Source organism: Dendrobates tinctorius, unplaced genomic scaffold (genome assembly GCF_039654945.1).
Source record: "Dendrobates tinctorius isolate UK_male_01 unplaced genomic scaffold, ASM3965494v1 ptg000156l, whole genome shotgun sequence".
Lineage (NCBI taxonomy): Eukaryota > Metazoa > Chordata > Amphibia > Anura > Dendrobatidae > Dendrobates > Dendrobates tinctorius.
Window position 1 is genome coordinate 30,192,940 of NW_027361823.1, and position 144,179 is coordinate 30,337,118.

The following is a 144,179-nucleotide window of genomic DNA, read 5'->3' on the forward strand; positions in this document are numbered from 1 at the left end:
CTGAAGTGGATTAATGTTGCTAATGAGGAAATGAAGTTCTTTCATCAATTTCAAATTTGGAAACTCACCAAAATACCACAAGGCAAGAAAGCAATCAAATATAAACGGGTTTTTAAGATCAAGCATGACTCTGAAGGCTAGGTTCCCAGATCTAAAGCAAGATTAGTCCTAAAAGGATATTCTCAGATTTATGGTGAAGATTCTGATACAACATTTTCTCCAGTTGCTAAGCAGACCACATACAGTACTCCAGTAGCGTAGATACCAGGGGGCAGAGGGGGTGGTGGCCTCGGGCCCCGCGCTCTCAGGGGGCCCACCCGGTGCTACGCTACAGATGCATTTTGCGGCAGAGCAGTGATACTCAATCTCCCTCCTCTGCCGTCCGGCCGCTAATTGTCCTTGACCAGGCGGGGGGGCCCGGTGCCAGCAGTGGGCCCCCCACCCATCACCGCAGGGTCAGCGGTGTCGGCTACATGCCGACACAGCTAACCGCATTGATGACAGAAGGAGCGAGCGCTCTTTCTATCATCATTCCCCTGTCAGCGTCTGACGTCACTGATGCCGAAACTGACAGGGGACGCGATTACGTCAGTACCCGGCGCCTGCAGTCGGAGATGAGCGGGATCAGCGCAGGAACCAGGAGGAAGAGAGGTGAGTATTTAGTTTATGGGGGAGTGGTGCATTATCCTACAGAGGATGGCTATGGGGGTGCATATGCATAGGGTAGCTATGGGGGTACATATACAGAGGATGGCTATGGGGGTGCAATACAGAGGGTGGTTATGGGGGTGCATATACAGAGGATGGCTATGGGGGTGCATATACAGAGGATCGCTATGGGGGGTGCATATACAGAGGATAGCTATGGGGGTACATATACAGAGGATGGCTATGGGGGTGCAATGCAGAGGGTGGGTATGGGGGTGTATATACAGAGGATGGCTATGGGGGTGCTTATACAGAGGATCGCAATGGGGGTGCATATACAAAGGATGGCTATGGGGGTGCATATACAGGGGGTGGCTATGGGGGTGCATATAAAGAAGGTGGCTATGGGGGTGTATATACAGAGGGTGGCTATGGGGGTGTATATACAGAGGGTGGGTATGGGGGTGCATATACAGAGGGTGGCTATGGGGGTGCATATACAGAGGATGGCTATGGGGGTGCATATGCATAGGGTGGCTATGGGGGTGCATATACAGAGGATGGCTATGGGGGTGCAATACAGAGGGTGGATATAGGGGTGCATATACAGAGGATGGCTATGGGGGGTGCATATACAGAGGATGGCTATGGGGGTGCATATACAGAGGATCGCTATGGGGGGTGCATATACAGAGGATGGCTATGGGGGTGCATATACAGAGGGTGGCTATGGGTGTGCATATACAGAGGGAGGCTATGGGGGTGCATATACAGAGGGTGGCTATGGGGGTACATTATACTGCAGAGGGTGGCTATGGGGGTGCATTATACTACAGAGGGTGGCTATGGGGTGCATTACATTATAGAGGGTGGCTATGGGGGTGCATTACACTACAGAGGCTGTCTATGGGTAGTGCATTACACTATAGAGGCTGCCTATAGGGGTGCATTACACTACAGAGGCTGCCTATGTGGAATTCATTATACTATAGAGTATGCCTATGGGGAGTGCATTATGTACAGTATAGAGTCTGCCTATGGGGCGTGCATTATACAATATAGAGTAAAAAAAAAAAGCATTATTACATTCTAGGGGACAAAATGTGGGCACTGTTTTCTAGGGCACTTGCACCTGGCCTTAGAATTTTCTAGAGGGTTGCTTTAAAATTTAGAGGTCACACAGGGCCACACAGCAGGTGCATTAATAGGGTCACATACGACAGCAGCGGATCAGCATTGGGGCATCAGCAGGATGAGGAGTTTGTGCAGGTTGGGGATAGTCCCATTTTGGACAGTGCTGAAAATGTGAGAAGTGAAACATGTCTTTGTTGTATTCTCTGTAGCCGAGTCATGGCTGGAGAAGTTGTCATGTTGGTCTGGGCCAGATGGAAAAGACGTGAAAAGTGAACGGTTCCTTCAGAAAGAACGTCGGCGGTAGGTCATTATCTGTAGTTGTGCTGTGATCTCTTATACAGTATGTTCTGTAGGACGGGTATCTACCACTGACCATATGGCGATAATGTCAATGTTGGTCTTTATATAGCAATTATTTTCAGTAACAGCGCGGTCATCTGCTGAGGTTCTCCTCCACTATTAAGGTGCGTCACCCAGTTATGATCAAGGTTACCTGGTTAGGGGCCCACTCAGAAGTTTCGCCCCCCCTGAACCAAAACCCTAGCTACGCCTCTGCAGTACTCTAATGGCTATAGCTGCTGTACAAAAAAAAGTTTGTCAGACATTTGAACACCAAAACTGCATTTTTATACCTTTACTTTTAAGAGGACTTGTACATGACTCAACCTGAGGGTTATATCAAAGAGGGTGAAGAGAATCTTATTTGCAAACTACAAAAATCTCTCTGTCATCTTTAGCAATCTGCAAGAGTATGGAACATCAAATTTGACAAAGTCTTATTGGAAGAAAGATTTAAAAGAGGTCAAGCAGATCTGTGTTCATACACAAAATGTGTAGGCGGAAAGTGGATATATATTCTCTTATATGTGGACGATGTGATTATGGTACATCAAGAGGATACAGAAATTGCAAAGTTGGCTAAAATTCTGAATCAGCATTTTGAAACTAAAGACCTTTAGACCTTTAGAAGATGAAGATGACCTGTTACCTAACAATGAGAAATACAGACAGGCAGCGGGGCACTTCTATACATAGCAGCCATTACTCAACCGGATATCACCGTATCAATAAGATACTAGATACTCTGCAGATATGTGGAGATACTGCACCAAAATGACTGGAATGCCGTTAAGAGATTTCTTTGATATTTGAAAGAGACTCAAGACATACATTTAAGGATATCAGTGATAGGGAGAGAGTTAAATTAACTCTTCACGGTTGAGCCAGTGATGTCCAAATTATTCCACAGTGTTGCTAGCAACTCAAATGACCAAACAGAGACGTGTCTCTGTCTGGGACGATCCAAAGAGATTGGTAGCCCGTTTATTGTAGTCACTTCTTTTATAATATTTTGCTTAATTATGCAAGGTTCTCAACTACCAATAAAATCATTTCACTTTATAAGCCAATAATATTGCAAGAAAACCGGAAACTACATATATGTCCGTACATAGATAGCGTAGAAAGTAGTATAATGGCATATTTTTCAGTTTTACACTCCCGCCTCCCTTATCTTTGCACCTGATGAGAACAATCTGGTTTCATGACAGCCCATGCCAATTACAAATTTATCTTACAGCAACAAAAATTAAGAAATGAAACCTACAGAGAAATGGAGAAGTGAAACTTAAGCTCTGATTTTAGTATTAACCGTTCACATTCCCCTCTAGATCAATTTTTTAACACATATGCAGCATCAGAGGTGCGATCCCAAGCTAACAGCTTGAGGGGTACTGGTCTTCACATGACTGATGCCGTGTTACCAGTCATGGCTGTCGCAGCGCACCCGTCCCCCCTGTATACTGCAGCTCACGAATAACAATTTTTGATGACGGTGGTGGGGATCTTTTGTAGGTAGGCATGTGCTTGGCTTCAACATCTTCATCAAGTAGCCTTTTGAGATCGGTGCAGAGAAGAGCAGGGGCAACGACACCTTTGGTATCATCATTAGCTGTCTTAGTGCAGAATTTCCTAATACATACAGAAATACACCAAAGAACAAGTTTTAGTATCACATATACAACAAGGATACAGGCAGCAATGTGTAACAAGCTCTGTAAGATCCCAGCTATCCAGCCCCCAATTCCCTTAAACCAATTGGCTGAATTGAGAAAGGAGAAGGTGTCTGACCACCAACAGTCCTTAGTACGATCATTGTCTTTATTGTATTGATCTCTGAGTCTTTGAATATCTTCTAACTTTAACTTTAACTTCATAGTACTGTTAGGATCTATATAATGACAGCAAGCGGGTCCAATGACCTGACACATACCACCTTGTGCTGCTGTTATTATAGTCACTAATCAACATACTATAGTGCTGGACTACTAAAGTTGATTTTGAACAGCAACAGTGTTAAGTATATCCAATATATCCCAAATTTGATCATCTAGATAGTCTGTGGCCCTAACCAATTTATCCCACATTTGTGTAATCATAGGGTAAATGAAAATAGAACTGACAATTTTATTGGCCACACTCATCTGTACTATATGTGGTCTCCCTGAAGGGCGGGGTGAATTGTCCGCAGCTCTTTTGTATAATGTATGTTTGGGTATAGCCTGTGTATCCAACTGTTTGTTTGGAATAACAAAGGTGGCCGGGGTCAAGCGACCCAGAGTACAAGTACCTCTTACCCCTACTGGCAACCATTTATAAGCATTGTCTCCACATACCCAGAACATGTCATCAGGTAAATCCCATAGGGCTGAATGTTGCAGTACCAATCTATGAGCTAAGTCTATGAATGCAGATGCATTCTGAAGCATACACCAAGCTGGAGATTGTCCTAAAGGACTACAATAACCTACATCGGGATTTCCACAAGTGGGGGTTCCTGGCACATATTCAGAGGACTCATTACAAGATATATTGCCAGGAATACTGGCACAGGTTTCGTTAGAACCCTGGGGAAGCAAATTTGAATATTCCCATGACATATTATGCAACCTTCTTTCTAGCAACATTGGTTTGAAGGCGTCAGTAGAGTGTGAAGTTACATTGAAACTGGCTTGTAGACCACACATTGGAACTTGCCCTAGATTGGTTAGACTAGTCTTATTCTTAGGGACCCAAGCCCCTCCTTTGTAGGCCAAATATTGAAGTTGTGTACTGCTTCCTGAAAGGTTACCTTGCCACCAGGGGTATCCTACCCATCCCACAATAGGTATACCAACAGTCAAATTCCATAACTTAACATTATCTGTGGCATTATTAGCGAGTGTGTCAGAACAGTTAGTCCAAGCAAATAACTCCTAGGGTGGAACAGGGATAGCCAAAAAGGGGATGCTTGTGGCTGACACTGGTGAATACGTGCAGATCCAACAGTCTGCCAGAGACTGGGAATTATCCAACAAATCTCTCAGTAATTTTTTATGATGTTGTATAAACTTATTATTCAAGGAACGTTGGTGAATTTAGGCTGTCCCATGCGGTTACCAATAGTAATATGGAAAATGCGAAAGATCAAAACATTATGCCCCCTTATTTGCTATTGGCTCGTTTGACCAGCTTGCAGTGCGATGCATGGATCCAAGTCGGTCTTCCTTCTAGCTTCACTGATGTAGGGGTAATGAGGAGGACTTGATAGGGACCGTCTTACAAGGGTTCTAGTCCGTGCTTCCTGACATGCCTTTTCATGACACCCAAATCACCAGGCTTCAGGTTATGACAAGTGTCGGTTTCTGCTGAATCTGGAATAGAAGAAGAAACTAGAGCATGGGTGTTAGCAAGATTTTTACTAAGCGGAATAACATATTGAACAGCACGGTCAGTCTCTTCTGATAACTGCTGGGGCTGGAAATTTGCAACTGGGCACCTAGTACCAAACAATATCTCATATGGGGACAGGCCATGTTTTGCAATAGGGGTAGTACGAATGTGGTATAGTACAATGGGTAGGAGCTCTGGCCATGGAGCCGTAGTCTCCTGCATCATTTTGGTCAATTGTCCCTTCAGTGTGCCATTCAACCTCTCAACTTTCCCACTGGATTGTGGGTGGTACAGAGTATGTAGGGCTACAGTGGATCCAAGCATTGTCAGAACTTCTTGGTACACATGAGAAGAAAAGGCCGGGCCTTGGTCACTTTCAACAACTTCTGGAACCCCATATCTGCATATAACTTCCATCACCAGTTTCTTCGCTGTGGTCTTTGCAGTCATGTTGGAAACGGGGAATGCTTCTGGCCAACTGGAGAACATGTCAACAACAACCAAACAGTATTCATACCTTCCAGACTTGGGCAACGTGATATTGTCCACCTGGAGCCTTTGGAAAGGATAGTCGGGCTTAGCAATATGCTTCGGAGGTACACGTTGAAGCTGACCGGGATTACAGGTCTGACAGATATTACAGGCACGGTTGAGCGCTGACAAAACTGTGGAAATTCCCGGGGCCCAGTAGAATTTTTGCACCAGTGCGAGGGCCTGATTCTTTCCTCGATGTGTAGGTCCATGTGCCCATGTGGCAATAGCAGGGTACATCCGCTTAGGGAGACACACAAGTTGGTCCTTTTTCCAGAGACCATTATCCATTTGTGCCCCATCAGTCTTCCATTGCTTCACCTCTTCCTTTGGAGACATTCTCTGCATCGTCATTAAGCGGTCTCGCGGGGTCCGACAGAAAACTTCAGTCTGTTGTAGATCATCTGGTTCTTGTAGGGTCATTGCTTCTTGTAACTGTTTACGCTGAGATCGTGTGGTCACCATAGTTGGTATGGTTGGTTCAACGGGTAAAAGAGTGGCGGCTTTTGCTTGCATATCCGCAAATGCGTTGCCAACAGTCTGTGGACTGGTCCTAGGACCGTGCGCCTTAACTTTGATAATAGCCACCTGAGTAGGTAATTTGATCGAGTCCATGAGGGTTTTAACAGCTTCAGCATTTTTTACTGGGGTTCCGGTAGTAGTAATAAACCCTCGATTGGCCCATAGAGCCCCAAAATCGGGAGCAATACCAAATGCATACCGTGAGTCCGTGTATATATTAGCCCGTCTGTTCTTGGCCAAAGTACATGCAGTAGACAGAGCCTAGAGTTCTGCTTCTTGTGCTGACTGTGAGGGCGGGAGCGCAGCTGCGTGCACTACAGTGTCCTCTGTGGTAACAGCGTATCCTGTGTGGAATCTACCAAACTCGTCAGCATATCTTGAACCATCCGTGTATAACACCAGATCGGGATTTGGGAGTGGATTCTCACTGACATTTGGTGGAGTAACTGTTTCTTCTGTCAGAAGTTGGGAACAATCATGTTGGAGAAAATCCTCATCACTGCCATCTTTCTTGCGGACCGGCAGTAAAGTAGCAGGGTTGATTGTAGTACAGCGATGCAACTTGACATAATCAGGCAAAAGGAGTAAACACTGCAGCCGTAAGTGTCGTTGCACAGTCAAATATCTTGGTTGCTGAAGGCTCAGTATTGCTGCAATATCATGCGGAGCAAAAATATGCGTTTCATGTCCAAGAATTATGTCTGCAGTCTTGTCAAGCAATGAGTGAGTGGCGTGAACTGCCCTCATGCAACTCGGTGATGCTCGGGCCACTGGGTCGAGGCGGGCCGAATAATAGCCCACTGGTCGTTGCCTGTTGCCATGTGATTGTGTGAGCACCCCTGCTGCGTGTCCTTCATTCTCAGACACATACAAATGGAACGGTTGAGTATAGTCCGGGATGCCCAAGGCAGGGGCGGAAGCAATAAGCCGCTTCAACTCAGAGAAGGCATGATGAAGGCTTTCCATGCAAACCGGTGATCTTTCCTTGTAGCTCATTATGCCGTCTTTCAAGGAGTTGTAAAGGGGTTGCATTATGTGGGATGCATCCAGCATCCACTGACGACAATAAGTGCACAGTCCAAGAAAAAGCTGGAGTTCAGTTTCATCTTTTGGGAAAGGAAGGGAGCTGACAGCTATTTTTCTTTCTTCTGTGAGGTGTCTGACACCCTGAAGCAGACAGTGACCCAAGAATATCACTTGACCAAGGCAGAACTGAAGTTTCGAGGCCGAAACCCGACAGTTCAGTGCTGCCAGATGCTTGAGGAGGCTGACAGTGGCAACAATGGCTTCCTGCTCCGTTCGTGCACACAACAAAAGATCATCCACATACTGAAGCAGCGTGACCTGGGGGTGATCTAACTGTCAGGGCAAGAGACACTCGCTCATGTTTTTTGCAAACTGGTTGGGACTGTTTTGGGCCCCTTGTGGCATAACTGTCCGTGTTAACTGTCGTCCCTGAAAAGTGAATGCAAACAAAAACTAGCAATCTGGGTGTAACGGAATGCTAAAGAAGGCATTGGTAAGATCGATGACTGTAAACCAAGCAGCATCCTGGGGTATTTGGGACAAAAGAGTATGTGGATTAGGTACCCCTGGAGTTTCCAGAATAGTAGCTGCATTAACTGCCCGTAGATCTTGTACCAGCCAGTACACAGGGGGCTGGCCAGGTGGGGTCTTTTTCTTAATGGGAAACAAGGGCGTATTACATGGAGAAACACAGGGTACCAGGGCACCATTATCAAGTAACGTTTGTATTTGTTCCTGAAGGCCCCGCTCCTGATCATGTTTCAAAGGATATTGATGGACTTTGGGAAAAGGGGCACCAGGTTTGAGAAACACTTTTACTGGTTCTACAGGCATTTTCCCTATATCATTTGGCCCTTTTGACCAAAGTTTAGATGGTATCTCTGAGAGGTATGGGGTGAGTCGTTGATCCTCAGGCAATATTGGGGGTGGATCTGGGCCTATCAGGGCCATCATAACTGTGGGAAGGGCATGCAAAATACAGATTTCCTCACTGTCTTCATCTGCATAGGGGTTATGTAACGTAAGAACCATCCGACCATCATCTTGGAATTGTATTCTGGAGCAGAACTGTGATAACAAATCTACCCCCAGTAAATTTACTGGACATGTGGGAGAGATTACGAATTAAGCAGTAACCTCAGGGAAAGGCCCCACAGGGATGGGTTTTGTAAGAGTATGTTTATTGGGTCTGCCATCTTCTCCAATTAAAACAAGCTCTTGATCTGAAAATTGAATAGGGATATCCGTAGGTACATCTGATGATTTGATTATAGAATTGGCCACCCCAGTGTCTACCATGAACTTAACAAGGGTGTCCCCTACAGGGAGCGTGACGGATGAGCATGCCCCTGGTTTGGTGGAGGACATTGTGATGGCAGACCCTGGTTGGCCACCCCTTCAGTATGGACAATTATCAGTATTTAGATTACGATTGGAAGAGGGAACTTGAGGGTAGCATCTATCAGCGGGAGTGTGACAGTCTCTCTGAAAGTGACCAAATCGCCCGCAGCACCATCATTGCAAACGAGAATTAGCACGACGGAGCTGGGGAGGAAGGCTTCTATTCATAGTATTAGGAGAGATACTGGAGTAAGGAGCTGAAGTCTGAGGGGGGGCCAGAGTTTGCTGTGTGCTCCAGTGATAAGGAACCAACTGCGTACTTGCAGCTACGCTGGGCACAATGGTTGGGGCTGCTGTTATTGGAGGAACTGGAGCAGCTGCAGCTGCTGGCTTATTTTTCTGTTTCCCTGCCGCTGCAGAACTGGTTAAATTCTTCTGAAAACTCTTTATTACTTTCAATGCATCATCCGGGGTGGAATTCTCAACATCAGGTCTAACAGAGATTATCGCCTCTTGCAACTCGGGTTTAAGGCTGGACATCAAAGCTGCCACAAAAAGATGTGTATGGGCTTTATTATACAGTGAGAATCCCAGATCTCTAAATACTACCATAAGACGCCCATAGAACTTCTCGGCAGTCTCCCCCTTGTCCTGTGTGACATCTGTGAGAAAGGTAGCTTGGTCCGCCAATCTATCTTGTGCCCAAACTTTTAAAGCATTGCAAAAATCAACACCACTCTCATAAGTTCCCCCATCCAGATCCACATTATACATTATGCTACCCTCCATAATTGGAAAATACCCCTCCCCAGCTTTTACTCGAAATATGTGTAATAGATCTCTTCGGGGAGTGGAATAAATGTCTCGATTTGATGCCATTTGCCTGTAGAAAGCCATGGGGGAAGTCTCTGGATCGGGTAATTGATTGCAAACAGTGTCTAAATGTGATGGGTGAAGGGAGTATACTTTGGCCTGTCAGGAGTGCTTTCCACGTTATCTTGCTCAAATTCGGATATTACTGACAACTCGGGGGAGGAGGTGGCAGTAGTACGGGCACAAGAGGCATCTGCTGTGGGAGCGAGGCAGGAGGCTCTGTTACAGTTAGAGATTGTATTGCCTGATGGGCCGTTAGGCAGCTGTCGAGGACAAATCGGACCTCTTCCAATTTTATGGGGTTTTCCTGTATACACCGCTCTATTGCTGATACTATGACCATGGCGGCATCCTTCCTGGGATATTGAAAAATACCGGCAGAGATTAATGGTATAGCCACTGTACGTTGAGGCATCGTACTGGGGGGGACACAGGAGGCATACAGGATTGCGTTCTGGACAGCCTCAGTAATCAATTGTTTGGACCTAGGAATATTGATAGGGTCATATCGTGGTCCCACTGCATGTATTACATATTGACACGGCAGCTGTCCTGCTCTGGTTGCTGCGACCTGTCCTGTTTCTACCTGGCCATACATTTGTATATATGAATCAGATTCTTCCTGTATCATGGGTCCACCTTTCTGTGAAATTTTTGCTGCCAGTCCTCCAGCATGGCGGAGTTGATTGTTTGTGGCATTTACTATGGCCCCAACATGCTGCTTCGTGAGATCCCCTGTCCCTATCCTAAAGAGCACATCATAACAGTGGGGTCCAGGAATAATATTGGAATACATTTACTGGAAATCTTCTATCTCCTCTGAGTATCCTGTCTCTGACCTGGTAACTAAAGTAGGAGGTGGTGGATATTCATAACCACTAGCAATATTAGGCATAACGGGGACTGGGGCTGGCTGCGGATGATAATAAGTACCGTCAGCATTCAACAGAGGAAAGGTGGGGGCTGTAACACCCGGTCTTCTTGTGCCACAATTATAACAGACCTCTCTCCACTGAGGATTAGTAACTCCGCATACAGCACAGATCCACCCGGCAGGATCATAGGGTGAGAGCATACTGATTTTCGGTAGTCCAGGATACATCGGTGCCTTAGGGTTAAGGGGCACAGAGCTTACAGTCGGGAGGAGAGGCTTGATTTCCTGGGGATGGACCTTATCATCTAGCAGGGAAACTTCTTGTTTCAAATCATTCTTAACTAATTTCCTGCCCGACACATTAACCTCGATCTCAGTGTCTTCGTTAATCACATTCTCAATTCTTTCCTGTACCACAACACTTTCAGTCTTTTTCACAGTGTTAGACAATTTTCCTTTTTCCACATAGCAATAAAAACAATCAGAATTCACTTGCTGTTCAATTTCCACATAACCTTCATTATACAATTCATGTGCCAAGCCACGGAATTCCTCAACGCCTTTAAGTAATCCATCATCAGTCAATCTCCCTTTATTCTTTTTAACGCCTTCATCCCATAGCGTAGGCTGCAACCTCCCGCCCTTAGGAAATCCCAGAATCGAAAATATTTTTCCTGCATTCTTGACAGATTTCTTTCCTCGTCTTTGAATCATAAGACTAACAGTATCTGATCCTTCACACAATTCCAAACTTTTCTTTTCCTTCCACAGAAACATAATTCTCTCCTTTAGAGCTAAATATCCTGACAAATTGTGCACAATACTGGAGCAGCCGTCTCCGTTTGTTCCACAGGGTCAACCCCCTCTGGGAAGCCCAAAATTCGCGGTACTCAGTGAAAGGAGGATGGCGTCTCAGACTATCCCACCGGACACCTCTGGTTATATATATCTATTTATATATACCTGAGTTACGTATCCTACCCAGTCTTCGATCACTCACCACGCCTGACTCTAACAGTGAATTCAGGAATTCAGGATATTTTGACTATAAAGAGAGTCACAATCACTGGTCTTTCCGGGGTGTCCGTCCCTTATGAGGTACGGTTCGAGCACTGGGCCCCCAACGGGACTACACCTCTATATGATTCCACCCATGAATCAACCCCACCACGGGGACAAACCTCAGATCCTCTTTGCAGCAACAAGCACAGGAAAACCACACCAAATGGTCAGTCAGAACAGTATAACTGCCAACTTACCATGGTTGCCGTGGGGGATGATCAGTCCCAATTTTCTAACACCTGTGTCCGCTCAGAGGGTCCTTTGTCTTGTTGTTCTCCAGGGGCAGAGGCGTCCCTGTTCGGGGGCCCCACGTTGGCGGGCCAGCTGATAGGGAGAGAGTTAAATTAACCCTTCACGGTTGAGCCAGTGATGTCCAAATTATTCCACAGAGTTGCTAGCAACTCAAATGACCAAACGGAGACGTGTCTCTGTCTGGGACAATCCAAAGAGATTGGTAGCCTGTTTATTGTAGTCACTTCTTTTATAATATTTTGCTTAATTATGCAAGGTTCTCAACTACCAATAAAATCATTTCACTTTATAAGCCAATAATATTGCAAGAAAACCGGAAACTACATATATGTCCTTACATAGATAGCGTAGAAAGTAGTATAATGGCATATTCTTCAGAGTTTTAAACTTCCGCCTCCCTTATCTTTGCACCTGATGAGAATAATCTGGTTTCATGACAGCCCATGCCAATTACAAAAATTTATCTTACAGCAACAAAAATTAAGAATCGAAACCTGCAGAGAAATGGAGAAGTGAAACTTAAGCTCTGATTTTAGTATTAACCCTTCACATCAGCAACAGGAGCTCTAACACTCACAGGTTTTGTGGCTGGAGACTAGGCTAGTGAGTAAAGTGATTGTAAATCGACAGTGGCTATTTGTTCAAGCTTGGAGAAGGTTACATTTCTTGGTCTAGCAGAAAACAGGTGTCTGTAGCCTTGCCATCTACAGAAGGAGAGTATGTGTCTGCAGTGCTCGCAAGTCAAGAGGACATTTTGTTAAATCAATTATTAGGCAATTTTGGAAAGCCATCAACTGAACCAACAGTTAAGGATGCATTAAACTTGCATGCAGTGAGAGGATTGATGCGAGAACCAAACACATTGATGTTTAACATCATAATCTGCGTGATTTGATAGAACGTGACATAATGGAGTTTGTTTATTGCAAGACTGACCAGATGATAGCTGATATATGACAAAGCCACCTCCAAGAGTCAAATATGAATAATTCAAAACCTCTATGGGGCTTACAGGAAAAGTACTTTTTGAGTGTGGGTCTTGGAAGAATGCTTATTATTGTATATATTGCATCAAATACTGTTTACTACTATTTAATAGTGCATCAGTTTCCATTTCCATTAATTGAGGGCCCAGAACTAAGTAAGGAAAGGGCCTAGGACTGTGAGGGTGGCTTGGTTGGTACCCTTAGATGTTAAGTAAAAGTGTGGGAAATAATGGGACTGCCCTATGCAAATAGGGGTGTGGTTTGATAAGGATGATAAGAGGGCAAAAAAGCACCAAATGACATACAGCCAGTTTACCTGAGTGTGAAGAGATGTCCAGCTTTGAAGAGCAGCTGCGTGATAAGATTGCCAAGGAAGGTCTGGGATGGCTCCAGTGCTTCCTAGTTGACCCCCTTCCAGCATCAGCAGAAGAGGTGCAAAGAAACCTTTTCTCCTGTGGTCGCCCTCGGTTTCCCTCACATTTGAGCCCCAGTCCGGTGCCGAGGAATGGAAGATGCAGGGTGCGCACTGATGACATCACAGGGCTGCGCACTGCTCAGCGTTCGGGCCAAGCTACAGCCAGGGAGATACAGAGGTCTTCTGTGAGTACAACAGCATCAGCAGGAAGGCAGGAAGAGATTAATCCTGCTGCAGGAGCACAAGATAAAGAGCATCCAGCTATTGGAGGTATGGGGTAGCAGGCAGCAGGCCCTTATGAGTTCAAAGGGATGGTACACAGAGACAGGAGATACACAGTAGGGAGGGCTCTGCCATAAACTCCAATTTAACCTTTGCTGGGAGGAGCCAGGCATATGGTGTGCTTTAGATGGCTACAGCAGGACTGGAGAGATGTTAACACTTAGTAAGGAATAGTCAAGTTTCAGAGGTACAGGACATTGTGATGTCAGGTTGCTGTAGAGAACCTGGGTGCTACACAGATGAGTACAGGTTACAGGTTTTGTTCCACATCAAGAGGTTGGGTGGATGCTTTCAGAAAAAGGAAAGAAAGATTAGTGAGAGATGAACGCGGCATTAGCTGCTCTCATCTCACAGAGGACAATTTGTGGAAGCAGATTTGTCTTCAGATTGTTGTTTTGCAGATTCTGGCAGCAGCATGGGAAAGAAGGATCGGAAGCAGAGTGGCGGAAGGAATCATCACGGGTCGGGTGGAAGACGCCGTGATAGGAGAAGGTCACTAGAGGACAGCCATTCTTCGTTTCAGACCATCACTTCAGCTTCTTCGCCAGAAAGAAGAAGAAACAATCTGCACACGGTCTCTTGTCATCAAGGGAGTGATCGTTTCGCAGGTCACAGGTCTGGACCTTCTGCACAGTCGGTGTCTGGGGTTCGTACACCGAGGATGGATCTGGATAAACAACCTGGAGGGCCAGCCGGTGCACAAGCAGGGAAACAGATCGAGAGTCATCTGGATGTTGAGTGTTCTGTGCTAGGGGCATGGTCGACACCACATAATACACATGGTTCAAACAAAGATTTTGTCTCGGATTTAAAGATGGTGCTAGCAGGTTTAGAACAAGAACATGGGCACAGTAACCCACCTTTAATACCGGGTGGGGAGCTTGCTCCTCAGCCTGGGGTGGATTCAATGGTTCATGGTTTGACATTCAGGGATTCATTTTTTTGTGGGGTGGCTCCTTTGGGTGCTCACTTGGCTGGGGAAACAAGGGAGAAGATTAAACGTGGTGAATTTATTGATATTTGGTCCCTTGTTTCAGCTGATCAGGTGGCCATCGATAGGGAGCACTCTTTTGAGAGGAAGGTGAAAGTTGCAAAAACATTCAGTAATTGGATGCAGGCCTTTCTTGTATTGGAGCACGAAATTTGTCATTTACAGCCAGAGACAGGTCCGGAACTGTTGGTTTATGTGGACACCATATTTAGTGCTCATAAGTTACATGGAGTGGTGGCATGGTGGAAATATGACGAGGAGTTCCGCCGGCGTCTGGCGCTATGCCCAGGCGTAGGTTGGGCTACAAAAGCTACAGACGTTTGGATTCAATTAATTTTGGCCCAACGTCCGCAGCAATGTTCCTTTCCCGTTAGTGCCTCCTCCACTAGGCAGTCGCAGTTGGCAGCAGCATCCTGGCTCAGCGAGACATGTTGGTTATGCAATGAAGGGCACTGCCGTTTCTATGCCACGTGTAAATTCAAACATGAATGCACAGTATGCGGGGGCGCACATCCAGCGTTGCGATGCTTCCGTAGACAAAAGCAGAACACCAGAATGGGTGCCGCCAGTACAAGCGAGAGCACCAGTGAAAAAGGATGTTCTGCTGTATTGGCTTGAGCGGTACCCCAAGAGGGAGGAAGCAAGGGTGCTATGGGAGGAGTTTTCTGAAGGTTTATGTATACCTTTTCAGGTTTTAGCAGTGTATTTGTTTAGATAAAATTTAAAATCTGTACTGGATAATTTGGTTTTAGTTAGGGAAAAATTGATGAAGGAGGTGGTACTTGGCAGAATGGCGGGACCTTTCAGCATCCCGCTTTTTGAGAATTTGAGAGTATCCCCTCTCAGCTTAGTTCCTAAGAAGGAGCCAGGAAAGTACCGCCTTATTCATCATCTGTCATTCCCGCCAGGATCGTATGTCAATGATGGTATATCAAAGGAGGAAGCAAGAGTAAGATATACGTCTTTTGACAGGACAATTTTTTTAGTCAAACAAGCAGGTAGAGGAGCTGCTTTTATCTGGACGATTTTCTGTTTGTAGGTCCAGGTGATTCACAGGTTTGTCAGTATTTTTGGACTCCTTTCGGTCATTGATGCAGGAATTGTGCTTTCCCCTGTCAGATGAAAAAACTGAGGGGCCTGTGGGGTGATTGATGTTTTTAGGTATAGAGACTTACACGTCTCAAATGGTGTTTAGGTTGCCAGTTGAAAAGGTCGAGAAATTGCAACATAGGGTGGTGCAGGTCAGTAGTGCTAAAAAAGTCTTGTTACATCAGTTACAGGTTCTGTTGGGTTTGCTGATGTTTGCGTGCAAAGTGATACCCATGGGTAGAGTTTTCACAAGGATATTATCGTTAGCAACCAGAGACATTTCACAACCGCTCCCTTTCATTCGGGTGACACAGAATATGAGGAATGATCTATTGGTTTGGAAAGAATTCCTACACTCTTTCAATGGCAGGATATTAGTTCAAGAAGAGGAGGTGTCTAGTGACGACCTACCTTAGTCTTTTTACTGATGCGGCTGGAAGTGATGGTTTTGCGGGAGTATTCGACAATAAGTGGTGTAGGGGGCAATGGCCAAAGCATTGGATTGAGGCAGGTTTGACCGTAAACATGACAGTTTTGGAGTTATTCCCAATTGTAGTTGCCCTTGAATTGTGGAGGGAAATGTTTAGTAACAAAAGGATTTGTTGTTGGTCAGACAATGTGGCAGTAGTATTGACAATAAAAACACAAACGTCAGCATCCCTTCCGGTCTTAGCATTATTAAGACATTTAGTACTTAGGTGTCTTCAACATAACATATGGTTGAAGGCCAAGCATGTCCCAGGATTACAGAACGTTGTGGCTCATGCTCTATCTCATTCTCAAATGCAGGTCTTCAGAGAGCTTCATCCGTCAGCAGATCCAGTGGGTCGGTCTTGCCCAATTTTCTTATGGAGAATAGTAGAGATGAACTTGTCAATTTAGTGTGGAGGTCAGTGTCTGCTGAAACATGGCAAGATCATGCAAAAGCGTGGAAAGATTGGATGACATGTACAAAGGGGATAGTACCGGAGGACACAGCAGGATTGCTATCGGTAACGTTAGACGATATGGAAGAAATAAACATACAGATGCATCTGTGAGCAACAAGTTGAAATGTTTAATGGGGATAGTCTTTTTTCTGAAACTACTGTACATGAAAGGAAAGACGTGACAAAAGTTTTTGCAGTGTGACTGATAATGAAAAGTTGGCATAAAGAGACGGTGGCTTTAGACAAGCACCGTCCAGTATCTTACCAATTATTCGTTAAGTTAATGAGGATAGTATGTAGGAGTGAGGACGAATTAGTGATATTTAGAGCAGCTTTCGCATTGGCATTTTTTGGGGCTTTAAGGATTGGGGAGTTGGTCCTACACACAAAAAATGCAACAACGGGACTGTTGTTTAAGGATGCCATTGTTTGCGGAACAATGGTGAAGATTTGTGTCAGGAAATCATAGAATCATAGAATCATATAATCGTAGAGTTGGAAGGGACCTCCTGGACCATCTGGTCCAACCCCCTGCTCAAAGCAGGATTCGCTAAATCATCCCAGTCAGATGTCTGTCCAGCCTCTGTTTGAAGACTTCCATTGAAGGAGAACTCACCACTTCTGGTGGCAGCTTGTTCCACTCATTGGTCACTCTAACTGTCAAAAAGTTTTTTCTAATATCTAATCTGTGTCTCCTCCCATTCATCCCATTGCTTCTAGTCTTTCCTTTTTCAATTGAGAATAAAGTTGATCCTTCTGCAATGTGACAGCCCTTTAGATATTTGTAGACAGCTATTAAGTCTCCTCTCAGTCTTCTCTTTTGCAAACTAAACAATCCCAAATCCTGCAACCTTTCCTCATAAGACAGGGTTTGCAGACCGGTCACCATTCTGGTTGCTCTTTTCTGAACTTGCTCCAGTTTGTTGATGTCTTTTTTAAAATGTGGTGCCCAAAACTGGACACAATATTCCAGATGAGGTCTGACCAAAGAGGAGTAGAGGGAAATAATGACTTCACGTGATCTAGACTGTATGCTTCTGTTAATACATCCTAGAATTGCATTTGCCTTTTTTGCTGCTGCATCACACTGTTGACTCATATTCAGTCTGTGATCTATTAGTATACCCAAGTCTTTTTCACATGTGCTGTTGCTTAGGCCTATTCCTCCCATTCTGTATATGCTTTTTTCATTTTTATTGCCCAGATGTAGTACTTTGCATTTTTCCCTGTTAAAAACCATTCTGTTAGTTGCTGCCCACTTCTCCAGTTTATTTATATCTTTTTGAATCCTCTCTCTCTCTTCTCTAGTATTAGCTATCCCTCCTAGCTTTGTGTCATCAGCAAATTTAATCAGTTTACCCTCAATTCCTTCATCTAAATCGTTGATAAAGATGTTGAACAATACAGGGCCCAGGACAGAGCCCTGTGGTACCCCACTTGAGACATTCTTCCAACTGGATGTGCAGCCATTTATGACCACTCTCTGGGTCCAATCACTAAGCCAGTTATGAATCCACCTAACAGTTGCCTTGTCCATTCCATACTTAGTCATTTTTTCAATAAGGATTGTATGAGATACTTTGTCAAATGCTTTGCTGAAGTCAAGATATAGTATATCTACAGCATTTTCTTGATCCACCCAATCAGTGATTCCGTCATAGAAGGAAATTAAGTTAGTCTGACATGACTTATTAGTTACAAACCCATGCTGACTCTGTTTAATCACTTCATTCTTATCCAGGTACTGACATACATGTTGTTTAATAATTTGTTCAAAGATCTTTCCTGGTATAGAAGTCAGACTCACCGGCCTATAGTTGCCTGGGTCCACCTTCTTCCCCTTTTTGAAGATAGGAACAACATTTGCTCTTCTCCAGTCTTCTGGGACTTCTCCTGTTCTCCAAGAATTTTCAAAGATTATGGAGAGGGGTTCAAAAATTTCTTCTGCTATCTCCTTCAGTACTCTGGGGTGTAATTCATCTGGACCTGGAGACTTGAATTCATTTAGGTTAGCTAAGTGTTTCCTCACTATCTTTCTGTTTATAGATATCCTGGATTATTCTATTCCCTTAATAGGACAGTGAAGAACAGTTGGTGTTACATTTCCTTTCTGAGAGAAAACAGATGCAAAATAGGAATTTAAAAGTTCAGCTTTCTCAACATCCTGTCTTACCATTTCATCATTTTCATCCTGTAAAAATACTATAGCATCTTTGACTTTTCTTTTACTTTTGACATATCCCCAAAATCCTTTATTATTGCTTTTGACATCTCTTGCAAGCCTCAATTCATTGTCAGCTTTAGTAATCTGATTTGTGCCCTGCAGGTTCTGCAGAAAGCATTATATTCTTCTTTAGATATGCCTCCCTCTTTCCATTTTATAAACATTTTTTTCTTCCTTTTTAGCATGTGCTTAAGTTCTGTGTTCATCCATCCTGGCTTCCTTGAATGCTTCCTATTCTTCCCTCTTTTTGGAATTGTTAACAATTGTGCTTTGAGAATTTCATTTTTCAAGATTTCCCATCCTTCCTGGACATTTTTGTCTTTAAGGATATCCAGCCATTGGATCCCTCCAATTCTCTTTCTGAATCCCTTAAAATCTGCCTTTCTGAAATCTAACCTTGACGTCTGAGTCTTCACAGGTCTTCCTCCTCTAGTTATCCAAAATTCTAAAATAGCATGGTCGCTACCTCCTAGGGTCCCAGCCACTTTTACCTCCTCAACCATTTCCTCCCTGTTTATAAGGATTAGATTCAAGGTAGCAGTTCCCCTTGTTTTCTCCCCTACCTTTTGGAAGATAAAATTGTCAGCAAGAGAGGATAAGAATTTCCTTGACCTGTTAGTTTTGCCTGAGAGAGATTCCCAACAAATGTCTGGATAGTTGAAATCTCCCATGACAACTATGTCATATTTTTTGGAGAACTTGGCCATTTGATGCATAAAGAGTTCATCCATATCTTCAGCTTGCACAGGCGGCCTGTAGTAAATGCCTACAATGGTGTCCTTTCATTGTTCTGTCCTTGTATTCTTACCCAAACAGTTTCCACAGAACTCCCAGTCTCTGAAGCTTCAAACTCTGTGCAGATATACACGTTTCTGACATACAATGCGACACCTCCTCCTCGTTTATCAAGTCTGTTTCTTGCAAATAAGTTGTATTCTTCTAGTCTTGTATTCCAATCATGTGTATTGTCCCACCAAGTTTCATTGATTCCAATGACATCATATTTCTTTTCTTGCGTTAGTAGTTCCAATTCTCCTTGTTTGTTGCCCATGCTTTGTGCATTAGTATAGAAACATTTTAGTTTGTGATTGGTTTCTCTTTCTCCAATATTTTTATTAATTAGATTCTTTTGTCTTTGTTCTTCCTTTCCACTTCTAATAGCAGAGTTCTCAATAGCATTTGTCAGGTGTATGGCTTTTTCTGGTCTTTAAAGCTCTCCTTACAAGTGTTTTCGGTAGGGGTACATGGTTGTCAGTAAACGAGCTCCAGTCGGAATTTTGCCCAGTAAATATGGTGAAGGAATATTTGAGGAGCCGAGGTTAAGGTAGAGTTTTCCTACTGCACAAGGAAAATACACTGCTGACTCGTTATCAGTTTTCAGCAGTTTTTAAGAAAGGTCTTAGCGAGTTGGGTTTAGCGTCAGCGGAATTCGGTACTCATTGGTTCTGTATTGGGGCAGCTACAACTGCAAATGTGTATGGTATGTCACCTGCAGAGGTAAAAGCTCTAGAGAGGTGGAAATCTGATTGATTTAGAGGTTACATATGTCCCAATCTTGTGATTTAAATAGCCTTTTGCATTCAGAATGTTGTATTCTTTAGTTGTTGCCTTATTGTGGTAGTGAATAAAAGTTTGCAATTTCTTTTCTCAAGGGCTTTTATAGATTGTTGTTTTTTGTTCTGTATCTTGCAGGATCTCTGCTAGCAAAAGTCGTATTTATTATAGAACATTCGTTTATATTTTGGGAGGAAAAGAGAGCAGGCATCCGACCCTGTGGACTAAATTTGGGCAATGCAAAAGTGTCAGTTTTTTGGAAAGGGGTTAGAGGCCTTCGATGGACACAGATGCTTTCAATGGTCATGCAATGTAGCCATCTGTTTGGAGGTAATGTTATACTTATAATCCTTGCAGGTGGAAATGACTTATGTAAAATAAAAGTAGGACATTTGTTGGCACTGAGGAAACAGGACGTTTCAAGAGTTAAGGAATTCTTTGCAAATGCAACTATTGTGTGGTCGGAAAGATTGCCCAGGATAAATGTTAGGAATCTGGGTTCTATGCTGCCTATGCGGGAATCCAGGTTCTCACATTTGTCTCCAGAGGCTAAGTCCTTTTTTCCAACTTCTGAGCATGCCCACGGGACAAGCTCCCATTGGAGTTCAGGAGTCAGGTGCTCAGGTCCTGCTCCTGATTCCATTGGCTTAGCTCAGGGCTCTGGAGATTTCTGGCAGGTCCCGTATGCTATAAAAAGTGCGCATGGCCGCTATGCCATGCGCTAGTATTTTTATACTGCTGCTGTGTGAATGGTGACGGATGCTTGGACTGGTGACTGACTCATTATGAAACCCCTTCCCTCGGTTATTACGTCTGTGTGAGTGAGTGGTATTCTGTCAGCACCTGCGCTAACGTCAACGCGCACAAGCTCCATCTTCCAGCAGCTTAGCGTCCTGCATCGCGCTTGCGATACTTGCGGTTGCAGCCTTTCCAGGCGTGCGCAGTTGCGACGCCGAGCACACGTTTACACTGTAAGTCCGCTCGGTTGTAGTGACTATCCTTAACTACTCCGGTTTCCGGCTACCGCACGTGTGCCGCTGAGTCCCTGTGCTGTTAACAGGCTCAGCGACACTATTTTGTGTTATTTTTCCCTGCAGCTCTGTGTGCTTTAACAGGGCTTGCCTTATTGCATCTGGGTGAGTAAGAACCCTGTGCATATTAGTGCTCTGCCTCTCCCAGCAACGGTTTTGTCATCCACCGCACGGTGGACCCCGAGTGGCGAAGGCACTTTAACTATTTATTTTTTTTAGTGCCTTCCGCCACTCCTAACAATAAATTAGTATGGGGCCAGGAGCGTAGATGAGGTGGAAAGAGCTAGAAGATAACTCAATGTTAGGATTTCGAACCATGTTCAGGCTCAGGGTGGTGTAGTAGTAAGACATAGGGAGTTAGAAGGAGATAACAAGGATGTACTTAGAAAGGATGGGGTTCATCTGAATGAAATAGGGATAGATATTTTTCTATCAGGTTTGCAAGATGGTTTAGAAAGAGCTTTAATATTTTCTAGTGGAGTTGATTGGAATACAATGTAGGGTTAAATTGCCTTCCTCTGTGGCAGTTCTCGTCCATGCCTGATGAATTTTTTCTTGCAAGGCTCGCTGTACATCAGTGGTTGACCTTTGGTTTTTCTTTTGATATAAAGCATTAAAAATGGGCATGGACACTGAATAATTTTTGGCTATGTTTGTAATGTGTTTTTTGGTTAAATAATAGCTGTGGCCAAAGCACTTAACCCAACATTGTTTTTTTTTCTTGGTATTTTATTCAAAGATACACCTGGTAAGGTTGTGTGTTTTGTTGGTAATGCAGCCCAATTATTATGGGAAAGGATTACTATATTTTTACACTCCTTGCAGTCTTGAGGGACCTGAACTAAGTAAGGAAAGGGCAGACTGTGAGTGAGGTTTGGTTGGTACCCTTAGGGGTTAAGTAAAAGTGCGAGAAATAATGGGGCTGCCCTATGCAAATAGGGGTGTGGTTTGATAAGGATGATAAGAGGGCAAAAAAGCACCAAAGGACATTCAGCCAGTTTACCTGAGTGTGAAGAGCCCACCCACACTCATTTTTTAAAACTTATTTTTTGTTAGCTCTCACAGCACGGCGGTTCTCGTCCATGTCTGATGAGTTTTTTATTGCAAGGCTCGCTGTACATCAGTGGTTGGCCTTTGTGTTTTCTTTTGGTATAAAGCATTAAAAATGGTCATTGACAATGATTTTTGGCAATGTATGTAATGTATTTTTTTGGTTAAATAATAGCTGTGGCCAACCTACTTAACCCAATTATTATGGGAAAGGATTGCTATGTTTTTACACTCCTTGCAGTTCTGTGTGTGTGTGTAGCTGAAGCACATTCTTACGTTCACTTTCCAACCTGACAGATAGGGTTCTAAACTATAAGAAATACCAGTTGTAAGTTTTGTTATCTTTGTTCCTGACTAAATATATATTCACTGTTGAACGGATGGACAGACGAGAGATTAATCCACCGCCGAAAATTATGAAATGGAGAGAAAAAAAAGTACTTTTCAAATTGACAGAAATTGCAATAGGAGACTATTATGCTTCTGAGCCTGAGGTTGTTGGGCACATTTCTCAATTTAAATGGTCATTCACATTGATATTGAAAAAGATAAAATTCTTCAATTTTTTTTATAGCAAATTATATCTGTATTATGACTATTTCCCCTTCGTTACATAACAAATAAACCTTTTTATATATGTCACTTTAGCCTTCTAATGCTAACCCATGGCATTTACTAGAAATATAAATATAGCATTAGTCTTAATTTCTTGACCATTGCCAAAACCTTGCACTGATAACTAAGAAAAAGTGTCAATTGTCACCATACTTTCATCATTTGCAATTTATTTTCAGCAACATTTTCATTTCATCTACCCAAAAGCAACAAATTTTTGTTTTGTTTACTGCTGGAATAATTAAAGCATATAACATTCAAGTACATGTACTGAATATAAGACTATGATTGCATTCTTTCATTTTTTGGGTTCTGATGCTTAATGATACTTTCTATTTATTCATCCCTTTGGCCTTTATTTTTGCCTTTTCCTTTCCCCTTCCCTTTGCCTTTCCCTTTTGCATTTTGGCAACCTCCTTGTCTTCCATTATCATCATTATTAGATTGCCTTTTTTTTCGGATGTGTTCTTCTCCTTCTTGTATTTGATCTTGGTCTTCTTTTTGATCAATTTCCAGCTCTTCATCTTGTCCCTCCCCATACTCTAATTGTTCTTGATTGTCCACATCTATCTCGACTTCACTGTCATGGTCCATGTCCTGTTCATCTTCATTGTCTATTTCTCTCTTCTTTCTGTTCCCCTTCTTTTCATCTTTCCCAAAAAGAGATTCCTTTAAGTCTTCAGGTGCTGAAAAATGTAATATAATGCGTTAAACTTAGAAATGCTTTTTATTATAAAACAAATGTTTAATACTAAATCAGAGAAGTAAAAAGTAATTGAGAATGTTAGAAAGACCTAAAATGTTGGTGAAAATCTATTTGTACGAATCAAAATCGATATACTCTTAAGAGGTCTAAATAATTGTCGTAGTTCAAATAAGGTACGGGATGAAAATTATTGCATCAGAGTCCAAATGTTTATCTCTTAAGAGTCCCTTATTTTATTAGCATTTTTTTAAGTTCTCTTTGTCAAAATTAAAATATCTGGGGTTCTGCCATTATAATGGAACCCAAGAATTGAAGCATATTATTGGAGTCTTGGGTCTCAATTTTAGTTTTTTTTGTTATTTCAAAAATGCCCTTTTAGATCTCATAGACTATATGAACATGATGTGTAGAATGTACAGATAAAAATGTAGTCCAGGTTTGAAAAAAAAAGATATCCTTTTTAAAGAAACAGCCTCATACTTGTCCATAGGCTGTTGTTATGATTGAGTCACCGGAGGAGGAAAAAACAAAAACACAAGCTAAGTCCAGAAAACCGGAGAGGTTGGTAGCTAGCGGATTGCAGACCCCTGATCCTATTCATCACAACTAACAGTAGCCGTGGGGGGTTCCTACGGTGCCCTAGACCCTTCGTCACAGCCGGAGAGCTAAATAAGCCTAAAGAAATAAAGGGGAAATCTAAACTGCCCCAGAGCAGACCCCAAAGCAATAGACAGCCCCCAACATGTATTGTCGGTAGAAAACAGATGAAAACACAAGCACAGACAGAAAGACAGGTTGAGCAAATGATGGGGCCCAACTAACTAGATAGGAAAGGACAGAAAAGATGCTGGCTGCAATCACGCAAAAAGCGCTGCCAAAAATAATGTCAAACACGTCTGATAGAAAAGGCCCTGAAGTCACTAGACTTCAAAATCACTATATCAGCGCTCAGGTATATTCTGAAAACAGAGCAAAGAGATCAACTGATCAGAGACAAAAAAGAAGTTCAGCCCGTCCCAACCAGGGCAGGCTGAACACAAACACTAAGTAAACAGACAAAATCTCATGGAAAAATAGCAGAGCAAAAACTTAGCTTTTAGTAGACAGGAACTAAACTGGATGCCAGAGCTCAGAGCAGAAAGGATCACCAGCAACCCTGCAGGGCGTTGGCTGCCTTATGTCCACTCAGAAATTCTGGATGTCCAGTCACACTCCACCTGTTCAGATGACAGGTTCTTCCCATCCAGATCAATTTCACTACCTCCTTTCACCAGCAGAGGGAGTTCATCAGACATCAGAGGTGAAGGAGAAAATGAACTCATAACAGGCTGTATTTTATTTTGCAGTTTTACCCCTTTAGCCAGTGTCAATGCGAGCGCAATGCGAGAAACCCACGCGAGTCTCTCGCCTCAATACCCGACACTGCCACCGGCACTCGGGACTGGATTGTGCAACTGCATGTCTATCTATGGAGTTGAACGCTCCATTCCGAACCGTCGATGGCAGTGCCGGGTTTTGAGGCGAGAGACTCACGTGAGTTTCTCGCATGCACTCGCAAGTGTGACCCCGTCCTTTCACTTAAATACAGCTCATGGAAAGTGTAGGACTAATTTTTGTCTCCTGAAAAGGGGTCCATTAACCTTGGAAAACCCATTTTCACACTTCTTTAGAGATGATGTGGCCCCAGATGATGTGGCCCCAGACTGACACTGCATACAAGCTATTCTCTGAAAAGGAAATGGATTGCAAAAATTGTTGCTTTCTGATCATCGCTCGCCAAGTGAACTTGTTTTTAAAATTTTTAATATTTGTAGTAAATGCGAGAATACTTACTAAATACTGCCTTCAAACATTTTGTTCCACACATTGTTTTACAGCATCGCATGTTATTGCCACAGTCTCCATCAGCCGAGCAGTCAGGAATGGCAGTGTAATCTCTAAAAGGCCAATGTTTTTTGCATTGTGAGTGATTTTGAGAGCACTGTTCGCCATGTTTGCAATCCTTATCTGACTTCCTGTTTTTCTTGAATTCTTCTTTGAGCTCTGGGTGTACTTTCAAATAATTTTCAGGACACATTCCATATTTTTTATCTTCCGCTGTGACTTCTATTAGAACAAAACAGGGAACAAATATTTGAGTTTTTCTTTATTATGATCCTCTTCATCATTCCTTTTATTGGAGAAACTGTTCAAACTGTGTGTAGCTTTTTAGTAAGTCAGTATTTCCAGCAGGAAGAGCACTTTTCACCAAAATTTTCATGTTGAAATGGGCACACAATGTAATAGTGGATGCACAGCGACTAAAACACTTCTAATTTTTTGATTTTTTATTTTGCCAAACCTTTGCGATAATAGCAATCAAATTTTTGTCACCTAATGAGCTAACTTTAGTTAAGTCCCAGTTGGTATTATTAGAGTTTTCACTGGGGGTATGTACTTCTGCATCCTTTATTACACTGACCAATCATAAGCAGGCAGCAACATAGACGTGCAAAAGGACATGTGATAATGTCACCAGGGTCACATGTCCTGAGTCTAGAGGTTCTGCCAGCCGGACTGTGCAGCCTAAATAAGCACTGAAGTTATCGTAAACAGCACAGAAGTGTTGAGCCATTAACTATAGTTGATATTTTCAGAGCTTATGTGCTGTGTAATGTATCTAAAGTGCTTATTTAGGTTGCACATGTGACCCTGATGACATCAACTAAGGTTCTTCTGCACTTCTATATTGCCACCAGGTTATTATTTGTCAGTATCATAGAAGAGGAAGAAGTCCATGCCCACAGTGAAAACTATCTAATAATATCCACTTAAACTTAACTAAACTTAACTCACTAAGTGCCAAATAGTTGATTGCTAATATCTCTGCAACAGAGAGGCGAAATAAAAAAATCACAAATGTTTAATTCCGCTCTGCAGCCTCATGTGTACAGTTCAGCATGAAAAATTTTGTGAAATGTCCACTTTAATGAATCAACCCCCAATACACATACACTTTTGCAGATAAAATGAAAATTTCACCTGCAAAAACACTTTGGTCAATAACAGAAATTCAGTTTGAATACAGTGCAGAATACATTAAAAATTGCAGCAAAAAAAAGGCATTGCATATGCATCGTGAGAACACATCCTTAGAGTGCAAACATACTTAGCATATGCTGGAAACTAAAATGAGGTAGTAATATTGTTTTTCCCCAGTCATTGTGGTAGAACCTAAAAGACTTTGACACGATTTTGAAAAATTGCTGCAAAACACTGATTGTGGAAAAAACACAACATGCTCGCAACATGTGAGCGCAATCACATTGTGGTTTTCAACAGCATTAATGAATATGATGCATCTTGGTGTCCAGCATATGCTGTGTGTGTTTTTACTTTAAAGCCATGTTCACCCAATGTATTCATAATGCATTTTTTGTCCTAATTTTATGAAGATTTAAAAAAAAGAAAAAAATGGGGCAAAGAAGCATATCGGGAATTTATTGTGTGAATATTGCCTCATGCACTGTAAGGCTATGTTAACACAGTGCGTTTTTTACACTTTCTTAGGCTACTTTCACACTTGCGTTTTTTTATGCTGCACACCGTGCGCAGTGCAAACGCACATAAAAAATGCATCATGCATTTTTGTGCGGTTTTTTGCAGTTTTGCGCGTGCTTTTTTGCGCTGACGTGCGCATTAACATGCGCACGTCAGCGCACCCATAGACTATAATGGGTGGTTGGGTGAAAAAAAAATGCATTGCGTGCGCAAAAAATGCAACAGAGTGTATTTTGTGCGCCCGAGCGCACACTACAAAAAAACGCATGCGCATACAAACACGTACAAACGCATGTGTATGCGCACCCATGTAAAGAATAGGAAAAAAAGCATGGTTTTTTTTGCGCAAAAAAACGCAAGTGTGAAACCAGCCTTATGCCAGGTTTAAGCTGCTTACAAAAAGCAGATTTTCCTTAATTTTTACCGTGCGTTTTGCTTAGGTTTTGGTGCGTTTTTTTTACTGCGTTTTTGTCAGGGTACATTTGTTTCTTGTACATGCTGATAAATTTTGTGCATAAAAAAGTAATTAATTCAACTTCATCAGGTTTTGGCAGCAAAACCTAATACCTGCATTTTTTTCCTTAGTTTTTGCAGCGCTATTGCATTATCCATTGCTTTCAATGGATGAAAAACACTTAAAAAAATAGCAAAAACCAAGCTCTTCTGACAAGACAGTCAAGAAAAAACCCCAAGGTGTGTGCATGAGATTTCTGCAGTCTCATTGACTTTGCTGGTATTGTGAAACACTGCTGAAAATTTGCAAAAAAAAAGCTGAAAACAAAAAAATGCTGCCAAAACGCAATGTGTGATTATGGCCTAATTTTTTTTACTGCATGATAGAATTATATTTTCCAATCATTTTTATTAAATAAATAATGTATTTTTTAACTATGAGCCCTTATATTTCATATTATAATAGGGAGAATCATTATAGATAATATACAAAAGTGTATGTTTACCATATGGTCCATCCAGAGGTCCTAATCCTATTTCTTTAAGTGTTTGCTCCATTACTTCCCATGCATTGTCCTCTAAAGAAAAGAGAAGGAGATGTTGACTCTTTATTGGAATCATACAATACTTAGGATTCCAACATGTAGATACGATTGTTTCGAAATGATTGAGTGTAAATGCATTTACACTTTCTGTGTTTGGATCATTTAAGCGTTACTTCTATTTTGCAAAGTAGTGGCCTAACATTGAATAGCGCCACGCTGTAGGTACCTGCACAGCGCATAATCGAAGCACTGTTGTACAGGGAAACTAGTTAAAGGAACATATATTTTAGCAATATGCCATCACATTGTAAGATAGCTGTAACCCTTAAAAGGGAACTTGTCATATCTCCTAACACTATTAGCTAGTATATACAGAGGTAATCTGCAATGTAATCTGCAATGTAATAGCATTAGGAAGGTGCACACACGGCCGCTGTATTGAAAGTGTGGCACCTGGGAGAAAATGAACTTTATTTCTCTCGGGAGCTGCGGGGTTTCAGTCATATTGTAGTACCGGTGTGGCTTCACTTGCCGCTCGTGTTAGCCACGGCTGTAAGTAATGATGCATTGCAAAGGCATCCGGATGTGAGGCTGTGTGCACACGATGCAGATTTGCAGCGGTTCCGCAGCGGATTTTACCGCGCAGAAACGTTGCATATCCGCATTGTGATGTACTGTAGCCTTAAAATCAATGTAAAAAAAAAAACGCTGTGCAGACGCTGCGGATTTTTCCGCGCGGTTTTCCCGCGGTACAAAATCCGCAGCATGTTACTTCTTTTGTGCGGTTTTCCATCTCCCCTGTCACCAAATCTGCAGGGGGAAAACCGCGATGGAAAACTGCACAAAAACCGCATGAAAACCGCATGAAAAATGGAAGAAATCCGCAGGAAAAATGCAGGTCATTTGACCTGCGGATTTCTTCCATTCTGCACGGAAAAATCCGCAGGGCCAAAAAGTACGTCTCCACTCAGCCTCAAAGTTCTGGGCCATTCTTACAGCTGGCGCTCACAATGGTGTGAACGGTGACTGTAATCTGTACCACTGAAAGCTGGTGGCTCACAATGCTGTAAACAGTGACTGTAAGCTGAACGACTGAAAGCTGGCAGTTCTCTGGAGAAAAATAGTTCATTTTTTTCCATTGACACACTTTCATTACGGCAGCGGTGCATCTTCCTTATGCTATTAGCCTGCAGATTGATCCTATATCTGCAGCTTAATAAGGGTTATCCTACCTGACAGATTCCTTTTAAGCCTAATCTTCGAGAGGGATGATTATCGGTAACAATGAGAATGATTTCATAGAAGTTATTGATACTTGATAAGTCTGTAATACTAAAATAATTGGTTCTTATCCATCAATATCTGCTCTATTGGTCAGAACATTTAAGATATATTAAAACACGGCAGAGTATTTATTGAAATGACTGCAACAGAAAATCCTGTTCATTAAAAGGATGCGGTCAGCACAAAATGACTGTCGAAACCAAGCACAGGTTCTCAGTGCATACTTGACGTGACAAAACAATTCCTTAAACCTTCCTACCTACTTGTTTTGCATCTGTTTCTTCCCTTCTCTGTTTGATTGACAGCTGTGGCTTTACAGGATAGAAAAAGGCAGAGATAGAAGGAAAACAAGCAGATCAAAGAATGCATCAACCGCCTGTGCTTGGTTTGAACAGTCATTTTGTGTTGACAGTGTCCCTTTATATTGGGTTGCCTGAGCAACTTATGCATATAACGAATAAAGCATCATATAGATGTATTGGACAATTGCAGAGTTTCATGCACATCACATAGCAAACACTACAATCTTGATTTTTGTTTTAATATAATCTGATAATTATCTTTATGGACTAAACAAATTGTAGCCAGGGGTGTAGAAAAGTCTAAAACTGGGATGAAAGAGGGTTTTGTAAAGTGTTGAAAAAATTACCGGTACATCATAAGGCCTTATTCACATGTCAGTATATAACCTACAAATACTGATGAAAAATACTGACCAAAGTCAGGCAGATATGCTACAGAGAGAGAAATTATAATTGCAAGTTTTCCACCTGTAATGTGTCTTGCAGCTGCCCCTGGTCTTGGCTTAGGCCACATTCATATTGCAGTTTTGCTACGTGGTAGCAGCTTCATCAGGGTTGGAGCCCTTAAGTTTAATGCAGCGAATGGAGTCACTTTTTTATCAGTGTCCGCCGCTTAGAGAAGAGCAGAAAAGCTTGGTCGACTGTACATTTGTGCCTGCCTCAAGAAGCCGGCGGACGCTGCTGAACAGGAAAGTCAGACAGATCACAATAGAGTTACTGGATTGACTTTTATCCTAAGCCATGAGGCCTGTTAAGGGTCAATTTTAGACTTTCAGGACTGCTGCATCCAGTAGGTGGCACTAGAGTTGAAGTCCTCTTTTTTTCTCCGAAATGGCAATTCATGTTTTGGATAATTACAGAAAAATATGTAATAGATCTATAAGGAAAAAGATGGGTTGATCCAGCACCTCAAATAAAATTCAAAGTTTTATTCACGGCAATCAATTGAAACATGTTTCTAGGAAAAAAATCCACATTCTGAAATAGATTCATTATTTTCCAATGAGAAAAGTTCCAAGAGAAATTTATTGTCCTGGTTTGACGTGTTTCGAAGTGATACTTTTTATTCATAGATTCATCTATTTCATAATGTGGATTTTTTTTCCCTAAAAAACATGTTTTAATTGATTAAATAAAACTTTGGATTTTATTTGAAGTGCTGGATCAACCCCTTTTTTTTTCCTTAAGGATTGCCTTTCCTTGGATTTGGATCCCGTGCACTTGTGAATAGGTGAGCTGATTATACCATTTTCTCTATATGGCTGGGGTCACACTTGCGAGAAACTTGCACGAGTCTCGCATCCCAATACTCGGCACTGCCGCCGGCACTCAGACCGGAGCGCTCAGCTGATAGAAATATATGCAGCCGCATGCTCCGGTCCCGAGTGAGATGCGAGACTCGTGCAAGTTTCTCGTAAGTGTGATCCCAGCCTTTGTAAAAGATCTGCTTCTCATGAAAACACCCTAGTGAAAAAATGAAGCTGCTTCTGTGGAGATCACTATTGTCATTCATCATACTATTCTTTCAGTATTTGTTTTTTTCCCATTAAAGTCAATAGGATTAATACCAGATTGATCTTCAAGGAGGAACTTACCAAAGACTCCTTTCACACATTTCATACCACAAGGTGTCCAGCAACATTTCATGCCATTGTCACAATTTCCGCCGCTGGCACAGCTTTTCAGTTTACTGAAGTCAGGATGACCATATTTTTTCACTAATTCTTTCTTACTTTGAAACATTTCTGGATGTTCTTTCAAAAACTGCATTGGGCACATGCCAGTGCCATCATCCTCACTGGAGGGTTCTGTTATGGTGATTAAGCATTAAAGAAAATTCATTATTAAACTGGCATACTGTGGGAAGCATGTACTGTACTGTGCAGTGGATGTTAGTATATAAAAGGTATCAGTCAAGGCACGAAAACTATAAAAAAGTCTGGGTTTTCAAAATTTAAATGTATTGAATATACTGTAGTTTTGCATCTATAGTTTAAAGCAAACCTTTTGAGATGATTTTACTTGGAAAACTAGTGATATGGAGGTATAGGTTCTAGTAGAACAATACATATGATCTCTGTATCTGTCTGCGCTGTGAAATCAAGCTTTGTTGCATCATGCAAATTAGCCTGGAAGTGCACTGGGGACTTGTTCAGTGCATTTACACCCCCCCAGTGCACTTACAAGCTAGTTTGCTTGATGCTTCAAAGTTTGTCTTTTCACTGCTAGAGATGAGCAAATATATTTGAGTGGAATTCAATTCTAGTTGAATATATTACAAAAGCCACATGTGCCAAATTGGTGATTTTTTTTTTTGTAATTCACTCCAGTGCGAATTCAGTAAAATGGTTGCTGGCTGGATCTTGAGCTGTAAAGAGACATTAAAAGGTTAAAAGATTTAAAAAAAAATTGTACTCCCTTGTCTACGCCTCCACTCTGCTCTTTCCCCTGCTCGCTCCTCTATGTATCTTCTTATTTCTACCGCTGAGTGCTGAGTCGCAGAGCTTTTTCTTACTGTCAGCTTTAATGAGGACTGGGATGTTTTCACACATGTGCGGTCAAGGGATCAAACTCTGATCAGAGTGTCATTAGCATAATCATTGAAAAATATTAAAAATGTTGAGAACATCCAAAAATAGTATCCAAAAAACAAGCCATCACTCAATTGACAGAAAGATACAAAACTTAAAAAAAATGGCAATACAAACAATTTAAAAAAAATCATCAGTTTTACTCTCTCTCTCTCTCTCTCTCTCTCTCTCTATATATATATAAATATATAGCAAAGTAGATGTGATCCCATGAAAGCTTTAAAATGAAAACTAAACATGCTGCATGAAATCTGTATAAAAACACATAAAAAATGTAAAAATGCATATACAGTAGAAAAAAAATTAAAAACGCATTCAGAGGATTTAAGTTGGTGAACATACTTGCAGAAAAAACTAAGCAGATATAAAACAAAATTTTTGTACTTGGGAACATGGCCGTACAACCCCAGCCCCGTGAACTGTAGTTCGATTATTCTGCTGACACTGTCCCAATCTACACCGAAAAGTCGAAGAAGGAATTAATAGCATATTATGTGAAGATTTATGGTAAGACACTTGTAATATTTTCTCATGGAACAGTAGTTTACCTTTAAATCGCCAGTTAATAGTTTATGTTCCAGTAATATCTAATATGATCTTACCGTCCAAATTTGCACTTGCAACAGCTGCAAACAGCAAGGTGATGAGAATTTCAGTCTTCATTCTCCTTGGTCTACTCGTTGTCCGGCTAGCAATGAAGAGTAAGATGAATACTCAGTTGGATAAAGCCTCATTTTATAATAATTTAAGAAGGCCACGTCACGTTCAGGATTATTAGTGGTGGATTAAACAATTAGTCCACATCAATGATTTTAAGTGAAAGCTGCATGTAACCTTTAACATAGTTATTATTGTTATCTGTGCAATGTGATATTTAAAGATATTTAACCCAAAACCGATTACTGTCTGCATCAGAGATGATTGCCAAATGTCAGGGGTTTATTTATTTTGGCTAAAACCATCATATACACGTTGGAGGCATGTGCACGTTACCTGTACAGGGTCACATTGGGTACCAGAGACTCTGTGCTATATACAATGCACTTCATGGTGAAGATATTGTCCCTTCAAAGCAATGCAATATTTCAATGCAGCAAAACACAATTATTTTGGATATGTTGTGATTTTGGATATTGATGGATTCGTGTTAAATTCAACTAGAAGTATCTCTATGCTTTTGTGTAAACTTGAGGGCATACATAGATACAGTAGAGCCCCATTTACTTTAATACTGTCTTGGTGGTAGTACAGAGACATAATATGTTTATCATGAATAATAGGGTTTCTTTTTTTAAATTCTCAAGCCATCTTCTCTTTGATCTCCATCTTAGGTTCGGTATACAGGTGCTTCTCACAAAATTAGAATATCATCAAAAAGTTAATTTATTTCAGTTCTTCAATGCAAAAAGTGAATCTCATATATTATATAGTCATTACAAACAGAGTGATCTATTTCAAGTGTTTACGTCTGTTAATGTTGATGATTATGGCTTACAGCCAATGAAAACTCAAAAGTCATTATCTCAGTAAATTAGAATTATTAAAAAAAAAAAACACCTGCAAAGGCTTCCTAAGCATTTAAAAACGTCTCTTAGTCTGTTTCAGTAGGCTCCACAGTCTATAGTAGATGACATTAACTGGGCTCAGCCAGCATACATAGATCACATCAGACTGCTGAGCTCGGTAATTGCCTGCAGTGGTTATGTTCTTGTAAGGGGATAGACAAGGTAGAAGACACACAAAGTTAATGCTTAACAGATTGGCTGCATGTGAACACAGCCATCTGCTGGTCAAAGACTATAGAGAAAGTGAAAGCAGAAAGTATTGTATTAGTAGCAATTCAAGAGTAATGTGCATGTTACCTCGAGAAAAAGATTGGAGGAGGTCATCACATTAATTTCTGGAACCTCGGTATATTTTTAAATAATAAAGAAAAGCAACACTTGCGACACATTTTATGTAGGTATTGCTGTCTTGGGCAGGGATCACACAATGGGGCAGGGCTCACTCAATTCACTATGCAGGGATACAGAAAGTATTTCCTCCACTCCACCAGGTGATGTTGTCTTCATATAGTTTACAGGATGTCAGAGATGGACTTCCTGTCTACACATGAGAGCATGTACTGATTGGTAGTCAGACTGGAGATCACATGACACCACTGCCCGTAATGAAAGATTCAAATTGTATGGATTTTATTTAGCCAGATGAAATAAATTACACAGCTTATATGCATGCTGCATACTATAATAAAGTTATAGAATTATATATATAAAATTGTATGTGTGGTATATAAATTAGGCCTAAATTGGCCAGTGGACCTTTCCATATCTATGTACCTTCAGTTCTAATCCAGGATATCTTTCCTCGATTGACACTCCTACTTTACCCACAGGCAGTTTAGATTGGAACCGGCGCATGCAGAAAATGAAACATTCATGGCACAAGGCGCTGGTTCACTGTAGTATAATAAAAAGAAGATGTAGTGGGCACCGCATAAATATAAAAGTCAGGGATCAACCATATGCATATAAGAGGTGCAAAAGAAAAACAAAGAAAAAAGTATGCATAAGAAAGGGATCAACCTTGACCAATAGTCTTTTTGGTGGTGGGAGGCGAGTCATGTGTGTAATGTCAACATCTTTCAGAACCTTGTACTCAAGTAGTACAGGTTTATAGATGATATCTTGTTTTTTTGGACTGGTACCCTTGAGGAGTGTAATTTCTTCATCAATGACCTTAATGACAACCCCTGGAACATCAGATTGACTTCGAGGGTATCCTCTTCAATGGTGGACTTTTTGGATTTAAAAATCGTTATTAGAGATATCCCCATAGTTACCAGTCTGCACTGAAAAGAAACAGCAACCAACAGCTTACTCCATTATGCTAGTGCCCATCCGGCTCACCTGCGTAACAGTATACCCTAAGGCCAGTTCTTGAGACTGAGAAGAAATTGTTCCACTCTTGCTGATTTTCATGATGAGTCCCTGAGATTAACAAATAGATTTCGGTCTAGAGGCTATCCACGAAGGATTATAGCAATCACGCAATCTTAAGGATAAATTAGTTTCTAGCCACTTTAGATGGGCGACCACTAAAACCAACTCTGGCAGCTGCACCTATGGATTTTACCCTTGTGGTAGGTGCAACATTTGTCATTATATGATTGCTAGTGTTGAGCATTCCGATACTGCAAATATCGGGTATCAGCTGATATTCGCGGTATCAGAATTCCGATACTGAGTTCCGATACTTTTTGCATATTGAATACCGGAATCGGAAGTTCCCAAAATGCTATTACCCAGTTTGATTTGATTCAGCCAATGAGGAATCCTCAGAAGTGTAGGCACATCCTGTTAGGCATGAAGGCATGTTAACTAATGGCATGGCTGTGATTGGCTGCTGAAATGATGACATGATGCACTATAAAAGCCGCCGCCGCCATTTAGGGTTCACTCTGCTGTGAATTCAGTTAGGGACAGGCTGCTGTTCAAGACTCTGAGGGACAGTTAGAGATAGCAATTTTCCAAATAATATTGTGCTTTACCCAGGCTACATTATCAATCAGTGTAGCTTTCTTTTGTCTTGCAGTGCTGTTCACAGCTGTCTGCAAGGTCTGTGTGAGTGCAGCTCACGTTGTGTAGTGTGTCCTGCAGCCACGTCTGGTTGTAGGCCGCTCAGCGTGTGTCACTGCCTCATACATATTTTTCTTTTATTGCTGCTAATTTTTCATTAATTCTCCTATTAGTGTGCATCCATCCGTATCCATATACATTGGTTGCAAACACTTTAGGAGTAGACAGCGAAGCCTTTCTGCAGCCTTTCAGTGCTAGTGCCCAGTTATCTGCACTGTTCACGGCTGTCTGAGAGGTCTCTGTGTGTGAGTGCAGCTCCCGTTGTAGTGTGTTCTGCAGCCACCTCTGGTTGCAGACCGCTCAGCGTGCGTCACTGCCTCATACATATTTTTCTTTTATTGCTGCTCATTGTTCATTAATTCTCCTATTAGTGTGCATCCATTCATATCCATCTACATTGGTTGGTTGAAAACACTATATAGGAGTAGATAGAGGAGCCTTTTTGCTGGCTTGTGCCCTGCAGCCGCAGCCAGATTAGTATTAGCCTATTTTTTGGAGCCTCATCTATCACATTGTAGGTTACCTTCCTGCATTGTAATAGCTCCAAAAAGTTTGTGATACTATCGCTTTCACATCTTTGGTCACATTCTTTTTGTTTTTTGAAAAAAAACACAAATAAAGTTCACCAAACACTCCACTTGACAGTTGTGCAGGCCACATTAGCTCATATTAAAGTGTAGTCCACACACTTTATAAAATTAGTGTTTCTTATACCTGTTAGAAGCTGTTCAGGAATAAGCACACTAAGCCCCCCCTTTGTACTTTTCTGCCTATCTTTATCAGTCTACCAAGATGAAGAAAGCAGGGAGTAAGGCACGTGGTCGTGGGCATGGAGTTGCAGCAGGGAGAGGACGTGGGGATTAAGCAGGGACAGGACGTGGGGATACTGTGCCTGCTGTGGGCACCAGTGAGTCAGCATCCCCCAGTTTTAGAATCATAGAATCGTAGAATCATAGAATCGTAGAGTTGGAAGGGACCTCCTGGGCCATCTGGTCCAACCCCCTGCTCAAAGCAGGATTCGCTAAATCATCCCAGTCAGATGTCTGTCCAGCCTCTGTTTGAAGACTTCCATTGAAGGAGAACTCACCACTTCTCGTGGCAGCTTGTTCCACTCATTGATCACTCTAACTGTCAAAAAGTTTTTTCTAATATCTAATCTGTGTCTCCTCCCATTCAGTTTCATACCATTGCTTCTAGTCTTTCCTTGTGCAAATGAGAATAAAGTTGATCCTTCTACAATGTGACAGCCCTTTAGATATTTGTAGACAGCTATTAAGTCTCCTCTCAGTCTTCTCTTTTGCAAACTAAACATTCCCAAATCCTGCAACCTTTCCTCATAAGACAGGGTTTGCAGACCGGTCACCATTCTGGTCGCTCTTTTCTGAACTTGCTCCAGTTTGTTGATGTCTTTTTTAAAATGTGGTGCCCAAAACTGGACACAATATTCCAGATGAGGTCTGACCAAAGAGGAGTAGAGGGAAATAATGACTTCACGTGATCTAGACTGTATGCTTCTGTTAATACATCCTAGAACTGCATTTGCCTTTTTTGCTGCTGCATCACACTGTGGACTCATATTCAGTCTGTGATCTATTAGTATGCCCAAGTCTTTTTCACATGTGCTGATGCTTAGCCCTATTCCTCCCATTCTGTATATGCTTTTTTCATTTTTATTGCCCAGATGTAGTACTTTGCATTTTTCCCTGTTAAAAACCATTCTGTTTGTTGCTGCCCACTTCTCCAGTTTATTTATATATTTTTGAATCCTCTCTCTCTCTTCTCTAGTATTAGCTATCCCTCCTAGCTTTGTGTCATCAGCAAATTTAATCAGTTTACCCTCAATTCCTTCATCTAAATCATTGATAAAGATGTTGAACAATACAGGGCCCAGGACAGAGCCCTGTGGTACCCCACTTGAGACATTCTTCCAACTGGATGTGCAGCCATTTACGACCACTCTTTGGGTCCGATCACTAAGCCAGTTATGAATCCACCTAACAGTTGCCTTGTCCATTCCATACTTAGACATTTTTTCAATAAGGATTGTATGAGATACTTTGTCAAATGCTTTGCTGAAGTCAAGATATACTATATCTACAGCATTTCCTTGATCCACCCAATCAGTGATTCCGTCATAGAAGGAAATTAAGTTAGTCTGACATGACTTATTAGTTACAAACCCATGCTGACTCTGTTTAATCACTTCATTCTTATCCAGGTACTGACATACATGTTGTTTAATAATTTGTTCAAAGATCTTTCCTGGTATAGAAGTCAGACTCACCGGCCTATAGTTGCCTGGGTCCACCTTCTTCCCCTTTTTGAAGATAGGAACAACATTTGCTCTTCTCCAGTCTTCTGGGACTTCTCCTGTTCTCCAAGAATTTTCAAAGATTATGGAGAGGGGTTCAGAAATTTCTTCTGCTATCTCCTTCAGTACTCTGGGGTGTAATTCATCTGGACCTGGTGACTTGAATTCATTTAGGTTAGCTAAGTGTTTCCTCACTATCTTTCTGTTTATAGATATCCTGGATATCTACCAGGCAACAGTCCTTTATGCGCAGCTTTGTAGGACCTCGCCGTACCCCACTGCTGCGGGACGAACAAATTGAAGCCATTGTCGGATGGATGGCAGCTAACGCATCGACTTCAATGACTTCCACATCCTCTCAGGGCCAGAGCACTGAAGAGCAACCATCTGTCTCTTCACCACCTGCCAAATTGCCCAGGCAGTCAGAGAGCCCTGTAGAGAAGCCATCTCATTCTCTACTTCTGTTCTCTGAATCTGTTGGCTTGGAAAGAGGGGGCCAGCCAAGCAGCATTCTAGAATGTGAAGAAGAGGGAGTATGCAGTGATGCGCAACTGCTTTGTCCCTCTGAATCTGAAGAGGCAGGTGGGCCAGTGCCTATGGTCAGCACACCTCAGTACGCATCAGATGTTGAAACTCAGGTGCCACTTTCTGGTGTGTACGGTGCTGCAGAGACTACCCAGGAGAAGCAGGTGTTTGAAGAGGGGAGTGTAGATGATGAGGTCCTTGACTCATCATGGCGTGAGGAACAGGAAGATGGTGGGAGCAGCTCTGAGGAAGAGATTCCCCGAACAGCCAAAACAGGAGGTAGAGGGAGGGGGCAGACTTGGTTGCCTGTAGCCTCCACTTCGGCACCCGTTAGGAGCATTCCTCTTCCAAAAGCCAAAACGGGCGCTCCCAGGACTTGCAGTGCATGGTCCTTTTTTGACAGTTGCAGATGACATTTGCTTTGTCAAATGCAAGCTGTGTCATCAGAAAGTCAAAAGAGGGAAAACTGTCAGCAACCTCAATTCCACAAATATGTGGAAACATGTGCGGACCAAGCACGTGGTGGAGTTACAAAGACACACTGAAGACGTAGGCCAACCTACAGCACCACCTCTTCAGCTCGTGTTGTAGCCTCTTCCTCCAGCTCGCACACAGCTGGTTCGGCTTCCTCACAGGATCGCCATGGAAGAACCTCTGGCACTGTTGTCCAGAGACCCAGTGACATTCCACCCACAGCACCACGTTCCCTGTCATCCTCACACTCCCAAGCCACTCTACAGCCATCGATAGCACAGGCAGGGGAGAAAAGGCGGCCATACTCGGCAAACCATCCCCGAGCACAGGCTCTGAATGCTGGCATTGCAAAACTACTGGCCCTTGAAATGCTCTCATTCAGGCTGGTGGAGACTAACAACTTCTGTAACTTTATGGCATTGGCAGTCCCACAATACACCTTGCCCAGCCGCTTTTATTTCAGCAGGCAAGCTGTCCCTGCCCTGCAAAAGCATGTGGAGGGAAAAATGAAACATGCGCTACTAAACGCCGTCAGTAGCAAGGTCCACCTGACCACCGATGCGTGGACCAGTAACCATGGACAGGGACGATACCTTTCCCTCACTGCCCATTGGGTCAATGTTGTGGAGCCGGGTACAGATCTTGAGAGTGACGCTGTACGTGTTCTGCCAACTCCAAGGATTGCAAGAATCCAGTCTGTACACATTGACTCCTCCTCATACTCCAGTTCCTCAGAATCAGCGCTGCAGGAGCCTGTTACGACCGATATGAGCACAGCTGTGGCCAAACATCAACAGGCCGTACTGAAATTAATTTCTTTGGGGAATCGAAGCCACACAGTGCAGGAGCTCTGGAATGCCATCAAGCAGGAGAGCGACGTGTGGTTTGTGCCAGCGAATCTCCAGCCAGGCTTGATAGTGTGTGACAATGGCCGAAATCTGGTGGCAGCTCTGGGCCTAGGCAACCTCACTCACATCCCATGTCTGGCACATGTGCTCAACTTGGTCGTGCAGAGCTTTCTGAGGGACTATCCAGATCTTGATGCACTGCTGCACAAGGTCCGCAAAGAGTGCGCTCACTTGCGGCGTTCCAGCATGGCAAGATCGCGCATTGCAGCTCTGCAGCGCTGATTCCGCCTTCCTGGAACATCGCATCATATGTGACCTACCCACGCGGTGGAATTCAACGATACATATGTTGGAGCAGTTGTGTGAGTAGCAGGCAGCAGTAATGGAGTACCAGCTGCATCAGGCGCAAACAAGTCGCACTGTGCGCCGGTCACATTTCAGCACCACTGAGTGGGCCTCTATGAAGGACATCTGCCACGTTTTGCGTGCCTTCGATGATTCCACGCGGATGGCGAGTGCAGATGATGCACTAGTCAGCATGACTGTCCCCCTTATCTGCCTGCTTCAAAAAACACTGCAAGCACTAAGGGAGGAGGTTTTGGAAGAGGTGGAGGATGAGGAGTCACAAATGCCATCTGCTTCTGGACAGTCTGCGCAACGTGGTTCCTCACAAAGGCCTAGGCAGGGGACACTTTGTGAGAAGGATGAGGAGGAGTCAATGGAGGAGGAAGACATCTCTCCAGAGGAGGGAGGTACACAATGCTCTAGTAGTCAGTATGTACAGCGAGGGTGGGGTGATGCAGAGCAGGCAGAGATGACGCCTCAAGCAGGGGACAGCGTCTTGGGCAATTGGGAGTCTGCAGCACATGGTTGATTTCATGCTGCAGTGCCTGAGAAACGACCGCCGCATCGCCCACATTCTCAACACGGCTGATTATTGGGTGTACACCCTACTAGATCCTCGCTACCGGGACAACTTACAAAGCCTCATAACACCGTTGAACAGGGAGCGTAAAATGCGGGAGTACCAAGACACACTGGTGCATTCCATCATGTTCTCCATTCCACCCGAGAGCAGTGCTGCTAGTGCTTCGAGGCAGTGGAGGAAGCTCTGCACAAAGAGGGAGCAGAGGCAGCGCCTCAGCACAAGGCAAGACCAGTATGGCCCAAATGTGGCAAAGCTTTGTGTGCCCGCCACAAATGTCTACACCATCACAGACGGCTCCAGTCAGCAGGAGGCAACGTTTCCGTCAGATGGTGACAGACTACATGTCTTGCCCTGTCAGGGTACTCCCAGACAGCTCTTCCCCCTTCAAGTTTTGGGTCTCTATGCTGGATACATGGCCAGAGCTTAGCCAGTATGCATTGAAGGTGCTGGCTTGCCCTGCTACCAGTGTATTATCGGAACGCGTCTTTAGTGCCGCAGGTGGTGTACTAACAGACCGTTGCACGCAACTATCCTCCGATAACGTTGACCGGCTTACTTTTCTGAAAATGAACAAGGCCTGGATCTCGCCGGAATTTGCCAGTCCTCTTCCAGAATAAATAATTGGTTGGCAACAGTATCCAGGTCGCCTGTTGTGTTCATGTTTCTACCACCTGAACTGTAATCCCTGGGCTCCAACACCGCCAGTTGTTGCTCAGAAGTGCCGTCTGCACAGAAAAAAACACTAGCTGCTGTGTCAGTGAGGTTCAGTAATGTCAGCTGCTCCCCTGCTGTGTGTCCAGCAATTTCTCCTGCTCCCTCCAAAATCACACTACATCAGATTTTAAACTTGCTTCAAGTAGGCCTCAGCCTACACCATGATTGGTCCTGGGCTCCAACACTGCCAGTTGTTGCTCAGAAGTGCCATCTGCACAGAAGAAAACACTAGTTCCTCTGCCAGTGGGGTTCAGTAACGTCAGCTGCTCCCTGCTTAGTGTCCCGTAATGTCTCCTGCTCCCTCCAAAATCACACTACATCAGATTGTAAACTTGCTCCAAGTAGGCCTCAGTGTTATGAATGAGTCACCGAGGAGGAAAAAACAAAAAGCAAGCTAAGCCCAGAAAACCGGAGAGGTTAGTAACTAGCGGATTGCAGACCCCTGATCCTATCCACAACAACTAGCAGTAGCCGTGGAGAGTGCCTACGGTGGTCCTAGACACCTCGTCACGGCCGGAGAACTAAATAAGCCTAAAGAAAGAAAGGGAAAATCTAAACTGCCCCAGAGCAGACCCCAAAGCAATAGACAGCCCCCAACATGTATTGTCGGTGAAACAAGATGAAAACACAGACACAGGCAGAAAGATAGGCTGAGCAAACAATGGGGCCCTCGCTAACTAGAAAGGACAGGAAAGAAAAGCTGCTGTCTGCAATCACGCAAAAAACCCTGCCAAAAAGAATGTCCAACACGTCTGATAGAAAAAGGCCCTGAAGTCGCTAGACTTCAAAACACTATATCAGCACTCGGGTATATTCTGAAGACAGAGCAAAAAAGATCAACTGATCAGAGACAAAGTGGGGATTCAGCCCAGTCCCAGCCAGGGCTGGCTTGAACACAAAAACTAAGTAAACCAGACAAAAACTCATATGAACACTAGCAGAGAAAACTTAGCTTTAGGAAGGCAGGAACCAAACTGGAAACCAGGAGCCACAGTCAGGAAAAATCACCAGCAAGAAACTAGGGAGTCGGCTGCCTTAAATCCAATCAGAAACTCCTGATGTCCAATCGCAGTCCTCTTCCTCAGGTGGCCGGTCTCTGCCATTTAGATCAGCTTCATTACCTCCCTTCACCAACAGAGGGAGTCCAGATAGAGAACTCACTACTCCTCTGTCAGCACAGCCAGCTCCATAACCCTCACCAGAAGCCAGAGACAAACCCGAAAATGAGCTCACAACACCTCAGCCTACACCATGATTGATCCTGGGCTCCAACACTGCAAGTTGTTGCTCAGAAGTGCCGTCTGCACAGAAAAAAACACTAGCTCCTGTGTCAGTGGGGTTCAGCAACGTCACTTGCTCCCCTGGTGTGTGTCCGGCAATATCTCCTGCTCCCTCCAAAATCACACTACATCAGATTGTAAACTTGCTCCAAGTAGGCCTCAGCCTACACCATGATTGATCCTGGGCTCCAACACCGCCAGTTGTTGCTCAGAAGTGCCGTCTGCACAGAAAAAAACACTAGCTCCTGTGTCAGTGGGGTTCAGTAACGTCAACTGCTCCCCTGCTGTGTGTCCGGCAATGTCTACTGCTGCCTCCACATTCACACTACTACTGATTTTAAACTTGCTCCAATTAGGCCTCTGGCTCCACTGTCTCTAGTATTTACCCAGGCCTTCTGAGCAGCAACTGGCGGTGTTGGAGGCCAGGGTAAATACTAGAGACAGATTGGAGCCAGAGGCCTAATTGAACGCGTTTAAAATCAGTAGTAGTCTACAACAGATATAAAACTTGATGAAATTAGGCCTCAGCCTACACCCTGATTGACCATGGGCTCCAACGTCGCCAGCTGCTACTCAGAAGTGTCTTTGGCATGGGTACTCCCTCCTGCCCCGCCTGGTTCCAGCACGCCTGCTGTTTCCGGGTAGTGTCAACATCACTTTGCCACCAAAACGTTGTCCTGTCGTGTTGCGGTCGGGTTAGCCGAGTCTATGGTGCCTGCAGTTTAGATGCTTCCTATGTGGGCTGCGGGTTCTGGTAATAAAGGCTGGTTCCGTTGTGCCAATAGGACAAGCACCCCCTGTAAGGACTGTGGGTTTCGGTAACTGCGGGAGGCTCGTGGCCTTGCAACTTTGTTTTTCATGGGTACCTTCTGCTACCCATCCGGGTTCCAGTACCGTCAACTGGTTCTCAGCAGTACCTTTGGCTTAGGTGCCTCCTTCTCGGTATCCAAGTTCCAGCAACGTCTGCTGGTCCTTGGTAGTGCTTTCTAGCACAGGTACCTCCTGCTTAGTAACCATGTTACAGCACCGTCAGCTGGCTCTCGGCAGTGTCTTTGGCACGGGTACTCCCTCCTGCCCAGCCTGGTTCCAGTACGCCTGCTGTTTCCGGGTAGTGTCAACGTCACTTTGCCACCAATACGTTGTCCTGTCGTGTTGCGGTCGGGTTAGCCGAGTCTATGGTGCCTGCAGTTTAGGTGCTTCCTATGTGGGCTGCGGGTTCTGGTAATAAAGGCTGATTCCGTAGTGCCAATAGGACAAGCACCCCCTGTAAGGACTGTGGGTTTTGTTAACTGCAGCCGGCTCACGGCCTTGCAACTTTGTTTTTCATGGGTACCTTCTGCTACCCATCCGGGTTCCAGTACCGTCAGCTGGTTCTCGGCAGTGCCTTTGGCTGAGGTGCCTCCTTCTCGGTATCTGAGTTCCAGCAACGTCTGCTGGTCCTTGTTAGTGCTTTCTAGCACAGGTACCGCCTGCTTAGTAACCGTGTTCCAGCACCGTCAGCTGGTTCTCGGTAGTGCCATTGGCTCTTGTTCCTTCTGCTGCCCCTCCGGGTTCCAGCACCGTCAGCTGGTCCTCGCTAGTTCCATTAGCTCTTGCAGCTTCTGCTACCCATCCGGGTTCCAGCACCGTCAGCTGGTTCTCAGCAGTGCCTTTGGCTTAGGTGCCTCCTTCTCGGTATCCGAGTTCCAGCAATGTCTGCTGGTCCTTGGTAGTGCTTTCTAGCACAGGTACCTCCTGCTTAGTAACCGGGTTCCAGTACCATCAGCTGGTCCTCGGTAGTGCCATTGGCTCTTGTTCCTTCTGCTACCCATCTGGGTTCCAGTACCATCAGCTGGTTCTCGGCAGTTCCTCAGCCTTCTTGTACCTTCTGCTACATTTCCAAGTTCAAGCTTTTGGAAATGGTTTTTGGTTATCACTCTGGATCTCCCTGACGATGACCCTGAAGACGACGACCCTGAAGACCACCCCGAAGAAGACGACCACGAAAACGATGACCCTGAAGACGACGACCCGGAAGACCACCCCGAAGAAGACCAAAAAGATGACCCTGAAGAAGATGACCAAGAGGACAAAGAACATGAAGACAACCACCAAGATACAGAACAACAAGAGACAGAAGACCAAGAAGCAGAAGAACAAAAAGCATAAGAACCAAAAGCAGAAGAACATTAAGCATAAGACTAAAAATCAGAGCAAAAGATATTATCTAAATTATAAGCATAAGAAGGCTAAGCAGTGTATGGGGTTGAGTCCGTTCCTCCTCGTGGTGCCCCTGGAAAATGCCTGCTGCCGCAGGTCAAACTGAGCGCGGACAAATCCTGCTGCAAATCTTTTGTGACAGGCAGAACGGCTGGTCTAATCTTCAAACTTTTATGGATAACATCTACAGGAATGCCTGTCACAAATAAGAATATGATGAAGAAGAAGAATAGGAAGAAGATGAAGAAGTAGAATATGAAGAAGAATAATAGTTGAATAAGAAGAATATGAAGAAAGTAAAAAAAAGAATAGGAAGAAGGTGAAGAAGATGAAGATGAATAAGGTGAAGAAGACTCTCCTCCAGGCCCTGTCAAAGTCATGTTGATCATTTGTTTTTCTAGCCTTTACATAACAGAGTGCTATTTTACTGAATTAACAGATTAGCAAGATTTTGGCTAATTGCGGTATAATTATTTTATGCGTGGACAGAAGTCAATGTAAATACCTCTAAATGTCACAGGTCTTATAAGAATCCTGACAGTTCCATGTAAAAGGTCAGGCACCTCTGGTCAAAATCACTGTTATTGTGAAGAGATAAGCAAGTTGACGGTAAAGTGATCTCTAAAAGGCCTAAAGTTCAAGATGAGGCATTTCATTTGTATTGTAGGCAAAAAATATAGATATTTTAATCTTTTACATTTTAAAACTTACAAAAAGGAAAGTGAGCTTATGCAAAAGTTTGGACACCCTGCATGGTTGTACCTAGTAGCACCCCCTTGTGCAAGTATCACAGCTTGTAAACACATTTTGTTGCCAGCCTAGTGTAAGGATTCTGGACTTTCCTTGTGCCTGTTCGCCTTTATCCAAGATGGAGTCTTGTATCTCGTCTTTAAAGGGTTGTGCTGAAGTTAGGTTCCCAAACCATATAGATAATAGGTATAAACTTAGCACTCAACTTAAGTGTAATCAAAGGAGATTTATTTTAGTGTGAAGGTAAAACGTTTCGGTCAATTAATGACCTTCTTCAGTTACTACAGAGCAAAGTAGCAAAATAAAATATGCAGGTATAAGAATAAACAGAAAATAAAAATAAAATTGAAATTATAAGGAAAAATTTCACAAAAAAATTTCACAAAAAAATTCAATAATGATAAAGAAAGTATATACACTGAAAATACATGGTCATATGAATATAATATCAAAAGACGCAGATTATTCACACCAGACATCAAGCACAATTTATCCTAGGTGAGGGAGGTGAGAGGTCAGAGAAAAAACAAAACAAAAAAAAACTTCCAAGCAAGGTGTATGACATACCGTGTTTATAATAGACTAGCTGAAGATCCTGGCTTTGCCTGGGCATAGTAACCAACTGTGGTTAGTTATAACAAATTATAATGATTATATTGCACATAAAAACATTTCACATCATATATTCAACACAACAGATTTGCAACACAAATTAACTAAACGATTACCCAAGTATTGATTGTATTTTATTTTCAACACATTCAATATTTTTGGTTTTTCCTTTCGGTGCAAAGATGAACAGATTTTTTGCAGTTCCAACTCTTGAACAGACCACGTAAAGTTGACAATGAAAAAAGCATGGAGATTGCAAATCGATCCCTACTACTTTCAAGAACTGTCCCTGAGCATTGTTACTGGACATTGCAAATAGCAGTTGAACTGGAAACTGGAGGCGTTTAAAATCAAAAAACAAATCAGATGGAATGAGTGGAATTGTTGGAATGAAAATGTTCTCTCCTTTGGCACATCCTGTTTCTGAGGTGTGTAACTAACCCTATCCTGTGTGATAATGTCTGCTGAGCTGTGTATCTAATCCTATCATGTGTTACTGACTGCTCAACCATGTATCTAATCCTATCCTGTATGATACTGACTGCTGAGCAGTGTATCTAATCCTATCCTGTGTGATACCGCCTGCTAAGCCATGTATCTAACCCTATCCTGTGTGATACTGACTGCTGAGCTGTATATCTAATCCTATCCTGTGTGATACCGCCTGCTAAGCCATGTATCTAACCCTATCCTGTGTGCTACTGACTGCTCAGCCATGTATCTAATCCTATCCTGTGTGATACTGACTGCTGAGCCGTGTATCTAATCCTATCCTGTGTGATACTGACTGCTGAGCCATGTGTCTAATCCTCTCCTGTGTGATACTAACTGCTGAGCTGTGTATCTAATCCTATCCTGTGTGATACTGACTGCTGAGCCGTGTATCTAATCCTATCCTGTGTGATACTGGGCTTCCCCTGCAGTCTGTGTCAGAGGGTGGTCTGTGTTGGCACGGTAATAAATTGAGTTATTTCCAGCTTTACAGAAGGACGATAACCCCAGAGAATTGATAAGAATAATAGACCAAGTTGTTTGGTGAATTGGAACGCGCAGGGTTAAAATTTCACCTCACAAAATAGCCTATGATGCTCTCAGCGTCCCGATGTGTTACTGTGCAAAATTTTGCGGCTGTAGCTGCGACGGTGCAGATGCCAATCCCGGACATACACACATACATACATACAGTACGTACACTTTTTCCCCATTATGTACCTAGGGGCAAAATTGTTTGGTGAATTGGAACGCACGGGGTTAAAATTTCACCTTACAATATAGCCTATGACGCTCTCGGGGTCCAGATGTGTGACTGTGCAAAATTTTGTGGCTGTAGCTGCAACGGTGCAGATGCCAATCCCAGACATACACACATACATACACACATACAAACATACACACACATTGATCTTTATATATTAGACTAGATGAAGAGCCCAGCGTTGCCTGGGCATAGTAACCAACTGTGGTTAGTTATAACAAATTATAATGATTATATTGCACATAAAAACATTTCACATCATATATTAAACACTACAGATTTGCAACACAAATTAACTAAACGATTACCCAAGTATTGATAGTATTTTATTTTCAACTCATTCAAGATTTTTGGTTTTTCCTTTCGGTGCAAAGATTAACAGATTTTTGGCAGTTCCAACTCTTGAACAGACCACGTAAAGTTGACCATGAGAAAAGTATGGAGATTGCAAATCGATCCCTACTACTTTCAAGGACTGTCCCTGAGCATTGTGTGGTGTAGTGACTACTGTGTCCGCTAGGGGGCGTTGTGTGGGTGTACCAGGAGAGAGGATGAGTGGCAGGGTGCTGAATGATCGTTATGTATCCCAAAGTAGGTGGCCTTGGGATGGAAGCTTGAATATGTGTGTTGATCAGCAGAGGTACTGCTGAACTTTCATTACACTGTGCCAGGGAGAGCTTTCCAGGTAGCTTGTGAGACGGGCCAGACCAGCTACCTACAAACCCACCTAGGGGCGGGTATCTAGAATGCCATAGTAACATATGTGTGTGAATGATTGAAGGACCTGTGATGAGGTCATAGTGGTGTGATCTGGTGGGCGTGGCTACGGACCATATAAGGTGGCCAGGGTAGGTCACATGAGTGAATGCTTGGACCCGGTTGGTCCGTATGAAAGGTCTCATCTGGGCTGACGTGAGATCGAATGAGGAAGATGTGGCTGCCTTCCTAACAGCATGTGTGGACGCTGTGTTTAATGGCTGCAAGTGCCTGAGAGTTCCCAGGGGAGGGAATGGACATCTGCAGTGTGGTGAAGCAACCATGAGGTAACCCGGCCACGGGGTGAGGCTAGGGAGCCTGCTTATTAGACATTGCATAACCTGTGTGACTACAGCGATAACAGAGTGGAGCTCTGTCATGGACGCTATGCTGTTGATATGAACTTTCTGTTGCTGATTCATGGTTTATGATGCTTAATAAACCGCATGGACTGCTGGAGTTATATGAGAAACCTGTGCCGGACCTGGTTATTTGGCAGCCTAGCGAGTGTCCCCTACCTTAAAAACAAGCGCTACCTTACAATTGTTAATGGACATTGCAAATAGCAGTTGAATTGGAAACTGGAGGCGTTTAAAATAAAAAAAACAAATCAGATAGAATGAGTGGAATTGTTGGAATGAAAATTTCCTCTCCTTTGGCACATCCTGTTTCTGAGCTGTGTATGTAACCCTATCCTGTGTGATAATGTCTGCTGATCTGTGTACCTAATCCTCTCCTGTGTGATACTTTCTGCTGAGCTGTGTATCTAATCCTATCACGTGTTACTGACTGCTCAGCCGTGTATCTAATCCTATCCTGCGTGATACTGACTGCTGAGCCGTGTATCTAATCCTATCCTGTGTGATACTGACTGCTGAGCCGTGTATCTAATCCTATTCTGTGTGATACTGTCTGCTGAGCCGTGTATCTAATACTATTCTGTGTGATACTGACTGCTGAGCAGTGTATCTAATCCTATCCTGTGTGATACTGACTGCTGAGTCGTGTATCTAATTCTATCCTGTGTGATAATGGGCTCCCCCTGCAGTCTGTGTCAGAGGGGGGTCTGTGTTGGCACGGTAATAAATTGTGTTATTTCCAGCTTTACAGAAGGACGATAACACCATAAAAATGATAAGAATAATAAGCCAAATTGTTTGGTGAATTGGAACGCTCGGGGTTAAAATTTTGCATCACAACATAGAATATGACGTTCTCGGGGTCCAGACATGTGACAGTGCAAAATTTTGTGGCTGTAGCTGCAACGGTGCAGATGCCAATCCCGGACATACACACACACATACATACATACAAACATACACACACACATTCAACTTTATATATTAGATTTCTTGCAATTGGATGTGAACCTATAAAGTAGCTCCATGTGCTCAGTATCTATAGGGAAAATTTCAAGGAATGAGTCAGAGCCAGAGGATGAAGTGGGGATGTGTATAAGATGTATTGGCTACTTACAGGGACAGGCTGTCCTCAGACTGGGCTTGTAAGCTATGGAAGATACCAATATATTGGCCGTTAGTTTGCTATAATAAAGGCAAGAGGATGCCCCCAAATGCACAGGAGAAGGAAAAGAAGTTATATTTTTACCTTAGTATGGTGTGGAGCAGGGGCAAATGTGCCTCCAGACGCAGGATCCACCACAAGTTTGGCTGAGTACTGTGCTCCGTGGGTATAAAAATACAATGCCTCAATTCTCCCCCAGCTTCCACAGCCCATAGCCTATTAGATGCCTGACATAGGTGTTTGTGATGTTTTAATGCACAATGGGTTAATTATTTACACTTGAATGTACTGGAGTGCACATGAAAAGGGCATGTAACGATCGGCCCTGCTGCTTTATCACACACCTGATTGGCTGTCACTAGTTTAGTACCGCCCTCCTCCCCTCCTTATACCCACGGAGCACAGTACTCAGCCAGACTTGCGGTGGATCCTGCATGAATAATCTGCGTCTTTTGATATTATATTCATATGACCATGCATTTTCAGTGTACATACTTTCTTTATCATTTTTGAACTTTTTTGGGAAATTTTTTTGTGAAATTTTTCCTTATAATTTCAATTGTATTTTTAATTTCTGCTTATTCTTATACCTGCATATTTTATTTTGTTACTTTGCTCTGTAGTAACTGAAGAAGGTCATTAATTGACCGATACGTTTTACCTTGATATTACAATAAATCTCCTTTGATTACACTTAAGTTGAACTATACCTATTATTATATCTCGCCTTGTCATGGAACTTCCAGTCTAATCTGATTATTTAATTCCGGGATGTGTGTTCCTCTTTGCCTGAGTATTTTGTTGCTGTTGGTTCCTGAGCTCCTGCCTGTCTACTGGTGGACTCCCTGCTGCTGCTGCTCGTTACTCGGTGCTCTGCCTCTCCACGCTATGCTGCCCACAGTCCTCTGTGCGTCTCCCTAATGCTGTCTGTGCTTAACTACTGTCTGGACTTCTAGTGTGGAACTATTTGCCTCTGGATCTGCTGTGGCCTGTAAAGAATCCTGACATCACCATCTCCTCTAGGTCTGTGTTTCTTGGGCTGCATTGCTGGACTTGTGCGGGACCTTCAGCCCAAAAAGGTACATATAGTGACTTTCTGTTACGCGGGGCTTAGGTCAAAAGAAGGCTGAAATACCCGGGGCCCCTGCGGAGTCCCTCCAACTAGGGAAAACCCTGTCTGACCCTCAACCCAGGGTTTTTGCTAATGGTGCAAATGCCTGAGCCTCCAACCTTTCCTTATCTAATGCTCAGCCCTAAGCTAAACCCTACACCCTCCACCCAGTGAGTCGTCAAACCACCAAAGCCCACACAGTAATGACAGACAGGGAGAACTTAAACCGCACCGCGCCGCATACACACAGGACAATACCGTAATGTGAACAGGGCAAAACAAAACACAAATATAGGAAGGCGAAAAGGTAACAACGGATCATACGCCACCAGATACGAATTTCTCTCTCCAACACCTCCTCTCCAGACCGGAACCACTTGGCATAAAACACAAGCTATAATCGGCGACGCCCATAGGCCAGCACGACTATTTAAAGACCGTGGGTGTGACCAAACATCCCATCTGATTTCCAGCTAGATTAACCCCCGATAACCTGAGTAAAATCAAGCCGGCGCCACTGAGGCTATAGTGGACGGAGATGGAACTACCGCTGCCTGCCGGACGCTGTGGTGTGAATAGCGTCCGTCAGGACACCTTCTCCTGTTAATGCCACTCGCGTATAATGCTGGTCTTTTACGTTTATGTGCCATGTGCATTTCTACCCATATGACTGCTGGACTTCTACACTTTAGTGCTATGTGTGTGCTCATTCATAATATAGCTGCACTTCCTTATTAAACTCGGTGTGCTTACTCTCATACTAAGGCCGGGGTCACACTAACCACTAACCGACACAAAATACAGTCCGTAGTTTACATGCGTAATACGGATGAATGACCCCTAAATAGTGCTCTGTATGTCATCCATAAGCAAGGTGTGGTCGCGTATTTTGCGCATGTCAGTATCCGTATGGAATCCGTATGGAATCCGTATTGCGAGATTTTCTCGCAGGCTTGCAAAATGGACATTTAACGGTTTTGAGGCCTGCTGACTATTTATATCATTAGCCTGCACCCTATTTATTGCCTCAGGAACAGGTGGCAGCCTCCATTCTGTCCATTTGTGACCTTGCCTTCAATAGGTGTGTTTGTGTTGTATGTGCAACATGGCAGACAGTCTGAGTTTCAACACAACTGAGCAGGTTCTCTTCAACTGGCTTTTGTCACGCCTCTTTGGTCAACCATACCCAGTGATAGTGGATCCGCGGAGGAGGAGATGCATGTGGGTACATCCACTTTTGAGGCAACGACTCACAAGAGGTCATTTTCACCGCCTCTATTCTTCTCTGCGGGAGCATCCTGCAAAATTCTACCAATACTGTCGCATGAGCCTTGCAACATTTGATCAACTCTTGGAGACAGTGCGCCCTGGGATAACCTTTCAGGACACAAGGATGCGCAAAGCTATATATGCAGAGGAGCGACTTCTACTCACGTTACGGTATGTACTACACAACCATATTCTCTATGTTCATAATGTGTTGCCCAAAGTATGTATTTATTGCTTCATAGACTAATTTTAATGCCCTCATCTTATTCCAGATATGTTGAAACTTACAGACCAGAATGTTATGTGTAATATGTACTATATATCACTTAGTCATTGTGCGACCAAATATGTGTGAGTTAGTAGATCTGAAATCCTAACAAGTTTGGTATGTATGCACCTGTTTTTTGGTTAATTTGTGCATTCTAAAATGTTCCATTTCTGTTGTTCTTCAGCTTCCTGTCCACTGGCCTGTCTTATGCCGCCCTCCACCATGAGTTTCTGATTGGAAGATCTACCATTTCTGGCATAGTCAGGTCGACATGTAGTGAAATATGGTCAAGACTACATCAACTCGTCATGCCCGAGCCCAGGATGGAAGACTGGTTGAAGATATCAAGGGACTTTGAGGAGGAATGCCAGTTTCCTAATTGTATTGGGGCCCTTGATGGCAAACATATCCGGGTGCGTAAGCCACCGAACTCTGGCTCCAATTCTTCAATTATAAACAATACTTTTCTGTTGTATTGTTGGCTCTGGTCGACCCTGAATACAAGTTTATAATTGTTGACATTGGGGCTATGGAAGGATGGGAGACTCTCGAGTCTTCAATACTTCCATTATGGCTCGGCGGCTACGCACCAACCAGTTGGATCTACCACCACCACGCCAGCTACCAGGCTCCACTCAAGAATCTGTCCCTTATGTCCTTGTGGCAGATGAGGCGTTTCAGTTAACGCGCAATGTCATGAGGCCATATCCCCGGCGCAACCTTGACCACCGGCGCAGAATTTTTAACTTGCGCCTATCATGTGCTCGGCGACTGGTGGAGTGTTCCTTTGGCATTCTTTGTGCAAAATGGTGGGTACTCCAGTTTGCCATTCAGCTGAGTGAACAAAATGTTAATGAAGTAGTTAAAACCTGTGTGGTTCTTCATAACTTCACCAGGATACATGATTGTTCCTCGTCTGCTGGTGTTGTGCGTGGGTCGGACAATGTGCGTAGGGCGACACCACCTATCAAACCTCAACGTAGACTGCTCTCTGGCCTCAAAGTGCGTGATATTTTCACAAATTACTTTATGTCACCTGAGGTGGAAACTTCTTGGCAAGAGCATGCTGTGTCTATGTTATAATATTTTGGTTTCTGTGTGTCTAGATATATATATTTCTTCCCCTTCTGATTCTATGACTGTTGAATTGCATTGGTAAGCGTATGTTAGTATGCTGACATGGTTTTTTAGAATTGAGACAGAGACGTAAAATTTAGTAGACAAATGTTTACTTTTGCCTTTTTTTTTTTTTTTTTTTAAAGCAAAACATATTCTTGCCATATCAGAAATGTGGCAATGGGCCAAATTGGCCTTTTTGCAGATGTGAACATTGTGTGACAATAAAATTTTCACACATAGAAAGCAAAAAAAATAACATTAGGCAATAACAAAATGGAAATATAAATTTTGGTACGTTGGGGGAGGAGAAGGAGGAAGACCAGCCTGTGTTTGCTGCTGGCTACTTTGCCCAACTTGCCCATCGCCCTGTGTGGGGGCATACTGTTGCCCATGATGTGGGTATTGTACTGCCTCCTGGGATTGGGCTTGGTACTGGCCAGAGTGATAATGAACAGGGGCATCTTGTTGGGTCGGGTAGGCCCGTGTCTCATACCCACCAATATAGCCATGTCATCCCCAACCAGGTTGGGACCAGCCTCCAACACTGGGTGGGAAAAAGTGGCCATATTGGTGAGGTTGGCTAGAGCCAGACATATGTGGCTGCTGTTGGAAAGGTTGGGTAGGGGGAGGAAGGGGGTGAGGTGTAGGCCCATGTATTTGAGGATCCTCAGAGCCTGCTTGAGCAAGCATGTGTGTGGGTGGTCTAAGGCGCATTAGATTTCTTGGTGAAAGCTGCCACCTCTCCAGATATTCAAATAACTCATATGGGGTATTGGGGTGTGTGCTTGCATCAAGCAGGATCTGAAAACATCCTTGAATACGGAGCCTCACCTCACGGGAAAGGGCACGAAGATAAAGGGCCAGGCTGCGTGAGTATGCCTCCTCACCATCATCATTATTCACTCTAGACAGATAGTTGAGGACCCCTGTGTCCACATTGGTACGGGTATCTTGGGCAGGGATATGGCACCTTCTTCTTCCTCGTCGGGATGGTCCAGCAGGCTGTGGGGAGCCCCGGATCTGGGCAGTTGGGCTGCTGCTCATGTTGCCCTGCTCCTCCTGTATGACTGATGGTGCAGCAGCAGACGGTCCTGGTTGTGGATGTGGTCCTGGTGGTGGGGTTTGTGGCGCAGGCACTGGGTTTTCCTGAGAGGATTCTTCACCCATGCTTCTTGTAGGGGTAGAAGATGGGCCAGCCACCTCATCCCCTACAGGATCAATGATGGGCTCTGTATCTAAGCCAGTTCCTCTCTCCGTAAGGTTGGACTGAGTTTTGTTATGAAATTGAACAGAGTCAAAAATAAATCAATATTTTTGGTCCTGTAAAGTATCTGTGTAATGTGGTGTGAGGTATCTACTTTCGGTCTCAGATCCAGAATAGGGGCGAGGAAGGAGAGGCGGTCATAATATACGTATTTCCTCTTTATGTGGCCCGCATCACCACTCCTGGACTGCTGCCGACGTTCCCGCCTGTATTGGTCGCGGATGCTGTGCCAGCATCTCATCACATCTTCCACTGCAATGTGACAGGAAATATTCTCAATTTCACATATTTGATAGGTCAAATTTGCTACCAGTAGCCTAGGCATGTGGCCTTCTGGGGTGTGATTTCTACCCAGTGTGGCATATATAATTGGGGCATCCAGGCCAGATACACAGGGTCACAGTAGTTCATGTATCAAGTAACTACACTTACTAACTTGGTTGGCTAGGAGGATGAGGAACTTGTGGCCTGGGCCAAATGATGGCAGTGTAAAAACCATGGGTCACATCAAAATATACCCGCCTCATGAGGAAAAAAGTCCAAGCACAGGAAGGGGGGGCCTGATTCTATATGCATTTTTTGATGTGAGGTAATTTTAAACAGTTTTTGGTTTGTACTTACTCAGTTGCTGCTGCTCCTCACGTGGCCGATCACCAAAATCATGGAACATCTGGCGACATATGCGCCTCCTTTCTTGCCCGGTTGGCATAATGGGCATCACGTTGGTCCCAGATTTCTGGTCGCTCCTGCACTAACACAATAAGCATCTCCACATTGAGAAAATATGGCGCCATGACGGTGATGTACTCCGTGGAGGCGTACTTCCTGGATGTCTGGAGTGCTTTTTGAGCTCATTTGCATGTCTAAGCTTCATGGATTGGCCCATTTCCTGTCACCTGCCAAAAGACCTGCGTATTTCTCGCAAGTCACACGTGTGATCCGTGTGTAATCCGTATAGACTTGCATTGGCGTACTACGGGCGTAGTACGCTGACAATCGCAGCATGCTGCGATTGGCACGGACCGTAGAATACGGGCGAGAATTATACGGCTGTTGGGAGCTGCCCCATAGAGAATCATTTGTCCATGTGTAATGCGTGCTTTTAACACCTCACACTCGTCCGTATACCTCTCTAGTGTGACCCTGGCCTTACTGCTGGACTCCCACATTTAGTGCCTTGTGCACACCTGCATCATATTACTGTTGGACTGGTTCATATTAGCGGTCGCGCCCCGCTCTTCAGTTACACTGGACATCTCCATATTGTGCTGTGCATTCGTTAATGTTGCAGGAAGTGTTCTATTAGTTTTGCTTTACTTGCATCATTCTATATTGTGCTGTGTTTTCGTTACTATTGCAGGAAGTGCTCTGTTAGCTTTGTTTCTCTTGTTAATATACTCATTTGCATCAACTTTGGTCTCAGTTTCATATTATCCCATGCAATCAGATTCCATAGTACCCATATAATTGTTAAACATAGAGTCTTTCAGTTCATGTTTCAAGGATATTTGTTCATTCTTCCTTGGAAATTTCTTCCAGTTCTGTGAGATTCCTAGGTCGTCTTGCACCATTGCAATGATGAGGTCTAGCCACAGATTTTCAACGATGTTCAGCTTACACCTTTTGAGGTAGTCTATTGTGGATTTTGATGTGTGTAAAGCAGGGGTGGGGAACCTTTATCCAGTCGGGGGCCATTTGGAAATTTCTAACATCATTTGGGGGCCACACCTTGAAAATTATTTTGATATATTTAGTCAAACAATTACGGTAACTCACCCATGTGACGGCTGGAGATGCTTCTCTTTGGTGCAGCTATGATGTTAGGTGATACTGATCATGTTGCTCCTCACAGCTGCTTTTCCAGGTTTGTGTCGGCCAGGAGAGCAGTCAACTTTTTGTCATAAGTTTGTAAATCATATGCATCACATAGGAGACACTGGGACTACTATATATACACCACATAGGAGACGCTGAGACAGCTTTATATACACCACATAGGAGACGCTGGGACTGCTGTATATACATCACACGGGAGACGCTGGGACTGCTGTGTATACATCACACAGGAGACACTGGGACTGCTGTATATACATCACATGGGAGACGCTGGTATTGCTACATACATAACATAGGAAACATTGAGACTGCTGTACAGACATCATGTAGGAAACATTGAGACTGCTTTATATGCATTACAGGAGACTCTGGGGTCATATAAATTACAGGAGGGGCTGGGGGGCATAGACCTCACAGGAGATGCTGGGACATATTCATCACCAGGGAGGCTGGGGGAAATAGACATCAATGAAGGACTATATACATCGCTAGGAAGCACCGACAGCACTGGGGTATATATGTCCCTGGGGGGAATATACATCACTAGTGGGGTCACATACATCATTGGGGGCTATATACAGCACTGGGGGCTATATATACTGTAGTACTTGGGTGGATATACAGCACTTTTGGGGTTAATGCAGCACAGGGGAATATACACATCACTTGGGGGCACATATAGCCGTAGGGGGGAGATATGCAGCACTGGGGGACAGGCATCACCAGGGAGGCACATAGATCACCGGGGTGACACGAATATCACAGGGGTGGGCCACAGAGATCACAGGGGGGCACAGAGATCATGGAGGGGCACATAGCTGGAGGGGACAGATCACAGGAGGCACAAAGATCACATGGGAGCACAAATATCACAGGATGAATATAGCAGGGAGGCACAATGATAACAGGGGGGCACATAGATCACAGGGGGCACAAAGCTGGGAGCCACAGATATCACAGGGATGCGCATAGCTGGGGGGCACAGAGATCACAGGGGAACATATAGCTAGGGGGCACAGATCAGGGGGAAAAAAATCACAGGGGGGCACAGATCACAGGGAGGCATACAGCTGGAGGTCACAGATCACAGGGGGCATAGATATCAAATGGGGAAACAGATGGGGGCACATAGATCATAGGAGGGCAAATAGCTGGAGGGCACAGATCACAGGGGACTTATAGCTGGAGGGCACAGATCACAGGGGGCATATAGCTGGAGGGCACAGATCACAGGGGGCACATAGCTGGAGGGCACAGATCACAGGGGGCATATAACTGGAAGGCACAGATCACAGGGGGCATATAACTGGAGGGCACAGATCACAGGGGGCATTACACCTGGAGGGCACAGATCACAGGGGGCACATAGCTGGAGGGCACAGATCACAGGGGGCATGTAGCTGGAGGGCACAGATCACAGGGGGCATGTAGCTGGAGGGCACAGATCACAGGGGGCATGTAGCTGGAGGGCACAGATCACAGAGGGCATATAGCTGGAGGGCACAGATCACAGGGGCATACACCTGGAGGACACAGATCACAGGGCACATAGCTGCAGGGCACAGATCACAGGGGGCATGTAGCTGGAGGGCACAGATCACAGGGGGCATGTAGCTGGAGGACACAGATCACAGGGCACATAGCTGCAGGGCACAGATCACAGGGGCATGTAGCTGGAGGGCACAGATCACAGAGGGCATGTAGTTGCAGGGCACATATCACAGGGGGCATACACCTGGAGGGCACAGATCACAGGGGCATATAGCTGGAGGGCACAGATCACAGGGGGCATACACCTGGAGGGCACAGATCACAGGGGGCATATAGCTGGAGGGCACAGATCACAGGGGGCATTACACCTGGAGGGCACAGATCACAGGGGGCATATCGCTGGAGGGCACAGATCACAGGGGGCATACACCTGGAGGGCACAGATCACAGGGGGCATACACCTGGAGGGCACAGATCACAGGGGGCATACACCTGGAGGGCACAGATCACAGAGGACATATTGCTGCATAGCTGGGGGGAACATAGATCACAGGGGGTACCAAGCTGAGGGGCACAGATAGGAAAGAACACTGCCGGATCAAAGATCCCTGGGGAGGCGCAGAGCTGCCGGCACGCACAGAGGTTGCTGTGGACTGAGCGCAGCATTATCCTCTTCCAGGACAGGAGGACTGGAGAGCATTGGGTGCTAACCCCGCCCACCCCAGCGCTAACCCCGCCCACACAGCGACGTCACCATTCATGTGCAGGGCAGGCAGCATTGTGTAGTGAATGCTGCGTGCCCTGCACTTGGGGGTTAAAGTGCCCACAGCCGATAGGATACGGCTGCTGCTCGGGCATTGGGGACTCCAGGGACCTGCCCGCAGGCCGCATGAAAAGCCCGCGGCCGGAGATTCCCCACCCCTGGTGTAAAGGATCATTATCCATTTGTGGAAGCCATCCTCTTTTCAAGTTTAGAGAAAAGTTAGAGCATCAATCAAAAGGGAGAGTATAAGGAAACTACACACAACCAAAACCACATAGATAACTCCTAGAGAAGACACTAAGGGAATGTGCACACATTGCAGATTTGCCTGCAGAATTTTCTGCACAGAATCTGCATCTCTTGGCAGAAAACGCAGGTAAAAATCTGCACGGATTTTCTTGCGGATTTGTATGCATTTTTGTAAGTTAAATAAAGATCTATTATTTAACAAAAAAGAGTTAAGATGTAATTTCTTTGTCCAACCTCTTATTTTGCATACTCCATTGAAGAATAATGGTTATACACAGATAGATAGACAGACAGATAGATAGATAGATAGATAGATATATATAGATAGATAAATAGATACCCAGGCCTCCTCAGCAATATCCCATACTTGCCAAGTCCAGACCAAAACAAATAGGAAGGCAGCACTCCAAGTTGCAATGGTGAAAAAAGTGGAGTTTATTTAAGTCCACATAGCATGGCCATGCTATGTGGATCTAAATAAACTCCACTTTTTTCACCATTGCAGCGTGGAGTGCTGCCTTCCTATTTGTTTTGGTCTACATCGATAGATGATAGATAGATCCATAGATATAGTGAAAAAAAGGAAACTGCACAATACTTAACGTCGGGTGCCCGGTGTGCTGTTCCATCTAAAGTTATGATTATATGCTTATATAGATTGTGTTATGTTACCCTTCTTTGTGTTCAGTTTTGCATTTGGTTTGCTGCCACCTGCTGTCCTTTTCCCAGTAAACATATCACTGATCTACTGATCCGGCACTTTCATGAAAAAACCGAGCACCAAGGCAGGCAGATCACAGAAGGCAAGTTACGGTCTGCAGGGCTTTGGATCATAGGTATGAAAAGACGTGTAGCAGGATCACTACATCGCTGTGTGCAATGTCGGAAAACCAGAGGAAAACAGGTACATCAACAAATGGCCGACCTGCCCTCTGACAGACTGAGTGCCGAACCGCCTTTCACCTACGTTGGCATAGATGTCTTTGGGCCATGGATGGTATCTGCACTCAGAACTCGAGGTGGCCATGCCAACAGAAAACAATGGGCCGTACTATTCACTTGCATGAGTGTCCGTGCCGTCCACATAAACGTGATAGAGTCTATGGAGACATTCAGCCTGATCAACGCCCTCTGGCGGTTTCTAGCGGGGAGTGTGCTGTTCCAGCTAAAGTTATGATTATATGCTTATATAGATTGTGTTATGTTACCATTCTTTGTGTTCAGTTTTGCATTTGGTCTGCTGCCACCTGCTGTCCTCTTTCTGTATAGCAGACTGCAGCTAATTAATTTTAGTACATGCCTTCCACTTCCAGGTCAGATCACTCCTTCTCTTCCTGTTAGCTGCCATTCTTAGTTTCATTTTCTCCTGGGAGAGACACGTTTACCATGCTGTGAAAGGCATCAGTTTTTTTACCACAATTTGCTCAATTTGCTGAATCATCTTGCTACCAACTTGCTGCACACCATGCTGCACACACATTGCTGTACCACCTTGGTTTACACCTGCATTTCTGGAGAAGTACTGCATTACCAATCATACGCTGTATGTCCAGATTTCCAATAAACAAGTCTGGACTTCACAATATCTGGTGTGTATCATCTCTCCGGATGCATGAACAGCAAAACAGCAACAATGGTCCAGTCTGCTCTGTATTGAGGAAACAGAAGGTAGGAATCTCTCCCAGCCCCAATCAACTACACCTCCATTCACCTCTTGTGTGGACAGAACAGTCAAAAAACTGCCTTGAAGCCGGCAAAAAATCATCCTTATATCCTAACCTGTCTGCCCGCTCACATACTGCAGCCCTGCTCTGCTAAGAAACTGCAGCGTCACCCCAGACCGCATTGTGCATAGAGACTGTCTGTAAATTATACAACATTGCTGCAGATTGTCAGACTGCAAAACCCCACAATTCTCTAAAAACACATTGGGGATCTCATCTTAACTAAGCTGCACTGCGATTTCCAGCCCCCAATTCAAAAGTTCAGTTTCTTAAAGAGACAGTGCACCTTAAATCAAAATGGCCGAAAAAGACCCTGCACAGTCTCCCACTGCTGAAACAGAGCAAATACTACCCGATACTGTCCATTATGAAGAGGGGGAAAACAGAGCCAGCTCCAGAAACAGACCAAGACTCACAACCAAGACGCTCTGTCAAACCGACCATAAAGGTCGTCGAAAACTATCACAGTACAAAGGATGAGTTCAATGACAACCTGGACGACCTATGGGAACGAGTCACCTCCCTCATGTCAAGCATCCAACGCCACAAAAATGATGCAGTGAGTCTATAGGACACTATAAAACGGCTAGACACGGCCCACGGAAGATACAAGAGACTGTCCGCAAGGTACGTTGCCTGCCTAAAAAACTCTGCTTAATTCTGATGAGGCTTCATCAATATTAAAGTGGATTCCACAGAAAGAGAAAGGGATGCTGCTGTGCAAGACGCCAAAAATAAAGCAGAGCTCCGTATCGCTTAGGCCTGTTTCACGCTTCCGTTTGTCTCCATCAGTCAAGATCCGCCATTTTGCAAAAAAAACGGATCCGCCATTTTTCTTGGCAGATCCGTTTTTTACCCATAGACTTGCATTACCGGCGGATCTCGACAGATGGGCATCCGTTGGATCCGTTTTTTTGCGGATCCGCCAAGATTTTGGCGTCCGCTGACAAGACTGGACGGACATTGCAAAGTTTTTCTGGCTGGCCGGATCCGCACTTTACACTACGCATGCCCAGCAGAATTGCCTTTGCAGTAAATTTAACCCTAAATCCCGGTCTGGCGGCTGAGAAAAAATTCTCTCTCTCTCTCTCCTCAGACAGCGGTTCCTTTAAATTTCTTCCTTCGCCGGATCCGTAAAAAAAAATGGTCCGGTGGCACATGTTGATGTCCGTACGCAGGCGGATCCGTTTTCTGCCATTTTGGCGGATTACAACTGACAGAAAAAACTGATGTGTTAAACAGGCCTTATCTGCAAGAAGCTGGATCTCACAGGTCAGGCTCATCCAGACACTGCTCGGTCATACAAATCATCTGTCATGTCGGACGGCAGCGGTAGTTCCATCTCCGTCCACTATAGCCTCAGTGGCGCCGGCTTGATTTTACTAAGGTTATCTGGGGTTAATCTAGCTGGAAATCAGGTGGGATGTTTGGTCACGCCCACGGTCTTTAAATAGTCGTGCTGGCCTGTGGGCGTCGCCGATTATAGCTTGTGTTTTGTGCCAAGTGGTTCCGGTCTGGAGTGGAGGTGTTGGAGAGAGAAATTCATAGCTGGTGTCGTATGATCCGTTGTTACCTTTTCGTCTTCCTATATTTGTGCTTTGTTTTGCCCTGTTCACATTATAGTATTGTCCTGTGTGGTTGCGGCGCGGTGTGGTTTGAGTTCTTCCTGTCTGTCATTACTGTGTGGGTTTTGGTGGTTTGACAACTCACTGGGTGGAGGGTGGAGGGTTCAGCTTAGGGCTGAGCAGGAGATAAGGAGAGGCTGGAGGCTCAGGCATTTGCACCTTTAGCAAAAACCCTGGGTTGAGGGTCAGACAGGGTTTTCCCTAGTTTGAGGGACTCCGCAGGGGCCCGGGTTTTGTCAGCCTCCTTCGACCTAAGCCTCGCATAACATTATAATCGGCCCAACATTTTTCCATGGATTCCATGACTTCCATAAACCGCCAGTTGGCGGCGCTGTCCTTACAGGTCACTGAGTTGAAGGGGGCAGTTCAGCAGCAGGGCCTGGTTGTAGCTAATGTACAAGTGGCTTCTGCAGGTGCAGGTGCAGAGCCTAAGATTCCGCTGCCTGAACGATTTTCTGGGGAACGCAGCAAATTTGTCATCTTTCGGGAGGCCTGCAAGTTATACTTTCGCATGCGCCCGGTCTCCTCAGGTAATGAGGCTCAGCGGGTGGGTCTGGTGTTATCATTACTGAGTGGGGACCCCCAAGCATGGGCGTTTTCCTTACCAGCCGACTCTGCTACGTTTAATTCGGTTGAGAATGTTTTTTCAGCACTCGGGCTCATTTATGATGACCCCGACAGATTGGCTTTAGCAGAATCTAAGATCCGCGCCCTCCGTCAGGGGGAACGTATGGCGGAAGACTATTGTTCAGAATTTCGCCGTTGGGCAGTAGACACACAGTGGAACGACCCAGCGCTGCGGAGTCAGTTTATTCATGGGGTCTCAGAAAGAGTTAAACAGGCCCTCCTGATGTATGAGACTCCTGCATCGTTAGAATCTGCCATGAGTTTGGTTATCCGTATTGATCGCCGTTTGCGTCAAGGGGCGCAGGAGACGCTGCCTCTGGGGGAAAGCAGGGGTGCCAGTGTGGTTGCTGCAGATGAGCCCACGGAACCTATGCAAATCGCTGGGGTATCACATGTGCAGCGTCGCGTTCCTGGGTTCAGGAAGCATGGAGCATGTTTTTACTGTGGTAAAAGAGATCATTATGTAAATGCTTGTCCTGTGCTACCAAAGAAAGTCGCACCGGCGGAAAACTGGTAAGCTCAGAGGGTATGGAGGAGGCCCAACTGAGCGTATGCATATCCTCCATGATGGTATCTCAATGTATGCTCCCTGCCAGGGTTATTATTGCGGGCAGAGAGCTACCAATATCAGTGTTTGTGGATAGCGGTTCAGCCACCAATCTCATGGATGAGGAGTTTGCACGCATGGCAGGTTTCAAGATCGAAAAACTCCCTCATCCTATTCGCGTGGTTACCATTAATGCCGCTCCCCTCCCACAGGGGGAGATTACTGAGTTTGTAGCTGAGGTTAAACTCCACATTGGGGTCCTACATTCTGAGTGGGTTACATGTAAGGTACTCAATAATCTCCCAGCACAAATAGTCCTGGGTTTCCCTTGGTTGTCTAAGCACAACCCGGTGATTGACTGGAGAACCCAGGACATAGTCCAGTGGAGCAGTTTCTGCCAGGAAAATTGCTTGGCCACATGTGTGTCCGCCGTGAAGTCCAGCCTTCCGGAGGCATTGCTGGATTTTGCGGACGTATTCTCTGAGAGGGGTTGCTCAGAACTACCTCCACATCGAGCCTATGACTGTCAAATTAGGTTAAAACCCGGGGCTAAATTGCCAAAGGCGAGGATGTTTAGTATTTCTGGTCCGGAGAGACAAGCTCTTAAGGACTACATTGCGGAGAGTTTAAGTAAAGGGCACATCCGGCCTTCATCCTCACCTGTAGCAGCGGGATTTTTCTTTATTAAGAAGAAAGATGGGGGGTTACGCCCGTGTCTGGATTTCCGGGAGTTAAACCAGATTACGGTCCGTGATCCCTACCCGATGCCTCTGATCCCTGATTTGTTCAACCAGGTGGCTGGTGCGAAGTGGTTTTCCAAACTTGACCTCAGGGGGGCATATAACCTCATAAGGGTCCGTCAGGGGGATGAGTGGAAGACGGCATTTAATACCCCTGAGGGTCATTTTGAAAGCCTAGTTATGCCTTTTGGGTTGACAACCGCGCCTGCTGTGTTCCAACATTTCATAAATGATGTATTTGCTCATGTGCTGGGGAAATTTGTGATTGTGTACCTGGATGATATCCTTATTTATTCGAGCGACCAGGGCACTCATTTAGAGCATGTCAGGCAGGTGTTACAGCTGCTCCGTGAGAATAAGCTCTATGCTAAGCTTGAAAAATGCGTGTTTTTTGTTCAAGAGTTGCCTTTTTTGGGATATATTGTGTCCGCCGCAGGGTTTAAAATGGATGCCGCGAAGGTGCAAGCGGTGCTGCGATGGGAACGGCCTGGTAATCTAAAGGCGCTCCAGCGGTTCCTTGGGTTTGCCAACTATTATAGGAAGTTTATTAAGAATTTCTCTACTATAGCCAAACCGCTCACGGACATGACGAAAAAAGGTACCAATCTCGCTATCTGGTCTGAGGATGCGGTGCGTGCATTTGAGCTTCTGAAGAACCGTTTTGCTTCAGCCCCCATTCTGGTGCAACCGGACGTATCTAAACCTTTTACGGTGGAGGTCGATGCGTCTGAGGTGGGAGTGGGGGCAGTACTGTCACAGGGCTCGTCCTTGAGCAATTTGCGTCCATGCGCCTACTTCTCCAAGAAGCTGTCGCCGGCCGAACGGAATTACGACATCGGCAACAGGGAGTTGTTGGCCATCAAATTGGCTTTTGAGGAATGGTGACACTTCTTGGAGGGGGCGGCCCACCAGGTCACAGTCATCACCGACCATAAAAACCTGCTCTATCTGGAGTCGGCCAAGCATCTGTCTCCCAGGCAGGCTCGCTGGGCATTGTTTTTTACACGTTTTAACTTTCTGGTGACTTACCGTCCTGGGGCGAAAAACACCAAGGCGGATGCCTTGTCCAGGTGTTTTCCGGGGGGAGAACCTCGGGAAGAGCCGGTACCCATCCTCCAGGAAGGTGTAGTGGTTTCGGCTCTCACGACTGAGGTAGAGGCGGAGATTGCCGAGGCCCAGGAGGAGGTACCACCAGGACTTCCCGCTAATAAGTCGTTCGTACCCCTTCATCTTCGTCTTAAAGTGTTGGGGGAACACCACGACTCGGTCCTGGCCGGTCATCCAGGGGTTAGGGGCACCTTGGAACTGGTATCGCGCCGCTTCTGGTGGCCAAAAATCCGGCAGGATGTGGTTTCCTACGTGACAGCTTGCATCACGTGCGCCAGGGCCAAGTCGCCCAGAACCCGTCCTGCTGGCACTCTACAGCCTCTGGGGATACCTAGTAGGCCATGGACAGAAATCTCCATGGACTTTATCACAGACTTGCCTGCCTCGGCGGGGAACACGGTCATCCTGGTGGTGGTTGATCGATTTTCGAAGATGGCGCATTTTGTGTCGTTGCCTTCCTTGCCCAACGCGAAGACGTTGGCTCAGGTCTTTGTGCAGGAGGTGGTCAGACTGCACGGAGTTCCGTCGGACATAGTGTCTGATAGGGGTACCCAGTTTGTGGCGAAGTTTTGGAAAGCTTTTTGCTCACGATTGGGGATCAAGTTGTCTCATTCGTCGGCGTTTCATCCGCAGTCAAATGGTCAAACTGAGCGCATGAACCAAAATCTGGAGCAGTATTTGCGATGTTTTGTGTCTGACAACCAAGAGGAGTGGTCGACGTTCCTTCCCTTGGCCGAGTTCGCATTAAATAATCACCGCCAAGAATCATCGGGAGAGTCTCCGTTCTTTTGTGTTTATGGGCACCATCCTCAATTTTGTACCTTGCATCAGGGGGGCTCTGGGGGCGTCCCAGAGGAGGACCGGTTAGGAGTTCAACTATCATCGGTCTGGAGGAGTGTGAAACAGCGATTGCTGAGCATGAGTGCAAGATACAAACGTGTGGCTGACTCTAGACGCGTGCCAGGTCCGGACCTGTGTGTGGGTGATTGGGTGTGGTTAGCTACTAAAAACATAAAACTCAAAATTCCATCATTGAAATTGGGTCCAAGGTTTATTGGCCCTTTTAAGATTGCTGCCATCATAAACCCGGTTGCTTTTCGGTTGGAGCTTCCTGCGGTATACAAGATACACAACGTGTTTCACAGGTCTTTATTGAAAAAGGTGGTAGGCTCTGTGGACATGACGCCGATGCCACCTCCAGTCATGGTGGATGGCGATTTAGAGTTTGAAGTCTCCAAAGTGGTGGACTCTCGAGTACTGCGCCGTACTCTTCAGTATTTGGTGCACTGGCGGGGGTATGGTCCGGAGGAGAGGTCTTGGGTTCCAGCCTCAGACATACATGCGGATCGGCTGGTCAGTTCCTTTCACCGCCGTCATCCGGACAAGCCGGGTCCTATGAGTCTTGAGGGCCCTGGGGTCCCTCGTAGAAGACGGGGTACTGTCATGTCGGACGCTGTTCACACCACAGCGTCCGGCAGGCAGTGGTAGTTCCATCTCCGTCCACTATAGCCTCAGTGGCGCCGGCTTGATTTTACTCAGGTTATCTGGGGTTAATCTAGCTGGAAATCAGGTGGGATGTTTGGTCACGCCCACGGTCTTTAAATAGTCGTGCTGGCCTGTGGGCGTCGCCGATTATAGCTTGTGTTTTGTGCCAAGTGGTTCCGGTCTGGAGTGGAGGTGTTGGAGAGAGAAATTCATAGCTGGTGTCGTATGATCCGTTGTTACCTTTTCGTCTTCCTATATTTGTGCTTTGTTTTGCCCTGTTCACATTATAGAATTGTCCTGTGTGGTTGCGGCGCGGTGTGGTTTGAGTTCTTCCTGTCTGTCATTACTGTGTGGGTTTTGGTGGTTTGACAACTCACTGGGTGGAGGGTGGAGGGTTCAGCTTAGGGCTGAGCAGGAGATAAGGAGAGGCTGGAGGCTCAGGCATTTGCACCTTTAGCAAAAACCCTGGGTTGAGGGTCAGACAGGGTTTTCCCTAGTTTGAGGGACTCCGCAGGGGCCCGGGTTTTGTCAGCCTCCTTCGACCTAAGCCTCGCATAACATCATCCTGCTCAAGAACTTCAGCCCTCAGCGACAGAATCCTAGAGGCCCATTTAAACGCAGAACGATCCAAACTAAGATGTTCCTTTACAGAAATGAAAACAGAGGCAGAAGCCAAGAAAGCCGAAGCACATGCAGAAGCCAAGAAAGCAGAGGCAGAAGCCAAGAAAGTAGAATCAGAGGCAGAAGCCAAGAAAGCAGAAGCAGAGGCTCAAGCAAAGATTCTTCAAACACAAATGGAGGAAGAAATCACGCTAGCTGAGGTAAAAATACTCGAGCAAGCATTGAAGCAATACCTTGACCTGATTTGCCTACCACCACTGGAAGAAGAGGACCCAGCCGTCCATACCAGTGATTACGTGCAGAAACAGATATCTGCAGCACACACCTCCAGCGACGTTCAACCCAACATTGTGGAAACTTCCAAGTCAGCCCAACTATTGGTGCCAGTGTTACTCACAGCATCTGCAGAGACCAAAGTCCAACACCATAACGTGTTCCCTCAAGAGCAGCAATCATCACAAGATGACCACAAGACGCACTCCAGTCCATCTCCACAGTTCAAGCTGCAGTCATCGAAATCTCCAGAGGTTAAACCACAGCTCAGCCCTGCAGCAACATCATTCTACCCGGGAACGATTCACCCTTCCACGCCACACAGCTTATACGCTCAAGAGGCAACACAAGCTAACATGGTAACAAGGAGTGAAGGATCGGATATGCCCGAGTTAGCCAGGTTTATGGTGAGCAAAGATCTAATCAGCACCAGCCTCTCAAAGTTTGACAACTGTGCAGAGAACTACAGAGCCTGGAAAGCAATCTTCAAGGCCACCATTGCTGACCTCAACCTATCTGCAGAACGGGAGCTCGACCTCATGGTAAAATGATTGGGTCCTGACTCCACAAACTGTATCAAGAGTCTTCGGACCATCTACATGGGGCAAGCTGAAGCAGGTCTCGCTGCTGCCTGGCTGAGACTCAAAAGAACCTATGGCAGCGCTGAAGCCATAGAAAAGTCCCTATTCAAGAGACTGCAGAACGTTCCAAGAATCAACCTTAAGGAAGCCCACAAGCTTCTGGACTTAAGCGATCTGCTTATGCAGCTGGAACTCGCAAAAAGAGACCCGCGTCTGTCTGGATTGTGCTACCTGGACTCCGCCCATGGGGTGAACCCAATCGTCTCAAAGCTGCCACATAGTCTGCAAGAGAAGTGGGCAGTGTGCGTTTCCAGGTACAAAAGGTCACATGAAGTCACCTTTCCTCCGTTTAATCAGTTCTGCAAGTTTGTCGATGAACAGGCCCAAATGAGGAGCGACCCTAGCCTAGACTTCCTGGAGTCTAACACTACAGCTCCAGCAACACCGTCATCAAGGTATGAAAGCGCCACACAGACGCAAGGACTTGAGGAGCAGTATAAGTGTCAGAAAGACTAACCTGCCACCACCTGCAGTAACTGCCAATAAACAGTACACTATTCCATCGAGAGATAAGTCTTTCAATCGTGAGTGTCCCATTCACAAAAAAACGCACTCACTGAATAAATGTAGAGGCTTCAGGTCCAAAACCATGCAAGAGCGCAAGAAAATCCTTAGTGAACTTGGGGTGTGTTTCAAATGCTGCACCTCATTAGAACACATGGCCAAGGACTGTAACTCTGCCATTAAGTGTGAAGAGTGTCATAGTGACAAACACCCTTCAGCTGTGCATCCAACCTCAGCCACCAGCGATCCAGCAGTCACAGTTACCTCTAGTCCGGCAACAAGCCATGGCGGGGAGCCACAGAATAGCGCCAATTCTACCACGGCTGTCTCCTGCTCATGCTCAGAGGTATGTGGGGAGAGCCAAAGTGATAAATGCTGTGCCAGGATATGCCTAATCAGAGTTTATCCAGAAGGGCAATCAGAGAAGGCAGTACAAATGTATGCCATCATTGACGATGAGAGCAATCGATCCCTAGCTGGACCTAAGTTCTTTGAAACCTTTGGAATCAATGGACCAGCAATGCCCTATACTCTGAACACTTGCTCAGGCCGCATAGAGACTAGTGGCAGGAGGGCACAAGGTTTCATTGCTTCTCCTGTCAACGGAGGCGTAGAAATACCCTTTCCTCCGCTAATCGAATGCGATCAAATACCCAGCCAAAGGGATGAGATTCCTACCCCAGAAGCTGCGTTCCACCAACCACACCTAAGGCACCTAGTCAGCATTATCCCACCTATGGACACAGATGCTGAAATCCTACTTCTGCTCGGCAGAGACAATTTAAGGATACATAAGGTCCGCCAACAGTGCAATGGTCCTGACTATGCCCCCTACGCACAGAGACTCGACTTGAGGTGGGTAATCATAGGAAATGTGTGCTTGGACCAAACAAGGGTCAATGCATTTAAGACCTACGTACACAGAGATGGGCAAACTACTTTCTGCAAACCATGCCCTCATCACTATGATGTGAAAGAGAAGCCTCCAGATCCCGTACAGTTGCCTGATGTCATTCCTTCTCCCTATGCAGGCGACTTGGAAGATCAGTGTTTCATACAACTAAGGTTGACAACAAAGTAGCCCCGTCAATGGGAGACAAGGAATTTGTCAGGATTATGGACAATGATTTCCTTAAGGACGAGTCCAATCACTGGGTTTTTCCCCTACCCTTCCGAGCTACCAGGGTAAGACTCCCAAACAATCATGAACAAGCCTTGTCCAGATTTAACTCTCTCCAGTGCACACTTAGCAACAAACCGGAGATGAAAGAACACATTGTCACCTTTATGAGCAAGATATTCCGGAATAACCATGTGGAGCCAGCGCCTCCCTTAAAGGAAAACGAGGAGTGCTGGTACCTACCCTCATTCGGAGTATATCACCCACGGAAACCAAAGCAATTTAGAGTTGTCTTTGTTTCAAGCGCCAAACATCAAGGTGTATTTTTCAATGATGTCCTCCTTATGGGTCCTAACCTTACAAACAACCTAGTAGGAGTGTTGATGAGGTTCCGGAAAGAGCCCATTGCCATCACCGCCGACATTGAACAGATGTTCCACTGTTCCATAGTCAGAGAGGACCATAGGAATTTCCTCAGGTTCCTGTGGTACAAGGACATTGACCCCAGCAAAGAGAGGGTGGAGTATCGCATGAGGGTGCACGTATTCGGGAACAGCCCTTCCCCAACAGTGGCAACCTATGGCCTGCGGAGAACCGCACAAGAAGGAGAGGCCGAATATGGAACAGAAGCCAAAGACTTTGTAGAGAAAGACTTCTATGTAGATGATGGACTAAAATCTCTACCCACAGAAGAAGCGGCGATCGACCTACTCAAGAGGACCCAAGGTCCTAAGTTTCTTTTGGAACAGAAGGGAAGTGAACGTGTCCAGGAAGTTTTCAGCATCCAGGATCCGGATGGCGATCCAGAAGTCCGCTCCAAGGTCAGTGCTTTGGCGTCGAACACTAAACCAACCTCCATCCTCGGTTGCCAGTGCTTTGAACGCTTCTCCAATTGGATAGACTCGTCAAGACTAACGCAAGGCTAGTCCACATTGCAAGATCTTATCACAACTCACGTGGAGACAAAAACTGTCACGGCTGGCATGTCTGCCATAAACCACTCTTTGCTGAGGACATTTCTCACTGTAAGTCCCTTATAATACGTTACGTCCAGCAGAGCATATTCAGTACTGAATGGGAATGCCTTCACCAGAAACAGCAGATCCTTCTGAAAAGCCCCATTGCTCAATTGAATTCACTAATGGACAGCTTTGATTTGCAGAGAGTCGGTGCTCACTTAAATCAAGCCAAGATTGTGGCTTCAGAGCAACATCCTTGCATCATTCCCAGTAAACATCATATCACTGATCTACTGATCCGGCACTTTCATGAAAAAACCGAGCACCAAGGCAGGCAGATCACAGAAGGCAAGTTACGGTTTGCAGGGCTTTGGATCATAGGTATGAAAAGACGTGTAGCAGGATCACTACATCGCTGTCTGCAATGTCAGAAAACCAGAGGAAAATGGGTACATCAACAAATGGCCGACCTACCCTCTGACAGACTGAGTGCTGAACCGCCTTTTACCTACGTTGGCCTACATGTCTTTGGGTCATGGATGATATCTGCACGCAGAACTCGAGGTGGCCATGCCAACAGCAAACGATGGGCCGCATTATTCACTTGCATGAGTGTTCGTGCCGTCCACATAGACGTAATAGAGTCTATGGACACATTCAGCCTGATCAACGCCCACTCGCGGTTTCTAGCGGGGAGTGTGCTGTTCCAGCTAAAGTTATGATTATATGCTTATATAGATTGTGTTATGTTACCATTCTTTGTGTTCAGTTTTGCATTTGGTCTGCTGCCACCTGCTGTCCTTTTTCTGTATAGCAGACTGCAGCTAATTAATTTTAGTACATGCCTTCCACTTCCAGGTCAGATCACTCCTTCTCTTCCTGTCAGTTGCCATTCTTAGTTTCATTTTCTCCTGGGAGAGACACGTTTACCATGCTGTGAAAGGCATCAGTTTTTTACCACAATTTGCTCAATTTGCTGAATCATCTTGCTACCAACTTGCTGCACACCTTGCTGCACACACATTGCTGTAACACCTTGGTTTACACCTGCATTTCTGGAGAAGTACTGCATTACCAATCATACGCTGTATGTCCAGATTTCCAATAAACAAGTCTGGACTTCACAATATCTGGTGTGTATCATCTCTCCGGATGCATGAACAGCAAAACAGCAACAATGGTCCTGTCTGCTCTGTATTGAGGAAACGGAAGGTAGGAATCTCTCCTAGCCCCAATTAACTACACCTCCATTCGCCTCATGTGGGGACAAAACACCCTGCCCCTGACAGAAAGTCCCGTTTTCAGCCACAATATCCAATATTCACTCCAAATAAAGGCAGCACTCCATATTAGCTCTTTTCAAGTGGTGGTGAGTTTTATTCAGCCAACATATCAAGGCAACGTTTCGGCTCAACTGAGCCTTTCTTAAGCCATTTGAGAGTTGTTTTGAGGAGCCCATGATGCCACTCTTCATAGGAGAATCAAATAGGAGAACTACTTGCAAGTGGCCACCTTAAATACCTTTTCTCATGATTTGATACACCTGGCTATGAAGTTCAAAGCTCAATGAGGTTACAAAACCAATTTAGTGCTTCAGGAAGTCAGTAAAAAGTAGTTAGGAGTGTTCAAATTAAGAAAATGATAAGGGTGCCCATACCGGTCAAATTTTGTTTAAATGCAGTTTGCACATTTTCTGTTAGTACAATAAACCTCATTTGAGTCCAGAAATATAACTGAGTCCATCAGTTGTTAGATATATGAAACTGAAATAGCTGTTGCAAAAACAAAAATTGTTATAAAGAAAAAAGGTTAACATTAATAGGAGTGGCCAAACTTTAACATATGACTGTATATCTATAGATAGAGAGATATATCTATAGATAGATATATAATACCAAGGCTGATGTTTATTAATGAACAATAAGTTTAATTTTGAAAGAAAATGAAAGGTAAAACAAATGGCGTGGGCTTCCGCGCCATTTTCTGTGCCAAAGAGGGAAAGTCGATGACTGGGGCAGATTTTCATAGCCCAGTGTCACGCACGGTGAGGGAAAACCAAGTGTTACATAAAGGGAAATGGGGAAGGGGGCCCAGACACTAAGGAAGGGATTTGGAGATCCCTAGGCTAGATCTAATCTCTCCCTAGAACTCCTACCGAGTCCCTATATTGGTTCCTCACCAATCACCGAGCCGGAACCTGAGGCCTTGAATCTCCCTGGGGCCTAGTCCTGAATAGGGAACGGGAGGGAGATGCGTGCTAGGCAGTCTCCGCTAAACTAAAGACTGCTGATCCCCAGACACAGGGGAACAACTCCCACCAGAGGGATCTAGGGAAAGTGGGCGAAAAATTTAAAATTCCGAATCATTGATCATATTCCTTCCCTTAGACAGGATGATGATCGAGTTAAATTATTATCAATAAGGGAATTATTTTGGATTCAAAAGTTGAATACATTGAAACCATTTGGCTTAAAAGTGGACATTCAGTTGTATACAGTCCTTTAAGGATTTGCTTTATTATTGGTATTGCCTTTTTCAATGGAGATCCTTTCTTCACAGTTTAATTTTTTTTTCTTTTTTCTCTTTTTTTCTTATGTTTGAAAATTGTACCCCATGGCTTACCCCTTTAACAAAATCTATAAAATCTACAAAAAGAATTATATACTATAAGTATAATATAATTACTGTATCTTCAACAAGAATCATCATGGTTCGGAACATGTTCTCCTGCAGATTCTACAGCATTGAATAGGAGGATGTATCTCCCCTTTATATGCTTTAATGAATTGGTGGCATGAAGGGAACATTATTCCCAATGAAATTTGGGGTTGAGACATGAGCCTTGAAAGGGGTTTGTGTCTCCCCCATCTTCTTGTGTGAGTTACCAGCCCCAGCAAATGGGGGGTGTTCTCACACATTTGGTTTTATCCCTCGTCACTTATATTAATTTACCTAGTGTGGGATTCCTTCTTTTATGCCTTTAAAAAACTCTTGTGTAAAAAATACTTTTGTAATGTATATATGATCAATGCTGAGAATTCTTTGGTGATTTGCTGTATGTTTTTTCCGCCATTCATTCTTGTTGTAATGCACAGTATTTATGTTTTAAATCGCAATAACGCTATTCCTATGTGTATCTTTACTGCGCATGTGCCTAATGTCTTTTTTGGACATGCGCAGTCTTGTGCTTTTTCACCTGAAGCTAAGATGGCATATTAATGATTGCAATCCCCACTGCAGAAGCGCTGGACAGCACTTTCATTCGATGCTTCCTGACATGTGCACTTAGCACTACAGGACGCCGGCAGGCGCATGTACTTTATGTCATATAGGGTAAGCCATGGAGCGTCTTTATAATTATGTCTGATGATTTGCACCTGCACTCTTATCAATTAGTGTTGTCATGCACTTTGCAGTGCGCAGGCGCCGGGAAAGGTCAGAGAGGTCCGGCGCCTGCGCACTGCAGTTCTTTACTCTGCCCTCAACGGGGCAGATTAAATACGCCTGCGCAGGAGCTGCAGCAGAAGTAAGGAAGAGGACGTCATCGCTAGAAGATGGAAGGACCCGGACCGCGACACCCATCGGACCGGACCGGATCCCTGAGTGAGTATAATCTAACTCGCTTTTCTTATCTTTCAGGTTACATTGGGGGCTTATCTACAGCATTACAGAATGCTGTAGATAAGCCCCTGATGGCGGTGCCGGCAGCTGATACTCAAAAATGGGGTGACAGATTCCCTTTAATCTGCTTAAAGGGCCATTATTAAGCAGTGGGTCTCCTAAACTGTTATAGCCTATGCAGTGAGTGGATGGGCTGCCAAGAATTACGAGGCACCCCAATACCCCTTTCAAGAGATGTCCCGGATGGCTTCCATAAAAAAATGTTGCATTGAATGCAAGGCCTGCCCTGCTACCAAGTCAGATGCACCCAATAAGCCTTTGAACCCACATAGTGGATGGGCACAGGAAAATCCACTTCACATTATTCATTTTTTACTCCCATTCTGTTTTCTTATGGATTGACTGCAAGGTCTGCCCTGCTACCAAGTCATATGCACCCAATAAGCCTTTGAACCCACATAGTGGATGGGCACAGGAAAATCCAATTAACATTATTCATTATTTACTCCCATTCTGTTTTCTTATGGATTGACTGCAAGGCCTGCCCTGCTACCAAGTCATATGCACCCCAATAACCCCAATCCCCCTTGGAAGAAACATGGAGGAGTGCCTCTAAGCAAAAAATGTCCCATTGAAAAGGAGTGGGTCTCCTAGATTTGGAATGCCCATACACTAATTGTGTTGGCTGTCAAACATTTTCCCCTGTGGGGTACACCTCAACCTTTTCCATAACAAGTATTTTACGACCAGCAAAACCACCCACCCTGGTTCGGAATTCGACAATGGCTGTAGCAGCACAGAACAAGTTAACGCTGGTGATCTAGTGGCGGCGGATGATGAGATGTGGAGGAAGGCCTCATTAAAAACTGGGCACAATTTAAAGGAGCGGGTCTCCTAGACTCGTAATGCCCATACATTAAGTGCATGGGCTGACAAAAAGTTCCCCCTGGGGGAGTAAAATTGTTAAAAATATTTTATGGGCATCATAGACACCCTTGCCAAAAATTGGACTGGCTGTAGCAGCACAGAACCCATTAACCCTGGTGATGTAGTGGTAGAAAATGAGTAGACATAATCATACTGAAATCAAACAAAAATTAAAAATGTGAATCCACCTATGAAAGAAAATAACAAAAGGGAGGGGAGAGCACAGGTTCATAGATATGAAGGCAGATATGTTTGTCCCCATCAACAGCTCAGAGACAGGGATATAAATTAAAATATAATATAATAGGATTTCACTATTTTTATATTGGAGAGGTATATACTAGGTCATAAGAGGATGTTCCACAGATAGGAAAAATGGAAAATATAAGAATAAATGGGAAGAATATATGTACATCTCATTTGTATGAGATTTCTCCCTGGGGGATGATATAGAAGGTTGCCTTCATATCCCTTTACTTGCCTTTAATACTTCAATTGCCTTTTGCCTATTATTGCTAGAATTATTCTTATGACACTGCAGACTATTAGTCTCTGTTCCAAGGAGACTATACTTGTTATCATATATGTTCTCAATAGTCAGCAGCAACATGTTCTGGGTACATTGTAAACAAGGTATTGACCCTGAGGTGATGGTGGGGCCACATGAGCTCCTTAGAATTACATATTGTTGTAAATGGTATAAAAGATTGCCTTGTATTTCATTACGTCAGATAAAGTGATTTGCCCACGGCCCGTGTGAGCAGTCTCTTTTGTCTCCAAGCGCTTGTAAATTAAGGGCGTAAACTCCTAATTTGGACTCACTGGTGATCTGGCATATCTGACTCTGGGTCAGAACGAACACAGCTACGACAGTTTGGCGCCCAACAAGGGGCCGTGGAAACCAGCCTATTCGGAATCCGTATGTGGGAGTTTCCTGGGAGGTTGGACATGCAAAATCTGGCTGCAGCAGGTGAGAACATTTATTCTTACATTATTTTGCATTTGCAACCTCTCTAAGGATCTCTACATATCTCTGGGTAAGGCTGTACAACACGGTTCAAAAGAACCCACATCACCAGTGAGCAGTGAGTTTGTCTGTATGGGAGTTGAATAATAGAGTAATAAGATAATAATTGTCATCTGTATTATCTGTCAATCTGTTCTGGCAATATACTAATATACTAACTGGTTGTGTACTGGTGTACTGTGTAGCACAGAGCCTGGGAAAGACTCCGTGCAGTGTTGATTTTGGATTGGCAGTAAACCATATGAGGCTGTATTTTGTATAGGGCTGTGGTTTTTGTGATTTTTGCTGATTCTTGTTGTTTAAGAAGTTGGCTTTGGTGTTCTCAGAGTGTCAGTGGACACTGCTGTAGTTTAAGGTGTTAATTCCAAAGTTCCAAAGTGCAAAATAGGCAGGCTGTGTGAGTCCTTGTATGTATGTCTATGAGAACCTCTGAATGAGATGAGAGATGTGTAATTGAGTATAAGAGATATACATAAATCCCCGATTGATGAGGGTTTCCGATTAGGAATGGTCCTCTGTATGTGACAGAGGACATTATTCAACTCACTTTGAGCTGAATTAGGCGCAGTGATTGAGATAAGGGATTTTTGTTATCTTCTCTTTGTAAAATCAAATGACCACTGAAAAGTGAAAGAAAAAAAAAATCCCTGAATGAGCACGCATGAATGAATCATCACTAGTGTTGAGCGATACCATCCGATATCGTGAAATATCGGATCGGATTGGATCAGACCGATACCCAAAAAGTATCGGATATCGCCAATTCCGATACCGGAAACCAATGCAAGTCAACAGACAGAAATATCGGAATTAAAAAAAATCCTTTCTTTCCTTGTAGGTTAATTCTACATGAAGAAAAACAACTAAGAATAATGTAGAATGTATTGGGGGAGGTGGAGGAGACATTAAAGGCATAGAGGTTTAGCCCAATCAAATGGAATAGCAGGAATTCATTTTTTTTTTAAAGACGTTCGGAGTTACAAAGATATTGACTATGTTAAGCTTTTTTATATTTTGTCAGATATGTATGTTTCACTACTTCCATACTCTTCACCTTCTTTTTTACTTCTCCCACACTTTCTCCTTCATGATCCTCAGCAGCAGCAGCATCATTTTCATCAACTTCTTCACCTTATTCATCTTCTTCTTCTTCACCTTCTTCCTATTCATTTTTTTACATTCTTTATTTTCTTCTTATTCAACTATTATTCTTCTTCATATTCTACTTCTTCATCTTCTTCCTATTCTTCTTCATCATATTCTTATTTGTGACAGTCATTCCTGTAGTTGTTATCTATAAAAGTTTGAAAATTACACCTTCCATTCTGCCGGTCACAAAAGATTTACAACAGGATTTGTCCGTGTTCAGTTTGGCCTGCAGCAGCAGGAATTTTTCAGGGGCACCACGAGGAGGAACCGACTCAACCCCATACACTGCTTAGTCTTCTTCTGCTTATAATTTAGATAATATCTTTTGCTCTGATTTTTAGTCTTATGCTTAATGTTCTTCTGCTTTGTGTTCTTTTGCTTCTTGGTCTTCTGCTTCTTGGTCTTCTGTCTGTTGCTGTTCTGTATCTTGGTGGTTGTCTTCATGTTCTTTGCCCTCTTGGTCATCTTCTTCAGGGCCATCTTTTTGGTCTTCTTCGGGGTGGTCTTCCGGGTCGTCGTCTTCAGGGTCATCGTTTTCGTGGTCGTCGTCTTCTTTGGGGTGGTCTTCAGGGACGTCGTCTTCAGGGTCGTCGTCAGGGAGATCCAGAGTGATAACCAAAAACCATTTCCAAAAACTTGAACTTGGAAATGTAGCAGAAGGTACAAGAAGGCTGAGGAACTGCCGAGAACCAGCTGACGGTACGGGGACCCGGAAGATTAGCAATAGCTGCAAGAGCCAATGGAACTAGCAAGGACCAGCTGACGGTGCTGGAACCCGGAGGGGCAGCAGAAGGAACAAGAGCCAATGGCACTACCGAGGACCAGCTGACGGTGCTGGAACCTGGTTACTAAGCAGGAGGTACCTGTGCTAGAAAGCACTACCAAGGACCAGCAGATGTTGCTGGAACTCGGATATTGAGAAGGAGGCACCTAAGCCAAAGGCACTGTCGAGAACCAGCTGACGGTGCTGGAACCTGGATGGGTAGCAAAAGGTACCCATGAAAAACAAAGTTGCAAGGCCGCGAGCTGGCTGCAGTTACCGAAACCCGCAGTCCTACAGGGGGTGCTTGTCCTATTGGCACTACGGAACCAGCCTTTGTTGCCAGATCCCGCAGTCCACATAGGAAGCCCATAAACTGCAGGCACCATAGACTCGGCTAACCCGACCGCAACACGACAGGGGAACGTATTGGTGGCAAAGTGACGTTGACACTACCTGGAAACAGCAGGCGTGCTGGAACCAGGCTGGGCAGGAGGGAGTACCCGTGCCAAAGACAGTGCCGAGAACCAGCTGATGGTGCTGGAACCCGGTTACAAAGCAGGTGGTACCTGTGCTAGAAAGCACTACCAAGGACCAGCAGACGTTGCTGGAACTCGGATACCGAGAAGGAGGCACCTAAGCCAAAGGCACTGCCGAGAACCAGCTGACGGTACTGGAACCCGGATGGGTAGCAGAAGCTGCAAGAGCCAATGGAACTAGCAAGGACCAGCTGACGGTGCTGGAACTCGGAGGGGCAGCAGAAGGAACAAGAGCCAATGGCACTACCGAAAACCAGCTGATGGTACTGGAACCCGGATGGGTAGCAGAAGCTGAAAGATTAGCAATAGCTGCAAGAGCCAATGGAACTAGTGAGGACCAGCTGACGGTGCTGGAACCCGGTGGGGCAGCAGAAGGAACAAGAGCCAATGGCACTAACGAGGACCAGCTGACGGTGCTGGAACCCGGTTGCTAAGCAGGAGTTACCTGTGCTAGAAAGCACTACCAAGGACCGAAAATGTTGCAGGAACTCGGATACCAAGAAGGAGGCACCTTGGCCAAAGGCACTGCCGAGGACCAGCTGACGGTGCTGGAACCTGGATGGGTAGCAGAAGGTACCCATGAAAAACAAAGTTGCAAGGCCGCGAGCCGGCCGCAGTTACCGAAACCCACAGTCCTACAGGGGGTGCTTGTCCTATTGGCACTACGGAACCAGTCTTTGTTGCCAGATCCCGCAGCCCACATAGGAGGCCCATAAACCACAGGCACCATAGACTCGGCTAACCCGACCGCAACACGACAGGACAACGTATTGGTGGCAAAGTGACGTTGACACTACCCGGAAACAGCAGGCGTGCTGGAACCAGGCTGGGCAGGAGGGAGTACCCGTGCTAAAGACACTGCCGAGAACCAGCTGATGGTGCTGGAACCTGGAGGGGCAGCAGAAGGAACAAGAGCAAATGGCACTACCGAGGACCAGCTGACGGTGCTGGAACCCGGAGGGGCAGCAGAAGGAACAAGAGCCAATGGCACTACCGAGAACCAGCTGACGGTACTGGAACCCGGATGGGAAGCAGAAGCTGCAAGAGCCAATAGAACTAGCAAGGACCAGCTGACTGTGCTGGAACCCGGAGGGGCAGCAGAAGGATCAAGAGCCAATGGCACTACCGAGGACCAGCTGACTGTGCTGGAACCCTACAGTCCTACAGGGTGTGCTTGTCCTATTGGCAGTACGGAACCAGCCTTTGTTGCCAGATCCCGCAGCCCACATACGAAGCCCATAAACTGCAGGCACCATAGACTCGGCAAACCCGACCGCAACACAACAGGACAACGTATTGATAACCTCTTTTGTTGTCACCTCATTAAATAATTAATAAGAAGTTTCCACACAATGGTACCATGTAAAAAACCATCTTTATTAAATATCAATATCACAACATTAAAAAAGGTGCTGGATAAATTATGAGAGATGAAAAAGACATGGAAACACCATATAGTAATATATTCATTGGAAGGCTATTAAATTAACATGCAGTGTGAGTACCAGGAGAGATAGTATTAAGTTACGTACCGGTAACGGTATTTTTCGGAAGCCCATGACAGCACCACGAGAGAGGGGATCCGCCCTATAGGAACAGGAAACCTACAGATACAAAAGGGCGGCACCTCTCCCACGCATCAGTTGGATTACAGAGCTTGAGAGGCTACCATGGTTAGTACACAACATATGATATATACAACCTATCTACCCTATTTAACCGAATTATTTCATACCATCTCCCACATATGGTGATTCTATGAACAATCTTCTAAAGGAGTGCACCCCTATACGTGAACAAGGGAGGGAACTAATGGTGCTGTCATGGGCTTCCGAAAAATACAGTTACCGGTACGTAACTTAATACTTTATTCGGACTCCAATGACAGCACCACGAGAGAATTACAGAGATGTAAACTAACTTAGGGAGGGACTACAGCCTGCAGCACCCTTAGCCCGAAGGTTAGGTCTGAGGAGGCACCCATGTCTAACCGATAGTGGTTAAAAAAGGTGGAAGGAGATGACCAGGTGGCCGCCTTACATATTTGATCAATTGATACTCCAGATCTCTCCGCCCAGGATGATGCCATGGCCCGAGTGGAATGTGCCCTCAGGTTCTGTGGAGCTGGACCGCCACCTGCTGTGTAGGCAAGAGAGATAGCCTCCCTAATCCACCTTGCTAATGTGCGTTTTGATACTCTGTATCCTTTCCTGGAACCTTGGAAGGATAGGAATAATGCGTTCTCCTTCTTCCAAGGATCCGTGGCTGCTAAATATGTCAGTAAGCATCTTCTAATATCTAACGCCTGGAGTTTCTGCTCTTTAGGGTTGGTTGGGTTAGGGAGGAAGGAAGGCAGAACTATCTCCTGTGTCCTGTGGAATTGTGTTGCTACCTTGGGAAGGTATGCTGGATCTGGTCTTAGGATCACTCTATCCTGTAAGAACTCTGTGTAAGGAGGCAATCTGGAGAGTGCCTGTATGTCGCTCACCCTACGTGCGGATGTTATTGCTACCAGGAATGCTGTTTTAAGGGATATAATCTTTAGTGAGGCGGAATCTAAAGGTTCAAACGGACTTTCTGTCATGGCTGTAAGGACTAAGTTTAAGTCCCACGGTACGCATCTGTCTTTGTGTATAGGTCTCGATCTGGCCGCTGCTCTGATGAACCTTGCTACCCAATAATCTTTTGCAATATCAGCTGCAAACAGGGCCCCTAAGGCTGAAACTTGTACTTTTAGCGTGCTTGTGGAGAGACCCAATTCGAAACCTTTCTGGAGAAACTCCAGAATATGTTTCGTGGGAATTCCATCTCTGATGTCAAAGTGAAAGGTGGACAGGAAGCGTTTCCAGGTCCTAGCATAGATATTAGTGGTGGTTAATTTTCTGCTTCTTAGGAGGGTGTCAATTAAGCTCTTGGAGAACCCTCTATTTTTTAATAGTGACCTTTCAAATACCACGCCGTCAAATGAAGTCCCGCTACTTGTGGGTGGCTGACTGGCCCCTGGTGGAGGAGATCCGGAAGGTTCGGCAGTACCCAGGGATCGCCTACCGACATGGTCCTCAACCATGCGAACCAGGTCCTCCTCGGCCAAAAGGGGGCAATCAGTATGACTCTTGCCTGATCCTCTCTGATCTTCCTGACTACCAGAGGAAGAAGATTCAATGGTGGAAAGGCGTATGCCAGAGAAAAATCCCATCTTATCAGTAGGGCATCCACCGCCAGGGGATTTTCCCTGGGGTTCAGAGAGCAGAACAATCTTTCTTTCCTGTTTTTTCTGGTGGCAAAGAGGTCTACCTCTGGCTGGCCCCATCTGCGGACAGTCTGGCGGTAAATATTTTTGTTCAAAGCCCATTCTCCTTGTCTTAGAGCCTTGCGGCTTAAAAAGTCTGCTCTTACATTGTCCTTTCTGCTGATGTGGAGCGCGGTCAAAGATAGACAATTTCTCTCTGCTATCTGGAGGAGCCGTTCTGTTATCTGCATCAGAGCGCTGGAGCGTGTTCCACCTTGGTGGTTGACATATGCTACCGCTACCTGGTTGTCCGAGTGTATCCTCACATGATGGCCCTGCAGGTAGATAATGAGTTTCTTGACTGCCCGCTCTATTGCCAATAGTTCTCTCTGGTTGGATGAAATTTCAGAATTAGAATCCCACTGGCCCTGTACCACTATGTCCCCCATATGGGCTCCCCAACCGAAGGAAATTGCGTCTGTGGTTATAATACGGGTTATCTGTGTTATCCAGGGCACCCCTGACGCTAGGTTCTCACTCTCAAGCCACCATCTCAGTGATGCAACAGTTGAGGGGCTTAGACACATCCGACCCTGTAAGGAGCCTCCAAGGGCCCTACTATTAATCAAGACGTCGTTTTGAAGGGTTCTGGTATGGAACTGTGCCCACATTACTGCGGGGATGCATGAAGTTAGAGAACCCAACAGGGACATAGCCTGTCTGAGGGTCATAGATGGATTGTCCATTGCCCGAAGAACCTGCTCCTGTATCTTTTGTATTTTATCTAGTGGTAGCAGGCACCGCTGAGTGTCTGAATTTAGTATCAACCCTAAAAATTTCTGTATTTTTAAGGGCTGGAGTCGGGATTTCTCGTAGTTTAAAATCCATCCCAGGTTTTCTAACCTGGATTTAGCTTTTTCTATCTGGGATTTACAATGACCCACTGATTTTCCTACAATCAAGAAATCGTCTAAATATGGAATGATTAAGACGTCCACCTCCCGTAAGTGAGCCATAACTTCGGCCACTAACTTCGTAAAAACCCTGGGTGCTGCTGAGAGACCAAAGGGAAGGGCTCTATACTGAAAATGACGTACTGTGCCCTCTACTGAAACTGCCACCCTCAGGAACTGCTGGAAGTCTGTATGGATAGGTACATGATAGTACGCGTCTTTCAAATCTATGACTGCCATAAAACAACCTTTAAACAATATTTTTATTGTTGTATTAATGGACTCCATTTTGAATTTATGATTAATCAAAAACTCGTTAAGGGAACGAAGGTTTATAATCGTTCTGAATGTGTTATCAGGTTTCTGGATTAGAAACAGGGGAGAGTAAAACCCTCTTCCTCTTTCAGCCTCTGGGACCTCTACCAGAACATTTTTCTGACATAGGCTCAAGACTTCCGCTTCTAAAGCCGCTTGTTCGAGATGAGAAGATCTTAAGGGGGTCAGTTTAAAGGTGTCCCGCGGGATCTGGGTAAATTCCAACCTAAGCCCGGTGGATATTACCTTGCGCGCCCAGTCACTATTCGTAATCTGTGACCATGCCGGGAAGAAGGATGACAGTCTACCCCCTACGGGAACCGCTAGTCATTGATTTGGTTTCTTTTGATCTCTCGACGAGCGTGTAAACACATAGCCCGTACCTCGTCTCCTTCTGTCTTCCCATCTGGGTCGATCTCTAACAGGTGAAGAGTTGCGCCTTCTCCCCTGGCCAAATCTCCTTCTACCAAATGGGCGACGGTAGGACGCTGATGAAAGGTTTGGGAACCTTTTCTTGTCGTCCCCCGCCTTTTCAAGCAGCTCGTCTAGGACAGTTCCAAACAAGTATTCGCCCTCACATGGAATCGCACAGAGCTTTGCTCTGGACTGGATGTCTCCCTGCCAGCACTTTAGCCACAGGGCTCTGCGAGCTGCGTTAGAGAGACCTGCTGCTCTGGCGGCCATTCTCACTGCATCCGCTGAGGCATCTGCTAGGAAGGCTGCTCCCTCTTGGATGGTCGGTAGGGCCCCAAGAATTGTCTGTCTTGATGTACCCTGTTTTAGTTGTGACTCCAACTGGTCCAACCAGACCATCATGGACCTGGCCGTGCACGTTGAAGCCACTGCTGGTCTTAAGGACCCAGCCGCCATCTCCCAGGTGTTTTTCAGGAAAGTATCAGCTTTCCTGTCTAAGGGATCTTTAAGGGATCCCATGTCCTCAAAGGGGAGCGAGGATTTTTTTGATGCCTTCGCAATGGCAGCGTCTAATTTGGGGGCTCTGTCCCAAGAACTTACTGCCGGATCGTCGAAGGGGTATCTCCTTTTGAGGGCTGGTGGTAGCGACCCTCTTTTGTCCGGTCTTTTCCACTCTCTGTGGATCAGATCCTGTATCTTTTGGTTTAACGGAAAGACTCTCCGCTTCCTCTGTTCCAGCCCACCGAACATGACATCCTGCATGGATAAATGGGGCTTAGGCTCCTCTACCTCCATTTTCCCTCTGACTGCTTTGACCAGCTTGTCTACCCGGTCAAGAGGCAGACAAAATCGCCCCGAGTCCTCTTCTCCTGAGGAGGACGAGGGAGATGAAGCCTGGGAGTCTCTGCTTTTTCTCCACTCTGCCGAGGAATCAGACTCCGCCGGGACCTCGCCCCTTAGACTTTGCGGCTGAGACAAGGACTTTAGGGTTTCCCTCATTTCTACCCTGACAATGTCTCTCAAACTCGCCGCTACTGCAGGCGACTCTTCTGCCACCGTCTGCTGAATACAGGGGGGGCACAATCTTTTGAGGCACGCGTCCGGTAATGGGCATGCACAGAGTGCGCATTCCCTATGCTTATTTTTATTTGTAGCTTTTTTTTCCCTAGAAAAAGAAAAACACAGAAGGGGGGTCCCGTCACTGAGTGAACTTTCACGAAGATCACTTACCAGTGCCACAATCAAGTACCGGAGAACGAAGGGGATTTCTTTCGGTCGATGCTCCTGTCTGCCTGGAGGAGCTCTTACGAGTGGACCGGTCACTTCGTCCCGCATTACTGTCACGGGACCCTTTCTTTTTCTGTTTGACCTGCCGAAGGTCATCCAGGGGCGGCAGTGATGTTTGCCGCTGCTGCCCTTGCTTCTGCCGCTGCTGCTGCTGCTGCTGCTCTCGATCGCTTTCCATTACCACTGCTGCTGCTGCTGCTGCACACTGCTGCATGTAGTAATGTGGCCAAGGCAAGGAACCCTGCCTGGGTCCCGCCTAAATACCCCCTCCTCCGGTCAGCAGTATCCATGCCGCGCCCCTCCCCCCCATAACGGAGCTCCCTACCCCAGCTGGCGCCCGAACTCGCGCCATCGGTGTTTCCGATGGGCGCCGCCATCTTGGAATCGCCGCGCATGCGCAGTGGCGCGCTGACCCGGAAGCACCTCCTCCGCCCGCCCCCTGACATCACCGCTACCCCGGAAACGCCGGAAGCCCGCGGGACGCCCGGGAGCTCTGGAGCAGCGCCCGGTCGCAGCCCCCTGCACAGCGCTGCCAACCCATATGCGCCGCCGGAGCCGGGAATCCCCGGGGGGGTATACTTACCGGCGGCGGCTAAATTCCTGGAGACGGACATCCTCCGGACGCCGCTCCCTGCTGTCCACGCCACCGCCGTGACACCCATCCTGGGCCACCGTGGCGTCCTCCAGGAAATCCGAACCAGGCCGAGGTAGGAGACCCCCTCGCTACCGGAGTCGGCTGGCCGGCCTGGGATCCAAATCTTCTGTAGGATCCCGTCCCCTCAGGAACAGGAAACCAACTGACGCGTGGGAGAGGTGCCGCCCTTTTGTATCTGTAGGTTTCCTGTTCCTATAGGGCGGATCCCCTCTCTCGTGGTGCTGTCATGGGAGTCCGAATAAATATAGAATTTCACCAGCTCCATATCCAATCCTAATTATGTACAAATATTCAATAGTAATAAAGGAGCATTTCATCACCCTGATACTTCACAGTGCATAATTATACACTATACAATCTTACCAAACTGGTCCCTCACCATGTATAATTGTAAGCTATAGCATAAAAATACCATGCAAGTGTGACAAAAAAAATCGCTACAACCTACCAATGAATAACGGTGCTTTCTGTAGCGTCCCTCATGCCCCGACACGTGTTTCGCAATGCTTCATCAATGGAGGCTTGTCAGAAAAAAGGAGGCTGCCCCATTCTTATACCCTAGCAGCTAGCGCTATAGGTCAGTCTAGATTTCGCACCTGATTAAAAAAGTAGTTCCTCATTGTGGAAACACAACTGCGCCTGTGCGCTCAAGGTCCTATGACTATCACAATGTGAACCGCGCATGTGCGGAATCACATGGGTTCAAACAGCCAATGTCATGTGGCTGCAAGAAGGTCCTGTGCTTACTATGCCAATCTAATGCAATAGGAACTGCGCATGTGCAAGATCACATGGGTTCCAATAGCCAATGATAGAGGTATAATCATATCATGTGACCGCAAAAGGTCCTATTGATTTCTATTTAGCATTTACAAAAATTAATATCGCGCTTGCGCGCATATAAACTCTATATTGCTCCACAATATGAATCCATGTATAAGGGCATAAGCAACGCCCGCACCAAATAGGAACTACCAAAATTTGCAAAATTTAATAACGCGCTTGTGCGCATATACAGCTTGTGTTATAAATCTATGTATATGGGCATAAGTGGCGCATGTGTCGAACTATGGGGCCCGTATAAAACAAGGAGAAATGTCGCAATGGTCCCTTGATCCCTTGAAAACTGGGCACACTAGTCCCAGGCAAGCAAGGGAAAACACTGTGGACTCACCACACATCTCTCACGGCAACCCGCAGTACAGACATGCGCACAGCCTCAATTCTAAAGTACCCAATAGCACACCTAAATAATTAAACTTCCTAAAGGCACAGGTAATTTAATTAGCCAGCCCCCAACTTATCTCCATCAATCAACGATAATATCTCCAACAATTAAGGTGCAGAGAACACCAATTGGACTATATAACAATGGCACTACATAGCACAGCATATCGCTTATGTTGAAAACATGACTGATCAATGTTAGTATTACACAAAATATGGCATAGCGTATCTATCATATTGAAAAACAAACAATTGAAGTAATATAATATATTATATAACCCCAATATGAGAACTCCATATATCCACAGCCATATCCCAACCCCTTGCCCCACTAACTCCACCAATATGGCTGTCATAATGAAAAAACAGGCAATATAACCCAAGAAAACAATGAGGTAGATGAAATTATCTTCTGCCGCCATAAAAATAACAAGCAGGACTAGAGAAAAACATGAAAGCACAACCACAAAGAATAAGTCCATCTTGACCAGAACTGTCTTCATCATTCTCAACAACAATTTGGAAGATCTGGCAATCTATCAACTTCCTCTTTTTTCTTTGCTTTCCTTTTTTCTCTTCAGCCAATAAGGACGAACTATGAGGTGTACTTGACAATGAGTGAAGCTAATGAAATAAAAAACAAAATTAAAATCATGAACGAAAACCAATAAAAACAATCCTCCTTATCACTACCCAAAATTACATGATTAAACTTATAGAAAAGCGCTAAATCCAAAGGTCTCATTTAAACCCTGAGGTGTGAGAGTTCCCAATCTAAAAATCAATTGGCATTCCTTCTTAGCAAGCCTATTCTGTAAGTCTCCACCCCTAAAACCCAAATCCACCAAATCAATACCCTTAACGATCAAAAGGTTAGAATTGCAATTGTGGTACTTCCTGAAGTGCCTAGGAAGGGTTTTTAAAGTAGTTTCATCATTGATGGTCTTTGCTTTTTCGATATCGAGGCAGTGCTCACGCACCCTCACTTTAAGCTCACGTGTGGTCATACCTATATAAACCTTGCCACAAGGGCACTCAGCAAAATAGATCACACCTCTCGTTGAGCAGGTGATGTGGGCCCTAAGCTCAAATTTCCTAGATTTGTCAAAATTAAGAAAGAAAAAGCTTTTTTTCATATTCGCGCACCCCTTACATAGACCACAAGGAAAGAAGCCCTCACGTTTGGCATTCCTCCGTAATTTCTCCCTCCCTTTCGGATCATAGGTGCTATGGACTAGAATGTCACGCAAATTTGGGGCCCTCTTAGCTACAAAGGATGGGAAAGATGCAAACATTTTTTAAGTACCGGATCCGTAAAAAGAATACTCCAATGCTTTTCAACGCATTGCTTCAATTCATCCCATCTACTATTAAAGTTTGTGATAAATCTTACCTGCTGCTCTGCTTGACCCTGATTCTCAATAGGTAGATTTTTATGCAATAATTGTTCCCTCGGGGTGTCCTTAGCTTGTTTATATCCTTTTTGGATCACTCGACGACCATATCCACGATCTTGAAAGCGTTCCCTCAGAACCTTAGCCTGTTCTTCAAATTGTAATTCTTCAGAGCAGATCCGCTTAGCTCTTAAAAATTGACCAATTGGTATACCAGAAATTGTAGATTTAGGGTGGGCCGATGAAGCATGCAAGAGAGAATTGGTTGACGTGGGTTTTCTATATATTGTGGTAGAAAGGCGGCCACTTGGGAGAGCTGTAATCAAGAAACTCAATTTTGCGTCCATATTGTAGGACAATTTGATGTTTTTATTGTTAGTATTCAACCTATTCATACGTATTGGTGGCAAAGTGACATTGACACTACCTGGAAACAGCAGGCGTGCTGGAACCAGGCTGGGCAGGAGGGAGCACCTGTGCCAAAGACAATGCCAGGAAACAGCTGGCGGTGCTGGAACCCAGGGAAAATACTGCAGAGTGGAGACAGAGGCCTAATTGGAGCACGGTTAAAATCTGTAGTTGTGGGAATGTGGACAGAGCAGGAGACATTGCCGGACACACATCAGGGGATCAGCTGACGTTACTGACCCCCAGTAACACAGGAACAAGTGTTGATTGTGCAGTCGGCACTTCTGAGCAGCAACTGACGGTGTTGGTGGCCAGGGTAAATACTAGAGACAGAGTCGAGCCAGAGGCCTAATTGGAGCAAGTTTGAAATCAGTAGTAGTGTGAATGTGGAGGCAGCAGTAGACATTGCCGGACACACAGCAGGGGAGCAGCTGGTGTTACTGAACCCCACTAACACAGGAGCTAGTGTTTTTCCTCTGTGCAGATGGCACTTCTGAGCAGCAACTGGCAGTGTTGGAGCCCAGGGTCAATCATGGAGTAGGCTGAGGCCTACTTGGAGCAAGTTTTATATCTGATGTAGTTTGAATGTGGAGGCAGCAGGAGACTTTGCCGGACACACAGCAGGGGAGCAGCTGGTGTTACTGAACCCCACTAACACTGGAGCATGGGTTTTTCTCTGTGCAGACGGCACTTCTGAGCAGCAACTGGCGATGTTGGAGCCCGGGGTCAATCAGGGTTTAGGCTGAGGCCTACTTGGAGCAAGTGTAAAATCTGATGTAGTTTGAATGTGGAGGGAGCAGGAGATATTGCCGGACACACAGCAGGGGAGCAGCTGGCGTTACTGAACCCCAGAAACACAGGAGCTAGTGTTTTTATCTGTGCAGACGGCACTTCTGAGCAACAACTGGCGGTGTTGGAGCTCAGGGTCATTCATGGAGTAGTCTGAGGCCTACTTGGAGCAAGTGTAAAAGCTGATGTAGTTTGAATGTGGAGGGAGCAGGAGATATTGCCGGACACACAGCAGGGGAGCAGTTGGCATTGCTGAACCCCACTAACACTGGAGCATGTGTTTTCCTCTGTGCAGACGGCACTTCTGAGCAGCAACTGGCAGTGTAGGAGCCCAGGGTCAATCATGGAGTAGGCTGAAGCCTACTTGGAGCAAGTGTAAAATCTGATGTAGTTTGAATGTGGAGGGAGCAGGAGATATTGCCGGACACACAGCAGGGGAGCAGCTGGCGTTACTGAACCCCAGTAACACAGGAGCTAGTGTTTTTCTCTGTGCAGACGGCACTTCTGAGCAACAACTGGCGGTGTTGGAGCCCAGGGATTACAGCTCAGGTGGTAGAAACATGAACACAACAGGAGACGTGGATACTGTTGCCAGACAATTATTTATTCTGGAAGAGGACTGGCAAATTCCGGCGAGATCCAGGCCTTGTTTATTTTCAGAAAATTAAGCCGGTTAACATTATCGGAGGATAGTCGCGTGCGACGGTCTGTTAGTACACCACCTGCGGCACTAAAGACGCGTTCCGATAATACACTGCAGGCAAGCCAGCACCTCCAATGCATACTGGCTAAGCTCTGGCCATGTATCCAGCTTAGAGACCCAAAACTTGAAGGGGGAAGAGCCGCCTGGGAGTACACTGACAGGGCAAGACATGTAGTCTGTCACCATCTGACGAAAACATTGCCTCCTGCTGACTGGAGCCGTCTGTGATGGTGTAGACATTTGTGGCGGGCACTAGAGTTGAGCGACTTTGCCTTTTTTTGGGTCGAGTCGGGTTTTATGAAACCCGACTTTCGTAAAAGTCGGGTCGAACGAAATCAGCCGACTATAGGGAAAAGTCGGAAGCCGACTGAAACACGAAACCCAATGCAAGTCAATGGGGAAGCAAAGTCGGCAGGGAGTGGAGGCCAGGAAACACACCTACAGTGCCCTTTTGAATGCCAAAAACATAAAATCTTATTACTGAAGCTTTTCAACCTTAATTTACTTCATAATACTAGTTACGCACTGAAAAATGGGGTGTTATTTGGCTAAATTTGTGGGGGGTAGGGCTGGATCCAGGTTTTCATGTGCCCTGGGCCAAAGAGCGCCCCTTTAACCCCTTTCTGACATCAGACGTACTATCCCGTCCATGGGACCCGGGCCCCTATGCCCATGGTCGGGATAGTACATCTAGCGCGATCAGCGGCGCCCACGTGGTGGGGGAGGGGGCTCCCTCCTTGCTTCCCTGAGCCCCCCACAGCAGCGCAATGTGCAGCGCTGCTGCGGGGGGCTCTTTCCCTGCAGGGCCAGAATCCAAGATGGCGACGGGGGCCTTCGGGGGCCTGCAGGGAGCTGACTTACTCAGTGCCTGCAAAGCGCAGGCATGAGGAAGTCTGCAGCAGTACCTGTGACAGATCGCTGATCTGTCACAGTGATCTGTCACAGGACAGTGATGTCCCACCTGGGAAAATGTAATAAGGTTAAAAAAAAAAAAGTGTTAAAATCATTTTAAAAAAAATCGCCAAATAAATTAGAAAAAAAAAAATATATATTCCCCCCAAAAAACAATTTTTTGGAAATAAAAAAAAAAAACAATAAAAGTACACATATTAGGTATTGCCGCGTCCGTAACGACCTGCCCTATAAATCTGTCCCATTAGTTAACCCCTTTAGTGAACCCCTTAAAAAATAAAAATAAAAAACGAAGCAAAAAATAATGATTTATTATCATACCGCCAAATAAAAAGTGCAATAACGCGCGATCAAAAAGACGCATATAAATATCCATGGTACTGCTGAAAACGACATCTTGTCCCGCAAAAAACGAGCCACCATACAGCATCATCAGTGAAAAAATAAAAAAGTTATAGCTCGCAGAATAAAGCGATGCAAAAATAATTATTTTTTATATAAAATAGTTTTCATTGCATAAAACTGACAAAACATAAAAAAAGACCTAAATGAGGTATCGCTGTAACCGTACTGACCCGAAGAATAAAACCGCATTATCAATTTTACCACACGCGGAACGGTGTAAACGCACCCCCAAAAGAAATTCATGAAACGCTGGTTTTTGTTCATTCTGCCTCCCAAAAATCGGAATAAAAAGCGATCAAAAAATGTGACGTGCCCGAAAATGGTACTAATAAAAACGTCAACTCGTCCCGCAAAAAATAAGACCTCACATGACTCAGTGGGTCAAAATACGGAAAAATTATAGCTCTCAATATGTGGTGATGCAAAAACTATTTTTACAATAAAAAGCGTCTTTTAACGTGCGACAGCTGCCAAACATAAAAACCCGCCATAAATAGTAAATCAAACCCCCCCATTATCACACCCTTAGTTAGGGAAAAATAATAAAATTAAAAGAAAATATATTTATTTCCATTTTCCCGTTAGGGCTAGGGTTAGGGCTAGGGCTAGGGTTAGGGCTGAGATTAGGGTTATGGGTGTGTTGGGGTTCAGGTTGGAGTTAGAATTGGGGGTTTCCACTGTTTGGGCACATCAGGTGCTCTCCAAATGCTACATAGTGTCTGATCTCAATTCCTTCCAATTCTGAGTTGAAAAAGTCAAATGGTGCTCCTTCCCTTCCAAGCTCTGCCATGCGCCCAAACAGTGTTTTACCCCCACATGTAGGGTATCAGCCTACTCAGGACAAATTGCAAAACAACTTTTGTGGTTCAATTTCTCCTGTTACCCTTAGGAAAATAAAAAATTGGGGGCAAAAATACAATTTTTGTGGAAAAAAATGATTTTTTTTATTTTCACGCCTGGGCGTTATAAACTTCTGTGAAGCACTTGGGGATTCAAAGTGCTCACCACACATCTAGATAAGTTCCGTTAGGGGTCTAGTGTCCAAAATGGGGACACTTGTGGGGAGTTTCAATAGTTTAGGTACATCAGGGACTCTCCAAACGCACATGACACCCGCAGACCATTCCATCAAAGTCTGCATTTCAAAACGTCACTGCTTCCCTTCCGAGCCCCGACGTGTGCCCATACAGTATATGATTTTTTAATTGTACGGCTGTATGTTATACTTCTGTGAAGCCCTTGGGGGTTCAAAGTTCTCACCACACATCTAGATAAGTTCCTTGGGGGGTCTAGTTTCCAAAATGGGGTCACTTGTGGGGGGTTTCCACTGTTTAGGTACATCCGGGGCTCTCCAAATGTGACATGGCGTCCGATGTGAATTCCAGCCAATTTTGCATTGAAAAAGTCAAATGCCACTCCTTCCCTTCTGAGCTCTGCCATGCGCCGAAATAGTGGTTCCCCCCACATATCAGGTATCAGCGTACTCAGGACAAATTGCACAATAACTTTTGCAGTCCAATTTCTCCTGTTACCCTTGGTAAAATAAAAAAAATTGAACCTGAAGTTTTTTTTTTGTGAAAAAAGTTAGATGTTCATTTTTTTTTAAATATTCAAAAAATTCCTGTGACGCACCTAAAGGGTTAATAAACTTCTTGAATGTGGTTTTGAGCACCTTAAGGGGTGCAGTTTTTAGAATGGTGTCACTTTTGGGTATTTTCTATCATATAGACCCCTCAAAGTGGCTTCAAATGTGATGTGGTCCGTAAAAATAAAATGGTGTTGCAAAAATGAGAAATCGCTGGTCAATTTTTAACCCTTATAACTTCCTAACAAAAAAAATTTTGGTTCCAAAATTGTGCTGATGTAAAGTAAACATGTGGGAAATGTTACTTATCAAGATTTTTGTGTGCCGTATCTCTGTAATTTAAAGGCATAAAAATTCAAAGTTGGAAAATTGCGAAATTTTCAAAATTTTCACCAAATTTCCGCTTTTTCACAAATAAACACAAGTTATTTGAATGAAATTTTACCACTATCATGATGTACAATATGTCACGACAAAACAATGTCAGAATCACCGGGATCCATGGAAGCGTTCCAGAGTTATGACCTCATAAAGGGACAGTGGTCAGAATTGTAAAAATTGGGCCGGTCATGAATGTGCAAACTACCCTTGGGGGTGAAGGGGTTAACACATACCACAACTCATGATGCTCCAATACGGCAGAGAAATAGCGGTATAGTACAATGAAAAATACTTCACTTTTTACATCTCATGTCTGATATCCATTTTAAATTCTCCAATAGCTCCAAAAATGGACAGTATCTTACTCCTTACAGTATTATGGCCACCGCATAGTGCGCTATACAGAGTAATGAGGCCCATATATTTCACCATACAGAATCATTGGTCCCATATAATGTTTGAAACAGTATATGATGAGCTCCACATAATGCTACAGTATATGTTGGTCCCCATGGATGAAGCTGCACTGTCTTATGGGCCCAAATAATGCTCTATATATAATGGGCCCCATTTCTAATGCTCTAGTGTATAGTGGGCCCTGTAAATGCTACTCCAGTGTCTGATGTCCACCTTTGGAATGCTCCAGTGTATGGTGGGCCCCATATATCATTCTCCAGAGTATAGTACTCCCCAAAAATTGCTGTCCCAGCATTGAAAACAAATAAGTCTCCTCAAATAAGTCTCCTCGCTAGGGAATCCCTGTACTAGTCTGGGCGTACAGACGTGATGTCATTGCGCTCTCTGATCAGAATATCACTGTCAGGAAACACGGAAGACGTCATGGCGGTGGAGCAGGGAGAGGTAAGTATTTCAAATTTGCAAGTGCTGTGATCCAGAGCAAGCAGGGGGGGCCCACTCATTGGCGACGGCACTGGCACAGGACCCCTCATAGTACGGCAGTGTGTCTGACGGCGGGTGGGCCGAACCTGCACTTTCAGCTACACCTTCCTTTTTGTCACCGTGTAAGGTGGTACAGTATATGGGAAGGGTAACCTGAGTTTCATCTGGGTCACATTCAGGCTGCGTAGAGTGCGAGGGGAATGTAGTGGTCTGGGTCAATGTACCAGCAGAATCATCTAGCAGTGGCTGGGCCTCAGTGTACTTGTGGTGCCCCCAGGAGTATGGTCGCCACAGTGGCATTACCTTCCTCCTAGGGAGTATGATGTCATGCTGGGGAGCAACGAAGGATATCTCTAGCAGTTAAACCAACACACAACACATTTCCCACTCCAGGCCAGCAGGGACACCTCTGAACCTGACTGCTGAGGAGCTGCTCACTGTGGTCGGGAGGAGGTAAGTTAGGGCAGTCTGAGAAGGGAAGGGGAAGTGTGTGGACGTGAGAAGGGGAGCTGGAGGATGAGCATAGTTAAGGCTCACTCCTAGCTTGAGCGCACGGTCCGGATTCCAGTCTCCGAGTTTGTAGGGACACTGACGTTCCTGCAGCAGAAACCGGAGGAAGTAGCAGCTGTAAATGCTCTGTTCCCAACTAAGATTTGGAGGCCCCAGCAGTGACGTGTGTGAGCCAGAAGGAAAAGGCTAAGGCTGCCTGTCATACGGGAAAGTTCCAAGAGAGAGTCAACAGGGGGAACTTCATTGAACTCAGCACTGCGAGTACCTCAGATAAGCGCTAGAACGGAGGCCACACTACCTATCTGCATAGAGAGAATTCCAAATTGGCTTCCAGGCTGACCAACTCCTTCTCTATCTGTACTCTGGGTCCTGGACGGCACTTACCAAGTACAGGTAAAGGAACTGCACGACTGTGTCTGTCCTCTTTCTCCTGCGCCTGGTGCACGGCTCTGCTACATCCTGCACTGCACACCATCTACCAACTCTTTCATGTGCCCTGCGACAATGGCCATACCTGTGCAGGGCTTCTACATCTTAGCTGCACCACAACTTCTGTCCCAGAGAAGCGCCACTGCAGTGCTGGTCAATCTACTCAGAAACCACAGGTGGCGTCACGTATCATTCACCTATAAACATAATTCACCCCTTTGCATGGACGCCCAGGGCCACGGAACGGGTCACCACCACTGTGACACATCCCAGGGAGACACCGCCCCGGTACCGATTAACCCCACTGCCCTGCCTGGCCACCCACACTCCATGTCAGATTCATCTTGGACTGGGGAATTCACGATTTGACTTGATAACACATGCATGGTATGAAAGAAAGAGCTACATGCACTAATGTGAAGTGTGGCCTGCTGCATCATTCACTTTGGGTGGGGGTGCAGGAAACAAGGAAAGGGGTTCTTCCTGACCAGGAGCCAGCACTTGATGACTCAGTGCTTGCATTTTTTGAAACTTCAGAAGAGGAGGGCATATTTGCTGGAGTCTGTTTCGGCAATGTAAGCCCAAACCAGTTCCTCATGCTCCGGCTTTAAAAACGGTTAACCTACTCCCAGAAAAGGTAGCCTTCCAGGCGTTCCGTAGACAGACCATGACGCAGGCTCAACACCTCCTGCCTTAGCTGCTATTGTGCTTTTGCCACTACCAGCAGATGCACCACCACCATCAGCACCAGCTGGCCCCCCCACGTCCGCGGCCTCTTCCACCAAACTTCCAAATTTAGCACAAAATAGACACAAAATACCATCACATATATGGTACTGTATCAGAAGCGTACAGCTCTATTCAGTCAAAGGATAATTGTCAATCTCCAAATATATTCCATCAGTCACACAGAGACACTCCCAGGCTCAGTATGGATTAGACAAGAATATAAAAAGTAGACAAAGTGTACAGTATCATCAGATAGCAGGTATATATAGCATAGTTTAAACATTAACAATGTATGTCTATATATCATGAGTAGTATTGAGCCACCCCGCTAGTGTTTTGGTTCGTCGCACAGGAGGCAAGTTCGTCGAATGTTCGTCAAACCACACTGAAAACAATGGCAGGCAAACACAAACACATACTAACACATACAAAACAATTACAAAACACCTTAAAAGGTGTCCCAAAGCCGACAAAATGCTCAGAAGCCAAAAATAACATATGGAAAAGGGCAACTACATTTACAAAAGAGGTGGAGGAGTAAAAGGAGGAGGTGGAGGAGACACAGATATAGGCTTGTCATGCCCTTATGAAGTCAAGAAAGTCTGGACTAAAAATGTAAAAACCAAACCCAAAAAACCAAAATCTGAAAACGAACACGATCATATACCGTCGTACTTCCCACCAATAAATTATGGCAACTGGCGATCGGGCGGCGTTATTCCCATGAACCTCCAAACAGCGTCCATGAAGCCAAAGAGTTTGCTTTCTGCGGGCAGTACGATTGCAAAGCTGAACCTTAAAGGAATGTCCAAAAGGGCACCACCAGGAGTGGAGCCTGCGGCTTAATTGGACTCCACCTGGGAAACCACAACCATGCCACCTCAAAAAGATGCACACATTGAAAGCTTTGTCGATTGTGTGTGTGGTATGTCCGTTTGTAGTTGTGCTAGCGATTTGTCAGCTTTATTCCGTTAACGAACGAGACTATGGCATGCCCATGCGGTACGCGTAAAGTTTACTAGAGGGATACGTGAGGCTCTGGCACGCGCGATCGAGCAATAACAGGGCTATCATGGCCTTCCATGTCCGGGGCTACATGCGCGCTACACTGAAAGGACCATCTTTTGTCACTTACAGGTGCAGATAACCCGCTGAACACCGTTAGTAATGGGGAGCTGGGATTCCAATAATTCGCCGTGAACGATGATTTCCCAGTAAGTGCAGGTCAACAGCAATTCCTGATTTCGGCCTAACCACCATTCCAGAAAAAATGCAAAACATTACGTGTCCAAACCACAGGTGCTGTAGCTTGCATAACAGCTCTGCAGCTGTTCTCAGGCCCAGAATGGATTCTACAAGATTCAAGAAAGTTGATAAAGGGTACAGTTTCACCGGATAACACGTATATATGTTGCATAGTTTACACATTAAAAACCTATGTGTATCGATCAGGAGGCAGGCTGAGACGGTCTCAGGCCCAGCATGGATTAGACCAGATTGTACAAAGTTGAGATAGGGTACATTATCACTGGATAGCAGGTATATAGAGCATAGTTTAAACATTTAAAATCTCCGTGTTCTCTGCATGGATTACACAACAATCTAAAAACTAGAAAAAAGGAAATGTATTTCAAGCGTACACCATGATACACTTTTGGTGGTATTTTTAAATCTTCATTTATATTTCTGTCTCAGTAAGACAGCCCAGACTCTCTGCAATAGGAAATTAGATGCATACAATTATTTACCTAAAGTCTAGTGATTGCAGAAATCTACGAATTACTATTCACGGGAACAACTTCCGTCACAATTCTCAGAGGCGATGCTGACCCTCAATTAATTAGTGTGTGCACACAGCAAAAACCTTTCTTTGTGAAGAAAGTGTTGCTGTATCGCAGTACCGTTGATCTCATCGCCGTTACTCATATCCATCCAATTTTGATCACAGGGAGAGATGTAAACATTAGAGTTGAGCGACTTTTGGTTTTTTAGGGTCGAGTTTCGTTTCGTGAAACCCGACTTTTCCAAAAGTCGGGTCGTCCCGAAACCCAATGTAAGTCAATGGGGAATAAAAGTCGGCAGTGAGAGGAGGACAGGAAACACACCTACAGTGCCCATTTGAATGCCAAAAGCATCAATTCTTCTTACTTAAGCTTGTCAACCTTAATTAACTTCATAATACAAGTTATGCACTGAAAAATGGGGGTTATTTGGCTAAAGTTGTGGGGGGGTAGGGCTGGCTCCAGGTTTTCATGTGCCCTGGGCGAAAGAGCGCCCCTTTAACACATACCACAACTCATCATGCTCCGATACGGCAGAGAAATAGCGGTATAGTACAATGAAAAATACTTCACTTTTTACATCTCATGACGAGGCCCATCTATTTCTCCATACAGAATCATTGGTCCCATATAATGTTTGAAACAGTATATGATGAGCTCCACATAATGCTACAGTATATGTTGGTCCCCATGGATGAAGCTCCACTGTCTTATGGGCCTAAATAATGCTCCAAACATAATGGGCCCCATTTCTAATGCCCTAGTGTATAATGGGCCCTGTAAATGCTGCTCCAGTGTCTGATGTCCACCTCTGGAATGTTCCAGTGTATGGTGGGCCCCATCTATCATTCTCCAGAGTATAGTGCTCCCCAAAAATTGCTGTCCCAACATTGAAAACAATCAAATAAGTCTCCTCGCTAGGGAATCCCTGTACTTGTCTGGACTCCTCATCGTTCCCATCTTCCATCTCACTGCACAGTATTTCAACCTTGCAAGTGCTGTGATCCTGAGCAAGCAGGGGGAGCCCACTCGTTGGCGACGGCACTGGCACAGGGCCCCTGATAGTACGGTGGTGTGTCTGATGGCGGGTGGGCCGAACCTGCACTTTCATCTGCAGCTTCCTCTTTGTCACCGTGTAAGATGGAACTGTATATGGGAAGGGTAACCTGAGTTTCATCAGGGTCAGATTCAGGCCGTGTAGCGTGCGAGGGGAATGTAGTGGTCTGGGTCAATGTACCAGCAGATTCATCGAGCAGTGGCTGGGCATCAGTGCACTTGTGTCGCCCCCAGGAGTACGGTCGCCACAGTGGCATTACCTTCCTCCTAGGGAGTGTGATGTCATGCTTGGGAGCAACGAAGGATCTCTCTAGCAGGTTAACTGATTGGGCGGCGTTATTCCCACGAGTCATGACCCTCCAAACAGCGTTCATGAAGGCAAAGTGTTTGTTTTACGTGGGCAGTATGGTTGCAAAGCTGAACCTTAAAGGAATGTCCAGAAGGGCACCACCAGGAGTGGAGCCTACGGTTTAATTCGACTCCACCTGGGAAACCTCAACCATGCCAGCTACAGAAAAGATGCACACATTGCAAGCTTAATTTCGTTAACGAACGAGACTCCGTCATGCCCCGCGGTCCGAGTCCGGCTTACTAGAGGGACACGTGAGGCTCTGGCACATGAGATTGGCCAATAACTGGTGTGTCATGCCCTTACATGTCCATGGCTGCATGTGCGCTACACTGAAAAGGCCAGCGTTTGTCGCTTACAGGTGCAGATAACCCGCTGAACAACGTTAGTAATGGGGATCTGTGATTACAATTATTACCCGCGAACGATGATTTCCCAGTAAGTGCAGGTCAACCGCAGTTCCGGAATTAGGCCTAACCGTCATTCCTGAAAAAATGAAAAACTTACGTGTGCAAACCACAGGTGCTGTAGCTTGCTTAACAGCTCGCCAGCCGTTCTCAGGCTCAGTATGGATTACATGGATGGATAGCATAGTGTACACATTCAAAATATATGTCTATACATCAGGAGGCAGGCTCAGACGGTGTCAGGCACAGTATGGATTTGACGGCACAGACTACACAGCGGAGGAGCAGGGAGAGGTAAAGATTGCAAATGCTGGGGCCCTGCCCAAGCAAGGGGGGGCCTCTCGTGGGCGTCGGTACTGGCACTGGGCCCCTCATAGTACGGCGGTGTGTCTGACGGCGGGTGTGCACCACCACCGTCAGAGACACTTGATTGCACTATGAGGGACCCTGTGCCAGTGCCCGCGCCCAAGAGTCAGCCTACCCACCTGTCCAGGGCAACGGCACTCGCACGGTGTCGTGCGCTAGGTGGTGACCCCGGCCATGGGGGGGGGGAGGCAGCACAGTTAGGGAGTTTTAGAAAGTGGCATATGTTGATGTTGGACATTCAGCTGATGCAAAAGGCGAAATAGGTCAAGTCCCAGGAAGAGGTGGACCAAAGCAAGCCATTTTTCTGTCACCCTATGTGTCATCAGGGGAAGGTGGGACAAAATCCTTGGAAACCCATGCATGGTTCATTTTAATGAAGATTAGATCATCCACATTTTGGGTTGACAGACGGGTCCTTTTTTCTGTCAGGATTGATCCAGCTGCACTGAAGATTCTTTCCGATAGCACACTTGCAGCTGGGCAAGCGAGCTCCTGTAAGGCATATTGTGCCATTTCAGGCCAGGTGTCCAGTTTAGCGTCCCAATAGTCAAAGGGGAATGACCTGTGCGGGAGAACATCGATATGGGAGGAAAAGTAGTTTGTAACCATAGTTGACAACGGCTGTCTCCTGTCACTTTCCATCGATGCAGTATTACCAGTTGTGTGAGCGGTACTTGAAAAATCAGTCCACAACATTGTCATGAAACCCCTGTCTCCAACGCCACTTCTGCTGTGTGCACCACGAACACCTCTGCCAAGCTGCCCCCGGCCCGTACGGCTCGTGTGAGAACCATCACCGCTGCTGTGTGCTGGGAATGCCTCAAGCAACCGATTTACCAGAGTTGCTTGTTTATTAGCCAATATTAGGTCAAGGTTCTCCTGTGGCATGATGTTTTGTAATTTGCCTTTATAGCGTGGATCCAGGATGCTGGCCAACCAGTAGTCGTCATCGTTCATCATTTTGGCAATGCGGGGGTCCCTTTTTAGGATCTGCAAGGCATAATCTGACATGTGGGCCAATGTTCCCGGTGTAAGTGATACACTGCGAGTGCTGGTTGGAGGAGCACTTTCTGGCAAATCCACATCCCTCCAGTCACGCACAAACCCTGTACCAGACCTTGCCACACCAACATTTTCACTTGCCGCACGAGATGCATCCTCCTCCCCTAAGTAATCATCCCCATCATCATCCTCCTCCTCCTCTTCTTCCTCCACCTCATCCAGGAGAGGTCCCTGAGCAGACAATGGCTGAATGTCATCAAGGATTCCCTCCTCGTCAACATTGGCTGCAGACGCCTGCTCCTTAAGGTGCGTCAAAGTTTGCATGAGCAGACGCATAAGAGGGATGCTCATGCTTAGGATGGCGTCATCTGCGCTTACCAGCCGTGTGCATTCCTCAAAACACTGAAGGACTTTACAGAGGTCTTTCAGCTTCGACCACTGCACACCTGTCAACTCCATGTCTGCTCTCAAAGTGCCTGGCCGTGTATCCTCCCACAAATGAATTATGGCCTGCCTCTGCTCGCACAGCCGCTCAACCATGTACATGGTGGAGTTCCACCTTGTTGCAATGTCGATAATGAGGCAGTGGTTGGGAAGGTGGAGCAATCGCTGCAGCTTCTGCATACGAATGGAGTGTACAGGCGACCAGTGGATGTGCGCGCACAGTCTTCGCACCTTCTGGAGCAGGGCTGTTAACTCCGGATAATTTTTGAGGAAGCACTGCACCACCAGGTTCAAGGTGTGAGCCAAGCAAGGTATGTGGCTGAGTTTTGAAAGGGCTATGGCTGCCACAAAATTAGGCCGTTATCACTAACTACCTTGCCTGCCTCAAGATGTTCACTGCCCAGCCATGACTCAGTTTGTCGCTGAAAGTACTCGGCCAGCACCTCGGCGGTGTGTCTGTCGCCCAAACACATCATCTGCAACACAGCCTGCTGACGCTTTCCACTAGCTGCTCGATAGGGGGACACCTCGTGTGCAACAGTGGCAGCTGCAGATGGAGTGCTCGTACGACTGCACTCTGTGGACGAGCTTTCGCTTCTGGAGGAGGAGGAGGGTCGAACGCCTACAGCCAACTGTTTCCTATACCGTGGGCTAGGCAGCACTCTCCCACCACCACTGTCCCCTGTGGACCCTGCATCCACCACATTAACCCAGTGCGCAGTGATGGACACGTAACGGCCCTGGCTATGCCGACTGGACCATGCATCAGTTGTGAGGTGCACCTTTCCACTCACTGACTGCTTGAGTGCATGGACAATGCGGTCTTTCACATGAAGGTGGAGGGCTGGGATGGCTTTGCGAGAGAAGAAGTGGCGACTGGGTAGGTCATAGCGTGGTACTGCATAGGCCATGAGTTCGCGGAAAGCTGCGCTTTCCACCAACCCATAGGGCATCATCTCAAACGAGATTAGTTTGGCAATGTGGGCGTTCAAACCCAGTGTACGCGGATGAGAGACTGAGTACTTTCTTGACCTACTCATAGTGTCTGGGAGGGTGAGCTGAACTTGAGAGCTGCATATGGTGGAAGTAGCGGTGGACAGGGCGGACTGAGAGAGGGTTGATGATGGTGATGGAGTTGGTGTTCTTTCTGATGGCCTAGATTCAGTATTTCGTTGATATAACAGTGGGATTCCCTGACTGCTGTGGCCTTGCAACGACACCTCAACATTTGCTGCTGTGCTGACCGGTGGGCTTACAGTGGGGGAAACAATGTAGCATTGCTGACTACCTTCTTTGTGATCAGTTGCACATGTGGCACTTGAGGTTTGGTGTTGTGTCCATGCTTGCAAGTGCATGGTGGTTAAATGTCTAAGCATGCAACTGGTATTCAAATTTTTCAGATTTTTCCCTCGGCTAAAGGACTTTGCGCACTTCTTACAGATAACCTTGGCCTGATCATGAGGATTTTGTTCAAAAAAGTGCCACACTGCACTCTTCCTACTTTGGAAGACATTTTGCGGCCTAGCACGCTGTGATATTTTGACCCTCTGGACAAGCTGTCCAGCAACTCTTTTGATGTTTGGAACCTGTCTTTGGAGTGCTCCGGGCCTGCCAGATAACAGCTGTTGCGATGTCGATGTCTGCTGTGGATGCTCCTCATCTGAGCTATTGGAAGCAGCACCCTCTTCCCCCAATGGATGCCAATCTGGATCAACAACTGGGTCATCCATCACCTCCTCTTCAATGTCATGTGCACCTTCCTCTGTGTCACCGTGTATGGTGGTATAGTGTGCGGGAAGGGGCACCTGAGTCTCATCAGGGTCAGAATCTGGCTCTGTACATTGCGAGGACAATGTAGTGCTCTGAGTGAATGTACCAGCAGAATCATCTATCAGTGGCTGTGCATCAGTGCACTCCATGTCAGATTCATCTTGGCCTGGGTAATTCACCATTTCACTTGAAAATCCAGGCATGGTATGTGAAAACAGCTCCATGGAGTAATAAGTAGTATGGCCTGCGTCATCCTTCAATCTTGGTTGGGGTGAAGGACACAAGGAAAGGTGTGGATCATGAACATGAGCCTCCAATGACGACTCAGTGCTTTTACTTTTTACAACTTCAGAAGAGGAGGCGATAGAGCTGGAGGCTGAGTCAGCAATGTAAGCCAAAACTTTTTCCTGCAGCTCTGGCTTTAAAAGCGGTTTGCCAACTCCTAGAAAAGTAAGCCTTTGAGGCCTTGTGGAGCCAGACGATGACGCAGGCTCAACACCTCCTGCATTTGGTCCCATTTTGCTTTTGCCACTACCATCAGATCCACCACCAACACTATCATTACCAGCTGCCAACCCCCGCCCAATTCCACGGCCTCTTCCACCAGCCTTCCTCATTTTTGGTAGAAATGTAGACAAAATCCAACAAACTATATAGTAATGTAAAACAAGGTACAAGGTGTCTATAGGACAGGGGAGATTTTGAATTTCTGCACACACTTGTGGACACTTATGGATTGTGTGAGGCCCACTGAATATCAGAGCGCTATGTCACAGGCTCGATGGCACAGGTGTGAAAAAAGTGACTACAGGATAAGGGAGATTTTGAATTTCTGCACACACTTGTGGACACTGGACACTTATGGATTGTGAGAGGCCCACTGAATATCAGAGCGCTATGTCACAGGCTCGATGGCACAGGTGTGAAAAAAGTGACTACAGGATAAGGGAGATTTTGAATTTCTGCACACACTTGTGGACACTGGACACTTATGGATTGTGTGAGGCCCACTGAATATCGGAGCGCTATGTCACAGGCTCGGTGGCACAGGCGTGGAAAAAAGTGACTACAGGATAAGGGAGATTTTGAATTTCTGCACACACTTGTGGACACTGGACACTTATGGATTGTGTGAGGCCCACTGAATATCAGAGCGCTATGTCACAGGTTCGATGGCACAGGTGTGAAAAAAGTGACTACAGGAAAAGGGAGATTTTGAATTTCTGCACACACTTGTGGACACTGGACACTTATGGATTGTGTGAGGCCCACTGAATATCAGAGCGCTATGTCACAGGCTCGATGGCACAGGTGTGAAAAAAGTGACTACAGGATCACGGAGATTTTGAATTTCTGCACACACTAGTGGACACTGGACACTTTTGGATTGTGTGAGGCCCACTGAATATCACAGCGCTATGTCACAGGCAGAAATTGGCTAGTGTATCACAAACTACAAGGTGTATATAGAATTGGGCAGAATAGGAATCTCCCTAGAGTGTAGGTCTGTAAGAACGGAACAAGTCCTCCACTTATCCTTCCACAGTGACACACAGATACCTTCACTGTGGCCGTGATAACAGCCTTTACACAGTACTGAGAGGAGCGTGCACGTACACGGCTGTCCGGTGTACGTAAAATTGTCAAGCTCCGTGTTTTTTAAGTATACGGACTGACAAATGCTGTCTCTCTATAGTTTTGAATGTGATCAAACAGCAAATATATTTAACTGTTTGAAAGCTAGACAAAACTAGAAGGTGCAGGTCTGTAAGAACGGAACATGTCCTAGACTTATTCTCACAGAGTGACACACAGATAGCTTCACTGTGGCTGTGATAACAGCCGTTACACGTTACTGTGTGAGGAGTGTGCACCGCTGTATGGTGTGAAAAAATGCACGCTCAGTACCTCAGCAGGACAAAAAAAAAAAAATTAAGATTGCTTTTAAAAAGCAGTTGTAGAGCAGTGGGTAAACAGCAATGCAGCCGTCAGGAAGCCTTAGAAGGCAGCCTAACAACCAACACCGCTGATCCACCAAAATATAGCCTCCCCTTGCACTGCACACACAGTGACTGGTGTGTTGTACAGGCAAAATCGCTAGCAGTAGAAGCAGTTTTTTTTCTTCTTCCCTGCCTAACGCTCTCCCTACAGAATCAGCAGCAGCAACCTCTCCCTATGCTAAGATCGGCAGAAGTAAGATGGCGGTCGGCGTGCACGCCCTTTTATACCCCCTGTGACGCCCACCAAAGCAAGCCAATCACTTGCATGCCCTTCTGAAAGATGGTGGTGACCCCTGCCTATGTCATCACGTTGCCCACAGTGTCCGTGGATCCTGATTGGCTGAAAAAGAGCGCAAAACAAACTTTTGAAACGCGACTTTGGCGCGTAAGTTGCCGACCTCGTGGCCGACCTCATCCTACGGTCGGGTTTCGTTTCATGAAACCCGACTTTGCCAAAAGTCAGCGACTTTTGAAATTTTTCGACCCGTTTCACTCAACTCTAGTAAACATGGTGCTCACTGCCTATCATGATCTGTCACGTAACTTTGGAGTGCAAAACACAGAAGCCACAGGCCGTAGGCGATTCAATTGGATTGGCATGAGAGGGAGGGCACATTTAAAAATGTGCGCTGGAATGTCACATGTCTGTGGGTAGGAAAACTGTTAAAGCTGATGAGAAACCACCACTGCATCTCATTGTGAGTCGACGTCCATAAGAAATCGAAGCCATTGATCATCTGAAGCTGGATCCCAGCCAGCGGGACAGGGCATAGCTACGTCTTAACCATCATCTTCTATCAGTTCACCAAATTTGAAGTGCCAGTCCCAGTGATCTATTTGACAGCCCAGACTACACAGCGGAGGAGCAGGGAGAGGTAAACATTGCAAATGCTGGGGCCCTGCCCAAGCAAGGGGGGCCCACTCGTGGGCGTCGGCACTGGCACTGGGCCCCTCATAGTACGGCGGTGTGTCTGACGGCGGGTGTGCACCACCACCGTCAGAGACACTTGATTGCACTATGAGGGACCCTGTGCCAGTGCCCGCGCCCACGAGTCGGCCCACCCACCTGTCCAGGGCAATGGCACTCGCACGGTTGCGTGCACTCAGTGGTGACCCCGGCCATTGGGGGGGGAGGAGGCTGCCCAGTTAGGGAGGTTTACAAAATGGCATATGTTGATGTGGGACATTCACCTGCTGCTAAAGGCGAAATTGGTCAAGTCCCAGGAACAGGCGGACCAAAGAAAACAATTTTTCTGGCAACCTATGTGTCATCAGGGTAAGGTGGGGCAAAATCCCTGGAAACCCATGCATGGTTCATTTTAATGAAGGTTAGATCATCCACATTTTGGGTCAACAGATGGGTCCTTTTTTCTGTCAGTATTGATCCAGCAGCACTGAAGACTCTTTCCGATAGCACACTTGCAGCTAGGCATGCGAGCTCCCGTAAGGCATATTGTGCCAATTCAGGCCAGGTGTCCAGTTTAGCTGCCCAATAGTCAAATGGGAATGACCTGTGAGGGAGAACATCGATATGGGAGGAAAAGTAGTTTGTAACCATACTTGACAAGTGTCGATGCAGTATTACCAGTCGTGTGAGTGGGACTTGAAAAATCAGTTCCCAACATGGTCATGAAACCCCTGTCTCCAACGCCACTTCTGATGTGTCCACCACCAACACCACTTGCAAGTTGCCCCCGGCCCCTATGGCTCGTGTGAGAACCATCACCGCTGCTGTGTGCTGGGAATGCCTCAACCAACCGGTTTACCAGAGTAGCTTGTTTGTTAGCCAATATTAGGTCAAGGTTCTCCTGTGGCATGATGTTTTGGAATTTGCCTTTATAGCGTGGATCCAGGATGCTGGCCAACCACTAGTCATCATCGTTCATCATTTTGGCAATGCGGGGGTCCCTTTTTAGGATCTGCAAGACATAATCTGACATGTTGGCCAATGTTCCCGGTGTCAATGATGCACTGCGAGTGCTGGGTGGAGGAGCACTTTCTGGCAAATCCACATCCCTCCAGTCACGCACAAACCCTGTACCAGACCTTGCAAAGCCAACATTTTCTCTTGCCCCAGGAGAAGCATCCTCCTCCCCATCATCATCCTCCTCCTCTTCTTCTTCCACCTCATCCACGACAGTTCCCTGACCAGACAATGGCTGACTGTCATCAAGGCTTCCCTCCTCCTCTTCCTCCTCAACCTCGGCTGCAGACGCCTGCTCCTTAATGAGCGTCAAAGTTTGCATGAGCAGACGCATAAGTGGGATGCTCATGCTTATGATGGCGTCATCTGCACTTACCAGCCGTGTGCATTCCTCAAAACACTGAAGGAGTTTACAGAGGTCTTTCAGTTTCGACCACTGCACACCTTTCAACTCCATGTCTGCCCTCAAAGTGCCTGCCCGTGTATCATCCCACAAATGCATTACGGCCTGCCTTTGTTCGCACAGCCGCTCAACCATGTGCAGGGTGGAGTTCCACCTTGTTGCAACATCGATAATTAGGCGGTGCTTGGGAAGGTGGAGCAATAGCTGCAGCTTCTGCATACGACTGGAGTGTATCGGCGACCGGCGGATGTGCAAGCACAGTCTTCGAACCTTAAGGAGCAGGCCTGTTAAATCCGGATAATTAGTGAGGAAGCACTGCACCACCAGGTTCAAGGTGTGAGCCAAGCAAGGTATGTGTCTGAGTTTTGAAAGGGCTATGGCTGCCACAAAATTCCAGCCGTTATCACTAACTACCTTGCCTGCCTCAAGATGTAGACTGCCCAGCCATGACTCAGTTTGTTGCTGAAAGTAGTCGGCCAGTACCTCTGCGGTGTGTCTGTCGCCCAAACACATCATCTGCAACACAGCCTGCTGAAGCTTTCCACTAACTGATCGATAGGGGGACACCTCGTTTGCAACACTGTCAACTGCGGATGCAGTGCTCGTGCGACTGCGCTCTGTGGACCAGCTTTCACTTCTGGAGGAGGGTCGAACGCCTACAACCAACTGTTTCCTATACCATGGGCTAGGCAGCACTGTGCCACCACCGCTGTCCCCTGTGGACCCTGCATCCACCACATTAACCCAGTGCGCAGTGATGGACACGTAACGGCCTTGTCCATGCCTACTGGACCATGCATCAGTTGTGAGGTGCACCTTTCTACTCACTGACAGCTTGAGTGCATGGACAATGCGGTCTTTCACATGAAGGTGGAGGGCTGGGATGGCTTTGCGAGAGAAGAAGTGGCGACTGGGTAGTTCATAGCGTGGAACTGCGTAGGCCATTAGTTTGCGGAAAGCTGCGCTTTCAACCAACCGATAGGGCATCATCTCTAACGAGATTAGTTTGGCAATGGGGGTGTTCAAAGCCAGTGTACGCGGATGAGAGGATGAGCACTTTTTGTCCTACTCATAGTCTCTGGTAGGGTGAGCTGGATTTGAGAGCTGGATATGGTGGAAGTAGCGGTGGACATGGTGGACTGAGAGAGGGTTGGTGATGGTGATGGAGTTGGTGTTCTTTCTGATGGCCTAGATTCAGTCTTTCTTTGCAATAACAGTGTGATTCCCTGAATGATTTGCCTTTGCGACGACAACTCAACATTTGCTGCTGGTGGAGTGCTAATCGGTGGACTTACAGTGGGGGAAACAATGTTGTGTTGCTGACTACCTTCTTTGGGAGCAGTAGCACATGTGGTACGTGAGTTTTGGTAGTCCATCCACGCTTGCAAGTGCATGGTGGTTAAATATCTTAGCATGCAACTAGTATTCAAATTTCTCAGATTTTTCCCTCGGCTAAAGGTCTTTGCGCACTTCTTACAGATTACCTTTGCCTGATCATTAGGATTTTGTTCAAAAAAGTGCCACACTGCACTCTTCCTACTAGGGAAGACAGTTTGAGGCCTTGCACGCTGTGCTTTTTTGACCCTGGCCAAGCTGTCCTGCAATTTTTTGCGTTTTTGTAACCCATTTTTGGACTGCTCCGGGCCTGCCAGATAACAACTGTTGCGATGTCGATGCCCGCTGCGGATGCTCCTCCTCCTCTTCTGAGCTATTGGCAGCGGCACACTCTACCCCCAATGGATGCCAATCTGGGTCAACAACTGGGTCATCCATCACCTCCTCTTCAATGTCATGTGCACCTTCCTCTGTGTCTCTGTATATGGTGGTATAGTATGTGGGAGGGGGCAACTGAGTTTCATCAGGGTCAGATTCTGGCTCAGTACACTGCGAGGACAATGTAGTGCTCTGAGTGAATGTACCAGCAGATAAATCTAGCAGTGGCTGTGCATCAGTGCACTCCATGTCAGATTCATCTTGGCCTGGGTAATTCACGATTTGACTTGATAACCCAGGGATGGTATGTGAAAACAGCTCCATGGAGTAATCTGTAGTGTGGCCTACCGCATCCTTCAATTTTGGTAGGGGTGAAGGACACAAGGAAAGGTGTGGTTCATGACCATGAGCCTCCAATGACGACTCAGTGCTTATATTTTTGAAAACTTCAGAAGAGGAGGCGATAGAGCTGGAGGCTGAGTCAGCAATGTAAGCCAAAACTTGTTCTTAAAGCTCCGGCTTTAGAAGCGATTTACCTACTCCCAGAAAAGGGAGCCTTCGAGGCCTTCTGGAGCCAGACGATGACGCAGCCTCAACACCTCCAGTATTAGGTGCTATTTTGCTTTTGCCACTACCAGCAGATCCACCACCAACACCATCATTACCAGTTGCCTACCCCAGCCCACTTCCACGGACTCTTCCACCACATTTCCTCATTTTTTGGAAAAATTTACCCAAATTTACACCAACTCTCTGGTACTGTAAAACAAGGTACAAGGTGTATATAGTACTGGGGAGAATTGGAATGTCTCTACACTTCAGGACACTGTGGGATTCAGTCAGGCCCTGTTTATTTAACACCGCAATATGACAGGCAGATTCTCTATGCTGTTAGAAACGTTTATAGAGGACTGTGGAGAATTGGACTGTCTCTACACTTCAGGACACTGTGGGATTCAGTCAGGCCCTGTTTATTTAACACCGCAATATGACAGGCAGATTCTCTCTGCTGTTAGAAGGGTGTATAGAGGACTGTGTAGAATTGGAATGTCTCTACACTTCAGGACACTGTGGGATTCAGTCAGGCCCTGTTTATTTAACACCGCAATATGACAGGCAGATTCTCTATGCTGTTAGAAAGGTGTATAGAGGACTGTGTAGAATTGGAATGTCTCTACACTTCAGGACACTGTAGGATTCAGTCAGGCCCTGTTTATTTAACACCGCAATATGACAGGCAGATTCTCTCTGCTGTTAGAAGGGTGTATAGAGGACTGTGTAGAATTGGGATGTCTCTACACTTAAGGACACTGTGGGATTCAGTCAGGTCCTGTTTATTTAACACCGTAATGTGACCGGCAGAAATTGACGAGCGTATGACAAACTACAAGGTGTATATAGAATTGGGCAGAACTGGAATCTCCCTACAGTGTAGGTCTGTAAGAACGGAACAACTCCTCGACTTATCCTTACAGAGTCACACACAGATAGCTTCACTGTGGCCGTGATAACAGCCGTTACACGGTACTGAGAGAGGAGCCTGCACGTACACCGCTGTCCAGTGTATGTAAAATTGTCAAGCTCCGTGTTTTAGTATACGGACTGACACACGCTGTCTCTATAGTTTTGAATGTAATCAAACAGCAAATATACTAAACTGTTTGAAAACCAGACAAAACTATAAGGTGGAGGTCTGTAAGAACGGAACAACTCCTCGACTTATCTTTACAGAGTCACACACAGATAGCTTCACTGTGGCCGTGATAACAGCCGTTACACGGTACTGAGAGAGGAGCGTACACCGCTGTACGGTGTGTGAAAAATGAACGCTCAGTAACTCACAAGGACAAAACAATGAAATCTGGATTGCTTTGAAAAAAGCAGTTTGCTCAACAGTGGGCACACAGCAATGCAGCTACCAGGTAGCCTTAAAAGGCAGCCTAATAACCAACAGAGCTGATGCACCAAAATATAGCCTCCCCTTGCACTGCACAGTGACTGGTGTGTTGTACAGGCAAAATCGCTAGCAGCAGAATCAGTTTTTGGTATCTTCTTCCCTGTCTAACACTCTCCCTACAGAATCAGCAGCAGCTCTCCATATTCTGAGATCAGCATGAGTAACATGGCGGTTGGCGTCCCCGCCCTTTTATACCCCCTGTGACGCCCCACAAAGCAAGCCAATCACTTGCATGCCCTTCTCCAAGATGGTGGTGACCGCTGCCTATGTCATCACGTTGCCCACAGTGTCCGCTCTTCCTGATTGGCTGCAAAAAGGGCGCTCAAGCATCTTTTGAAACGCGACTTTGACGCTAAAGTCCCCGACCTCGTGGCCGACCTCACGCTAAGGTCGGGTTTCGTTTCATGAAACCCGACTTTGGCGAAAGTCGGCGACTTTTCAATTTTTTCGACCCGTTTCGCTCAACTCTAGCGGGCACACAAAACTTTGTCACATTTGGGCCATACTAGTCTTGCCTTGTGCTGAGGCGCTGCTTCTGCTCCCTCTTTGTGCAGAGCTTCCTCCACTGCCTCGACGCACAGAGCTGCTTTGTAAAGCACTAGCAGCACTGCTCTCGGGTGGAATGGAGAACATGATGGAATGCACCAGTGTGTCTTGGTACGCCAGCATTTTACGCTCCCGGTTCAACGGTGTTATGAGGCTTTGTAAGTTGTCCCGGTAGCGAGGATCTAGGAGGGTGTACACCCAATAATCAGCCGTGTTGAGAATGTGGGCGATGCGGCGGTCGTTTCTCAGGCACTGCAGCATGAAATCAACCATGTGCTGCAGACACCCAACTGCCCAAGAAACGCTGTCCCCTGCTTGAGGCGTCATCTCTGCCTGCTCTGCATCACCCCACCCTCGCTGTACATACTGACTACTAGAGCATTGTGTACCTCTCTCCTCTGGAGAGATGTCTTCCTCCTCCATTGACTCCTCATCCTCCTCACAAAGTGTCCCTAGGCCTTTGTGAGGAACCACGTTGCGCAGACTGTCCAGAAGCAGATTGCATTTGTGACTCCTCATCCTCCACCTCTTCCAAAATCTCCTCCCTTAGTGCTTGCACTGTTTTTTGAAATAGGCAGATAAGGGGGACAGTCATGCTGACTAGTGCATCATCTGCACTCGCCATCCGAGTGGAATCACCGAAGGCACGCAAAACGTGGCAGCTGTCCTTCATAGAGGCCCACTCAGTGGTGCTGAAGTGTGACCGGCGCACAGTGCGACTTGTTTGCGCCTGATGCAGCTGGTACTCCATTACTGCTGCCTGCTGTTCACACAACCACTCCAACATATGTTACGTTGAATTCCACCTGGTGGGTAGGTCACATATGATGCGATGTTCCGGAAGGCGGAATCGGCGCTGCAGAACTGCAATGCGCGATCTTGCAATGCTGGAACGCCGCAAGTGAGTGCACTCTATGCGTACCTTGTGCAGCAGTGCATCAAGATCCGGATAGTCCCTCAGAAAGCTCTGCATGACCAAGTTGAGCACATGTGCCAGACATGGGATGTGAGTGAGGTTGCCTAGGCCCAGAGCTGCCACCAGATTTCGGCCATTGTCACACACTACCAAGCCTGGCTGGAGATTCGCTGGCACAAACCACACGTCGCTCTCCTGCTTGATGGAATTCCAGAACTCCTGCGCTGTGTGGCTTCGATTCCCCAAAGAAATTAATTTCAGTACGGCCTGTTGATGTTTGGCCACGGCTGTGCTCATATCGGTCGCAACAGGCTCCTGCAGTGCTGATTCTGAGGAACTGGAGTATGAGGAGGAGTCAATGTGTACAGACTGGATTCCTGCAATCCTTGGAGTTGGCAGAATACGTACAGCGCCACTCTCAAGATCTGCACCCGGCTCCTCAACATTGACCCAATGGGCAGTGAGGGAAAGGTATCGTCCCTGTCCATGGTTACTGGTCCACGCATCGGTGGTCAGGTGGACCTTGCTACTGACGGCGTTTAGTAGCGCATGTTTAATTCTTCCCTCCACATGCTTTTGCAGGGCAGGGACGGCTTGCCTGCTGAAATAAAAGCGGCTGTGCACGGTGTATTGTGGAGCTGCCAATGCCATGAAGTTACGGAAGGTGTCAGTCTCCACCAGCCTGAATGAGAGCATTTCAAGGGCCAGTAGTTTTGCAATGCCAGCATTCAGAGCCTGTGCTCAGGGATGGTTTGCCGAGTATTCCCGCCTTTTCTCCCATGCCTGTGCTACCGATGGCTGTAGAGTGGCCTGGGAGTGTGAGAATGACAGGGAACGTGGTGCTGTGGGTGGAATGTCACTGGGTCTCTGGACAACAGTGCCAGAGGTTCTTCCATGGTGATCCTGTGAGGAAGCCGAACCAGCTGTGTGTGAGCTGGAGAAAGAGGCTACAACACGAGTTGAAGAGGTGGTAGGTGGTGCTGTAGGTTGGCCTACGTCTTCAGTGTGTCTTTGTAACTCCACCACATGCTTGGTCTGCACGTATTTCCACATATTTGTGGTATTCAGGTTGCTGACACTTTTCCCTCTTTTGACTTTCTAATTACACAGCTTGCATTTGACAAAGCAAATGTCATCTGCAACTGTGTCAAAAAAGGACCACGCACTGCAAGTCCTGGGAGCGCCCGTTTTGGGTTTTGGAAGAGGAATGCTCCTAACGGGTGCCGAAGTGGAGGCTACAGGCAACAAAGTCTGCCCCCTCCCTCTCCCTCCTGGACCTCGTCATCTACACTCCCCTCTTCAAACACCTGCTTCTCCTGGGTAGTCTCACCAGCACAACACCAGAAAGTGGCACCTGAGTCTCATCATCTGATGCGTACTGAGGTGTGCTGACCATAGGCACTGGCCCACCCGCCTCTTCAGATTCAGAGGGACAAAGCAGTTGCGCATCACTGCATACGCCCTCTTCTTCACATTCTAGAATGCTGCTTGGCTGGCCCCCTGTTTCCAAGCCAAGAGATTCAGAGAACAGAAGTAGAGATGGCTCCTGTCCAGGGCTCTCTGACTGCCTGGGCAATTTGGCAGGTGGTGAAGAGACAGATGGTTGCTCTTCAGTGCTCTGGCCCTGAGAGGATGTGGAAGTCATTTAAGTCGATGCGTTAGCTGCCATCCATCCGACAGCGGCTTCAATTTGTTCGTCCCGCAGCAGTGGGGTACGGGGAGGTCCTACAAAGCTGCGCATAAAGGACTGTTGCCTGGTAAAACTGGGGGATGCTGAGTCACTGGTGCCCACAGCACGCACAGAATCCCCACTTCCTCTCCCTGCTGAAACTCCACGCCCACGACCATGTGCCTTACTCCCTGCCTTCATCTTGGTAGACTGATAAAGATAGGCAGAAAAGTACAAAGGGGGGCTTAGTGTGCTTATTCCTGAACAGCTGCTAGCAGGTATAAGAAACACTAATTTTATAAAGTGTGTGGACTGCACTTTAATATGAGCTAATGTGGCCTACACAACTGTCAAGTGGAGTGTTTGGTGAACTTTATTTACATGGTTTTTTTTTCAAAAAAACAAAAAGGATGTGTCCAAAGATGTGAAAGCGATAGTATCACAAACTTTTTGGAGCTATTACAATGCAGGAAGGTAACCTACAATGCAATAGGATCCAGGTAATGTGTGCGGGGTGGGCAGTTGCAACCTTGGGTTTCTGTGTGCCCTCCCCAGGTCACACTTTCCTCTTTGTGCATTTCACTTTGGGCTAAGTCCCGAGAAGAGACATTGTAGAGGTTGACAGGTGTGGAGTGGTCATTTAGGCTCTATTGTGTATTATCATACCCCAGAGTGGGATTATATTGACTATGATTATTGCCTTATGGAACCCTTATATGATTAATAAATTTTTGGTTATGCAATGCCGCTTTTGCCTCATACCAAGCAGCAAGTAACATCGTTTGTAGGAGCTGTCGGGTGTCACGTCTGTTTGTTCCTGTATTGTATTTTTTAACATGTCGATATTTATATGATGTACAATAAAGGTGTTTTTTTTATATTTTTCTACATCAGTTTAAAGCTCATTTGTTTATTGGGGCCATGTAGGAGCCACCTATTCAAGGATTGCTATTTTGTATTTATGAGCTCACAGGTTTTGTGATTAGGCAGTTCACGGGTAACTTAATGCAATAGATGAGGCTCCAAAAAATAGGCTAATACTAATCTGGCTGCGGCTGCAGGGCTCAAGCCAGCAAAAAGGCTCCTCTATCTACTCCTATATAGTGTTTGCAACCAACCAATGTAGATGGATACGGATGGAAGCACACTAATAGGAGAAAAAAAATCAGGAAAAATGAGCTGCAATAAAACAAAAAAAGGACTATGTATGAGGCAGTGACGCACACTGAGCGGTCTACAACCAGAGTTGTCTGCAGAACACACTACAACGTGAGCTGCACTCACACACAGAGACCTCACAGCTAGCCGTGAGCAGTGTAGAGAACTGGGCACTAGCACTGAAAGGCTGCAGAAAGGCTCCGCTGTCTACTCCTATAGTGTTTGCAACCAATGTATATGGATACGGATGATGCACACTAATAGGAGAATTAATGAAAAATGAGCAGCAATAAAACAAAAATATGTATGAGGCAGTGACGCACGCTGAGCGACCTACAACCAGAGGTGGCTGCAGGACACACTACAGTGTGAGCTGCACTCACACAAACCTTTGCAGACAGCTGTGAACAGCGCTGCAAGACAAAAGAAAGCTACAGTGATTGATAATGTAGCCTGGGTAAAGCACAATATTATTTAGCAAATCGCTATCTCTAACTGTCCCTCAGAGTCTTGAACAACAGCCTGTCCCTAACTGAATTCACAGCAGAGTGAACCCTAAATGGCGGCGGCGGCTTTTATAGTGCATCATGACATCATTTCAGCAGCCAATCACAGCCATGCCATTAGTTAACATGCCTACATGCCTAACAGGATGTGCCCACACTTCTGAGGATTCCTCATTGGCTGAATCAAATCAAACTGGCTCATAGCATTATGGGAACTTCCGATTCCGGTATTCGATATGCAAAAAGTATCGGAACTCAGTATCGGAATTGCGATAACGCGAATATCTGCCTATACCCGATATTTGCGGTATCGGAATGCTCAACACTAATCATCGCACATCATTTTGTGTCAAGAGATTGTTACTAGTGTTGAGTGATAACATCCGATATCCAGAAATATCGGATCGGATTGGATCGGCCCAATACACAAAAAGTATCGGGTATCGCTGATTCCGATACCGGAAGTCCCATTCAAGTCAATGGGACAGAAATATCAGATTTAAAAAAAACCCTTTCTTTCCTTGTACATCCAGTTCGGGAGGTGGGAAGAGTGTGGGCGGTGCGTGGGCGGACACTGTGCATGTCTATGTGTGCGGGCGGGCTCTGTGCGGGCCTCTCGGGGGCCTGTACGGGCCTGCCGGGGTTCTGTGCCGGCTGCCGGCGGTCTGTACGGGCCTGCCGGCGGTCTGTGCCGGCTGCTGGGGAGTCTGTGCCGACTGCCGGTGGTCTGTACGGGCCTGCCAGTGGTCTGTGCCAGCTGCCGGGGGTCTGTACGGGCCTGCCGGGGGTCTGTGCCGGCTGCGGGGGGGTCTGTGCCGGCTACCAGCAGTCTGTACGGGCCTGCCGGGGGTCTGTGCCGCCTGCCGGGGGGCTCTGTGCCGGCTGCCGGCGGTCTGTACGGGCCTGCCGGGGGTCTGTGCCGGCTGCCGGGGGTCTGTGTGTGTGTGTGCAGGCATCGTCCAATGGAACTATAAGTCCCATCGGGCGATGCCTGCTACAATGACAATAATTGACACATTAGCCAATGATGGGACAGTGGTAGTCCAATCATCCGGCTAATGTGTTGAATGTAAAAAAAAAAATAAAAAACATACATACTACATACATACAACATTCATACAACATACATACTACATACATACATGCATACTACATACATACTACATACAACATTCATACAACATACATACTGTACATACTACATACTACATTCATACAGCATACATACATACTACATATTGTGGGGAATAGATAGCTCAGCTGGGATCTTTGCTTTGGCACAAGCGTGTGGTTATGGAGTCACTACAGCAAACTAGCAAGTTCCACATGGATATTGACACGGCATATTTATTGTGCACACTTGTTATTCAATGTTACACATGCCAAACATGAAATAAAACATCTAAGGCCATCTGGCCACTAACTAGCAATAGCAGGCTAACTACAAAATAAACCTATATAACAGCAAAGAAATCCATGTAATCTTACTGTGTCAGCTCCCAGCTCAGCAGACGAGATAGACTCAGAGCTCCCAGCTCCTCCTGATTATATCAGCTGGACCAGTCAGGAAACCAAAACCTGGATTGAATTAGTGGAGGGGGAACTACCAATCCTTCCCATGCTGATCACTAAGGAAACCCGGACTGGATTACAGTGAAATAAACTGACTTCATCAGTACAGGGAGACATATGAAATGAAACGGGGAGAAATATACCTGTTTTCTAGTACCTCTCCCCTTGGCACCTCACAATATATACAACATTCATACAACATACATACATACTACATACATACAACATATATACTACATTCATACAGCATACATACATACTACATACATACTACATATATACAACATTCATACAACATACATACATACATACTACATACATACTACATTCATACAGCATACATACATACTACATATATACAACATTCATACAACATGCATACATACTAAATACATACTACATTCATACAGCATACATACATACTACATACATACTACATATATACAACATTCATACAACATACATACATACTACATACATACTTAGTATATACTGTATACATACTACATTCATACAACATACATACATACTACATATATACTACATTCATACAACATACATACATAGTACAAACATAAAACATGCTACAGATATATTACATACTACATTCAATACATTCATACATTCATACAATACATACATATAGACATACAGTACATATAACATAGAGTACATACTCACCATTATTTGTCACTTTGATCCCCGAAGCCAGTGTCATCTATGAAAAATATGAAAAAAACAAACCACCAAATACTCCCTGTTCCGCAGAAATCCACGAGTGAGTGTCACACAATGATCTCCTGTGGAGAACAGCAGCATCAGCTGATGCGACTGTTTTATAGGGGCTCCAGGAATCCAATGACGGGAGGTAGGTATCCTTCCGCACTGTATTCCTCCACCACTGTAAAAAAAATAGTCCCTAGTCTCACTTTTGGCATTGCTGTGTGAGCAAGTTCCCACGCAGCTTTTGCCATAAAGTGAGACTAGGGACTATTTTTTTTACAGTGGTCGGAGGAATACAGTGTGGAAGGATACCTACCTCCCGTCATTGGATTCCTGGAGCCCCTAGAGAACGGTCGCATCATCTGATGCTGCTGTTCTCCATGGGAGATCGTCATGGGACACTGCGGAACAGGGAGTATTTGGTGGTTTGTTTTTTTCATATTTTTCATAGATGACACTGGCTTCGGGGATCAAAGTGACAAGTAATCGTGAGTATGTACTCTATGTTATATGTACTGTATGTCTAGATGTTTGTATTGTATGAATGTATGAATGTATTGTATGTAGTATGTATGTAGTATATCTGTAGCATGTTTTATGTATGTTGTATGTATGTATGTAGTATGTATGTATGCTGTATGAATGTAGTATATATGTAGCATGTATGTAGTATGTATGTATGTTGTGTGAATGTAGTATATATGTAGTATGTATGTAGTATGTATGTATGTTGTATGAATGTTGTATATATGTAGTATGTATGTATGTAGTATGTACAGTGGGGCAAAAAAGTATTTAGTCAGTCAGCAATAGTGCAAGTTCCACCACTTAAAAAGATGAGAGGCGTCTGTAATTTACATCATAGGTAGACCTCAACTATGGGAGACAAACTGAGAAAAAAAAATCCAGAAAATCACATTGTCTGTTTTTTTTTTCATTTTATTTGCATATTATGGTGGAAAATAAGTATTTGGTCAGAAACAAAATTTCATCTCAATACTTTGTGATATATCCTTTGTTGGCAATGACAGAGGTCAAACGTTTTCTGTAAGTCTTCAAAAGGTTGCCACACACTGTTGTTGGTATGTTGGCCCATTCCTCCATGCAGATCTCCTCTAGAGCAGTGATGTTTTTGGCTTTTCGCTTGGCAACACGGACTTTCAACTCCCTCCAAAGGTTTTCTATAGGGTTGAGATCTGGAGACTGGCTAGGCCACTCCAGGACCTTGAAGTGCTTCTTACGAAGCCACTCCTTCGTTGCCCTGGTGGTGTGCTTTGGATCATTGTCATGTTGAAAGACCCAGCCACGTTTCATATTCAATGCCCTTGCTGATGGAAGGAGGTTTGCACAAAAAATCTCACGATACATGGCCCCATTCATTCTTTCATGTACCTGGATCAGTCGTCCTGGCCCCTTTGCAGAGAAACAGCCCCAAAGCATGATGTTTCCACCACCATGCTTTACAGTAGGTATGGTGTTTGATGGATGCAACTCAGTATTCTTTTTCCTCCAAACACGACAAGTTGTGTTTCTACCAAACAGTTCCAGTTTGGTTTCATCAGACCATAGGACATTCTCCCAAAACTCCTCTGGATCATCCAAATGCTCTCTAGCAAACTTCAGACGGGCCCGGACATGTACAGGCTTAAGCAGTGGGACACGTCTGGCACTGCAGGATCTGAGTCCATGGTGGCGTAGTGTGTTACTTATGGTAGGCCTTGTTACATTGGTCCCAGCTCTCTGCAGTTCATTTACTAGGTCCCCCCACGTGGATCTGGGATTTTTGCTCACCGTTTTTGTGATCATTCTGACCCCACGGGGTGGGATTTTGCGTGGAGCACCAGATCGAGGGAGATTATCAGTGGTCTTGTATGTCTTCCATTTTCTAATTATTGCTCCCACAGTTGATTTCTTCACTCCAAGCTGGTTGGCTATTGCAGATTCAGTCGTCCCAGCCTGGTGCAGGGCTACAATTTTGTTTCTGGTGTCCTTTGACAGCTCTTTGGTCTTCACCATAGTGGAGTTTGGAGTCAGACTGTTTGAGGGTGTGCACAGGTGTCTTTTTATACTGATAACAAGTTTAAACAGGTGCCATTACTACAGGTAATGAGTGGAGGAAAGAGGAGACTCTTAAAGAAGAAGTTACAGGTCTGTGAGAGCCAGAAATCTTGATTGCTTGTTTCTGACCAAATACTTATTTTCCACCATAATATGCAAATAAAATGAAAAAAAAACAGACAATGTGATTTTCTGAATTTTTTTTTCTCAGTTTGTCCCCCATAGTTGAGGTCTACCTATGATGTAAATTACAGACGCCTCTCATCTTTTTAAGTGGTGGAACTTGCACTATTACTGACTAAATACTTTTTTGCCCCACTGTATGTATGCTGTATGAATGTAGTATATATGTAGTATGTATGTAGTATGTATGTATGTTGTATGAATGTAGTATATATGTAGTATGTATGTAGTATGTATGTATGCTGTATGAATGTAGTATATATGTAGTATGTATTTAGTATGTATGTTGTAAGAATGTTGTATATATATAGTATGTATGTAGTATGTATGTATGTTGTATGAATGTAGTATATATGTAGTATGTATGTAGTATGTATGTATGCTGTATGAATGTAGTATATATGTAGTATGTATTTAGTATGTATGTTGTATGAATGTTGTATATATATAGTATGTATGTAGTATGTATGTATGCTGTATGAATGTAGTATATATGTAGTATGTAAGTATGTTGTATGAATGTTGTATATATGTAGTATGTATGTAGTATGTATGTATGCTGTATGAATGTAGTATATATGTAGTATGTATGTAGTATGCTGTATGAATGTAGTATATATGTAGTATGTATGTAGCTTGTATGTATGTTGTATGAATGTAGTATATATGAAGTATGTATGTAGTATGTATGTAGTATGTATGTTTCTTTTTTTTACATTCAACACATTAGTCGGATGATGGGACTACTACTGTCCCATCTTTGGCTAATGTGTCAATCACTGTCATTGTAGCAGGCATCGCCCGATGGGACTTGTAGTCCCATCGGACGATGCCTACACACACACACAGACCCCAGACAGGCCCGTATAGACTGCCGGCAGCCGGCACAGAGCCCCTGGCAGCCGGCACAGACCCCCGGCAGGCCCGAACAGACCGCGGGCAGCCGGCACAGACCCCCCGGCAGTCGGCACAGACCCCCGGCAGGCCCGTACAGACCCTCGGCAGCCAGCACAGACCCCCGGCAGGCCCGCACTGACTGTGCATCATGATGCGCACAGATCGCGCATCATGATGACATCATTTCAGCAGCCAATCACAGCCACAACAGTGGCTCATTGCATTATGGGAACTTCTGATTCCGGTATCCGATATTGAAAAAATATCGGTACTCGGTATTGGAATTCCGATACAGCGAATATCGGCCGATACCCGATATTTGCAGTATCGGAATGCTCAACACTAATTATTACCTTTCTAGTTCTTGTTTGAGATCCCGGACAGATGCGTTATAGATATTTCAAATCTACATCTGAGACTGAATGAATTGAGTAATGATATAGCTCGTGTTATATGTGGTATTACATTGTAAAGTTTCCCGGATGCATTTGGCCAGAAAAGGGCAAGTCTTGGTTACACACATTATACAGTTACCTGCTCTTATAGTGAAATCCCATGATTTTGAGAGTTTTGCAGAGATTGATTTTGATTAAGTCTAAAAGAACTGCTGCATTTGGTTAGTGTGAAGGACGCTACATTTCTAAAATTCTAATGGGAGGGGGGAATGAAATGGCTGCGCGATTGTTTGTGTTTCTCCTCTCCTCTCCGTTATCTCTGCTGAGTGTCTAATGGGAGGATTCACGGAGCTGTGCTCAAGATTCTCTGTGTTTCTGTCCTTTGCGTAAATACTTGCTACAAGATTTGTGCATATTAAAGCAACAGTACTTAATTGAAGTGGAATGAAATTTTGTAAGTTGAAGGTGGAAGTTGAAAGTAAAATATGGTGCCTAATTTAGATGGAAATTGTAAGTGATTGTTTGGTCATTAATGTGTTTGAACCTGCTTCTAGTTGTGTGATTGATTTGTATAGCAAATTGTGGATCAACAAAGGAGGTAGCCGACTGTATGGCTGATAAAGTAGGTTAGAGGCCAATCACACCTGGGCCTTCTTACTTTAGTCAGCGGGTTTTTTTGTTGTGGGTGAGAGGTGAGGGCAAGGAGCCTTCTGGATACACCTTGGCAGGCTCACTCTGACTTGCTATGTGTGGCCTGTAAGAGAAAGGTCCCGGCACACAGAAGGGCATTTCAGAAGAAAGATGAGCTGTCTAAGTTGAAGCAGCCTTCCAAAATTCCATGGAGCTGGGCTGGAAGGAAAAAGGCCTATTCCTATTCTAGCCAGCTGATCTAACGGGTGAGAGGCAGAGAGCCTTCTCGTTACATCCTGTAGGTCTACCGGGTGAGAGGCAAGGAGCCTTCCCATTACACCTTGGTAGGCTCTCTCTGACTTGCTAAGTGTGGCCTGTAAGACAAGGTCCATGCACACAGAGGGGCATTTCAGAAGAAAGGTGAGCTGTCGGGAGAAAAGGTTGAAGCCATGGGCAACTTTTTCTGTGTACAGTCGGTGCCCCCAATGGGATCCAAGACAACTATGCAAATTGTAAAAGACAGAGAAGAAAGGAAGCAGTAAAACAAGTGGGACCAATATTGAAAAAGGCAAAAATACCAGAGTGTGAATGTTTGGATGTACAAAAAGGCACAGACAAGGGAAAAAAATAGCAAGTGAATAAATGATGTTTGAGAATGTGCAGCAGTATGGAAGGTGTATTATGAATGATTTGATTGACAAAGTTTAACCAGAGACCCAGACAAAACAGATGGACTTGTAAACACTGTGGTCAGACTTAGACAAACCCAGACTGAATACCTACTTGTGTGACCTGTGCTACTGACCTAAGCGAGTTGCGCTAAATCCTGTCCAGACAAGATCATATGTAGTGATATAAGAAGCTGACATAATATTGTGGGGTAGTGGGTAGTGGGGACAATGACCTTTGAGGAGTAAGCTGACAGTAGACATGAGACGACCAACCACATCAGGACCTAGAAGGGCGACTAGAATAAGAAAGATGCAGGTGTGTTATCCCTGGAGCCCCTCTGACCAGCTAGCTTTGCTGAAGCAGCTGCCTGACCCTGAAAACCAACCATTCCCATTTTACAGACACATAAAGGAAATACAGCGGACGTATAAGTGTACCTGGGCAGACCTAGAGACGTTGGTGAGTTTAAAGGCAGGTGACGCACTAGGACATATAATTAAGACACACACAGATGTGGCAAAGAATCAGGCTTGAGGCATGGATGATAAATCTGCATGGTCTGGAGAGACGTACTGTGAGTCACTAAAACAGTGGGCTATAGTGAAACAATCAGAGCAGTCTGTACTCCTAATTGACGTGTCACAGCAAAAAAAGGAGAGAGCGTAGAGATGTACTTTGGACGGTTACAGCTGAAATGGGCAGACATGGGGTACATTTGCATACACCCACTTGATGTTAGAATACTGGTGAATGTATTCATTGGCGGTATGAGCAAAGACTTACGAGACGCAGTACAGACAGCCAGACCTGAATGGAGACATGTAGATCCAAAAGACCTCCTTAAGGTAGCTAAAGTAGTTGAGCAAACAAGGACGATAAGACAACCTGTCATGTATGCTGGAGCACAAGGAAAACAGTGGAGACGTAATAGGGGACCAAGGGACCTAGAAACAGTGAGGTGCTGGAATTGTGGTACTTTCAAAACTTATTGTTAGTAGCAATACCCCTATGAATTTACTGTCATGATTAAATTGGGAAAAAAAAAGGAAACACTCCTCCTTGTTTAAAGCAATACCCCTTGAGCCTAGCCAAATCAATGGCCCTGAGCAGGGATATTAAAGAGTATGATAAGGTAGGGGTTCTGGTGCAAAGATCTTCCCCCTGCAACACCCCTTTGTATCCCATTAAGAAAAAAGGACCGAAGGGTTCCCATGACACCTATAGAATGGTTCATGACTTAAGGGCTATTAATGATGTTACAGAGAGTGTGACCTCAATCGTCCCTGATCCACACACATTACTGTCACAGATCCCAGAAACGTCAACATGTTTCACAGTCATTGATTTAGCAGGTGCATTTCCCTCTGTACCCCTGCACCCTGACTGTAAGAATCTTTTTTCCTTTACTCATAAAGGTAAACAATATTGTTGAACAGTCCTCCCACAAGGGGGGAAATAAATACCCTGCCATCTATTCAGCAGTGATGGCAAAGATCCTTGAGTAGTGGCAATCACCTCATCCGCAGATTGTACTATTACAGTACGTGGATGACCTTTTGCTGTTCTGCCTGGACCAGAGGTCCTGCAGGGAAGCTACAGTTTCCTTGCTATGTTTTTTAGCAGAAAATGGTTCTAAGGTCTCACGTGACAAATTACAGTATTGCAAACAAAAAGTGACATTTTTGGGACATTGTATTGCCGAAGGTACGAGACACCTGACTGAAGACAGAAAACAGGCAATTCAAAATCTCCCTCTACTCAGGTCACATCAGCATCTACGCACATTCCTAGGCTTGGTAACCTACTGCAGGCCTTGGATAAGGTCTGCTTCACAAATAATGCATCCACTTTATGACTGCTTGTCATCAAACCCCTAATGATCTCACTCAAGAAGCAATTGATTCCTTCCACTCCCTCAAACTGCTCATTGTGTCAGCCCCGGCTTTAGGCATGCCAAACTATGACCAGCCATTTTTCTTGTTTTGCACAGAGCAGGGAGGACATGCTACCGCAGTACTGACACGACAACATGGAGGGAAACAGAGACCAATAGCTTACTACTCAGCACAATTAAACCAAGTGATCAGAGGGTCACCTACGTGTGTCTGTGCGGTAGGAGCAGCTGCACTAATACTAGGAAAGGCATGTGAGATGATGCTGACTTTTCCTTTGACAATTTATTTCCCACATGACATCCATTCCATACTCATACACGTTCAACCAAAACATCAGTCTATGGCCAGACAGCGCCAACTTGAATGTGCTCTACTAATTCCTGAGTATGTCACCCTCAAAAGGTGTAATGTTCTGAATCCCACCACCCTCCTGACTGTGGATTCAGAAAAGGGGGAATTGGTGTCCGTATTAGCAAGTGAGGAAGAATACTTTGACATGACGCATGAACATGACTGCATAGAACTGATGAGTCAGGAGACAGTGGGTTTTGCACTCGTTCATGAAAAACCTGTTTCTAATGCAGATTTTGAGGTTTTCTTTTGTAGATGGCTCCAGATACCAGCAGGATGGGCGATTCTACACTGGATATGCAGTAGTATCCTCACATGAGGTAATCCGAGCAGAACCACTCCCTCCTCACATGTCGGCACAGGAGGCAGAGTTGAAGGCACTCACTGAGGTGTGTAGCGCTGCTGCAGGTAAAGTCGCTAATATTTACACTGATTTGAATTATGCATGGGGAATAGCCCATGAATATGGCCCTATATGGAGAAGCTGAGCGTTCCTTACATCAGCCGGTAAGCCCATTAAAAAATGCAGAGCTGGTGAAACAATTAATGGAGGCATTGATGTTATCAGTCCAGGTTGGCATTGTCAAGGTAAAAGTACACACAAAAGGTGACTGCGTGGAGGTAGAGGGCAACAGAAGGGCGGACGAGGCTGCTAAAGTAGCAGCAAGGCGGCCTAGGGAGTAGTGGACGGTGGTGGGGAGTCAGCGTATTCCAGCCACACTGAGCCTAGATGTCCTGAAATCTCTCCAGCAGCAGGCTGCCCAAATAGAGAAGGAACGCTGAGGGAGACTGGGAGCTGAGCTGAACTCAAATGGATTATGGGAGAATAAGAATAAATTGTGCCTACCGAAGTCTCTGTTCCCAGTCATGGCACAAGCAACACATGGCCCCACTCACGCCTCAAAAAGTCACATGTGTGCCATGGTAGATGCCTTCTGGATCGCTCCTGGTTTCAGTTATGCAGCCGCGAAACTCATACAATCATGCCTCATCTGTGCACAGCACAACCCAGGTAAAACAGTAAAAGTGCCTAAAAAAGCGACACCTAGGCCTCTCTACCCGTTTCAGAGACTGCAGATTGACTACATACAGCTACCAAGGTAGGAGTGTATGAATACGTCCTAGTATGTGTAGATCTCTTCTTTGGTTGGCCAGAAGCCTATTCGGTAAAATGTGCAAATGCTAAAACGACTGCAGACAAACTGATGAAAGTACTGATCTGCAGGTATGGTGTCCCAGAAATCATAGAAACCGATAGGGGTACACACTTCATGGGAGAAATAATGAGGGTAGTCATGCAGGCCCTGGGTGCACAGCAAGCATTTCATACACCATATAGGCCACAAAGTAGTGGGAAAGTGGAAAGACTAAATGGGACACTTAAACTGAAAATTCAAAAGGCCATGGAAGACACAGGAAAGAGCTGGGTAGAGTGCTTGTCTCTTGCACTCTTTTCAGTCAGACACACTCCAAATAGAAACACAGGCTTGTCTCTTTTAGAAGTCCTGTTTAGTAGTGCACCAAAGACTGGCCTGTACTTCCCACAGGTGCTACAAATGCAACACGGTGCTAGGACAGCCTATGTCCAGGCCTTGCAGGAAAGACTTAATGTAGTGCATAAACATGTGTTCTCATCCATTCTAGATCCTAATGCCAGTGCAGATGTGCATCAGCTGAATCCAGGTAATTGGGTGGTTATACGCAGACACGTGAGAAGGAGCCTGGACGCACGATTTGATGGCCCCTTCCAAATCCAGCTGACCACATCCACCTCAGTAAAACTTGAGGTAAAGCACAACTGTACCACGCCAGTCACTGCAAGAAGGTCCTTTCAACAGCAGAATGACTGTTCTCCTAATCACCTTGCTGGCAGTGACAGGGTTACTGCACTCTACAGAGACACAGGACAAACTCTTAAATGCTGACTGGGACAACAAACTTATTCAGCATCATGCTTTTCTCATAAAGGACATGGAAGGACAGAAACCGAAAGACTGTTGGATCTGTACACACAGCCCAGTATCTGCAAGGACTATGCAATACTTAGCCTTACCTCTGGAGCCATGGAAAGTATTAACCCCACATTGCATACACAATGAGACTTGGACTCAATCTAGGTTTTGGGGAAAAGATGTGCCCCGTGATATATCTGCCTCATTGGCTATAATCGGATTGGCTGCTAATCCCTGGTTTCAGTTTAATATAACGCGGCCTAAGGTACAAATGTGAAGGAGGAATGTGTCAAATAATTGGTCCCACCTGTTGTAATTATATCGACCCTGCTGGCAATCTCCAGATCAGGGCCAGTATGGACAAAATAGGTGAACTTAGAGACCAATGGTTAAAACAACACAGTGCAAACAGAGACTCCTGGTGAGGTAACACATTCTTTTTTAAATCCAGCAAATTGGTTTAATGGTGTAGCAGGATGGATTTTTGGCATTGTACAGACTTGTATGCAAATTTTGTTGTTTTGCTTATTGTTTTATGTAGCCTTAAAAGTGCTAATATATGTATTACTTAAGCTACTGAATAATGTATGCATAAAAAAAAAATCTAAGGCTGAACCTTCTGTAGTGTATCATAGACCCCAGATAGCCATTGCTGATGGGGAAAGTGAGTGTCCACACTGAGGGTGGATGGGCGAAGCAGGTAGGAAGCCCCCTTATGGGTACTAGACCCATGAGACAGTAGCTCCTTTGTGGACATCAGCTGACCCTGTGGCAAAGGTTATACCATTTACAAAAGGGGGAAATTGATATAGAAGGTTTGCCTTCAAATCCCTTTAATTGCCTTTAATACTTCAATTGCCTTTTGCCTATTATTGCTAGAATTATTCTTATGACACTGCAGACTATTAGTCTCTGTTCCAAGGAGACTATACTTGCTATCATATATGTTCTCAATAGTCAGCAACAACATGTTCTGGGTACATTGTAAACAAGGTACTGACCCTGAGGTGATGGTGGGGGCCACATGAGCTCCATAGAATTACATACTGTTGTAAATGGTATAAAAGATTGCCTTGTATTTCATTATGTCAGATAAAGTGATTTGCCCACTGCCCGTGTGAGTAGTCTCTTTTGTCTCCAAGCGCTTGTAAATTAAGGGCGTAAACTCCTAATTCGGACTCACTGGTGATCTGGCATATCTGACTCTGGGTCAGAACGAAAACAGCTACGACAGGGAGTAACATTTGTTTTGGTTTAAAATTAGTAACAGGCATGATAAAAACACCCTTGCCAAAAATTGGCCTTCCTGTAGCAGCACAGAACACGTTAACTCAGGTCATCTAGTGGCGGAGAATGAGGAGACATTGATGAAGGCCTCAGTAAAAACTAGGCCCAATGTAAAGGAGCGGGTCTCCTAGACTTGTAACGCCCATACATGCAGTACATGGACTGACAAACATTTCCATATGGGGGTACATTTTTTAAAAAATATACTATGGGCATCATAAACACCCTTGCCAAAAATTGGACTGCCTTTAGCAGAGCAGAACATGTTAACCCTGGTCATCCAGTGGTGGAGAATGAGGAGACATTGATGAAGGCCTCAGTAAAAACTAGGCCCAATGTAAAGGAGCGGGTGTCCTAGATTTGTAACACTCATAAATGCAGTGTATGGGCTGACAAACATTATTCTTTAAAAATACTGTATACTGTGGGCATCATAGACACCCTTGCCAAAAATTGGACTGCCTGTAGCAGTACAGAGCATGTTAACCCTGGTCATCTAGTGGCGGAGAATGAGGAGACATTGATGAAGGCCTCAGTAAAAACTAGGCCCAATGTAAAGGAGCGGGTCTCCTAGACTTGTAAGGCCCATACACGCAGTGCATGGGCTGACAAACATTTCCCCAGGGGGAGTACATTTTTTAAAAATATACTATGGGCATCATAGACACCCCTGCCAAAAAATAGACTGCCTGTAGCAGCACAGAACACATTAAACCTGGTCATCTAGTGGTGGAGAATGAGGAGACGTAATGATAAATCATACTGAAATCAAACAAATAAAAAAAAATGTGAATCCGCCTATGAAAAAAAATAACAAAAGGGAGGGGCGAACACAGGCTCATAGATATGAAGCCAGAATGTGCCCAATGAGATATGTTTGTCCCTAGCAACAGCTCAGAGACAGATATATAAATTAAAATATAATAGTATTTCCATATTTTTCTATTGTAGAGGTATACACTAGGTCCTAAGAGGATGGTCCAGAGATAGTAATACTGGAAAATATAAGAATAACTGGGAAGAATAAACGTACAGCTCATTTTTACGACAGTTACCCCTGGGGAGTAACATTTGTTTTGGTTTCAAATTAGTAACGGGCATCATAAAAACACCCTTGCCAAAAATAGAGTGACTTTTGCATCACGTCATATGTTCACTCTGGTGTTCTACTGGTTGTGGATGATGAGGATAAGAAGGAGGATATCACCAAACAGACCAAATCAGGAAGCGGATACCCATGTGTGGTTGTGAAGAGGTGCAGGAGAATAAACCTCCACAAAAAAGACAATGTATTTGAGGTTATGTTTCGCTGTTTTCATTCGGTGGTGTACAGAAGTCTTGCCTAATCTAGCCCTTGATCATTTTTTAAGAGTCAGCCTGTCAGCATTGACAGTTGACAGGCGGACGCGCTTATCTGTGTTAATTCCACCAGTGGCACTGAAAACCTGCTCTGACAGAACGCTAGCAGCAGGGCAGGCCAAAACCTCCAAGGCGAAGAGAGCCAGTTCATGCCACGTGTCCAGCTTGGATACCCAATAATTAAAAGGCACAGAGAAATCCCGGAGGATGTTTGTACGATCTGCAAGGTACTCCCTCACCATCTTCCCAAACATTGCACTTCTTGTGATATCACCCCTTGCCTCTGTGGCAACATAATGGGACGGTCTGGGAAAACTGTCCCAGACCTTTATTCCCCTGCCTGAGCTGGATTGTACTTCTGTTTCTCTCGCTTGGACTCCTTGGCTGTACAACAAACTCTGATGTCTGCTGCCAGTGTTCTAACATGGGAATTTTTTCAGTAATTCATGCGCATGAAAGTAGCTCCAGTTCTTCCTCCTCCTCCTTATTGTCTACCAATCCACGTTGTGACGACATGAGGCTGGGCTGAGTGTAATCACCCTGTATGGTTCCTTGCACCATGTCCTCGTGCTCTGCCTGGAATGCATCATCTTTAATTGTGAGCAGAGAAGTTTTGACAATGCTGAGAAGCCGGATGGTGATGCTAATTATGGCGTCATCGCCGCTCACCATCTTGGTGCAGTCCTCAAAGTTCTGGAGGATGGTACAAATGTCTGACATCCATGTCCACTCCTGAGGTCCTATGTGTGGAGTCTGAACTGAATATCGACAGCCTTGTTGATGGAGGTAGTCAACAACTGCCCTCTTCTGCTCGCAAATCCTTTCCAATATATGCAGTGTAGAGTTGCATTGCGTGGGGACATCACACACCAGTCGGTGAGCCGGAAGCTGCAAATGCTGCTGAAGCATGGCAAAGGTGGCTGAAGCTGTGTCTGGCTTTCTAAAATGGGCAGACAGACGGCGTACTTTCACTAGCAGATCCAGACGCTCCAGGTAGCTTTTGAGAAAATGTTGAACCACGAGGTTAAGCACATGGGCCAGGCAAGGTACACCACCAGGTTCTGGCCATTGTCACACACGATCATGCCTGGCTGTAGGTTCAGCGGTGTCATCCAAATATCTGACTGCTCTTTCAGCGCTGTCCACAGCTCTTCTGCATAGTGCAGTTTGTCACCTATGCAGATTAGCTTCAGCACAGCCTGTTGCCGCTTGGCTGAGGCAGTGCTGCAGTGCCTCCAGCTTCTGACTGATGTGTTCATTTCAGAAATGGAGGCTGAAGAAGAATAGGAGGAGGAGGTGCAGGAGCTGTAGACTGTGGGGGCAACCCTGACTGACGTAGGGCCCACAATCCTCGGCGCTCCATCCCAAGGTCCGACTTTGTCCCGGCTACCACTATGTTAACCCAGTGTGCCGTCAGTGAGATGTACCGTCCCTGCCCACAGGCACTTGTCCACATGTCCATGGTTAGGTGGATTTTACCAGTAACAACATTGTTGAGGGCACGGGTATTGTTGTGGGACACATGCTGGTGTAATGCCGGTACTGCACAACGGGAGAAATAGTGGCAACTGGGGACCGAGTACCTTGGGAAGGCCGCCGCCATCAGGTTGCGGAAAGCTTCCATCTCAACTAGCCTAAAAGGCAACGCAAGCAGACGAGAAATTTGTGAATAAAGTACTGTGGCCTGTGGGGCATTGGCTGGGTATTTCCGCTTGCATTCCAATGACTGGGGTATAGACAACTGAAGGACGGGCTGGGAAGAGGACGTGGATGGGTTTGATGATGGTGCTGGTTGACTGTGGGCAACAACAGATGCAGTGTCCGAGGCATCTTCACAGGCACGGTGAACTGGGGATTGGCTTGTAAGCAAAACAGTGGAAGAAGCAGTGTTGTCACTTGCAGACAGTGTTCCTGGAGCCTGGGGTTCGGCCTACAAAGTCGGGTACTTTGCTGCCATGTGCTGCTGGTGGTCAGGCTGGTAGTTTTGCTATCCCTGCTGATGCTGGAATGGCAAGTGCTGCAAATGGTCTGTTTGGGGTTATCAGCAAATTCTTTAAAAAATAACCAGACTCGAGAAGATCTAACAGTTGGAATGGCTTCTTCCGTCCTGTTGGTGTTACGGGGAACGGATGCACGGCTTCTGTCTGCGGCTACCACACTGCTTCTTCCTGCCTGTTTGGGTAATATGCCTCCTTCCCCATGTGTGCTGCTGTCCTCGCTCTGCATGTCCTCCTGCCAGGTTGGGTCAGTCACTATGTCATCCACCACCTCATCTTCCACATCCACACCCTGCTCCTTCTCCTGACTTTCCGGCAATTGTGTGTCATCATCGTCCACCTCTTGTGACAATGGCTGCTCAAAGATTTGTGCATCAATACATGGAATATCATCTTGCCCCTCTTCAAATGGAGCGGACGAGAGGCACGAATCTCCAAATGGAAAACTGAACAGCTCTTCGGATTGTCGGAGTGTGGGATCAGTTATCTCAGAGCACTCGGCATGGTGAGAGGAAGGAGGATCAGGGTGAGTAATAGCCGGTCCACACTCACAGCTAGTGTTGAGCGACTTTTGTTTTTTTAGGGTCGAGTTTCGTTTCATGAAACCCGACTTTTCCAAAAGTCGGGTCGAGCAAAATCGGCCAACTATAGGGAAAAGTCGGGGTCGTCCCGAAACACGAAACCCAATGTAAGTCAATGGAGAATTAAAGTCGGCAGTGAGAGGAGGACAGGAAACACACCAACAGTGCCCATTTGAATGCCAAAAGCATAAATTCTTGTTACTGAAGCTTGTCAACCTTAATTAACTTCATAATACTAGTTACACACTGAAAAATGGGGGTTATTTGGCTACAGTTGTGGGGGGGAGGGCTGGCTCCAGGTTTTCGTGGGCCCAGGGCCAAAGAGCGCCCCTTTAACACATACCACAACTCATGATGCTCCGATACGGCAGAGAAATAGAAGTATAGTACAATGAAAAATACTTCACTTCTTACTTCTCATGACTGATATCCATTTTAAATTCTCCAATACCTCCATACGGAATCATTATTCCCATATAATGTTTCAAACCATATATGATGAGCTCCACATAATGCTACAGTATATGTTGGTCCCAATGGATGAAGCTCCACTGTCTTATGGGCCCCATTTCTACTGCTCTAGTGTATAATGGGCCCTGTAAATGCTGCTCCTGTGTCTGATGTCCACCTTTGGAATGCTCCAGTGTATGGTGGGCCCCATATATCATTCACCAGAGTATAGTGCTCCCCAAAAATTGCTGTCCCAACATTGAAAATAATTATATAAGTCTCCTTGCTAGGGAATCCCTGCACTACTCTGAACTCCTTGTCATCCCCATCTTCCATCTCACTGCACTTGGCTGTTTAGGCCTTCCCACCGGCAGAGACACTTTTGCATACTATGCGGTGCCCTGTGCCAGTGCCATTGCCCATGGGTATGCCCCCCCACCTGCTCAAGGAACCTGCACTTTCATCTGCACCTTCCTCTTTGTCACCGTGTAAGGTGGTATAGCATACGGGAAGGGGGACCTGAGTTTCCTCTGGGTCAGATTCTGGCTGTGTAGAGTGCGAGGGGAATGTAGTGGTCTGGGTTAATGTACCAGCAGCATCATCCAGCAGTGGCTGGGCCTCAGTGCACTTGTGGCGTCCCCAAGAATACGGTCGCCACTGTGGCATTGCCTTCCTCCTAGGGAGTGTGTTGTCAAGCTTGGGAGCAATGAAGGATCTCTCTAGCAGTGAAACCAACACACAACACATTTCCCACTCCAGGCCAGCAGGGAGACCTCTGAACCTGACTGCTGAGGAGCTGCTCTCTGTGGTCGGGAGGAGGTAAGTTAGGGCACTCTGTGCAGGGAAGGGGAAGTGTGTGAACATGAGAAGGGGAGCTGGAGGATGAGCAGAGTTAAGGCTCACTCCTAGCTGGAGGGCATGGTCCGGATTCCAGTCTCTGAGTTTGTAGGGACACTGACGTTCCTGCAGCAGAAACCGGGGGAAGTAGCAGCTATAAATGTTCTGTACCCAACTAAGGCTCGGAGGCCCCAGCATCGACGTGTGTGAGGCAGAAGGAAAAGGCTACAGCTGTCTGCCATACAAGTCAAGTCTGAGGAACATCTGTTAGACAGGAGGCGTTTCAGTGAACCACGGTCCTGTGAGTGCTTCCCCCACAAGCACTAGAAAGGAGACGTTCAGGAAGGTACATGTTGGCGGAGTGTTGGAAGGGAGCTTTCCATTCTGGTCCCGGAGGTTGGCAGAGGTCCTGACCCGGAGGACACAGCACGGAGGCAGGCATCTGTGTAACCTGCAGACTGTGATTAAAGCGTTGGAACTGCACGCTCTGGTGTCCTACAGTTATTCCAGCACCGCTACATCTGGGTACCAGCACCTACACCGCCTGTGCCTTTCCCCCATCACTACATCTACACTTCCCTGGGAATCCAGCTCCACCTGTGGGGAGCTTCACCATCTTTGCTGCACAACACCATCAGTCCCAGAGGATCTGCATGGAGCGTCGGCCTAACATCTATGTTGCCGAACACCACAGGTGGCGTCAAACTATCTATATAAACTCTTTACCATTATACCACGCCATTTACATGCCACAGCCCTGGGAGGGCGACCCATATGCCGACTGCTGATCGAGCGGCGTTATTCCCACGAACCTCCAAACAGCGTCCCTGAAGGCAAAGTTTTTGGTTTCCGGGGGCAGTATGATTGCAAAGCTGAACCTTAAAGGAATGTCCAAAAGGGCACCACCAGGAGTGGAGCCTGTGGCTTAATTGGACTGCACCCTGGAAACTACTACCATACAAGCTACAGAAAAGATGGACAGATTGCAAGCTTTGTCGATTCTGTGTGTGGTGTGGTATGTCCATTTGTAGTTGTGCTAGCGATTTTTCAGCTTTATTCCGTTAACGACCGAGATACCGGCATGCCCCCGCGGTACGCGTCAAGCTTACTAGAGGGATACGCGAGGCTGTGGCACGTGAGATCGAGCAATAACAGGTCTAGCATTCCAGTACATGTCCGGGGCTGCATGCATGCTACACTGAAAGGACCAGCTTTTGTCGCTTACAGGTGCAGATAACCTGCTGAATTCCGTTAGTGATGGGGATCTGGGATTCAGATTATTCCGCGCGAACGATGATTTCCCAGTAAGTTCAGGTCAACCGCAATTCCGGAGTTAGGCCTAACCGTCATTCCTGAAAAAATTACGTGTCCAAACCACAGGTGCTGTAGCTTGCTTAACAGCTTGGCAGCCGTTCTCAGGCCCAGTATGGATTCAACAACATTGTAGAAAGTTGATAAAGGGTACAGTTTCACCGGATAACACGTATATATGTAGCCTAGTTTATACATTAAAAATATATGTCTATAGATCAGGAGGCAGACTCAGATGTTCTCAGGCCCAGTATGGATTTGACCAGATTGTACAAAGTTGAGAAAGGGTACTTTATCACTGGATAGCAGGTATATATAGCATAGTTTAAACATGTAAAATCTCTGTGTTCTCAGTATGGATTACACAGCAATCTAAAAAGTGGAAAAAAGGAAATGCATTTGAGGCGTACACAACTATATACTTTTGGTGTTATTTTTAAATCTTCATATATATTTCTGTCTCAGTAATACAGTCCAGCCTCTCCGCAATAGAAAATGAGATGCATACAATTAGTGACATAAAGGCTATTGATTGCAGAAATCTAGGAATTATTATTCACGGGAAAAACTTCCATCACAATTCTCATAGGCGATGCTGACCCTCAATTAATTTGTGTGTTGAGACAGTGAAAACATTTCTTTGTGAATAAAGTCTTGCTGTATCGCACTTCCGTTGATTCCATCACTGTTACTCATCTCAATCCAATTTTTATCACAGGGAGCGAAGTAAACATGGTGCTCACTGGCTATCATGATCTGTCACGTAACTTTGGAGTGCAAAAGACAAAAGCCACAGGCCGTAGGCGATTCTATTTGATTGGCATGAGAGGGCACATTTTGAAATGTGCGTCGGAATGTCACACGTTTGTGAGTAGGAAAACTGTGAAAGCTGATGATAAACCACCACAGCATGTAATTGTGAGTCGACGTCCATAAGAAATGGAAGCCACTGATCATCTTGAGCTAGAGCCTGGCCAGCAGGACAGGGCATAGCTACATCTTAACCATCATCTTTCAGTTCAATCAATTTGTAGTGGCAGTCCCAGTGAAGGATTTGACAGCCCAGACTACACAGCGGAGGAGCAGGGAGAGGTAAACATTGCAAATGCTGGGGCCCTGCCCAAGCAAGGGGGCACACTCGTGGGCGTCGGCACTGGCACTGGGCCCCTCATAGTATGGCGGTGTGTCTGACGGCGGGTGTGCACCACCACTGTCAGAGACACTTGATTGCACTATGAGGGACCAAGAGTCGGCCTACCCACCTGTCCAGGGCAACGGCACTCGCACGGTTTTGTGCGCCAGGTGGTGACCCCAGCCATGGGGGGGCCGCCCACTTAGGGAGGTTTACAAAGTGGCATATGTAGATGTGGGTCATTCAGCTGCTGCAAAAGGCGAAATAGGTCAAGTTCGCGGAATAGGAGGAGGACCAAAGCAAGCCATTTTTCTGGCAACCTATGTGTCATCAAGGGAAGGTGGGACAAAATCCTTGGAAACCCATGCATGGTTCATTTTAATGAAGGTTAGATCATCCACATTTTGGGTTGACAGACGGGTCCTTTTTTCTGTCAGAATTGATCCAGCTGCACTGAAGATTCTTTCCGATAGCACACTTGCAGCTGGGCAAGCGACCTCCTGTAAAGCATATTGTGCCAATTCAGACCAGGTGTCCAGTTTAGCGGCCCAATAGTCAAAGGGGAATGACCTGTGTGGGAGAACATCGATATGGGAGGAAAAGTAGTTGTTAACCATAGTTGACAACTGCTGTCTCCTGTCACTTTCCATCGATGCAGTATTACCAGTTGTTTGAGCGGTCCGAGAAAAATCAGTCCACAACATTGTCATGAAACCCCTGTCTCCAACGCCACTTCTGCTGTGTGCACCACGAACACCTCTGCCAAGCTGCCCCCGGCCCGTACGGCTCGTGTGAGAACCATCACCGCTGCTGTGTGCTGGGAATGCCTCAACCAACCGGTTAACCAGAGTTGCTTGTTTAGTAGCCAATATTAGGTCAAGGTTCTCCTGTGGCATGATGTTTTGTAATTTGCCTTTATAGTGTGGATCCAGGATGCTGGCCAACCAGTAGTCGTCATCGTTCATCATTTTGGCAATGCGGGGGTCCCTTTTTAGGATCTGCAAGGCATAATCTGACATGTGAGCCAATGTTCCCGGTGTCAATGATGCACTGCGAGTGCTGGGTGGAGGAGCACTTTCTGGCAAATCCACATCCCTCCAGTCATGCACAAACCCTGTACCAGATCTTGCCACGCCAACATTTTCACTTGCCGCACGAGATGCATCCTCCTCCCATAAGTAATCATCCCCATCATCATCCTCCTCCTCCTCTTCTTCCTCCACCTCGTCCAGGAGAGGTCCCTGAGCAGACAATGGCTGAATGTCATCAAGGATTCCCTCCACGTCTTCCTCCTCATCAACATTGGCTGAAGACGCCTGCTCCTTAAGGTGCGTCAAAGTTTGCATGAGCAGACGCATAAGTGGGATGCTCATGCTTAGGATGGCGTCGTCTGCGCTTACCAGCCGTGTGCATTCCTCAAAACACTGAAGGACTTTACAGAGGTCTTTCAGCTTCGACCACTGCACACCTGTCAACTCCATGTCTGCTCTCAAAGTGCCTGGCCGTGTATCCTCCCACAAATGCATTATGGCCTGCCTCTGCTCGCACAGCCGCTCAACCATGTGCAGGGTGGAGTTCCACCTTGTTGCAATGTCAATAATGAGGCAGTGGTTGGGAAGGTGGAGCAATCGCTGCAGCTTCTGCATACGAATGGAGTGTACAGGCGACCGGCGGATGTGCGCGCACAGTCTTCGCACGTTCTGGAGCAGGGCTGTTAACTCCGGATAATTATTGAGGAAGCACTGCACCACCAGGTTCAAGGTGTGAGCCAAGCAACGTATGTGGCTGAGTTTTGAAAGGGTTATGGCTGCCACAAAATTATGGCCGTTATCACTAACTACCTTGCCTGCCTCAAGATTTACACTGCCCAGCCATGACTCAGTTTGTCGCTGAAAGTACTCGGCCAGCACCTCGGCGGTGTGTCTGTCTCCCAAACACATCATCTGCAACACAGCCTGCTAACGCTTTCCACTAGCTGCTCGATAGGGGGACACGTCGTGTGCAAAAGTGGCAGCTGCAGATGGAGTGCTCGTACGACTGCGCTCTGTGGACAAGCTTTCGCTTCTGGAGGAGTAGGAGGAGGAGGAGGAGGAGGAGGAGGGTCGAACGCCTAAAGCCAACTGTTTCCTATACCGTGGGCTAGGCAGCACTGTCCCACCACCGCTGTCCCCTGTGGACCCTGCATCCACCACATTAACCCAGTGAGCAGTGATGGACACGTAACGGCCATGGCCATGCCGACTGGACCATGCATCAGTTGTGAGGTGCACCTTTCCACTCACTGACTGCTTGAGTGCATGGACAATGCGGTCTTTCACATGATGGTGGAGGGCTGGGATGGCTTTGCGAGAGAAGAAGTGGCGACTGGGTAGGTCATAGTGTGGTACTGCATAGGCCATGAGTTCGCGGAAAGCTGCGCTTTCCACCAACCGATAGGGCATCTTCTCTAACTAGATTAGTTTGGCAATGTGGGCGTTCAAACCCAGTGTACGCGGATGAGAGACTGAGTACTTTCTTGACCTACTCATAGTGTCTGGGAGGGTGAGCTGGACTTGAGAGATGCATAAGGTGGAAGTAGCGGTGGACAGGGCGGACTGAGAGAGGGTTGATGATGGTGATGGAGTTGGTGTTCTTTCTGATGGCCTAGATTCAGTCTTTCGTTGATATAACAGTGGGATTCCCTGACTGCTGTGGCCTTGCAACGACACCTCAACATTTGCTGCTGTGCTAACCGGTGGGCTTACAGTGGGGGAAACAATGTAGCGTTGCTGACTACCTTCTTTGTGATCAGTTGCACATGTGGTACTTGAGGTTTGGTGTTGTGTCCACGCTTGCAAGTGCATGCTGGTTAAATGTCTAAGCATGCAACTGGTATTCAAATTTTTCAGATTTTTCCCTCGGCTAAAGGTCTTTGAGCACTTCTTACAGATAACCTTGGCCTGATCATGAGGATTTTGTTCAAAAAAGTGCCACACTGCAGTCTTCCTACTTTGGCAGACATTTTGCGGCCTAGCACGCTGTGCTATTTTGACCCTCTGGACAAGCTGTCCAGCAACTCTTTTGATTTTTGGAACCTGTCTTTGGAGTGCTCCGTGCCTGCCAGATAACAGCTGTTGCGATGTCGATGTCTGCTGTGGATGCTCCTCCTCCTCATCTGAGCTATTGGAAGCAGCACCCTCTTCCCCCAATGGATGCCAATCTGGGTCAACAACTGGGTCATCCATTACCTCCTCTTCAATGTCATGTGCACCTTCCTCTGTGTCACCGTGTATGGTGGTATAGTGTGCGGGAAGGGGCACCTGAGTCTCATCAGGGTCAGAATCTGGCTCTGTACACTGCGAGGACAATGTAGTGCTCTGAGTGACTGTACCAGTAGAATCATCTATCAGTGGCTGTGCATCAGTGCACTCCATGTCAGATTCATCTTGGCCTGGGTAATTCACCATTTCACTTGATAATCCAGGCATGGTATGTGAAAACAGCTCCATGGAGCAATCAGTAGTATGGCCTGCGTCATCCTTCAATCTTGGTTGGGGTTAAGGACATAAGGAAAGGTGTGGTTCATGAACATGAGCCTCCAATGACGACTCAGTGCTTTTATTTTTTCAACTTCAGAAGAGGAGGCGATAGAGCTGGAGGCTGAGTCAGCAATGTAAGCCAAAACTTTTTCCTGAAGCTCTGGCTTTAAAAGCGGTTTGCCAACTCCTAGAAAACTAAGCCTTCGAGGCCTTGTGGAGCCAGACAATGACGCAGGCTCAACACCTCCTGCATTCGGTCCTATTTTGCTTTTGCCACTACCATCAGATCCACCACCAACACCATCATTACCAGCTGCCAACCCCCGCCCAATTCCACGGCCTCTTACACCAGCCTTCCTCATTTTTGATAGAAATGTAGACAAAATCCAACAAACTATATAGTAATGTAAAACAAGGTACATGGTGTCTATAGGACAGGGGAGATTTTGAATTTCTGCACACACTTGTGGACACTGGACACTTTTGGATTGTGTGAGGCCCACTGAATATCAGAGCGCTATGTCACAGGCTCGATGTCGCAGGTGTGAAAAATGTCACTAGAGGATAACGGAGATTTTGAATTTCTGCACACACTTGTGGACACTGGACACTTTTGGATTGTGTGAGGCCCACTGAATATCACAGCGCTCTGTCACAGGCTCGATGTCGCAGGTGTGAAAAATGTCACTAGAGGATAACGGAGATTTTGAATTTCTGCACACACTTGTGGACACTGGACACTTTTGGATTGTGTGAGGCCCACTGAATATAACAGCGCTATGTCACAGGCTTGATGTCGCAGGTGTGAAAAATGTCACTAGAGGATAACAGAGATTTTGAATTTCAGCACACACTTGTGGACACTGGACACTTGGATTGTGTGAGGCCCAGTGAATATCACAGCGCTATGTCAAAGGCAGAAATTGGCTAGTGTATGACAAACTACAAGGTGTATATAGAATTGGGCAGAATAGGAATCTCCCTAGAGTGTAGGCCTGTAAGAACGGAACAAGTCCTCGACTTATCCTTACAGAGCGACACACAGATAGCTTCACTGTGGCCGTGATAACAGCCGTTACACGGTACTGAGAGAGCAGCGTGCACGTACACGGCTGTCCGGTGTACATAAAATTGTCAAGCTCCGTGTTTTTTAAGTATACGGACTGACACACGCTGTCTCTCTATAGTTTTGAATGTGATCAAACAGCAAATATATTTAACTGTTTGAAAGCTAGACAAAACTAGAAGGTGCAAGTCTGTAAGAACGGAACATGTCCTCGACTTATCCTTACAGAGTGACACACAGATAGCTTCACTGTGGCTGTGATAACAGCCGTTACATGGTACTGTGTGAGGAGTGTGCACCGCTGTATGGTGTGAAAAAATGCACGCTCAGTACCTCACCAGGACAAAAAATAAAATTGGGATTGCTTTTAAAAAACACTTTGCAGAGCAGTGGGTAAACAGCAATGCAGCCATCAGGAAGCCTTAGAAGGCAGCCTAACAACCAACACCGCTGATCAAGCAAAATATAGCCTCCACTTGCACTGCACACACAGTGACTGGTGTGTTGTACAGGCAAAATTGCTAGCAGCAGAAGCAGTTTTTGTTTCTTCTTCCCTGCCTAATGCTCTCCCTACTGAATCAGCAGCAACCTCTCCCTATGCTAAGATCGGCAGAAGTAAGATGGCGGTCGGCATGCACGCCCTTTTATACCCCCTGTGACACCAAAGCAAGCCAATCACTTTCATGCCCTTCTGAAAGATGGTGGTGACCCCTGCCTATGTCATCACGTTGCCCACAGTGTCCGTGGATCCTGATTGGCTGAAAAAGAGCGCAAAACAAACTTTTGAAACGCGACTTTGGCGCGTAAGTCGCCGACCTCATGGCCGACCTCATCCTACGGTCGGGTTTCGTTTCATGAAACCCGACTTTGCCAAAAGTCGGCGACTTTTGAAATTTTTTGACCCGTTTCGCTCAACTCTACTCACAGCTACTCAAACTTGACTGTGTGAAAGACATGGTGGTGGTGGTGGTGGTGGCTAAGTGACTGGAAGCATTATCCACTATCCAACCAACAACCATTTCACACTGCTTTGGCTTCAATAGTGGTGTGGTGCGGTCCCCTAGAAACTGGGACAGGAAGGTCGAGTGCGAAGATGTGGGTCTTTGCTGTGGCCCACTTTCAGCTTGACCACGGCTTCGTCCTCTGCATGCACCATCAGCATCAAGTCCACTTCCCCGTCCTTTGCCCCTTGCCTTGCCCATTTTAAATGGACTACTGAATTATTTGAAAAGGTCAATACAAATGGATTTAGTTGGAGAAAAATTATATGTGATCAGTATGCCTGCAAAGCGAAGATTTTTCCACCAGAGATACACTAGGCCTCAGCTTGAGATAACAGATTGTATTAATTTTTTTTTGGTTTTGTGTTTATTTTTGAAAACACAAAATAATGAGTAGAACAAGGCTAGCAGACAGAACTATGCAACGTATGCCTGCGAAGCAAAGATTTTTCCACCACAGATACATCAGGCCTCAGCCTGAGATAACAGACTGTATTATTTTTTTTTAGGTTTTGTGTTAACTTTTGCTAATAATGCAAATTGTCACTTCAGAGAGGACGAGAACTAGAACTTTAGTGCCTCCTATTGGAAGTAGCAATCCTAAAAGTCAATGTCGACCCTTTAATGAGCCTTTTTACATGCCTTAGGATAAAAGCCAAGCCAGAATCTCAATTTGCAGACACTGTGTTTCGGGGTACTGCCCCTCATCAGTGCAAAGTGTGAGATCTAGTTTGGCTGTGTGAGAGGCGTCTGACAGATATCAAAGAAGTATCATTTCTCCTTGCGGAGAATGAAATGCTAAGCATGTCAGATGAAGAGACTTAAAAGCTGCAATGCTCCTCTGGGAAATATGCTAATTATGCAAATTGTCTCTTCAGAGAGGAAGAGGACTAGAACTCTAGTGCCACCTATTGGAAGTAGCAATCCTAAAAGTCAATGTCGACCCTTTAATGAGCCTTGTTACATGTGTTAACTTTTGAAAACACAAAATAATGAGTAGAACAAGCCTAGCAGACAGAACTATGAAATGTAAGCCTGCGAAGCAAAGATTTTTTCACCACAGATACATCAGGCCCCAGCCTGAGATAACACACTGTATTAATTTTTTTTAAAGTTTTGTGTTCACTTTTGAAAACCCAAAATAATGAGTAGAACAAGGCTAGCTGACAGAACTAAGCAACGTATGCCTTCAAAGCAAAGATTTTTCCACCACAGATACACAGTTTTAATGTATCCTTTAATAAGATGTGTAGTAGAGGGGTAACTAGGACACTAAACTTCAAGAAGGCAAATTTCCAACGGATGAGAGATGATCTTGGTGCAATTAACTGGGACGATATCCTGAGACATAAAAATACACAAAGAAAATGGGAGACATT

General features: G+C 45.6%; 1 protein-coding gene across 1 annotated transcript; it reads right to left on the reverse strand.

The window, feature by feature from the left end:
* Positions 1–23,293: 23,293 nt before the first annotated feature.
* Positions 23,294–118,477, reverse strand: LOC141051258 (uncharacterized). Its single transcript, XM_073548120.1, has 6 exons — positions 118,422–118,477; positions 33,164–33,249; positions 31,566–31,778; positions 28,346–28,417; positions 25,680–25,952; positions 23,294–23,826 (listed from the first exon to the last, which is right to left on the reverse strand). The coding sequence occupies exons 2-6, from the start codon at positions 33,222–33,224 to the stop codon at positions 23,477–23,479; spliced, it is 969 nt and encodes a 322-aa protein (XP_073404221.1). The 5' UTR covers positions 33,225–33,249; positions 118,422–118,477; the 3' UTR covers positions 23,294–23,476.
* Between the last annotated feature and the right edge of the window lie 25,702 nt (positions 118,478–144,179).

Coding starts and splice junctions, on each gene's coding strand:
- LOC141051258 (XM_073548120.1), bottom strand. CDS start 33,224: ATGAAGACTGAAATTCTCATCACCTTGCTGTTTGCAGCTGTTGCAAGT. Junction 31,779..33,163: donor TGCAAGTGCAAATTTGGACG/GTAAGATCATAT, acceptor TCACCATAACAG/AACCCTCCAGTGAGGATGAT. Junction 25,953..28,345: donor ACCTCTGGATGGACCATATG/GTAAACATACAC, acceptor TTGTTCTAATAG/AAGTCACAGCGGAAGATAAA.